The sequence below is a fragment of the Dermacentor variabilis genome, chromosome 6, assembly GCF_050947875.1.
Source record: "Dermacentor variabilis isolate Ectoservices chromosome 6, ASM5094787v1, whole genome shotgun sequence".
In the NCBI taxonomy this organism is placed as follows: Eukaryota; Metazoa; Arthropoda; class Arachnida; order Ixodida; family Ixodidae; genus Dermacentor; species Dermacentor variabilis.
The window spans coordinates 48,115,262-48,259,440 of NC_134573.1; the positions used below are offsets into that span (position 1 = coordinate 48,115,262).

General features: G+C 46.8%; 1 protein-coding gene and 1 pseudogene across 1 annotated transcript; both read right to left on the bottom strand.

Moving 5' to 3' along the window:
* Positions 1-9,846: 9,846 nt before the first annotated feature.
* Positions 9,847-63,778, bottom strand: LOC142586116 (thiol S-methyltransferase TMT1A-like). Its single transcript, XM_075697371.1, has 4 exons — positions 63,607-63,778; positions 30,608-30,852; positions 14,624-14,773; positions 9,847-10,086 (listed from the first exon to the last, which is right to left on the bottom strand). Exons 1-4 carry the CDS (start codon positions 63,776-63,778, stop codon positions 9,853-9,855), a joined length of 801 nt encoding a protein of 266 aa, XP_075553486.1. The 3' UTR covers positions 9,847-9,852.
* A 6,255-nt stretch (positions 63,779-70,033) lies between these two features.
* On the bottom strand, positions 70,034-70,597 carry LOC142586117 (uncharacterized; annotated as a pseudogene).
* Between the last annotated feature and the right edge of the window lie 73,582 nt (positions 70,598-144,179).

A 144,179-nucleotide genomic window follows, 5' to 3' on the forward strand; every position in this document is an offset into this window, starting at 1 on the left:
TTCTTATCATCCGGCCCAGCATAACACAGCTGTTCACTGGACTGCGTGGCCGATAAAACATAGCGCCAACGCCGCGTCACCCGAGGTATGCGTCACCGACGGTGGCTATAAAAACAGGCTGCCCGGCTGAGAAGGACGGCTTTCTACCTTCCGCTACTGGGACGAACGCTGTAGCGTTGGTATGCCCGTCCGCTGCCATCGTTAGTCGAACAAAGAGTCGTTACGTTTTTATGTTGGGATTCGTCCTTCGGCAGACACGACATCCCACAGTGTGTTCAGAGTGTCGCTGGGTTCAACAGGAATTTGGAAGAACGCGCTCATCAAATCGATCGTGCTGTATATTTTGGTTCCTGTGAGACGGGCGCTGAAGTCATGTGTGTTGGGAAGGGGATATTGATACGGAGCAGTGACGGAATTCAAAACTCGTAATCACCACAAGGCCGCAAGTCACCACTGTCTTGCTTTGGAAAAATATGGAGAGGTGAAGACCAATTGCTAGAGGAATGTCGAACTGAAGCATGTGTTCGAACTCGCATGTGTTCCAACCTCCGTCCAGAGAGCATTCGTGGCCTCGCGGCGACAGGTGTGTCGGTGGTGGTGATAAGATGGATCACCGTCTGTTTACCGGGCAGCGCATCGTCTAGGCGCTTCGCTGAGTTGCGGGTACTCAGCAAGCATCTTGTCGTGCGTTGAGGCCAGCCGAATCGAATGGATGCCAGATGAAGGAAGGCGGTACTACAGGCCAAGTACATCGAGGGATGTGACGTTATCCTTTAGCCGCCGACCGCGAACACTCACGTCTAGGTTGAAATGGCTGAGCAAGGCCGCTCCCAGTATGGCAAAGCTGACGTCGGCGATCACAAACACCCATCTGTGCAAGCATCGGAGACCGATGTCTAGCGTTATTGAAGGGAGTCCACACGGTGCGACGCCAATGTTCTCTGCGTGGAGCAAGGGTGTGGGCTTGCCGCGTCAGTCATCTGAGGTCATAGAGGGAGCGGTAGATAGCTCAGCTCCGGTGTCGACTAGGAGGCGGGTGCCGGTGATGTGGTCGACTACGAAGAACAGGCGGCTTGCGCGAGGGCCGAGGTCGCGAGCAGCCGTTAGCGACTGGCCTGTGCGTTTCCCGTCCACGAACAGGGCTGGGTCCAGCGACTTGCTTGTTCGCGAAAGCGATGGTCGTAACAGCACGACTGCTGCGGCAAGTCTCTAGGTGCGCTGTGGGATTGTGAAGTCGAATGGTTCAGTGAAAGTTGGTCGCCAATTTTGCCACCCGTCGTCAGCTTCACCAATGCACTTGTAAGGCGGTCGACTGTTTGCTCCAGGTGCAGAGTCAGTCTCCTGGCTCTGAGAATTTCGCAGCGGCTTTGGTAGCTGTGCCACAGGCGAACAGTCGCATATGCGGTCAGGGAGTGCAGCTAGCGGATCGAGACTCGTCTTGTCGCAACCCGCCAGCACCATGCGTCTTGACTGTGGGAGGCGCCGCAAGAACAGCTGGATTAAAAGTGGAAGCTGGCTCTCATACGCGGAGTAGCCACCTAGCAAATGACGCCACCGGTGCAGCAGTTGTGACGGTCGTTAGACGCCGAGTTCCTCGAGAGAAGCTTGAAACCTGCTCTGTTGTGATGACTCGAGGAGCTGCAGGACCTTGCGTTTCAAGTCGTTGTATGCTGTCGCCGAAGGCGTAACCGTAGCAGGTCGCCTATGGCATCGGTGATGTTGGAGGGTAACGCGGCGACGACGTGCAGGTTGCAGTACCTGAAATGATGCGCCGGAGTGAAAACGGGCCTCTACTTGCATAAGCCAAACTCGAGGATTCTTTGACCAAAAACTGGGAAGCTGAAGTTCTGCGGCAATGACATGCTACGTAATCATGGTGTCTCCTCTCTCAGCAGGAGTAGGAGCAGCATCGTTGGGAGCTCAGTTTAGCTGAGCCAAGTAATACACGTTTTGACAGGTTTAGAACGGAGGCTTTATTCCACAGTAAAAACGGGTTTGCCGAGTGGCTGTGGTAGCGCTCCAGTCGGGAAGCCGCTTCACTTCCAAGAAAGAGCATGGGTCAATGACCACCACGTGGAGACCAAGCGAGGTAACTGGATTTCTGTGTACTTACGACCGTGCACTTACGACCATTTACTTTGACTTTTGTTGAAACTCTACGATCCAGTCCGGCACATATTTTTTCGAGTTATGCACGGTCAAGCATAAAGAAAAACTTGTCGAGTGCAGGTCACCCGTAGTCTACTGTTGGCCATATCGTGTGGAAAAGTATACATCGGCCAAACGGGTCGGTGTGTAAACACAAGACTTTTGGAGCACAGAAGGTCACTGGGGGGAAACATTCATTCCCACATTAAGGGGCACTGCTCAAAACATTGGTGCTGGCCGCTTTACAATGATACCACAGTTTTATCGCACCATAAGGATCAGCTAACCAGGGAAATAATCGAAGCCTTTCATATTCACAAGAGGGGAGAGGGTTGTATCAGTCAGCCATCTGTACATCTAAGCCATGGTGAGGTTGCCTTTTCGGAAGTACACTAAAATAATAAAAAATATGTGTAATAAAAATGGTTGTTAGAGTTGCAACAAATTACGATATGATTGCACACCATGATAGATAGGTGCCGTAGATTTCACACCCAAGTATGCGCGGGCAAATGCTTTTTTAAATACGCTTTTAATCTTGCCTTGATTTTCTTTGACGCCTGAGGGTGCGCAGGTATATAAATATGAAGTATGTGTTCTGAAATAAAATAGTTGCGAGTGCAGTGAATGTCGTCTTTTCTTGTGTGGCTTCACTGTGTCCGTGTCAGTGCGCTGCTTCACCAGCAAGGTATGATGATTACTCGCCATCTTGCCCAACTTTCCCCTTTACTGATGTCTCACCGGTCGCACTTCAGCCACGCTGCTGTTCGGCAACTGCAAGCAATGTGTCCCTGCTTCCCGCGCTTAAAACAACAGTTCTTGCAGGAAAGCCGTTGGCGCTTTACCTCCACTAATAGTGTGGCCCAGGAATCAAACGTCACGTGTCCTGTGACGCCACTGCAGAAGGGACATGCAGTCTGTCCAGCCATTGAAGTGACAGCTGGCGACGAAGGCTCTGCTGCCAGTGCTAGGCCAGACTATGTATGAGGTGGTGTCAAGATGTGCGCTACCTCGTTGTTTGCTGACGACCTCCCTGAAGTGGGTTTCTCACGTGACACTCGACTATCTTCTCTACTTTTCCCTTGACACTGAAGGAACTTCAAAATTACGTGTACTTTCTCTTCTCTCGATTGCACTGCAGTGTCCGCGACGCCTACCCGCCGTGGTTGCTCAGTGGCTATGGTGTTGAGCTGTTGAGCACGAGGTCGCGGGATCGAATCCCGGCCATGGCGGCCACATTTCGATGGGGGTGAAATGCGAAAACACTCGTGTTCTTAGATTTAGGTGCACGTTAAAGAACCCCAGGTGGTCCAAATTTGCGGAGTCCTCCACTACGGCGTGCCTCATGATCAGAAAGTAGTTTTGGCACGTAAAACCCCATAACTTAACTCTGCGACGCCTGTGTCTGTCTTCGTGCGCTTACGGTACAGGATGGCCAGGTCCTCTGGCAATGAGCTCGTTAGCACTCAGTGCAGAACTACCACATACACCGCAGACGACATGCCAAGGCTATCCAAACAGCCAGTCCTGAACTGGATCTGCTCATACAGGTCCCGCAGCCTTGACACTTGTGACGATGCTCGATTGGTTCAATGACAAGCAGGGTATGTGATCATCGATGAGGGTATCCTGTCGACCATACCGTTCGGTGAGCACCTTGACGGCAATATTTATTTCGCTGCAATCAGGCGTATTACTTCGGTGGCTCGTTTCGCAGCGGCGACCAAGTAAGTCTTCAACTACTTAAACCTTTCAATGTCCGTGAGATCGGGGTGCGTAAGAGTGGTCGCCTCATAATGCTCCCAAAACTCCTGCCAATCACGGTTCCCACTGCTAAATACGGGTACTTCAAGCTTCGGCAAGGCGACTCGTAGGCCTGGTGCTCGGGGCCTACTGTGATCGGCTAGGGTTTGACCGACGATCTCCAAGTGAGCAGCTCTCATGTCATTACTGGATCCGTCATTAGTCCACTCATGTCTCGACTGGTTGTCTTCGATGGTGGTAGGACTGGCCGCTGCACTTGCGTTGAGTGCGAATCGAAGCTTGCTGACCGCACTAGTGGTCTTCTGGTAAACGCATTTAATTTCTTCGTCAAACTCCTCACCATCAAGGAGGTCGGCAATCTGTTTGTCAAGTTCGTTGAGAGCTGAGAGTTTGTCGTGAAGCCCGTGGAATACTTCCTGCAGGTTGGCGGATGACGTTTGAGTGCCGTGCGTGAGGACCCCGCTGGCAACGGAAATGAGTCGGGTAGTGGAACCACGAAGGACACCCCGATGCCTGCGCAATTTCTCCATCCTCGATACGGTATGGGTGTGCAGGATACTGGCTTTACCCGTGTTCTCGGCACCAATATTTTGGCAACGCCCAGGCAGCTCCAGAGGACATTGTGCACATGCGACATGATGCAAAGGCCCAAATGAGTTTTTCGCGTCGCCTTTCCTTTCTGACACGCTCCTTTCACGCACATAGATGCTCTGAACCAGCGCGTGGTGCGGCGTGCAAGACCGCAGCAGCAGCAGTGGAAAAGTTGAAAGAAGGCGCAAATAAATCTCTGTAATGCTAAAAAAATGGTTGGAGCCGGTTACAATACAGACAGTACAGTAACAGCGCACTTCGCGCTTGTTTTTATTGATTTCAGTACCTGAAGGCCCAGAGGACATTACGCAGTGGGGGATTATGATAGCATCACAGGGTACAAAAAGGAGTCAAGTGCGAGGAAATCAATGAAATACAAGTATAATAGAAACAGGGCCCTTAGAAACGAAAGCAGGAGACTACTACGAATGTTTGTCACAATAGAAAGACAGATATACTTTATAATATACCTATTTCACTCACACAGGCAAACTAAAGGTCGTTGAATCTCAACTTGATCGAGATGCGTCAGCAATTCTGCCTTAAAAGATGAGAAATCAGTACTAGTAACTATTTGTTCGGACAAGCCATTCCGTTCTTGTACTAAAACAAAAAAAAACATACTGATTTAGGGTATTTGAATGTTCTTAAATTGGTTGTGCATTCAAATGGTGAGCTCCGCGTGAACAGACGTGGCGCTTCATGCACTGCAAAAATATTCCTGGTTTTAAACACTATTGCGGTATAACATCAACAGAAAAATAAACAATGAAAAATTAGATATTCTGCACCATGCATCAAAATTGAAAATTTTTGCTGCAACATCGACACACTTCGAAAATAAGTGTATGTAAATTACTCTGGCAGCCTTGTTCTGCCTTGTTCTGTTATTGATGCGTATTAAAGTGAAGCTTTAAGGGCCCCGTGGCGTACAAATCCGGTGGCGGCGGCGTTGTTTGTCAGTTGACCATGAATTGACTGTGAGCGAAAGTGTCCTACCAATCATAGTGTGGGGCGCCGCGTTTGTGCCAATCATAGATAGGCGCTCGGTTCCTTACAGCACCACCAGATGACGCTCGCCTCCGTGCATGCGTGGCAGCTTCGGCACCGGCCGTGAGGACTAAATAAAAAAGAAAGAACTAGAAAGCTCCCGTCCGTGCATAGCGTTCACTGGAAGCATTTCTCGGTAAAGATTACGTTTGTATAAACTGCAGTTGCCGGGAAGCGTTGTACTCTCAAATGTTATCGCGATGTGCACTTGCGAAGCTTTAGCCTCTCTCAAGTTTGATGTATGATGAGCAAATTAGGATTATGTAGGCATGCAGCATCATTTCGCAGTTGGCAGCAGACAAATGGCCCTTTAAGAGGCCAAAAGTTGAAGCGCTTCATTAGTGATATACTCTGTGTGAATATCCACTTTAGAGAAAGCGAGAAGAGCGCACAAAGCCGCTAAAATTTATGTTTATGCGATTATGCTTTTGTTTATAGTATAAGTATTCACAGGAGTATTGGTGGGCACATAAAATGTAATCGCCTTAGCTTTATTACTAATGATCTTCATATGCCATGATACAGAACAGATATATAAACGAATCATGTGAGACTATAGAAGCATTACGTGAAGCGGGTTAGTTATTTGTCTGTATACAAAGTCATCGGGGAAAAGTAATATACAGGTAGTGTTATTAGCTATGTCGTTAGTGCATATTGAGAAGAAAAGTGGCGCTAATACTCGCACCTGTGGCACGCATGATACTACCGCAGTACAACTACGTAAGTGTTCTCACGTCTCTAATTGTCACAGCTGATATTGTCTGACTCACCTTAACTAGATGATTTCTAAAAGTGAAATCCTAAACAAATTTCTTGCAGCTGTGTGTGTCTTTCAGGGGAGGTGACTTCAAACAGGAAGCAGGCGGGGAGGCAGATGTACGACAACGGCAGCCGGGTGATTCTGGTGAGCAGAATAAGTGCACTATAAATAGGCCCCGTTTCCATTGCGATGCAAATTATACGATAGCTGGAGGCAGATTTGCGGCGTCGCCATTTTAGTTGTCATCTTCGCGATGTGCCGCTATCGACCACAGATGGGCGGCTCGCGCCTGCAGGATTAGATGGCTTCTAGAGCCACGGAGTGCGTTTGGATTCAAAAAGCGGCGCATCCAAGCAGACGTACCGTCCCACTCCGCTGCCGGTGCCAGGGCAGCGTTCTTGCTTCTATGGCTGGAATTCGCGTGGTGTGCGCACACATTAGCGTTCGCGCTGTGCAGCTGTATGCATAGCGCACCATGGCGAACGTCAAGCAAATTTTTTTTTCATTCCTGTCTGCGGCCTCTGACTCACCCCGACGGTCTTCCTTCGGCCCCAATTCGTGCATTGTCGAGGTGGCACAGCTGGTTCCGCCGCACTGGCAAGCTTCTCATCGTGCCATCGTTCCGGAACGCCCTCAGCTCAACACGTAATCTTGCGATAGCTTTCGATGCTTCGGCTTGCGGAAGACTAACATTTCTTTAGCGCCTACTTTTCCGGCTTCAGATTGTAATGCGGGTATTTACTAATGACGGGATCACGCGCTCGTGAAGTGCAATCGATATGCTCAAGATTTACAAGGCTTTGCATCAGTATTCTAGATAAGGTGCTTCTGGTTTATTTAAAGTGCTGTGCGAAACTTTTAGCTGAATAATAAATGCCTTTCACGACACTTGAATGCAGATGTATTTCTGGAAAGTGGTTCCAGGCCCAAATACCTTGAAAAATGGTGTGCTATCGGCACCGCCTTTGGCTTCTCTTCAGCAGGTTAAATATACTGTCCAATCATCATCATCAGCCAATCGTTATGCTCATTGCAGGACGAATCTAAACAAATGCCCTGCTAAATTCTTTTTTTTTTAATTTTACATGAATTATTACTCATTCAATATGACCTTCCTGATTTTATTTTAACAGGTAATTCTACGCTATTCAATGCTAATTCCATAGATATTAGGAAATTTATGCTCCATATTAATTTGGAATAATCCACCCATTTCTTGGCCAATCCACCATCGTGGGTAGGAGTCACACGTGTGACAGGCTACAACAACAACAACGATGACGAATGCCTCTCCCAGCGATCTGTAGTTATCCGGGTATCGTGTTAGCTGATTTCAACTTGCGTCTGCAAATATGGTAATTTTTTCACCCCCTCCCCTAGTTTTCTGCCCTTCTCCACTGCACTTCCCTTCCTTGGCACCCATTCTGTAAGACTAATTGTTCACCAGTAGTCTAACTTATGGATTACATGGCCTGTCCAGCACCATTTATTTTCTCAATGACAACTAGAATACGTACTGAAAAAGTTTGCGCGGAGGCACGAGGACAATGTCGAGAAAAGACAGGGACGAGCAACTAGAATATCCACCCTCCAGCTTTGGGTTCTGATCCACACCGCTCTCTTCCTGTCTTTTAAAGTTACGCCAAACATTAACTTGTTCTCAAACTTCTTTGTCAGTCTCCAAGTTTCTGCCCCATATGTTTGTACACCTTTCTTTTTTTATGATAGTGCTAAGCTTACAGTCAGGATCTGACAATGTCTGCCGTATGCACTCCAACCCATTTGTATTCTGCAAATTTTCTTCTCGTGGCCAGGGTCCTATGTGAGAAATTGACCGAGATAAATGTACTCCTGTAAAGACGCTAGAGGTTGACAGGCTGTCTTGACTTCTGGTCCCCTACCCAGGTTATTGAATTGCGCCTAATAACTATAATTAAAACACTCTTTGGTACAACTATATTCATTAATATAGCTAGTACCGCACAGCATGTGGTTTTCGCAGCCTTACTTGGTTATTTGAAAATGATTTAGTATAACAGCGTCGTCTCTTGTAACAAACTTAAACTGTTTTCATTGACTGTCACTGTCTTTGAGGATTTTGCCACAAAAGTATCTGGCGTGCAAAAGTACACGACCCTTCGTATGATGTATAATGGGCCCCAGCTAACTTTTGCCAAACTGTTCAACAAAAAAGAAAACATGAAAAAAAAACAGGATGCAAGGTACAATTCTAAGGCTAGCCAGACCTGAAACGATTGAACACCGTAGGTCTTGTAATTTTACAGCGAAGCTGTCAACGGCAACGTTCCCGAGGGTCGTGTCCGTGTGCTAACACAAAGCTATCATCGCCAGGACTGGCTCTAGCGTCGTCGTCTCCTTCCACAGCCAGCTCGCTGGCGCGCTATCGCACGAACGTGCACGCGCCAGGGCTCCCGCGTTCGTCGTCGTCAACAATTAATTAATTAAGAAACACTAAGACGTAACCTATTTTTCTGCGATGCTGTTAAGGGCCAGTTCTCCCAGGATCATGTCCATGTATAGACAAAAAACTCCACAGACGTGGGCCCATACCGAAGATAGTGCAATACCGGGCCGACTCGCGGCGGAGATGAAGCAGGCGTTAAGCACTCCACATAGGTGCGGCGATACCCAAGATAGTGCAATACCGCGCGGACCCACGACGGAGGTGAAGCAGGCGTCAAGGGGCCCAGATACACAGCTTCCCTTGTCATCCTTCTTCATAGAGTGGAAGGGCACTCATTTTATCTTACACGGTGTTATTTAAATCGTTTTTTTGTTTTCGTTGGACAGCTTAGCTAACGTTAGCTGGGCAACACGGTAGATGTTGTTACACGTTCTGTCTAATGTATCATGATAGAGATACAAGATGGATTTAGAGTATTTTAAGACAGTGACAAGAGTACTTGTTTATCTTTGTCCGGTGACCACTTTTTTTCGGCTAACGAATATTAAACGTCTCCGCTCGAGAACGAAGACACACCTTTCTGTAACTGAAGTTTAATATTTAATGTTATCGCTGGTTCTATTTGTTGCCTATGTTGTCGCCGAACCTTGTGTAATCAGATTATGTGCGTGTCGCAAATCGTGGTGTACATTTTAGGACTTATGCGAGCAGCAGTGATTACGCTTGCAGGTTTACTGAGCCGTGCATGAATCACCGACGCGTCTGATCCGCAGATCAGATTTCAACGATCGCCGACTGTACTCGCCGCTATCGTTGTGCTTTTAGGGTTAGTCGTTTTGCGGGCACACGTTCGCCATACAAAGCGTTAGTTTCGTGACTCACAGTTGTGCCACCGTCTTGTTCTACAACGTAACTATAACGTGACAATAGTGTCTAAAATGCATATATGTTCGATAATGCCCAGCTCTGATTAGCGTAGCACAGTGTTTTGACAGGGGATATTATGTGACTTAAGCACGCGCTGATGCTAGGAACCTTGGATTAAGATGTTTTTAATTCCTAAGTGGTGGCGTTTTTAACCATCTCACGTGTGTTTCAGTGGGCACTTTATTCAAGCAATGGCGTAACCGTACAGCTGCCGGGTGATGAATATAGGCAAGTCCAGGTAAGCCTCCTTTAGGTGCACACGGGAAAATCCCGCGTTCTTAATGACTTCGATGGAGTCTCGGTTGGGATTGCAACCACAGAAAATGAGCCGCCACAGTGGAGCTACAAGATTCTGCAGGAAGCGGCCTATGGTCCCCTTCGGCAACGCCACGTGCTCCATGAAGAGTAGGCGGCCTCCCTGGTCAGTTAAGAAAATAAAAAAAAAGACAATCGTTTTGTTACGCCAGGTGTTTGCACTGCAAACATCACTATGTCTAATGGGGGGAGTGTGGATTTTATTGTAGAATAGGAAGCAGGAATCATTGATGGTCTTTTCAGAAAAACATAGCGGATGATTCGATTCCTGCCTCTTAATAAATTGTTGCAGAAAAATCAGATGGAGCACACAAAGCATACACATGCAAAAGAAAGTAAGGGCAAACTATAAACTGTTTATTTTTGAAACATTGCATCCACAGCGACACCCTGTAGGGCCCACCCACGCATTGGCTGTCCCTATTAATACAATATATTTTTTGCTCAGACCTGTCGAAGGTGCACTGACACATGTGCGATGGCGAGTAACCGCTACGGCGTAAACTGTGATCCCTAACTTTTTTATTTTGTTGCGGGACATCTTTATTATCTCCATCCTGTCAGATATTCGCTTGCAGTTGCATACAGTAAAGTGTGCACAGAGCGCAGCCTTTCATTCATACACCACCCTGCTCGATCAACTAAGCAATAAAGCATGATAGCCAAATATTGTACACCAATGTACTCCCCATTCGACACATCTAGGGGAGCATGCTGTCTCCTTTGGGTGAACTTTGAAAAGTAAGAGGGGAAACGAGGGGCCCGATTTTTGATAGGCACAGCCATATCAAGTCAAGTAAGGCATACGGAAAATTATTTATTGTTTTAATTGAAATGTAGAAATGAACAGATCAAGGGAAGGAAAGTGGACGAAAAAATAAAGCCTTCGCCTGATGGGAACCGTAGTATCTTCAGCATTACGCTTTCTCTTCTCTTCTCCTGACTGCCTATTTTCCGGGACATTCCCCTTTCGCGATCCGTAGACCCACTTCTCACCACCTAATAACGAGGAGCAGGCTAGAATCGGCCATACGATGATCATTCAACTATCTTGGCTCCAACCGCCCTTGCAGGGCTTCATTGCACTGGCGATGGACTAAACGCAAACATGAGCCCAGACTCGGGTCGCATTGTTAACAGCTCCACAATTTCGCTGGGGCCGTCTTGCTTGGGCTTGGGGGCTGACGTGCTTGCAACCCTTTGAATGGCACAACTTCCTTCCGTTTTCATAACTGATCAACGGGAAACCTTCGACAGGATGTCCCATGAAACTGTGCGGTGCGAACTGGCTCGCACGAAGTGCGGTGCCAGCGTCCGCGATTAAGCCGGTGTTTTCCGTGGGCACGCACTTTGCCCGACAGACACCCCTCAGTCTCTCATATTTATGCATACGGTGCATTGTTGTTCTGTTCTATGTCCCCCTCGTTTTAATTTTAGGAAGATCTGTCATTGATCGAGCTCTTTTTTCTTTCTCAGATAACCAGTACACTACACATGCCGACAACATAACGATGCGATTGATCTTTTGATTCCATAAACCTTACAACAGTCACTCAACGACACGTCCTCTGCCGCTAACAATATTAGCCTTATACTGTGGACTGTATTTATACGGAACCCCAAGGGAACAGGGAAATGGGTTTCCCGTTGTAAGTAGTTTCACTTACTGATAAAATGTAGGGTGCAGAAGTGCTTTTTTTGATAGAGGCAACTGCTTTATTGCATAGAAGCAATAAAAACTGCAGCAGAGAGACAATGCATAGTAAAAATAAAAGAAAACAGGAAGTTGGTTAGCTACTGACATCGAAGCAAGTGCCATTTTCGTGATGCCACCACTCTCGGCTTAATTTATGGCTTTCAGCTGTATGGCTTTCAGGGCCAACCTCGAGTGCGACTTCAGCACAAGCATTGAAGGATCGATCAACCACGGCCAATCGAAACAAATATGTGTAGAAATGCTGCGTACCACAACGTTGCTGATACATATCACGATGCGGCTGAAATGGCCTTTTACCCACCGTGGTTGCCCACTGGCTATGGCTGCTGAGCACGAGGTCGCGGGATCGAATCCCGGCCACAGCGGTCGCATTTCTATGGGGGCGAAATGCGAAAACACCCGTGTAGTGCACTTAGATATAGGGGCACGTTAAAGAAGCACAGGTGGTGCTTCTTATGTCTTTTTTGCAGGCAGCAAAAATGACAGAAGAATGTGCTAGTTGGCAATTCATTGTGAAAGCGACTATGTGCCTTCGGCGTTTTTCGTCCTTCGTCTGATTTCTGCGCTGTAGTCACTTTCATGCATGTTCAAATCATTTCTAGGTGACAGTACTTAAGCTTTATTTAGACGCAGTTGGTCGATGCTATTCGCAAGCAAGTATTATTTTTGAAGGTTTAATAGTGCTAAACAACTCGAGTGTCCTCAGACAATTTCTGATGGAGTACTTTAATTTAATTTAGACACACGAGGTACCTTAACGTACTCGAACATTTAAACCCCGGTAAGCGATACTGTTTCCACTTCGCCTTCCTTGCAATTGCATCGCCGTAGTTTAAACACTAAATGGCGCCGTCGTGCGTGTTAGAAGAACGCCATAGAATGACATGGATTTTAAAGGAGAACAAGTTGTAACAACCACCTATAAACAACTCTTCCTTACGAAATGATAAAGAATGGGTGCTGATGTATTTCCCACTCATTTAGAATGTAACAAACCTCGATGAAATCCACCCTGCCTCTTCACAGTACACTTATTGTGAAGCCGGACACTGCCATCCTAAGCAGCACTTTCTCACAGCAATTTTGACTGTTGGACACATCCAGGGCTATGAACCCTTCGGTTACGCGATCAAGCGTCGTCGTAACTTTCATCTTGTCATTTTTTTCTCTCTAGGGCTGCTTTCCATAGTCGATATGGTAGGCAGGATATTGTCCTTTGTGCTGTCACAGAGAGTGCAAGTATTTCTTGTGTTGTTGGCGTCCTGTTGCGCGTTAACGCACAAGTTGTAGATTGGCTTTTTGTGGCATACATTCTTGAAAGCATATTTAGCGGCAGCGAGTAAAGACAGAATGGAGACGACACCCCCCCCCCCCCCCCCCCAGTGCATTAACATCAACAACTTCTTTTTCACGAAACCACCTATTACCCGCCGTGGTTGCTCAGTGGCTATATGGTGTTAGGCTGCTGAGCAAGAGGTCGCGGGTTCGAATCCCGGCCACGGCGGCCGCATTTAGATGGGGGCGAAATGCGAAAACGCCCTTGTACTTTAGGTGCAAGCTAAAGAACCCCAGGTGGTCGAAATTTCCGGAGTCCTCCAGTACGGCGTGCCTCATGATTTAAAAGTGGTTTTGGCACGGAAAACCCCATAATTGAAGGAAACGCCTATGTAACCCATGCACAGTGGCGCCACATCATCCAAATTTTTAACCATTTAAAAAAGCCGCCTCCTTATCTAACAAGTCGACCGAAGGGGCACTAACACACGCATCGCTATTCCGACAGACAGCCTGAGCCTCAATAATCTCTCGCACATCTTTATCTTTATGCTTCGCAAGAACACGGCAGGACCCATACACCGGCGCACAGATGCATTCCTGACAGTGAGTTGACAGATGACCATATTGCTTATTTCTCACGTTTTGACTATGTTCTCGTAACCTATCATTGCGACACCTTCCTTGTCTGTCCGACGTATTTTTTTCCCAGAAGACAGCAGCAGCTCAAACAACGGCTTCTACGCAATCCACTGGTGCTTTACGATTATTCGTAGAGCACCCGACAGGTGGCTTATGGTACGGGTCCGTTAACCGACATATTTTCGCAAGTTTGTTGTGGCGCTGGAAAGAACACTCTTGTGTCCACATGGCTAGCCATTTTTTTCAGCCTATGTGCCGTTCTGTGCAGATAGGGCATTCCCTCTGCCTTCCCTCTGCGTTCCGTCCGTTGATTTGCCGCGTCCCGAGTTGTGCTGTCTGACGCGCATTTTTTTTAGCAGCCCTTTCACGACTGAAACCTGCACTGACTCCAGGAAGCCTGCTGCTGACAACCTTCCCTACAGAGATAAAGATGTGCGAGAGAGTATTGAGGCTATCAGTTGGAATAGCGATACGTGTGTTAGTGGTCCTTCGGTGGACTGCTTAGGTAAGGAGACGGCTTTCTTGAATGGTTAAAAATTTAGATGATGTGGCGCCACTGTGCATGGGGGAAATAGGTGGTTGTTTCCCGAAAATAAAATTGTTGAAGTTAGCGCATCGTGGTGCCGTTTCCTTTCTGTGCATGTTCGCTGGCGCTAAATAAGCTTGAAATTTCAGTTGGCCAACACGCCCAACAAGTGGCAATACATTCTTGCTTTTTTAAATGTCTGTGCGAGGTATTCTAGTTACTATACTTCTCTTTCTCTCTCAATAAGAAGCGCATCAAGTTGCTATCTAGACCCTGGAGTGGACTTATACAAAGGAATCTTTACTCGTACATTCATAGATTCGTAATCCTACTAGACAAGGGTTTACTTTATTTCGCGAGTTATTGAGGACCTCAAGTCATTTGAATCTTTAAAAAATGTACAGTTACTATCTTAGGAACAAACAAACAGCAAGTAAACTACAAAGAAAAACATGCTTGTCCGAGCGTGCCATCCCTCACCTTGACCAAGACCCGCCGACACTCCTGCAGGACCTTCTCAGAGCACTGGACAGAGCAGAACACGTGCGTAGTGAGCACCACGTCGAAGTATTTGTCGGGAACCTCTTTCATGTTTTCACCGTAGCCTACTACGCATCGCTCCATCTGAACCTGCAATTACAGGAAAGACGGGAGCAACTGTAAACTCAATACATTGGACAATATTCTTAGGTTTTTTAGAAGTCGCCATTGCACTGTTTGCATAAAACAGCCTCCACGCGTAAGCATAATTTCATCCTCACATTACGCCACGTGGCAACCAAGGCGAATAAGAAAACTCTAAACACAGGAGGGCCACGGAACTCGGACACTACGCACTGACATAGTGCAGCGTTTACGATGTTCTTGTCGGTAATTTCGCATTTCAGAGTTGTTTTTCACGCCTGTGACTTCCTTAACGGATGCTTAACTGATAGCAACTAGAGCCAGGACTGCCTAAGAGCACGAACAGGTGTCCTCATTAATTATTGCGGCTGCTCTGGTTACTCAGGATTCCCGATACCAGGGTGTTGAACCGGAACTGATCCAAATACCGGAACCGAACCCACATTTTTTCGCATTTCGGAACTTAACCCGAACCGGAACGAATCGAAGGAACGGTTCCGAACCGGTTCCGGGAACGGAGATTTCGAGCAGAGTAGTCTCGTCCTGGAGAAACCGTCGTGTAGCAAATCCTCGCAAGGGTCTGGAAGTGAGCAGGTTCTCCGACTACGGAAGGGCAAGGAAATAAAGCCGACCCAAGTCCCGCTCGCATTGCACGTGATCGCGGGTGTGAGCGTAAACATAACCGGAGAATTCATCATGAATGTTTGCGCGAATTGGTCACTACGAACGGTCGACCATTTCGCATGATTGACGACTCCGGGTTTCGAAAAATCGTTGACCCTATATTACAGGGCCTTAAGAAAATAATGACCGTGAGCGCCGAGAGTATTCAATTACGAGTTGCTCAAGAAGCAAAAAAGAAAAAGAAAGCAAGAAAATTGATCTCATATTCACTTCATAATCGTCTTGTTTCGCTAAAAATGACCAGCGCTACACGCCTTCATCGAGCAATCGTTGGCCTCAATGTACAATTTATCGAAGATGGCAGGACCCGCGCTGCAGACATTGGCTATGAAAGAACTTTTTGATCGGCACACCACGGAAAACCTAAAGTGTAAAGTTCTTGGTGGGCTCTCTAAATAATCAGTAGCTCTGGACCAATTGCAGAGTGCAATGGCGGACAGTGGAGCAGATATACACAGCCGCGTGTAGTTCAGATATACGAACAAAGTAGAATAGTGATACAACCAAAAGTACTCGAGTGGTAGAAGAATAATCAGCACAAATGGAATTGTACCCGAAAAGAAGACATAGTCAGGAATGGCTCATACCCCCTTAAGCCAGCAAAGATGCGATTGCTGAATATGAATGAAGAAACAAAAGAAGGAAAGTGCGCCGGAAAGAAAGAGGGAACAAAAGAACGAAACAGAGTACTAAGAAATAAGAAAGAAACAAACAAAGAAAGAACGAACGAAAGGAGATATGAAAGAAACAAAGAAAGACAGACGGAAATAAAAAAAGCGAAAGAAAGAACGAAAAAAAAAGCCCTTTAGGTAGTGCATTATGTGTTCACGTGTGTCGTTGAGGAGGTCGGCCTACAACGCAATATGTTTATTTAACAAGGGGGCTCGTAATGTCTTGCATAAAGTCTGATCTCTCTGATCGAGTAACTTAATGAATTACCCCGTGCGCAGCAGGCTTTCGCCTTCACATATTACAGGAGTGTAACATGCCGGTATTCTTTATTTACCAGTAATCGGAAGAATGTTCAGCTCTTCAATTTTTGATATTTCCGTGGCCTACTGCAGTCTTCGGGACCATTCAACCATGTCAGAGGTAATATTTAGGGCGAATGTACTACATTTATTTTAACTTTTTCCGGAGAGCTTTCTTGAGCATCTTACTTTTATAATGTTATGGTTTGGCGCAAGACGGGCCTGCATGTATAGGAAATTTGCAGAATGTTGTGGCATAGTTTATAGCGAAAGAGTGTTCCGACTCAGAGCGCGCGCGTGGAGCGAATGCTTGCGTACATTCCCGATCAAATGCGAGTGCCAGCAATTGCGCATGAATTTACGATGATTTATGCCTGAATAAGCAACACCTTGACTTGAAGATAAGATTCCGACGACGGGTGACAGTTCGCACCGTTATCGTTGTGGTTTGAGCGTTACTTCTTTTTCAGGGCATAAGTGGCGCGAAATATGGAGTTAGACTCGCGAGTCACAATTTTGGAAGTGTTTTTGTTCTTCACCATCACTTCTAGGTGACATAAAGCCGTGCTACATTTTCATTGAGTGAATACGGGTAAATGGGGGGTCATTGAATTTTCCTCCGTCTGCGTTTACTCTTATAACACAATATTTTATATTTAGCAACCAAATTTTTCTCCTAGGAGATCGCACAATAGAGGAACATCGATATTAGCAGAACTACTTCAGAGAAAAGAAAATTTTATTGCTTATTATTTAGGTTTCACCGTACGGGAGGAAAGGGAAATTCAACAAAAATACCCTGAACATATTTAAAAATTCGCCCACTTCAAAGCGATTCACTTGAGTTCCTCCTTTGCAAGCTGATACCGAATAATGTAAAAGGAAGCAAGATAAGTGAAAAAAAAAAGATAAGACGAATAATGAAAGGACAGCCAGAGTGGAAACACTCTAAGAAAAATGAGCGGTAACAGTTTCAGGCGTTTATATACAGTCTGCAGTCGTTTTCGAGATGCACAGTTGGTCTTTGTGGCCTTGAGCATCTCTTAGTACTCAGGACATGTTCCCAGGTCATTGTCCTCGCAGCGCAGCCTGCCATCCAAGCGGCTAATACTGAGCTACCGGAGCCGAGAGTACGGCGTTGAGATTCCGGTCTGTATAGGCCTAACAAGACGCGTCGGCCTAGAAATGACGGAATGGTTGCTAATGCACTGTGTAGGCTTGGCTATGTTTGCCACGAGACCCAAGACAACACCCTGTCTTCTAACGCATTGTTATGTTGGCGTTCCCGTACAGTAAGCTCAGTCCTGAAGGGACGCGCACCGTAGCATGCTGCCATGTTTAACGCATGTAAGGTGAGAAACGCTATTCCAAACTGTCAGTTTATAATAGGGTTTCCGCGTACCCATCTTTCTAGTATTCCCACAATGGCAAGAGTCAAAAGTAACACTTGTTCTCAATGTTGTAAGTTGTTGTCACGACAGCGTAGTTGTACTTCACCGTGAGTGCCGCTAAGAAGTGCGCAACGACGTATGGCTGAAGGCTGCAGACGAAGTAATTGCCAAGAATGGTATTCAGGAAGTGTTTATTACCATGAACCGCGGGTGCCTATACCACTGAAAAGGAAGTATGCTAGGCGATTAAACCCAATAGTTTGCTCCTACATGACCCACCTACACTGGAATTCAAGTGGTTTCACCAGCGCCTGCTTGTATTCTCTTGACCCTTAATTGCGACTTCGCCTGCCACCGGGACTCTTCTTTTTTCTATTGATGTCCCCCGCCCCTTTCGCAATATGCTGAGACGTGCTTCCCTCGATGTTAGCTACTCCATTTTCTTTATAAATTCATTCATTCATTCATTCATTCATTCATTCATTCATTCATTCATTCATTCATTCATTACTGCGGAAAATAGAGCTTCCTCATCTCCATGATCACCCTCTCTCTCTCCTGGACTCTCCCATTGCAACACGATGTTGCTGTGATGCATATGGCTGAGCGTCGCATTTACGATTTCTCAGGAATGGGCAACAGCGCGGCGTTCAATTGGATGACGAGACGGTAGAGCACTCTCTGTATCACTTCTACACTCAGTGCTGTACTCCGTGAGCTTCTATTAGCCACTTCGACCATTGACCGCTCTCGAAGGAAAATATTCTGGAAACAGCCTAAGTAGTAGTGTATGCACAAGACCCCGAAAGACCAACTGTGCTTCCTGAAAGCGACTGTACTGTGCGTGCGAACGCTTGTGACACACACACACACACACACACACACACACACACACACACACACACACACACACACACACACACACACACACACACACACACACACACACACACACACACACACACACACACACACACACACACACACACACGCACGCACGCACACACACACACACACACACGCACACACACGCGCGCGCGCGCACACACACGCGCACACGCACACGCGCACACACACACACACACGCGCACACGCACACGCGCACACACACACACACACACACGTGTGCACACGCACGCACGCACGCACGCACGCACATATATGTGTGTGTGGGTGTGGTTGTGAGTGTGTTTGTGTCTGTGCGTGTGTGTGTCGAATGTGCTCCCGAGCATAACACATTGAAATATGGTGAACGTGGTTTCCATCATAGATCCGCGACCTCTACGGGTTGCGACGAAAGGCTTACGGCATTTCTCTAGCGTTTAGTGCTAAACTGCCATTAAAATTTTCCCTCACTGCCTTTGCCTCTTCTATTTCATGTCCTTTTCTCAGTGATCTTGCACTTTCTTTTGTCGGTGGCCTGCCTCATCTTTCCCTGGGTGAATTACGAAGTAAAAGAAACCTAGCTGGGCCGGTCGCGGATTTTCGGATTCGTGATGCGTCGATTTAAAATTCACATTTAGTATCTAACTTTACATGGCAGCGATACAGGCGGGGTGAGTTGCGGTAGCTCCTGATTTTGGACTAAACACACTCTTCGCACAGCACGTTCGTCTTTTGCCTGGTTGTGAACCGAAGTGACTGGCAGGAGGGTAATACGCCTTCCCGAAATATGGAACATTCGGAATAACCCTTTGTTCGATGGTCGGACATACGTCAAAGGCCAACAATACGAACCACGGTCAAGTCGGTATCAGCTTGCATTTGGGGAACTCAGATAAAACTTTTCGCGCGCGCGCACACACACACACACACACACACACACACACACACACACACACACACACACACACACACACACACACACACATATATATATATATATATATATATATATATATATATATATATATATATATATATATATATATAGAGAGAGAGAGAGAGAGAGAGAGAGATAAAAAGGAGGAAAGCCACGCGGTTAACCAGACACATGTCCGGTTTTCTATCCTGCACAGGAGGAAGAATTACGGTGATGAAAAGTGAGAGAGAGAGAGAGGAGATAGGAGCCCAGTTTCGCGCACATTTGAAGGATCGCGTCGAGGCTACAAGCTGTCGTCAAGACCTTTCGACTTGAAGTACTGCAACAACGCTTTCGTGGCTTCCTGCGTAGTATGTATGTATGTATGTATGTATGTATGTATGTATGTATGTATGTATGTATGTATGTATGTATGTATGTATGTATGTATGTATGTATGTATGTATGTATGTATGTATGTATGTATGTATGTATGTATGTATGTATGTAACGAAACGTATGGTCATGGTCCAAGGCTGCTCATTTCCGAAAATGGTCTAGAGCCCAGCCGCCTCAATGCTCTCTGGGTTTACGCTCGATGTACTGGGGACATAGACATAAATTGTGTTCAATCGTTTCTATAGTTTCACAAGAGTCGCACATGGGCGCATCCCCCATTGCAATGTGGGACTAGTAGGCCTTTGTAAACGCCACCCCGAGCCAGATAGGTTTCTAATTATCATAAGGATACTTTTATTCGACTTTTCTTCCCTGCCATCAGGTCAAAGCTGACTAATAAGTATTTAAGTTTTCGTTATTCTTGAGACCTCGTGGTAATGTCCGGGTTTGCGTCATTTACAGCCTCCTTGCATAAAAGGTCAGTTGTGAGTAGTAAAATATTTTGTGTTAACGCACGCGCAACAGAAGTCCTATAGTCCATTTGCCAGTATTCATTCAGTGAAAATAGAGCACGTCTACAATGTCACGTTGTAGTGATTAGAAGAACAAGGCAGGTGCAAAAGGGCGAGTCTTGAATCTAACTCGTTATTAGGTGAGCTTGCATTGAAAAAGCACGAAACGCTCAAAACACAAAGATTGCTGCGCGCAAAGTCATCCTTCTTCGGTATCTGATCTGCTGATCAAGGCATCAGTTCATCAGGCTTGAACGCTTGTGCATTGAGCACAATCACTGTCGCTCGAATGTGATCGAGAATGTAAGCCAGCATACGGTTCACGCGTTCAATCTGATGACACGTTTTTGTTATTGAATCGGTAGCAACATTCAGGATATTTGGAATACATGCAGGTACGTCTTGAGCCAAACGATAACTTTGGAACCGTGGTTAGACACCAAAGAAAGCTCACTTAAAAAGAAGACACTGCAGAGTTTCTTTAAATATTAGCTGGCAGATATTGTACGTGGTAGAAAGGGCCACCAAAACTGCGTGAAGGTGCTGACACACCAATACTTCAAGAGCTAAACACTTCCCTATTACTGATATTTACTAAAGCAGCATTTCGTGTTTCAATGTAGCCTTATAGTCGACTAGGGGTCAGTTCCGTGACGGCCACTGTGTCGGAGCTCATATTTCGCTTGACTGTACGTATGTCAGCATTCATTGTCACAAAATAGCTGAGTTTTCTTCTTTAGGTCTTGACATTAGATAGCGAAAACGTATGTCAGAAAGCATTCATCTTGAAACTTCAGCACATTTCGTTCCAACGCACATGTCCGCGTTGCTCCATCTGTTACAAAGTACTAAAAAACTTGCCCAATGCTTTCTGCCAGGCAGCTGTTTGTATTGTTGATGAAGTCAGGAAACCGAGCCTGATGCCACCGACGCTCAGAAATCTAATCGGGAGTGCACCCACTGTTCTCGCCCACATTGTGCAATGTGTCGTAGCGCTGAGGTGCTTCTTCTATGATGTGGTAAGATCCATTGTTAAAGCAGAAGTGCACGGTTGGGCACAATCGTTTAAGCTGATGAACTTCATTTGCGCAAAAACAAAAACAACTCTCCAAGCTTTCACACTTGATTTACAAGGGGAATACTGCAACATCAATATGCCTGATGTTTTTAACTGCACCGAATAAATATATAATATCGTTATACATCTTCGTGACAACATTTCACCGTTCAAGTGTTCAGATTGGTAATCTCTAGATACGGAGTTAGTTGAGCAGTTCTGGGAGTAATTAACGAAGGAACGTTAATTTTCACTTATTGATGTTAGGTGGCAAAAGCGAATGAGTCGTTTGGAGCTCATCCTCAAGATTATCTAGCCAAGCGAAACAAAACTTTTTGAACATGCTTCTGTAAGGGCTATGTGGACAAATATTTTCCAAATAAATGGTCTGTAAACCGTAACTGATGCAGAAAAATGACGCCTGTAAGTTCGATCGGACCGCGCCTAGCCATTCATGATATCGTCATCAATGGTGTTGCTTCTTAAGCATGCTCCTTGCGGCCAGTCGACTCTTGATATTTGCTCACGTCTTTTTTCGAAGGCAAACAGTTTTCGAAAGCTTGCTTGGTCGCAGAAACAATGTACGACGCAAGGATGGTGCAAATTTAGCGCGTCATTCCCCTCAAGACATCCTGCTGCAGCCGAGGCAAGGAAGATAAAGAAGGTGAACACCTAGGCGAGTCGTGCCGATGGTGATGGTGCCATCGCGACGAAATCTGCGGCGGAGATCTTGACGTATCAGGTGCATTTTTTGCGTCGGCTTTGTTTTCAGAAAGAGATAATGCTATAAGTGCAGTGTCAAGGCCTCACTACCAAGTCCTCTAATGGACCTGTTTGTATCAATCACCCCCCCCTGCTTTTTTTCCACCAATACTCCAACGATTCTTGCTTATCTCGAAGGCTGACCGATTTATGTTTCCTTCCACTATAAATCGAAGCGCTTCTCGGAAGTGGACATTACCTACAGGTCTGACTGGGCGAATCCCTTCGATTTCTATAAGGGTGTGCTGAGCGGTCCCGGGATTTTGGCTGCAGCATACACATGCCTCGTCTTGTGGCCAATATTTGCTCCGGTATGATGCTGTCCATAGGAAATCAGGTGGAGTCTCAGATAACGAGACACTGCCCTTTGTGTTATCCTACCAGATGTTTTCTTCTAATATGTTTCTTCGGATTCTTGTAATTCTCCATAGTCTTCCACTCTTTCCATCCGATTTGCTCTCTCTGTTCCTTTCAGTTCCTTTCTGATGACTCCTGGTTGTCTATTTACACTTTCAGCTAGCCTGTACTTGGTTACCAACTTCCTTGACCTCTTCCTCCATTCTGTGTCCACGTTTTTACAGGTACATGTACTTGTGCACTTTAGCCGCCAATTTATTTTCATCCCCGTTCCTGTTTCTTTCCTCAAAAGTAATTTCGTTCTGCTATTCTTTGATTTCAACAGAGACCCAAACCATGTCAGCCAGCACTGTCCCATTTGTGACTTCACCTTGGGCCCCCAAAGCCAAATCGCCTACCGATCTGTGGTTAATTTGCATCCCCGACAAGATATCTGATATTAAAGACAGAATGGCATTTGCGAACGTTAGCGCTGGCACCATTACTACTTTCCACATTCCACGCACCACCTCATAATCTTTATGGCCCCAATATGATCTATGTTTGATTATTGCTGCATTCCGCTGCCCGTTTATTTTCAGGTTATATTGGTAGGTGCTTGAGTAGGTCTCTCGTTTTTTCATATATACGCAGGGGTACTTAAATTGTTTGACTATGGGTATGACTTGCTGTTGAATTAACACCACGTAATTATTCGTCTTTTCATTAAAGATAAGAAAATTTCCAGATTTCTCTGTGCTAAATTAACTGAAGGCATGGATTTGCTTTTGCGTTGCCACAATTATTCGCGAGTGTCTGTAAATATCTTGCGTTGTGCGCTAGTAGCAGAATGTCGTCCGGAGACCTTCCGTTGCGCGATTTGTCTATTACGCATGTAGGATAAATTAAACCCTACTTCACGGTTTGTCAGTTGCCCAGCTCCCTCGACGACTGTGCCAGTGAAAGCATCCCTCATCCCGACAAGCACGGAGAGGCCGGTTTTCCCACCTCGCAGTTCTAGTCTCCCAAACGCCGTGACTTTGGCCGAGGGCGCAGTATCGAATGCCGGCCGCGGCGATCGCATTTTCATGGGGGCGAAATGCAATAATATAATAATATTTGGGGTTTTACGGGCCAAAACCACTTTCTGATTATGAGGCACGCCGTAGTGGAGGACTCCGGAAATTATGACCACCTGGGGTTCTTTAACGTGCACCTAAATCTAAGCACACGGGTGTTTTTCGCCCCCATCGAAATGCGGCCGCCGTGGCCGGGATTCGATCCCGCGACCTCGTGCTCAGTAGCCCAACACCATAGCCACTGAGCAACCACGGCGGGTGAGGGCGAAATGCAAGCACGCTCGTGTACCATGGATTGTGGGAAAATTGAAAGAACCTCCAGATTGTCAAAATTAGCCGGGAGCCCCCACTATGACTTGTCTTATAATCATAGTGTCGTTCTTGCTCGTAAAACCGAGGAATATATTATAATTAACATTCAAGAATCGGTCTGGCAGCTTTTACTAAAGCGAATAGCATTATTTGCCTACACTTCAGCAATTGGATCTATCTATCTATCTATCTATCTATCTATCTATCTATCTATCTATCTATCTATCTATCTATCTATCTATCTATCTGTCTGTCTGTCTGTCTGTCTGTCTGTCTGTCTGTCTGTCTGTCTGTCTGTCTGTCTGTCTGTCTGTCTGTCTGTCTGTCTGTCTGTCTGTCTGTCTGTCTGTCTGTCTGTCTGTCTGTCTGTCTGTCTGTCTGTCTGTCTGTCTGTCTGTCTGTCTGTCTGTCTGTCTGTCTGTCTGTCTGTCCGTCTGTCCGTCCGTCCGTCCGTCCGTCTGTCTGTCTGTCTGTCTGTCTGTCTGTCTGTCTGTCTGTCTGTCTGTCTGTCTGTCTGTCTGTCTGTCTGTCTGTCTGTCTGTCTGTCTGTCTGTCTGTCTGTCTGTCTGTCTGTCTGTCTGTCTGTCTGTCTGTCTGTCTGTCTGTCTGTCTGTCTGTCTGTCTGTCTGTCTGTCTGTCTGTCTGTCTGTCTGTCTGTCTGTCTGTCTGTCTGTCTGTCTGTCTGTCTGTCTGTCTGTCTGTCTGTCTGTCTGTCTGTCTGTCTGTCTGTCTGTCTGTCTGTCTGTCTGTCTGTCTGTCTGTCTGTCTGTCTGTCTGTCTGTCTGTCTGTCTGTCTGTCTGTCTGTCTGTCTGTCTGTCTGTCTGTCTGTCTGTCTGTCTGTCTGTCTGTCTGTCTGTCTGTCTGTCTGTCTGTCTGTCTGTCTGTCTGTCTGTCTGTCTGTCTGTCTGTCTGTCTGTCTGTCTGTCTGTCTGTCTGTCTGTCTGTCTGTCTGTCTGTCTGTCTGTCTGTCTGTCTGTCTGTCTGTCTGTCTGTCTGTCTGTCTGTCTGTCTGTCTGTCTGTCTGTCTGTCTGTCTGTCTGTCTGTCTGTCTGTCTGTCTGTCTGTCTGTCTGTCTGTCTGTCTGTCTGTCTGTCTGTCTGTCTGTCTGTCTGTCTGTCTGTCTGTCTGTCTGTCTGTCTGTCTGTCTGTCTGTCTGTCTGTCTGTCTGTCTGTCTGTCTGTCTGTCTGTCTGTCTGTCTGTCTGTCTGTCTGTCTGTCTGTCTGTCTGTCTGTCTGTCTGTCTGTCTGTCTGTCTGTCTGTCTGTCTGTCTGTCTGTCTGTCAATCACCTTACGCCGACCCAGTGGCAGAATCAGTCAGCCTGCTTGGGCCACTAGGTATGTTTGCCTTTCATTCGTAATGGCGCCAGGAAACAAAGCCTGATGTCAACAAGGATGAGATATCTAACCACGAGGGCAGGCAATCTTCCCGCACACCGCGCTGAGGTCATTTTTGTGTAATGTAGGAAAGTCCACTGCAAAGGCAGAGGTGCATGCTGGGGCACATGAATTCCTAGTTCATGAACTTGAATTGCGCCAAGAAAACCTGTCCAAGCATTCGCACCTCCTATATCCGAGGCGTACTGCATCATGAATATACCGGTGACATTTTTTAATGGCACCGATTCTTAAGAAATAGACCAGTGTAAATCTTCCTCACATTGTTGTTGTCATTCATGTGTTCGGATGGTAACTTCCGGATACGGAGCAAGTTGAGCAGTTGCGTGCGTAATTCACGAAGCTACGTGAACTAATTTTTAAATATTTGACCTTGAGTGGCTAAAGCAAATGAGTCGTTTGGAGCCCGTCTTCGAGAATCTCTAGCTGAGCGAATACATATTTATTACCCATGCTCCTGTAAAACTCAAGAATAAATATTTTGCAATTAAGCGCTCCCTCAAAACGTAATTGACGCGGAAGAAGATCGACGGACTGAACACTTCCCGGCTTTTCTGATATTGCCATCAATGATACGGCTCCGTGAGCATGTTCCTTGCGGCCACATGATTTTCGATTTTCATAGACATTGTTATTTGGAAGGCAAGCCCCTTAAAGTTGAAATGTTAATGTAGCAGCCAACGTGCGCTGACGATAGCTTGCTTGGTCACAGGGAAGGTACACGATTCAATGACTGTGCACATTTAGTGCGCCATTGCCCTCAAGACATTGCGCTACCGCCAACGGAAGTAAGATAACGAAGGCGACGGCTTAGTAGCTTCTTACGTGGCCGTGCCGATCAAGACCACCAATACTGAGGTGACCCGCCGTGGTTGCTCAGTGGCTATGGTGTTGGGCTGCTGAGCACGAGGTCGCGGGATCGAATCCCGGCCACGCCGGCCGCATTTCGATGGGGGCGAAATGCGAAAACACCCGTGTGCTTAGATTTAGGTGCACGTTAAAGAACCCCAGGTGGTCAAAATTTCCGGAGTCCTCCACTACGGCGTGCCTCATAATCAGAAATTGGTTTTGGCACGTAAAACCCCAAATATTATTATTAATACTGAGGTGACAAGCGCTTTCTCTATTTTTTTTGTCGCTTTCGCTTTCAGAAAGCGATAATGCTATAAATGCAGCGTCGTTGGCTCTTGTCTCGCGGATTTAAATGTGGGTTTAAATGATCTCCACATTGGTTTGTTTCCAAAAGTAGGTGTAAGCAGGAAAATCTTCGCTCGCATCCACGCACCCTCGCACGCACACATGCACAAACACAATACGCACGCACAGATATCCATGCGCACACAAACACGCACACATCTGTTCGCACGCGTGCATGCTGAAGCACGAACACGCACGTTGTGCAAAACGAGAACAAGGTGAAAGCAGGAGCCAACGTTTTGATAAATGAACTTGTCTTCTTCAAGTCGACATATGCTTTCCTCGCCACAATATATATAGTTGGGGTGTTCTAATAGGGAGAGGGCGAAAGGCGGGTGGGTGCGTTGGCACATACGTTGGTACACACGCGTTGGCACACGTAAACATTCGCGCGCACCATGTATGCACCGCAAGTACGCACGCGCATGCAAACATACACTAATGCGCCGCACAGGTGCACGCACACCAAATGCAGGCATGTACACCACGCCGTCCATGCTTACACACGCATACACGCACTCGTCCGCATGCAATTGCAAATACGGGTGAATTAGCACACGCAGAATCTCTCTGTCGCTCGCACACACACACCCACACGCACGCACACAATACGCACGCATATACACCCATCATCATCATCATCATCAGCCTGGTGGCGCCCACTGCAGAGCAAAGGCCTCTCCCATGCTTCTCCAACAACCCCGGTCATGTACTAATTGTGGCCATGCCGTCCCTGCAAACTTCTTAATCTCATCCGCCCACCTAACTTTCTGCCGCCCCCTGCTACGCTTCCCTTCCCTTGGGATCCAGTCCGTAACCCTTAATGACCATCGGTTATCTTCCCTCATCATTACATGTCCTGCCCATGCCCATTTCTTTTTCTTGATTTCAACTAAGATGTCATTAACTCGCGTTTATTCCCTCACCCAATCTGCTCTTTTCTTATCCCTTAACGTTACACCTATCATTCTTCTTTCCATAGCTCGTTGTGTCGTCCTCAATTTGAGTAGAACCCTTTTCGTAAGCCTCCAGGTTTCTGCCCCGTAGGTGAGTACTGGTAAGACACAGCTATTATATACTTTTCTCTTGAGGGATAATGGCAACCTGCTGTTCATGATTTGGGAATGCCTGCCAAACGCACCCCAGCCCATTCTTATTCTTCTGATTATTTCCGTCTCATGATCCGGATCTGCCGTGACTACCTGCCATGAGTAGATGTATTCCCTTACGACTTCCAGTGCCTCGCTGCCTATTGTAATTTGCTGTTCTCTCCCGAGACTGTTAAGCATTGCTTTAGTTTTCTGCAGATTAATTTTTAGACCCACTCTTCTGCTTTGCCTCTCCAGGTCAGTGAGCCTGCATTGCAATTGGTCCCCAGAGTTACTAAGCAAGGCAATATCATCAGCGAATCGCAAGTTACTAAGGTATTCTCCATCAACTTTTATCCCCAATTCTTCCCACTCCAGGCCTCTGAATACCTCCTGTAAACATGCTGTGAATAGCATTGGAGATATCGTATCTCCCTGCCTGACGCCTTTCTTTATTGGGATTTTGTTGCTTGCTTTATAGAGGACTACGGTGGCTGTGGAGCCGCTATATATATCTTCCAGTATTTTTACATATGGCTCATCTACACCCTGATTCCGTAATGCCTCCATGACTGCTGAGGTTTCGACTGAATCAAACGCTTTCTCGTAATCAATGAAAGCTATATATGAGGGTTGGTTATATTCTGCACATTTCTCTATCACTTGATTGATAGTGTGAATATGGTCTATTGTTGAGTAGCCTTTACGGAATCCTGCCTGGTCCTTTGGTTGACAGAAGTCTAAGGTGTTCCTGATTCTATTTGCAATTACCTTAGTAAATACTTTGTAGGCAACGGACAGTAAGCTGATCGGTCTATAATTTTTCAAGTCTTTGGCGTCCTCTTTCTTATGGATTAGGATTATGTTAGCGTTCTTTCAAGATTCCGGTACGCTCGAGGTCATGAGGCATTGCATATACAGGGTTGCCAGTTTCTCTAGAACAATCTACCCACCATCCTTCAGCAAATCTGCTGTTACCTGATCATCCCCAGCTGCCTTCCCCCTTTGCATATCTCCTAAGGCTTTCTTTACTTCTTCCGGCGTTACCTTCGGGATTTCGAATTCCTCTAGACTATTTTCTCTCCCATTATCGTCGTGGGTGCCACTGGTACTGTGTACATCTCTATAGAACTCCTCAGCCACTTGAACTATCTCATCCATATTAGTAATGATATTGCCGGCTTTGTCTCTTAACGCATACATCTGATTCTTGCCAATTCCTAGTTTCTTCTTCAATGTTTTTGGGCTTCCTCCGTTCCTGAGAGCATGTTCAATGCTATCCATATTATACTTCCTTATGTCAGCTGTCTTACGCTTGTTGATTAACTTCACCCATGCATGATTAACATATACACCCATGCGCACGTAAACACGCACACATTTCCACACACGCGTGCACGCTGAAACACGAACACACGGTGACACACATACACATTCACACGCGCCCATGCATGCACCGCAAGCACGACAAGCGCAATGACACATACACTAATACACGCGTACAGGTGCACACAGACGCAAATCCAGGCATGTACACACGCCGTCCATGCTCAGACACGCATAAACGCACTCGCGCGCATGCAAATGCAAATACGGAGGCACTCGCACACACACACTCTCTCCGTCCCTCGCACGCACTCACACACACACACGCACGCACAGAATACGCACGCATATACGCCCATGCGCGTGCAACCGTGCACATATTTGTTCGCTCGCGCGCATGCTGAAGCACGAACACACGTTGGGACACATACACCTTCACACACGCCCACGCATGCACCGCAAGCATGCCGAGCGCACTCACACATACACGAATACAAGAGCACTTTGGAACGCACACGCAAATCCAGGCATGTAGAAACGCCGTCCATGCTCACACACCGATACAGGCACTCGCGCTCATGAAAATGCAAATACGGACGCACTCACACATACGCACAGAATACGCACGCACATATACCCATGCGAACACATAGAGGTATGCACACCCAAGCGCACTCACGCGTACACTAATAGACGCGTACAGCTGCACACACACGCCAGTTCAGGCATACATTCAGGCTTGCATTAAGGCATTATGCACACACGCCGCGACCGCTCACACACGCATACACGCATTCGCGCGCATGAAAATGCGAATACGGAGGCACACGCACCGGCACACATACACGTGCGTGCACGCACATATATACCATACAGAGAAAGCTCAAGAGGTGCACACGCATAATCACTGTCCACCGCATCGGCTGCCTCTCAGAAACCTGCGCCTGCAAATAGACTGCACAGCACTCCCTCTGCCATTACCGTTCCAACGACTGCTGTAATCAATCGCATTACGGTTTGAATTTGGCGCTTTTTCAAGTCTATGCGCCCTTTTCTTAGAGGGCACATCAGCGCGCATCCCTGACCGAAACACTGTTTGAACGCACCAGTAATGTTCTGAATGTGAATACCATAAATGCATATGTTAGGAGGGACTACTCTCTCGTTGTATTCTGCTGAAACTTGTTGATCCTCGGCCGATACTCTAAAAAAATAATTTTAAAAATATTTCATTAAGTTACACTTGTTCCTTGGTGTGAAGTTCCGAAGGAGAATGTCCAGAATTCCTTGACATGCTTACAAACACTTGGCTTTGTTCTCAACATAACAGTGGCTAGCTAGTACAATAAAACCTCTACCGGATATCATGACTTGCTAGAACATTGCGCATCTTAGTAAAATGCTCGTACATTTCCTATGACCTACTTCAATGAGGCTTCACGCCAATTTAATAAGTTAATAGTGCGGACCAAAGCGAGAATTCATCAAGATCAGCTTGTTGAGTGTCTAGGAAACGGCCACTACAAACCTTTGGGTTTTTCCTAAGCGCCTCCAAAAAGCCGTTCTGGAAATCAGCGTTGGGATCGATGTTCCAATACTTCATCTTCCGTCGAATCATGCCGAAATTCGCTCCAATGCCCGCACCAACCTCCAGCACTCTAATAGCTCCTTCGCTTCGCAGTTCTGGGTCATGCGACTCGATGTCGTTGAGCGCCGTCAGCACATCGCGCCTCGTGTCTGCGAAAGCTGCTTGACGAACCGCGATCGTAAATTCTAGAATGCGCGCGAACACCCACTGGCGCAGGCGAACGCTGAGCCACAGCGGTAAGGAAAAGAATAGAGAAATGACAAGCAAAGTTGCAAGTGCGATGTGCACGACTATGCGTAGAAGAAATGCGTTAGCACTCATATTGCGATGTTCCGTCGGCGGCAAACACCATTCGAAGCGACCAAGCGGACCGTTATATAATGTACGGGACCCTGTGCAGATCTCGAAACTGTGCCCGTCGAATGAGGAATGGTATCGGCTGATGTGCTCGGGATATCTAAGTTGATCCAAGTGCGCTGATGCGCAACAGAATACTAAGCCCGAGAATGAGCTGCTTTAATTTTGAGGTGTGCAGTTCAAGAATTCCTTAAAGAATGCAAACGGTGTCGTAAATATAGGCCACCGAGCACAACTAAGAAAATAGAAAGATTGAGATGGCTTTGGTAAATGAAAAGCAGCTAAGTAGGAGGAGAGTTCAGGCTTTTTTATTGATAGTTTGCTTTTATTTTGCTTCTAGGATGTGTACGCACTTTGCATAACACATCTGAAGTGCAATGCTATGCACACTTGCTCTCATCCCAGAGCAGAATATTTCCCTCGAAAATTATACCCTTGCGACATCCCGTTCGACTGTAGCGTATATAGTGTTATAAACCTATCGAGATTCTGATACACTCCGAAGGTGCCTAAGGCAATGACGCGACGGAACGCCATGAGAAGGAAAAAAACTCTCGAGTAGTTTCCACAAAGCAGTGAAGCAGCTGCAGCCGCATTACGTACCATTGGAGCACATGCCCACGCTCGGAGACAGGTGGCTGGGGATTGCTTGGAATCTGCTAGCACAAACATGAGAAATGCTAGCGTATTTCAATGCTAAACAAATGAGAAACAAATTGAGTGTAGCTAGGTTAGTATAGACAAAAAGTGAATGAGAAAGCATTTAGATTAACGAAAATCACAAATCAGGCTAAGTATAGCTTGGTGAACTCTACCGAAAGGCTATATCTGATGTTAGTCTCCACTTATTTTGAACTTACTTCACTATTTTATAGACATATTTTTGTACATAACTATTACTTTATCCTACTATGTATATTTGTCTTGCTATGTACTGCGCTCGCATTGATATGTAATGTATTTTGTGCCCCCGTCAAACTACGGCCGTAGCTTTTAGCCCAAAGTGACTGTCTAGCTTCTGCTGACCGCTAAGCAAAAGTGGATTTTATTTGATTTCACTGTTCAATAGAGGCTGTCAGAATAGTGTGTCCCACCAGTATTTTGCTTTATTATTCGGAATTCTCACTCCTATGCCTCCTTTATGTCACATAGATATGAAAATTTTTCAGTGCCCAGTTTAAGTAGAATTGGTAACCTGTTTCGAAAAAAAATTGATTGGCATTAAAAAGGTTTAGCTGCGATTACGAGGGACTACTTTTTTCGTTGTTTCATGTTATTTCATTTATTATGCACCTCAGGGCCAAAGGCATTACAAAGGGGGAGTGGTAAATGCAAAAGAATGAAAAGGCAAATACAGTTGTTTACATGAGTGTTCAAATGGCACCTGTATATAACATATTAGCTAAGGCTTCACGGAACTGTTCATAATTAGTAAGGCCTACGACTTCAGCGGGAAGATGGTTCCAGTCACGTGAGGTTCGCGTCAGGAATGATTGTGAGAAACTTTTAATGTAGCATGACAAAATTCCGGCTTTGTACTGATCAATGTGGTGCGTTACATAAATTGGATGGGGGATGAGGTGATCTCGTAGAGTATGATAATGGTACAACTTGTGGAAGAGCGCAATACGAGACACTTTTCTGCGAGATGCCAGCTATAGGAGGCAAAGATTAGATTTCATGTTAGTTATACTCGCTGTGCGGTTGTAGTTGGCAAGAATAAAACGTACAGAGTCATTTTGAACCATCTCGAGGTCAGTGATCAGGCTTTCATGAGCAGGGTCCCATACCGGAGTCGCGTATACGAGTTTGGGTCGTAATAAAGTTTTATATAACCAATGTTTCAAATGAGTAGGTACGTTGAAAAAGTTGTAACGTATGTGGCCAAGCATGCGATTAGCGTTTTTAATTATGTTCTCAGTATGAAGAGACCAGCTGAGGTTACAAGTGATGTAAACAGGAAGATATTTATATGAAGAAACTGACTGCAACGACATGTTGTCAATGTAGTACGACGGTATGGTAGATGACTTCCTAAACACGCGCATGGATTTGCGTTTGTTAATATTTAGCTCCATTAACTATTCATTGCCCAGTTCCCTATAGTGGTAAGGTCCGACTGAAGTAATTCAATATCGTTATCATTGCCACTTTCTCTGAAAATGACGCAATCATCAGTGAACAGATGGATATGGGAGTTTATAAGCGAGGGAAGATCATTAATGGAAATTAGGAACAATAGGGGTCCAAGGACGGAACCCTGTGGAGCACCTGAACGGAGCTCTGTAAAACTGGAGTTGATGCCGTTAGCACAAACAAATTGCGAGCTGTTGAGAAGAAAACACTCAATCCATTTCAAAAGGTTACAGTCATTGTTAAATTGTTTTAGTTTGTGGAGCAATAGTTAGTGACGCACCTTATCGAATGTTTTTGAAAATCCTAAGAATATACAATCAGCTAGAGATCATTGGTCAAGAATATGGTGCAGTGCATGTGTAAACGACATTAATTGGGTTTCGCAAGAGTAATATTTCCAAAAACCATGTTGTGCTGACGTAAAAAAAATGAGTTGAATTCAAGGAAATTAACCAGGTTGGTAAAAATAATATGTTCGAGCATTTTACAGCATGTACTGGTGAGAGAGATTCGACGATAATTATTAGGGTATGCTTTGCTGTCGGATTTATACACTAGAATCACCTTGCCTATTTACCACTCATTAGGTAGCGCACAATGTTCAAGGGATTGCTGGAAAAGTTTCGAAAGTATGATAGAAGAATAATCTGAAGTCTTTTATAAGTATTTTCTGTTAATACAATCGTATCTGGGATCAGAATGAATACATAGTCCATTAATAAGCCCGACTGGCCCCGGATGGAGCAACAATTATGGAGGGCATGCTAACATAGTTAAAGTGCTGTGTACTTGGCATATGTTCGCTAGATGTAGCTGGGAAATTTTCTGAAAATGTACGGTTTAGTATGGTGTCAGAAAAGTCGGAAGGAATTGGAAGACCGGAAGAGTCGGTTAAGACAAGGCTGTTGTCAGTCTAAAAAAAAATTGTACAGCAAACCTTTTAAAATTGGTGGTGAGCATTCAAGGGAGAACATGTGAATGGAAGTGCTTTTTAGCGCCTTTGAGCACTGGCACATATGTGTTTTACGTCGCAGTACATGATGCCCAGCGTTCAATTGTGGGTGAAAGCTTTGCAATGCGGTAGAGGCGCTCCTTCTTATTTGATAGACGCTTAATGTGATTATTGTACCACAGAGAGTTTGTGAGTTGTAATGGTGCGTTGAGGAATGTACTGCTCAGTTAGATGGGTGACTGTAGCTGTGAACATGTTCCAAGTAGTTTGCACACTGCGGTGTTCAGACCATCTAGGAAAACGCCAATAAAAGAAGATAGTGCTTTATTTATGGCCTGATAATTAGCCCTGTAGTAGTCTCGCATTATCTTTTTCTTCTTGTTAGTTTTCGGACAGTCTAGTTTAATATCAAACTGTAAAAGCAAATGGTCGCTAATTTCTGGCAGGTGCGTAACAGGCGATACTATGTCGGGTCGATTAGTGAGGACTAAATCTAGTGTATTCGCCGTGTTAGCTGTTATTCTAGTTGCCTGAGCGCATATATGCACGACTGAGAATACGGACACACATCTAAAAAGTTACAAGCTTGAGATGAGAGTGGGGTTATTAAAGCGGGGGGGGGGCGGTATTCTATGCTATGTTTGGTAAATTAATATCGCCAAGTAGGAACATCGCTGATGAAGGAAAGCGTGTTGCAAAGATGTTAACCACGTCATAAAATTCGTTACTGTAGTTAGGTGACGGCGAAGGTGGACGGTAGTATACCCCTATGACAACTTTCTGATGATTAAATGTTATTGCTAACCATACTAATTCTAGATCAGTCTGCACGTGCATACAATATAATGGTATATCATTGGAAATTGCGAGAAGCACGCCACCGCCTCTCTCTGTGTTGCGATCACAACGATAGAATGAGAAGCGAGGAGCATTGAAAAAGATTTCAGCGTCGCAGAGACGCGCAGTGAGCCATGTTTCCGTTAGCGCGATTATTTTTGCGGAACATGTATCGACGGCTGATGTGAGTGAGTTGTACTTGTTAAGGACGCTTCTTATACTCGTAAAAAGAAGCGATACTGAAGCCGAGGATGTCTGGCCACTATCCCTCACTCGTCCCTAGGAAGTGTTGGCAGAGATAGCCACAGAGGGCAAGCTGGCATGCGCGAAAATGACAGTGGCAGTGATACGGCCATACATCTAAGATTTGTTGTTCATAAGTAACTTGTTGTGCTGTAATTTGTTGGTCGGGGATCTAGGTTGGATTTTCGCAAGGTCGAGCAACTTTTTTCGTGCCAGACATGTTGCGACAGAGTAATCTTCACTAATTGTGACTTTACTTTCCTTCAGGCTGTTGCGTTTGGAGAGTATTAGGTCTTTCGTTTTGAAGTACAAAGATGTTGCAATGATAGGACGGCATTTATTAAACTACTTAAGCAAAACTTCCTAAGCGGTGCTCGCGTTCAATTTTGTGAGGGGAAAGGGGGGTCGTTAGGCAATCACTAAGAATAGATGTCACTGTTTCCTCAGTCAACTGCCAGGTTTCATCGGAATCAGGTATGCCATACAAAATTAAATTGTTATGCCGTGACCTGTCGTCAAGATCGTCCTGCCGTGATTGCAAAGTGGTGACCAATACGGAAAGTTCGTCTGTTTGAGTGTGAATGGTGGCAATATTCTGGCTGACTTCGTCTAACCTTTTACAGTTTTTCTCTAGTTCATGTAACCGGTTTTGAAACGCAGTGATTTTGGTTTCAATTGATTTCTGTCCAGTTTTAATAGCTTTAACGTCAGCTGCAAATGCTGTTTGTGTTTTAGAACTATGCAGCGAACGGGTGTGTATGTCCTTCAGCAAATGAAAAATAACTTTAATCTGTTCAGTGGGATCGGAAGCTAAAGATTAAATGTCTAAAAAGGTTTCCGAGCGGGTGGTTGTGGGTCCAGGGTTGCTCTCAGCATCACCAGCGCGCAATAACAAAAGGGTCATAGAGAAACATTCACAAAAAACTTCGCGCAATACTTGTGGACACGGGAACAAGAATAAGCAGACGCTATCGCTCTTCTCAGCATACAAAGGAAGGTTCGTACGCACCTGCATAGCAAACGGAAAGCAGTTCAGTGCTCTGTCAAACCTACTCTCCCCGTGTCCACTGAAGGAGCTGTTGCAGGGCCGGCTTCTTAGGTACTGGGCCGAGGGTGATGCTGCTGTCGACCCGAGGGTTGTTTTAAGGTCGACTTGTACAGGGCAGGACGAGTCGACGAAGGGTGCGAAAGCAAGATGCGATGAAGACGCCTCGTCAATCGCGCAGGCGTAGCGATGCTACATGGCTAAGAGTGACGGAAGCTGGCATATCAGGCCGCACGATGGGGCCGATAGCCAGGGCATGGAGAATGCAAGCAGGGCCAGCTTAGCAAACGGAAAGCAATTCAGTGCTCTGTCAGAGATACTGTCTCCGTGTCCACTCTGGGAGATAAAATTAGGTAGCATATATAATGAATACGTAGTTTCATTGGTGGCACATTCTTTGCACTCTGGTTGTGCGGCCTGGAGTCTAAAGTGTTTCTCCTCGTAATTCCCGCAGGCTGTTCGAATCCTGTGGATGTCGTGAGAGCTTTTTTTATTAACATCAAGATACGATATGAAACGATTCTAGCTAAGCTACGCCAATTACACCGATCGTAGAAGCGCCGTTGTCGCTAAAGCAAGAACTGGATTAGGAAAACTACCCTTCAGTGACAATTCTGGATTATTTTGGCCTGGTATACTTGTGTGGGCACATCAACAAAACTTATGGTCCACCCGTAAAGGCAGAAAATAAGCTCGCTGAGCCTGTTACAGTGTTTGAACCTCTGTAATTTGCAGCTTAGATGAACCTTGATGTGGTCATTGCGAATGGTCTTGTACTGCACTGAGATTGAACCCAAACAACTTATATGTGGAATTTGGAATCATTCTGGTGTTGGGAATGTGGCAGTAAAAGCAAGCAGTCTGGTTATGGATACCTTGTACAAAATTACCAATGTGTCCTCGGCGGACACAAGTTAACAATGTCCGCCAGCTCTTCTTTCCCTGTAAGACGCGGTGCGTCATCTGTGTACTTATATTTATTTATTTACGTAACACTGCAGGCCTTGATATACCCAAGCAGGAGGGGCAAATTAACAATCACATACTTATATGCAACGGTGATATATTGAAAAAAGGAAATGGTTAAAAATAAACACATTAGGCAGAAAGCTATCACAGGTATACAATAAGCATGAAAAAATGGTCAGTGAAACAGTATTCACACGATTAACACGCGCCAACATCGTGTTTTTACTGGCAAGGAACTGCACAGGTGTACTATAAATGAAGATGTTGAATAGCTTTATTTCTCTGAGGTAACGCTAGTTCTAGTTTGTGCCAGTCGCTTATGGTCCGGGGGAAAACGAGAAAATTTAGGTGTGCTAGCTCTGGGGGTTGCGTGGAGTTAAAAGAGCGGTCGTGATTCATGGTTCGTATCGTGGTATAGGGCTTAAGTATACTTCGGGATTTCGCATGTTTTTACTTCTACTACCCAAAAACTTGGGAGTGTGCTGTGTTCATCATCATCATCATCGTTGTTGTCGTCTTCATCGTCTTCATCACCATCATCAGCCTCTTTTATGACCACTGAAGGACGAAGGCCTCTCCCTGCGATCTGCAATTACACCTGTCCTGCGCCAGCCGATTCCAACTAGCGCCTGCGAATTTCCTAATTTCTTCTGGTCTTCTGCCGTCCTCGACTGGGTTTCCCTTCTCTTGGGAGCCATTCTGTAATCCTGATGGTCCAACGGTTATCTAACTGGCGCATTACATGACCTGCCCAGCTCTATTTTTTTTTGTCTTGATGCCAATTAGAATATCGTCTATACCTAGTTGCTCTCTGATCGAAACCACTCTCTTTCTTTCTCTTAACGTTGTGCCTTAACTTTGATTCTCCCGTTTTCAGTATAGGCAACAAGAACTTGGCGTTTGGCTGCTTTTATCGCTCACCAACTTCTTTAGTTACTGACTTCTGTAGTAGACTTCAGTAGTGTGCTTGATCAAACCATGGAAAAAATATCATGCGCTAATTGTAACGCAATAATCATGGGCGATATCAACATTAACCTATAGATATCTATTCATCTAATTCTTCTAGTTACTCAAGGATCTTCCATAGTTTTGAATATGAATGTTTAATTTCTCTCCCTAGTCGTTGTCCTAACATTGCTAATGGCACCTTATTTTTTCACACATTATCGAACGTAACAGATCTTCCTGATGCTGGCATTGTTAACACCGATATTACCATTCACTATCCTATCGTTCTACGCCTGCGCAATCAGTCAGCCTTATCTAACACGTCATTCTACAGAGTTGTACTTGACAAAGAGATGTTCCTAGCTAACGAAACTAAAACTGACTGGTCGGAAGTTGTATCATTTAATGAACATCAAAAAACTTTTTCGCAGTTTTTAACGACACTTTCAACGCATTTCAACTCCCACTCTCATAAAATAAAATGCAGAAAAAAGGTATCATCGCCACAAAATCCATGGCTTACGATAACCTTCTGAAAGGAATGCGGTATCGTGAAAATTTATATAAGAAACAAAGAAGCAAGCTTTCCAATACTAAAATACTGGCCCATTACAAAAAATTTTCTAACTCACTTTCTGCACAGCTGAGAAGTGCGAAGAGGAAATATAAAGAAAAAATTATAGAATGTGGTAATAACACTACGAAAAAGTGGGAAATAATTAACACCTTTTTAAACCGTAACTCTCAGAACGTCATTCCGAGGATCATTCCCAATGAAATGGTATTTATCATTCTGCTTGATATTGCAAATTCCTATGCGTTCTTCAATAACACTTCTGATTCCGCTTCATGCTGTACCATGTCCTTTAAACGCTTACCTCATTCATTTTTGCTTTTCCCAACAACACCTCATGAAGTAACTTTAGTAATTAGAACCCTTAAAGTCACCTAGTGCTGGCCTAGATAATATTGCCACCTGGTGTTTTGAGGAAGCAAATGGTCAGCATTGCGTGCCCAGCAAAAATGGTGAAGAAGACGACGAAGTAAAAGATCGCTAGCTGGAGAACCGTCCCTTCGTGTCTGGCTGCTGGTACTGTTCCTTACTCTTGCCTTAGCACGTGACAAACTGGTGGAGGTGCGGGGCGATCTAATCTATGCACCGAACCCCTCTGAGCAGCAGGAGCTCCACCCCCATACAGGTGGTTACGCCTGTACACCGCGCCAGCAGAAGGATCTGTGGACAAGCCACTGAGTGTGCACTCCTCGCAGAGAAAATGGCCGCTCCGACTAACCCAACCGGTATGGAAGGCACAACGCCGATTCATTGTACGCTACTCAATCCGTGAACGCCGAATCCCCTCCACGGCGCCATACATGAGGATGTTGAATATTGGCTGGTGCACTGTGAACGTGTTCCTCCATTCAACAAGTGGGATGAGGCCGACAAAGTGAAAAACGCATATTTCAGCCTTAACGATGGCGCATGTGTTTGGTATGAGAACTGTGCAGATGCCCTAACTTCATGGGCAGAATTCAAACGCCGGATTCCTGAGACGTATGCGAGCCCTGATCGCCGAGAGCGAGCTGAGCGGGATCTCCAGTCCCGTATATAAATGTCGAACGAAGGTGTCGCAATGTATGTCGAGGATATGACGCGTCTCTTTCGATGAACTGACCCCAGCATGTGGGAAGAAAAAAAGGTGCGGTACCTGATGCGGTGGCGAAAGAGCAGCTGTTCGGTGGTCTTGTGTGCAGTCCTACCAAGACTGTGTCAGAATTTCTTTGCGAGGACTTTAACGATGGAACACACTTCTGCAGCGGGTACCATCATACGAACGCCAAGTGGACGCTGCCACACCTACGGACTTCTTCGGAGCTCTCGGGGGCCACGTCCATTACTTTCGAGAGCTCATTCGTTCCGTAATCCGCGAAGAACTCTAGAAACTGTCGGTACCCTCACAGCCGACGCTCAGCTCCTCGTCCAGCGTTCTCCGGGACCAAATCCAGCATGCGCTAAGAGAGCCACCCTTCAACAGAGAAGCTCGACCGCTAAGAACTGACAGCTCCCGTATGTCGAATGCGCAAGCTTTCAGGCAACCTGTCCCACCTCCCTCTCCGCCTCGCACCGCGTGCCCGGCCATGCTACAGCCCGTCCAATCGGTTTCGTATTACCAGGACCTCCGACAGGCCCCAAGAAAATCAGACGTGTGGCGGGCACCTGATCGCCGTCCCCTTTGCTTTCACTGTGGCGAAGCTGGGCATTTCTACCGACAGTGCTCCTATCGAAAGCTCGGACTACGCGGATTCTCGGCATACTCGCCGTGACCTAGGTTAGGGCGGCGTCCTCCTGAAATTGAAGAATACGTTGCCCAGCAGCGCGAATTCTCCTCAGCTCGACACCTGTCACGCTCCCCTTCGCCACGGCGGTTTTCTCTGACTCGCCACACGTATTCGAGTGAGGTGCAGAGTCGGTCGCCCAAACTGCGCCAGGAAAACTAACCACAGCGGCCTTTGGGGGCGAGGCCGCTCAGTGTGGACGTGCTCAAGGACCCCTACTGGCACGTACGCGGACCGAGGATACATCGACGACGACAGTACCTGCTGATTACGAAAGAAGAATTTTCTTGGACATTCCTGTACTACTCGACGGTCGTGAATTGACTGCTTTAGTGGACACTGGAACGAATTATTCTATAATCAGCGAAAAACTCGCCACCCTTCTGAAGAAAGTGACGACGCTTTGGAATCAAACGCCAGTTCGTACGGCTGGCGGGCGTGTCGTCACACAAGTCGGCATGTGCACAGAATGAATACAGATTCGCGGCTCTTCATTTGTTGCCACCTTGAGCATTCTCCATCAGTGTTCTCGAGACCTAATCATCGGCATGAACTTTCTCAGGAAGCGTGACGCTATCATCGACATTCGACAACGCGGCGTCACTTTCTCGACAAAGAGCGCCGCAGCGAAGACCAACACCATCCACCCTCGAGCATCTCCGTGTCATCAACGACGCTGTCACTTTACCACCGCGTGCAAGTGTTGTGGTTCAAGTGGTATGTGCAGACTCTTACACGGTGAAGCGGTTGCAGAAAGCAGTCATTCTGTCCTGCTTTCTCGAGGCGTTTGCGTAGCAAGAAGCCTTATTGATCTCCATGATGGCCACTGTGATGTTGTTGTCACGAACTTCAGCTACGAACACCGGCACCTTTTCTCCAGCACTGTCATCGCCTAAGCTAACCCGCTCGCCGATGTCACTGAGTGTTTTGTTTCCGAGGCAATCGGCACTACTGAAGCACCTCTACGCAACGCCTACATTAGTCCAATGCTTCCTGTAGAGAACAAACAACCCCTGCGCAAGCTGTTGCTCGAGTTCCACTCTTGTTTTGCACGGTCGTCGAAGATACGTCAAACGTCGATTACGAAACACCGTATCATCACCAATGACGACGTGCCCCCATACGGCAACAGCCTTATCGTTTTTCCCGACGGAACGACATGCGATTCAAACGCAGGAGAAGGAAATGCTTCAAGACGGCGTAATACACCCTTCATGCAGTCCCTGGTCATCGCCCGTCGTTCTTATCAAAAAGAAAGATGGCACGCTTCGGTTTTGTGTTGACTACCGACAGCTAAACAACGTCACGAAGAAAGACGTATACCCGTTGCCTCATGTTGACGATTCTCTGGACAGGCTGAGGTGCGCGAAGTATTTCCTCTCTATCGATCTGAAAACTGGCTACTGGCAAATTGAAGTATATGAGCGGGACCGTGAGTAAAGTGCTTTCATTACTCCAGACGGCCTTTACGAATTTATAGTACTTCCTTTCGGCCTCTGTTCCGCGCCAGCCACATTCCAGCGAGTGATGGATACCGTTCTCGCTGACCTCAAATGGAGAAGCTGCGTGGTCTATCTCGTTGATGTCGTTGTCTTTTCGCAAACTTTTGACGAGCACCTTCAACGCCTTCGGAATGTACTCGAAGTCATCCGATCGGCTGGCCCTACACTCAAGACACAGAAATGCCATCTCGTTTGCGAGGAACTCAAGTTCCTTGGTCACGTCGTGAGCGCGGCAGGTGTTCGGCCCGATCCCGGGAAGACTGCTGCCGTAGCTGCTTTTCCCGCTACAACCGACAAGAAAAGTGTCCGAAGATTTTTGGGAATGTGTGCGTGTTATCGACGCTGCATTGAAAATTTTTCCAAAATTGCAGAGCCGCTATTTCGCCTTACGCGTGACGACGCGTCATTGCTCTGGACTGATGAAGAACAGACTGCCGTTGCGGAACTACAAATTCGATTGTTTTCTCCTCTCGTGCTCGCTCATATTGATAAGGATGCTGACACAGAAGTACGCACCGACGCCAGTAATATCGGTCTCGGAGCTATCCTGGTGCAACGGCAAGACGGGACTGAACGATTTGTCGCCTACGCGAGCCGCACTCTGTCACTAGCCTTCTCCAATTATTCCACCACAGCGAAGCAGTTCCTCACGGCTATTTGGGCTACTACAAAGTTTAGGCCGTATCTCTACGGGCGGCCATGTAAAGTTGTGGACCGATCATCACGCCTTGTGCTGGTTGACCAACCTCCGAGACCCTTTTGGATGATTTGCACGTTGTAGTCTGCGACTCCAGGAATTTAACGTCACTATCGTATACAAGTGAGGCAGAAAACATGAAAATGCTGACACGCTATCATGAGCACCTGTTGAATCGCAGAATCCCGGCGTAAAAGACGACAGCGCCTTCCTGGGAGCCCTCAGCGGGCCGGGTCTGCTCGATAAACAGTGATCGGACGCTGAGTTAAGGCCTATCATCGATCGCTTAGAAGGTGGCTTGGCGTCCATTCCTCGCGCTATTTCCCGATAGTAGCCGTCATTTTGCCTACGAGAGGGCATCTTATACAAAAGATACCACACCTTCTAGTACTGCCTCAAGCCCTTCGCGACGACATCTTATTAGCCTGCCACGACGAGGCAACACCTGGTCACTTGGGCTACTCAAGGGCTCTGGACAGGGCAGGGCAACTGTACTACTGGCCTAGACTGACTGCTTGCGTCAAACGCTACGCGAAAGGATGCCGTAAATGCCAGCGCCGCAAGTGACCACCGTTCAAGCCTGCAGGCTTGAACGGTGGTGACCCTCCGCGTACGCCGTACCCTCCACGTACGCCGTTTGATCAAGTTAGAATGGACCTGCTTGGGCTATTTTCTTGTATTCCTCCAGCAATAAGTGGATCATTGCCGCAACTTATTACTTGACGCGTTACGCTGAGCTGAAGGCACAACCACGTGGGACAGCATCTGAAGTTTCTCAGTTTTTTATGCGTCACATTGTGCTTCTGCATGGCACACCGTCATTCATCATCACTGACCGACGGACGGCATTTACGGCGAAGCTTCTGGACAACATCTTCAAGTTGAGTCACACGAGTCATCGAAAGGCCACTGCATACCACCCTCAGACTAATGGCTTGACAGAAAGACTAAACAAAACACTGGCAGACATGATCTCTATGTACGTGGATCTGCAGAGCGAAACGTGGAATGAAATCCTGCCCTACGTAACGTTGGCGTTCAACACTGCCACGCAGGAAACTACAGGATTCACGTCGTTTCGCCTCGTTTATGGCAGAGATGTTCAAACTGTGCCAGACACCATGATTGCGTATGAAGACATCGATCAGCTCGACCAGTTAGCTCCTGACGTCGAGGAGTACAATCAGGACGCCGAGGAAGCACGTCAACTGGCCCGTGTGCACATAAGACATCAGCAGCGTACAGATACAATAAGATACAATCTCCACCATCGACAGGTTACCTATGAGCCTGGCGACCAAGTTTGGGTTTGGACCTCCATTAGACGGCAAGGCCTCAGCGGGACACTGAGCAAGTACTTCGGACCATTCACAGTACTAAGACGTGTAAGTGACGTGAACTAAAGTGATTCCAGACCGAGACCTACCATCGCCCACGCGCCGTTTACCACGCGCAGAGACTGTACATGTCGTCCGCCTCAAGCGGTATTTTACATGGTGATGTTAAGTGTACTGGTGAAACAAACTTTTTTTTTGCTGCCGTCGCGTCGTCCTCCAAAAAAACTGCGAAACGTTGTTTTTTGGTTCCCGACCAAAGAACACATTTTTTGCCTCGTGTGCATGTCCATATGTGTGCTAGCGCGTTTCCTTTTTTTGCCTTACCTAATTTGTGTACTTTGTACGTGTTGTGTTTGAGCATCGAGTCGATGCTTCATTGGGAGGGGGAATGATGCCGCCTGGTGTTTTGAGCCAGCAAACGGTCAGCACTGCGTGGCCTGATTGTACTCCTCGAAGTCAGGAGCTAACTGGTCGAGCTGATCGATGTCTTCATACGCAATCATGGCGTCTAGCACAGTTTGAACATCTCTGCCATAAACGAGGCGAAACGGCGTGAATCCTGTAGTTTCCTGCGTTCCTGTCAGCTACGTCCCATAGCGTTCTGTTCGCGGGCTGTTGTCCCTGGTTCCTGCTGGCCTCGACAGAGCGACCGTTTCGTTCACCTGCAGTGGTGTTTCGGCTGAGTATCGGGTGGTTAAAGATGTCTCAATAACCATATTTTAGTTCCTGGTTGATTGGCATTCCTTGCGTCAGCCGTCTTGAGCTGATGTCGACCAGTTCTGCGGGCCAGGCGCGATCCGCCTGGTCAGCATCCCTGCCACCTAATGAGTTGCCCATAGATTTATTTTTTCGCAGTGGCATCAGCAACATTCCTGTGGCGCTTGTGCCTACCAATGGAGGTTCCATCAGGATCACGAATCCACAGGCTGTCCAGAAGGCACTTAAGGCCACGTCCAACCACTTCCAGACCATCACTGATGTGCCAGCATTCGGACGGGGAGGTATAGCGTGTCGTTCACCCGACAAGACCTGTGTAGAAGACCTCTTGAAATGCACTTCATTCGCTTCCACCCCGGTGAGTGCTTTTTATTCCGCCTCACCTTGCGTGCACCAAGGGTCTTGTACGGGGCGTAGACTGCCGATTAAGTCCTACTGATACCCTGGACAAGCTATCCGCAGCAGGCGTCATTGCCACCTACCGTTGCAATCGACTGGCCAATAACGAGAGGGTTCCGACAGAATCTGTTATTGCAACGTTTGTGGGCACATCATGTCCATCTGAAATAAAGGTGTGGACTCTTGTGTTCCGTGTAGAGCCGCCTGCGTCACGTCCAATCCAGCGTAAGAATTGTTGGAGATTCGGGCACAGCGCAGGAGGATGTTAAACTAGCTTGCGTTGCCGCACCTGTGGGGATAGTCATTCTTCAAGTGAATGCTCTACTCAATCTCAAAAGTGCTGCCTCTGTGGGGGAGAACACCCAGCAGACTATTCGAACTGCTCAGCTCGCGCTCAAGAAATACAAATTCTTGAAATAATCGACCGCCGTCGTTGCTGCCGAAGAGATGCAATTTCAGTTATCAAAGACAGGGCCTTCGGATACTCTGGTGTTACAGCGCGCAACACTCTAAGCATGGATCTTAACCTCTCAGAAGCAATTGACTCTGCTGTGGAAAGAGTAATGGCTAAAGCTATGGATAAATTGATATCCAGTCTCTCTGATTGCTTAGCGCAAATCATTTTCTGTCACATGATGCAAATAATGCAGCCCACTAAGACACCAATGCAGTGCCCAGTATCTAGCGCCACACTTCGAACGCCTAGCAACGAGGTAGAGACGCCTTCCACAGTTGCAGAATATTCCACCGTCCAAACACGCGAGGATGAGCCCTCTTATTCAGACACTGTTACTGTCACAGACTTGGAACTTGACACTCGTGCTCCCAAACGTATGGGGTCCCCAATTTCAAAAACTATGAAACCAAAATAAGAAAGAGTGAACCAACTCCTGTGCTTACAGAAAGTATTCTAAAGGCGGCAGTTGCCGCTGATGTGCGTTCAACACAATTGGACAGTTGAAAGTGCTGCAGTGGAACTGTCCTTCTATATTTTCATCTTCAACAGATTTATCTTGCCTATCTATTCAATGGAATCCAGATATCTTACTTCTCCAAGAAACGTGGCTTTCACCAGAGAAAAATTTTCATTTAAAAGGTTTTCGGTCCTTCCGATTATATAGAGACTCGCGAGGTGGAGGATTAATGATACTTGTTTCCAGTAAAATTTGTCACAAGGCAAAAATTTCTTTTCAAATCATGGACTGCGACTGTGAAATTTTGGCAATAGATTTATGTCTCCCAGGATACCATCCATTTTCAATTATAAATGCTTATTTCCCCAGCGGTGTGCAAAGTACACGTCAACTTGATAGGGCTGTGGCTGCCTGTGGGAAAGAAATTTTGTTTGTAGGGGATTTTAATTCGCATCACGTGTCGTGGGGGCAAAAAACAGATTTGTGTGGTAAGCGACTTTGGGAGTGGACTATTTGGGAGTGGATAGTAACCTTTCATGTCAGAACACAGGACAAGTAACGTTTGTTAGAGGACCCTTCCGTTCAGTGTTAGATTTGACATTTTGTAGCGCTGGAATCAAGGTTTTGTCGTGGGTAGCGGTTGAATCCGCAACCAACAGTGATCATCTTCCTGTGTCATTTGAAATCAATTGTCAAATAACATCTTTAGAATACCAGGCATGCACATTTATGGACCATACGAAATTTAAGACTTTCTTGCGTTCTGCCGTTTCGAAACTTGCCAATGCCATTGCTAAGGAAATCGCTTCAACCATTTGCTCAATTCTAGAGGATTGAGAACGACACGGAAGACACGGACGAGCGCTGTCGAGCGCTCGTCCGTGTCGTTTCTCCCTGCTTGTCCCCGTGAATGCCGCGCTGTTCTCAGCGCTCGGCCGAGTCGTTTCTCCCTGCTTGTCCCCGTGAAGGCCCCGCTGTTCTGTTTCAAATATGTCTTACCAACTTGCCCAAACGTCTGTTTTATCACGCAGTTACTTCTGCGCAATATTTTACTGCATCACAGCACTCCTTACCAGCTCCTCACTGATTGATTAATCACATCAGTAATTAATCACATCCTTCGTTTATGCCCTACTGTACATCAAGTAGCCACTCCTTGCCACCACTAGAAAAACGGCCTTACCGAACACCTCCTCAGAACACTCATCGACATGCTTGCTATTTGCGTCTCCGTAGATAACCGCGACTGTGACGTCTTTCTGCCATATATCCTCCAAGACACTCTGGTCACCTCCTGTTTTACTCACTATTTGCCCGCGATCCTGTTTCGCTTCTGGACACCGTACTTCGGAATGCATTGTAGTGGCGGAGTGCTCATGCTCGCGATGCAGTTTCGCTGGCTACCTAAGCTCGTCAGATTTCGCACGTCCACATCGAGGATTCAAAACCTCGCCAAAAGTTCCGCTACAATAAGCACCATAGAGAGGATGAATTTTACCTGGTTCGCTCGTGCTTCATACTGGGATACATAGCTCAAAAAATGACACAAGGACAAGCAGAACACAAGACGAGCGCTCACCTGTGTTCTGCTTGTCCCTGTGTCATTTTTTGCGTTATGTATCCCAGTATGAATGTATCCCACTAACACGCCCAAACTTCTTGCCTGCTAAATCGCTCGTGCTGTTGTTGTCATCGTCTGGTCCATTTGGCCAGAGCCAAAAATTCTTGTCACATTATTCAGCTCTCTACAGGATCCTACAACTACTTACCTCTGCCGCGTGTGAAATTCCTGTTGCCGACCAGGGTGCATCTTCAGTTCAACCAAAAACGGCCGCTGTTCAGGTTACTCGATTAAAGACGTGCGTGCTCGCTTTCAGTGCCCCACCATAGCTTGCTCCGGGACAGTGCTCTATTGCCGGTGAGCTAGTGTCGAGGCGAAGAGGATGACTAGCAAACTGCAACCAGGAGAACGAAGTTCCATATCACCAGTAGAAGGCTGTCGGCGCCATGTCTTGAGGAGAATTTCAGCCTTCCGTGTTGGTCGCGCTGCTTTTGCCTTGTAACAATATTTCGCAGAAGCCTCGGCGCCCTTTCTTGACATTTTCTTTTCTATATCCTAAAGGAGCAAGAGCTTCCGTCTGAGCAGAAATTTGCTAATGTTGTACGAATACTAAAGTCTGGTGATAAAAATAGCGTCGGTAACTACCAGCCAGTCCATTTGACAATCGTCTGCTGCAAAACCCTTAAGTACGTTATATATAAAAGTATGGTAAAACATTTGGAGTCTAATAACTTTTTTCAATAGTAATGAATGCATTACGGAATCAGGGTGCAGACGAGCCGTATGTAAAAATACTGAAAGATATCTATAGCGGCTCCACAGCCGCCGTAGTCCTCCATAAAGGAAGCAACAAAATCCCAATAAAGAAAGGAGTCAGTCAGGGAGATACGATCTCTCCAATGCTATGGGGAACCAGCGCTGGAGTTTTCACGGCGCCTGCAGCGCCGCCCTGGCGGTCTGAACGTGCACAATGCGGCCTCCCCCGCGGACGAAAATTGCGTTGCGTGCCCTTAAAGTCGAAGGAAAACAAAAGGGCGCCGACGATACTGTTGCGTATACAAGTGCCACAACTAAGTCGGGATGAGGGAGGATGTATCCTTCTGCGTCTTTCCATCTAAACCCTACGAACAAGAACGGAGGCGGCGTTGGATCCAAGCAGTCAGGCGAGCGGAGTAAGCTCCCGTCTTGTCGCCCTGTCAAGCGGTGTCGGGCTGGTTTCTAAATCAAATTTTGCGTGTATCCTTGGTTTATTCGATAGTGAAGACGGTCAGCCATGACAGACAGTACCAAACAGCAGAATCTGCTGTCGGTATTTCGACGGAAACAAAATGAGCAATAGCATGCACCATCCGGCATATGTACCATTTTTCCTTCGCAATGCCACCGCCAAGCCCCTTCCAACGCCACCGCACCAAGTGAACGATACGAAAGGTAAAAATTATCCATTCATTGCCAAGAATTATGTAGGAGGGAAGCTGCCTTGTAATACGAGTTGTATGCGCATAGTGCCGGCGCACGCGCGACTAAGCCACCTATGTGTTTATAAATATGCGCATGCGGATGAGGACTCGGCGCTGAGATGCATCCGGCAAATTAATGTAATTAGTGCTAAATGTAGCCAGAATTGTTACGGATCAAGCAGCCGAGCACTCAAACCTTTGCTTGCGCGAGTCAGCTGATGCGATAAAGCTTTCTTCTCCATTGACTGCCGTGGCGAAGTAACATCAGAATTTTTTATGTCTAGCCAGAGAAATATGGAATATCTTCAGGCCAACTAATACTTCCGAAACCATAGCGCAGCACGACCGGAGCCATAACTGCTAGATTTGCGAGGCAGGCAGTCACGCAAGCATGGCATCCATACACGACGCAACCGTTAAAGAAACACACGTGCTCGCCGCGACGCACTGTGAAAAATGTATAAAGCTTAAAAAGCTTCTTTCGTCATTTCTTCACTTGATGGCGCTAGCTTCTTTACAAAAACTCCACTTGAAGCGGCGCGAAAACGGAAACATACGAACTATAATACGGCTGCGTATGCGTCTGTCGTCTGGTTGTGTGGCTGGAATATGCCGCGTTTCGTCGCCAGGGCGGCGTGCAACGCACTCTTTTCGACGCGCCGCCTATCCAGCGCTGGTTCCCCATTCACAGCGTGTTTACAGGAGGTATTGAGAGACCTGGATAGGGAAGAATTGGGGATGTAAGAGTTAATGGAGAATACCTTAGTAACTTGCGATTCGCTGATGATATTGCCTTGCTTAGTAACTCAGCGAACCTATTGCAATACATGCTCACTGACCTGGAGAGGCAAAGCACAAGGGCGGGTCTAAAAAATAATCTGCGGAAAACTAATGTTTAACAGTCTCGGAAGAGAACAGTAGTTTACGATAGGTAGCAAGGCACTGGAAGTGGTAAGGGAATACATCTACTTAGGGCAGGTAGGGACCGCGCATCTGGATCATGAGACTGAAATAATCAGAAGAATAAGAATGGGCTGGGGTGCGTTTGGCAGGCATTCTCGGATTATGAACAGCAGGTTGCCATTATTCCTCAAGAGAGAAGTGCATGACAGCAGCGTCTTAGCACTTCTCCCGTACGGGGCAGAAATCTGGAGGCTTACGAAAAGGGTTCTACTTATATTTAGGACAACGCAACGAGCTATGGAAAGAAGAATGATGGGCGTAACGTTAAGGGGTAAGAAACGAGCAGATTGGGTGAGAAACAAACGCGATTTAGTGACATCTTAGTTGAAATCAAGAAACATATGGGCATGTGCAGGACAGGTAATGAAGAGGGAAGACAACCGGTGGTCATTAAGGGTTACGGACTGGATTCCAAGGGAAGGAAAGCGTAGCGGGGGGCGGCAGAAAGTTGGGTGGGCGGATAAGATTAAGAGATTTGAAAGGACAACATGGCCACAATTAGTACATGACCGGGGCAGTTGGAGAAGTAAGTGAGAGGCCTTTGCCCTGCAGTGGGCGCAACCGGGCTGATCATGATGATGATGATAATGACGACGACGACGACGACGACGACGACGACGACGACGATGATGATGATGATGATGATGAAGTGCGTTTCTTCAGTTCAACGGGGTTTTTGGTCCCGTTTCTTGCGTGTTTGTAACGAATTGGTTCGTATCTTATTTAACAGGCCGAGGTGTTGCCTCAGTGCCAGGAAGAAATAAAGCCAGCTGCAAGTTAACAAATAGAGCACATAATTTGTACTTTACAAAAATCAAATATTATTGAGTAAGGGGATAGCAGTAATTCTCAGAACTTCAACGTCAGCTGACTGAAGTTGGGACAACAAATTTCAAGTACGACATTGTGCACCCACCAAACAGCGCGAGGTTATCAAGCAGCTCTTAAGCGCAACACAGTGGAAAAGAATGCTAAATATACATCCTGAGTTGTGTTCAGCAAAATTTAAAAAAAAAGTTCACCGGTTTATGTTTCTCTTGCAGAATGTCTGGATTACGAAGGTAGAGCAGAGCAGAGACGCTCGCAGACGCTCTAGGACGGCCGAGTCCTGCAGCAGGTGTCTCGTTGTCGAAACGCTGCCACGTGCCCTCACAGCCGGGAGGGACGTCACGAGTCGTCCAGAAACCGCATTGCGTCAGGATGGAGACCTCGGCAACACCGGGTGCAGGGGTCCGTCAAGCCGGTACCTCCGCCCCTCAGCAACCTTCCTCGAACGGTCCTTGCTTACCTCGTTGTCAGTAGACACGAGGCCATCGGGGAAGCTGCAACGCGGCTGGGTGAAGGCCTTGTAAGCTGGGGTCCTTCTGGCCCAGCGAGCGTACGCCTCCGCGCCGCAAGCCGTCTTCCTCCTCTCTCTCCCGTCGACGTGCTGATGACGACGATGATGAAAGCTCAGGTAATGGCACAAACACACTATGGGAGATATGCCACGAATCGGGTGGTAATATGATAGAAAAATAAAATAAATTAGTTAATGAATAAACAACACAAGAGAAGGAAAATAAAGGAATAACCCAAGATGAAGAATAAGCTGTTAATACATGAGGTACAGTAGTCAACCTTCCCTTGATAGGAATACTGACAAGATCTTTTTACTGTAATACATAAAGTAAATGATATACTTAAACATGAGCAAGGTAATTGTTGACTAATAAAATTATGAAGATTTTAACTGTGAAATTGGGCTTTTACTTCAGCATTTTATGAATTGAAGTAGAAGTAAATCAGTTGTGGCAACTATCAAATACAAATAGGGCAATATTTTTGTGTCACAGGAAAATATTGACACGTGTACTTATATTTATCGGGCGACCATGTTTCGCCGCCTAACAAATCTTATTGCACACTGCGGGACGCGCCAGCATGTATCCGAAGTTTCTGGAAAGTTATCGATGCTTCTATCCGCTGTCTGTTGTCGCTGAACCTTGTGTCATCTGATTTCATCGCGTGACGCGAATGGTGTAGAACTTTGTGGAAGGCACGCGGGTCCCAACGATTAGTCTGGAACATTCGATGACTGCTGTATAAAAGCCGACGCGCTAGACCTGCTGATCAGATTTTCGACGATCGCCGACCTTGTTCGCCGCTATCGTTGTGCTATAAGTGTAGCCTGTTTTTGTGGGCACAGTTTCCCCCGATAAAAGTTAGTTTTGTCTTTCACAGTATTGCTACTGTGTTCTTCAACGTCACCACCACGTGACAATATAAATGCCTAGGCAAACGTTCCTGCGGCTCTATCGTAATACCGTTGCTGTAAGGGAGAGTATAACAGTACTGCTTAAAGCTGATCCTACATTTTGAAGCGGAATTTCTAGACATCGTTTTTGATGAGTAGAAAACCGCCGATACGATAATAAAAATGATCCATGAATTTCGGCTCATTGCAGAAGCAGCATAAAGGAGATACCGCCAGGCCACATCTGCGCAATTAAATAATAAGTGTTGGAATACGGCAACGCAGCCTTGTAAATGAAACTTCGAATTGCCGGTTAGCACACCAATGTCGGTTCCAAGAATAATTTAGGTGCATAAAATCTGTAGACTTTGCTAATGACAGGGCTTCTTTGTCTTCGCTCAAAGAAAATTGCCTATTTCTGACTGCAATGATGCGCGCAGTTGCAGGCAGCACAGATATCACCGGACCTGTTAAAGAAGCTCGTGCTAAGGAATCGGTTACTTCATTAATATGAATGTCTCGGTGGCCTGGGGCCCATACTGAATGAACTAAACTTAGGTGAGGCAGAGGTAATGTGTAAAACGTGTTTAATGCTGTCGACTTTGTAGACGCATTAAGTTTGCTGCATACACATAGAGAATCTGTGACGATAATAACTTTTGTAGTGTGAAGGGGTAATTTTCACAAGGCAAGAACTATTGCCAGAAGTTCGGCCTGAAAATTGATGTGTAATCTGGTTGGAGAAGGGAAAAAGACCATACGAGGGATGGTGAGTAAATTCCCACGCCTGCCTTTTTTGCACACTAAGAAGCATCAGTCACTATTACATTTATAGGGAAATGGGCCAAATGTTCTTGTAAATGGTGGTTAAAATATGCAGGGGCAGAAATTTCGCATTGTTTGCAACAATGTCTGCAAATTCAATTTTGAGCGGCTCTGGAGACCTATCAAGCGGAATGATTTCACCGAGGCGACCATTTAAAGGTACTAATTATGCGTGCACAAATACAACCTGTGGGGTATGCAGCTGTGACAACGTGTTCTCAAAGATGAATTTGGTTCACTATTAAATGCATATTGTCTACGTGGTAGAGAACATTCATAAGTTCTTAAGTATGTTTAAACCGTAAGCATGTCGAATCGCGCGTGAAGAGTATGTAGGCGTGCTTCCTGGTATAATACATTATTACCATCTAATCTAGAAATACCTAAACATAGTGAAAGAGCTTATCTTTTAAAAGAACAAGTGGTCTTATTTTATATTTTGAACTTCCGGAGAACAAAAAACAGTCAAATTCTAGAATCGGTCATATATACATACGATAAATCATAATTAGTGTATCACTTCGCATACTAGAACGCCGTTTAGTGATTCTATGTATTAAACCTACTGCTTGTGTCTTCATTGCAATATTTTCTATGTTAGAAGGCCAGCTAAGTTTTCCATCATATGTGATACCCAAGTACTTAAGCGACTCTACCTGTGGAATGGTTCTCCGATCATATACTAGGGATAACTGCATCTGCCAGGAAAGCGGAAAAGCAAGGACTGCAGTATTGTTTACGTTTAGTGACAGATGCAGATTGTGAAGCCACGTGTCTAGAGTAGAAAGATATGTTTGCAAAGAAAGGCGAAGGGAATCGATGTATCTTGCTGTCGCGAAAAATGCGATGTCTTCATTGACATACAGATTCACATCCTGGTGCAGTTTTACTGAACTCATCAATAGGTTAAATAGTACAGGAGGAAGAACAGCTCCTTGGGGCACCCCTCTTCTCTGATAGAATGTTATTGAAGAAAAGCCGTTTTGAAAACAATTAAATTTTCTGTTTCTTAGAAATTCAAAAATCCTCCGTTATATATCTCGGAAAAGTGCAGCTCTATAATCTGTCCAGCAGTAGAGAGAACTCAACGCTGTCATAAGCTTTTGCTATGTCAAGAGTCACTAAAGCACTAACTTATTTTCTACGCTGAGCAAGTTGGATGCGGTTTTCCAAATATACATCGAGAGACCGGGTCAGAAACCTATTTGACTTGGGCTCAGTAACGAATTTTCAGATATATGATCCATCATACGCTCATATAAAACTCTTTGAATTAGTTTTACCATATTTGACGTAAGAGATATAGGTCTAACATTGTGAAAATTGTAGCCTGCTCCTTGTTTTTTAAGCAGCGGAATAATTTTGGCAGCCCTTCATTCTGGTGGAATCCAAGCATCTTTAGAGAATAATTCATTGTGTTGATAAGGTCGTCAGAAGACACTGGAAACAACAATTTTGGCATGACATTGGAAATACCGTCAGGGACTGGAGCTGAGGCAGGCAGAGATCTAAGGACGTTAGAGAGCTCTGACAATGTGACTTTCAGAAAGTGATCTGCGATGGGAGGCCTTAATAGCCCATTCGGCAAACGTGATGTTAAGCGTTGCGCTAAGCCCTTTCCTATGAATTCTAAGGTATCAGACATCTCGCGTGGTGAAAGAATTATCGACTCAATATTCGTTGGTGTTGGTATGAATTTTTTATATAGAAGGAATCTCAACAGAGCTTTCTTTTGTTGCTGGGCTTAGAGAGGAAGTCATGATATTTTTCGTCGTACTCGTATTTGGAATTCGGCACTGTTCTCTTCGACGCAGCAGCTGGGAATTCATAATCACTCCAGTTACTTTGACACCAGTGGCGTAGCCAGAAATTTCGTTCGGGGGGGGGGGGGGGGCTCACATTGCAGCTCGGTCTCCTCCTTAAAGGCTCCTCCTTACGAGCACCCTTTAGCTCGGGTGCTCGTATCTAAATACATAGAGAAGGAGAATTCGTTTTTCTCGGCAAACCATGCACGAAATTTGACGAGGTTTGTTGCATTTACAAGAAAAACTTAAATTCTAGTGACTGCTGGTTTTGAATTTCTCATTTAGGTGTCAATTCTTTATTAAAGGTTCACCGAAATCGCATATTTTCACAAATCTAAACTATCAAGTTTAAATCTATGTAACTCAGCAATGAAATATGATATCAAATTCTGTGAATTGCACCTAATAGTACATCTACAGCGGAAGAGAGAGAGAGATAGAGAGAGAGACAACTTCGTATAGTCGCCTGCAGAACGACACCATGACTAAATGGCGCCGTGACGCGGGCCCTGACGTCTTCTCAGCGGGTGGTCTCTACTGAACTCCAGCGCGTGTTACTCCCGCGGTCGGTCGCCCTGAGGGGCAACGTTCCGTCGGTTTCGCTCGGCCTTTGTCTTTCAAGAGCCGCCGAGACCTGCTGGACGGCCCAGGTTTGACTTTCGTGGTCGTAGCATTCCGCCGCGGCCGCGAGTCGCGGCGGAATCGTTGTACTTGTCGAAGCATCATTGGGGAACTTGGTGCAATCCCATAGGATGTGCGTCAGGGTGGCCCTCTCCCGCTGGCACACGCGGCACACATCACTCACATATAATTTAGGGTATAGATGAGTCATTAACACTGGGATGGGTGAAGAACCAATTTGCAATTGTCTGAAGAGCACCGCCTCCACTCGGCTCAGCCCCGGGTGCGGGGGTGGGAAAGTCCTTCGAGCCAGGCGGTGGAACTGTGTAAGTTCGTTAAACGTCGTCATGCGGTCCTTGGCACTACGCCACGTTGGACGGTCGGTTGCAGCGGCGCGGGTTTCTATGTTACACGTGAATCTCAAGACATTTAGCATTATGGAAATACGGATTTTGCAGAATGCTTTTACGCAACGTAACCAATTAACGTAAGATACCAATTAACACACCAAATTTGTCCGCTTTGACTATTGTAATAGATACCGTTTACTGAACAGCGACATGTGTGCTTGATGCAGAGCTATTAGTTTGTAAACGCCGTGCTTCTATTTTTTTTAGCTTTCGAGCTTTTCAAAATATTTAAACAATGTTCAGGCCCTAAATTGAAGTTCCGCTTCCAACAGACACTAGAATTTAACGTTCTCTCTCAAGTGCAACAAATTTCATTAAAAGCGATTCGGGGGTTATCACAGAAAAGCGTTTCTGCGTTTTATATGTATTTGAATATGCCGCTTGGGAGTTGGGCACGAGGTAAAGCTTCCTTTTAAACAATTTGTCTGGGGATCAAATACATGAATAATAACTGCTTTGTCATTGCTAAAGATGCTGCAAACGAATTTGTGAACGCTACGCACTGTCAGTACAAGTAAAATATGTATTTTTTCATAAAATACTATACTTGTATGCGCCAAAAATTGTGCCCAAGATTATCGATATCAATGCTTCCACGTTTTTCTCTATTTAATAAGTAAATCAAATATCACACGAACTTTAGAACTATATCAGTTCGAAACCAGCAAGGCAGTGCATGCCGCTGATGTGAAAACTGTAGAGGCTATGAAATGAACAAGTTGAGGACAAATAATAATGAAACATTGTCATTAAAGAACCTTGTTTAGATTCTTGTACATATGCAACGTTCAGTAAAAAATCTCAATGACGCTGTCATTTGTTCCAATGTATGGCGCAGGAGCAGCTGTCACCGGGCGTGTGTCGTGAGTAATTGCACCGAAATTATAGCCGCAACAGAGAACATGTATAAAAAGCAGGAGTCCTGCAAAATAAACGAGGGCGATTCAAATGAAAGTCAGCTAATGCGAATATATGACAAACGGGGTACCTTATTCAAAAGTAGTATCCATGATAATTTAGACATTTGTCCCGTTGTCTAACGAGTCGCGTGATTCCCGTCTCATTAAATTCCTTGGGATGCTGCTTCAAAAAGTCTGCAGCTTACTCTTTCACTCCATCGCCCGACACGAATCTGGTTCATATGAGCTGTTTTTTCAGATGCTCCAAAAAGAGGAAGTCGCAAGGCGACAGGTCTGGGCTATATGGCGGATGTTGCAGCGTTTCCCACTTGAGCATTGCCAGTTTTGCATTAACCACATCGGTGACGTGGCGACGGCATTGTCGTGGAACAAGATGACCCCATACGACAATTTTCCACGTAGTTTGTTCTTGAATGTGACACGCAGCAGACCTGGCGTTTTACAATGACGAAACAAACTTATAGTCTCTCAAGATTTAGCACATTCTATAAGTAATGGTCCCTGACGATCGAAAAAAGGAAGTCACCAACACCTTCCCGGCGGAAATGACGGCCTTTCCTTTCTTGGGGGTGGTGAATTCGAATGTTTTCGCTGTAAGCTTTGCTGTCGTGTTTCACACTCGTAGAAGTGGCACCATGTTCGTCCCCGATCACAATTGGAGACAAGAAGTCGTCACCCTTATTGTGATACCGGATCAGATGAGTCAAGGAAGCGCTGAACTTCTCGGTCTTCTGGCAGTAGTTCACAATCTTGGGCAACCATTGCGCACACAAGAACGGATAACCGAGATGTTCATGAATTATAGCGTGAACCGAACCGTGACTGATGTTCACACGCTATGCCAGTTCATCGATGCTTATCCTCCGTTCTTGTCTCATCAGCTCATCAACCTTTGCAATTTTGTTAGGGGTGATTGCACGATGGCTTTGGCCCGGCCTTGCATCGTCTTTGCAATTGTCACGTCCTTCTTTGAACCATTTGCTCGAACTCTTTACAGTGGCCAATGAAATGCAAGCTTCAACGTACACGACAGCCATACGGCAACTAATTTCTTTTTGGGAATTACCTTCAGCTGTCAAAATACGAAACATGAAGGCGACGGCGATGGCTGGAATGCGCCTGGAGTGTCCACATAATTGCTATCGCAATACTATATCATAAGACTATCCGGCAACCAAACCATCCTGTGGCCTATTATTGTCCGCAAAAGAAGTAACAAAATCGAACTTACAACATACGACAATTCGCTGCGCCACAAAAATGGCTTTCGTCTTTTCTTTTGTGGTGCCGGGGCACCGAAATGAAAAAGCGCAAAGTGTGTTGGCCGCAATCGAATGCTTACTTTCGGCACCTAATGTAGCTACCGAAAGAATATCGAAGAAAACGTGTAACACTTGGTCCATCGAGAACAATACGCATACTGCTCGTTATCCTACACTTGCGAGACAAGACTTTCCGGAGAGGTTGCGCTCAAGCGAACGCGGTGCAATTCGTCGAGTCCCCACAGTGATGGCGGTGAGCGACGATAGTTTTAACGCGACAGCGTTAAGGAGCTCGTGTCGCAGAAAAGCCGGTGTCGGTGTCGGCGGCGTTGGCCGTGAGCGATAAATCCCAGCAGGCACTTCATGAATAAAAAACAACTTGCAAGATGGGCTGGGTGGGAATCGAACCAGGATCTCCTAAGTGTGAGACGTTACCACTGAGCCACGAGTTTTTTTTTCTTTATTGCGGGAGCTTCACCAAGCTAACAAAATGGGCATCATTTCTTGAAATAAGGTAAGCGATGCATAAATATACACTAACACACATTCAACTTTGTGCGCATGCATATTGTGTGGTCAGTCACATTGTGGCTGGCCATGTCAAGTTTAAGATTCCTTTAATCTGGCGAGGGGCTCAATCCTCGCCAGTCAATCCGGAGGACATTCTTGTTCTTTAATTACATCAATGAACTTGGAAATAGCTTCCCGGAAGAGCAGCCACGCAGGCCGGCTGTCAGTCTCACAAAAGAAGCCGGTCATTCGAGCCCTCCATAAACAGTGGAGGCCCATTAGCATAATTAAGTCCAATGGCATGCCGTCCTCATTTTCTACCGTCAAAAATCTAACACCTAATGGGCTTAAAGGCAATTCTTTCTGTAGTGTTCTTTGAAGAACGTCCCAAAAGAAAACCCCTGCCCAACAATGCAAAAAAAACATGGTCAATTGTTTCTAATTGTTTACATCTAAGGCAGTTTGCTCCCCATGGTAAATAAAAACCCTTCTCTAGTAAAAAGGCCCGTACCGGCAAAGTTCCGGTATGGAACTTAAAGGAAAAGGATTTAGTGCTTGGCTGCACCTGCATTTTCTTAACACGCTTTAACACGTCGTTTCCCTGTCCTCCACTGTTTATGGCTCTGTACATCGGAACCGGCATAATCATGTCAACTACACCCCTGTACAATTTCTTCCGCGACACCGAAAAGAGATAATCATTAGAAAAACGTACGGACAGAAAACGGACACTGTCAACGACTTCCCTTAGGTACCCTCGAAGAGCACCACGCATACTTAAATTGCAGACCACGTACATCGGCAGATGCTTGCTCAGTCGTAACTGGCACATTGTGCGCAGAAAGGGGTCATGCACGTCTCGAAAGAAAGAAAACCGGTTTACTAGCTGCTTCACAAAAAGATATAACAGGCCTAAGTCCTTGACTCTCCTAAACAAGTTCGTGCGGCTGCACCTCTCCTATTCTGATGCCTAAATGAACACAGCAAAAACTCTATGGAACCTTTGCACATTTAAACGAGAGCAACAGAAAACTTGCATAACGTATCATATTTTGCTTATTAAAAACAAGTTACATACACTAGCTCTCGCAAACATCGAGAGATGAGCACCTTTCCAATCTGTTGTTTTTTCCTTAAGTCGTTTGGCCTCTTCTAGCCAATAGTCCTCATTCCGCCGGTGATGTTCGAGCGGAACGCCCAAGTATATAGCTGGCGCTTTAATCCATCTAATGTTGGCGAACATTTCCGGTGTTGACTGCCATTCACCATGCCAAAAACCGAGACACTTATTCCAATTTGCAAAGCTCCCTGTTGTGTTTCCGAAATGTTTAACAATGGTTATTACCACTGAGCCATGAGTTCGATGCTTCAAAGCGGTACAAAAGCGCCTCTAGCGAACGCGGTGTTGCCTTAGAAACGAGCTGTTTCTAAGGCTCAGGCGTGCGTCGCTTGCTCAGGCGCACATTTCGTTGTCGCGCCGAACGCTGCGTTGCTCGACGCTCACCGCGTCCGATGCGGGGCACGTAGTCGCTGCGCCGTAGCCCATTGTCTTACACCCCTTGGCGGGTCGACGGGAACGCTGTCGCGTTCCACTCTTGAAGGCGAAGCTGTAAATAGAAATAAAGTTTGTAACCAACCAACCAGAGAAAAGCGAATGCGCACCGAAGTGCGCCGCGCGGTGGCCGGAGCAACACGAGAAAAACTCATGCGCTCTGGCTGTCTCTAGCAGCCCGCAGGTAGGGTAGCGAGGAGAAAAAAATTGAAGAGGCTCAGTGTGTCCTCACGAATCAAAGTCAAAGTAGAAAAAATAAATAAGAACGTAGTTACCTTGGCTGACTTTAGTGTCTTGACACGGATGCTTTGGCGTAGGTGGAAAAAAAATGTTGATATACTTTTATGTGTCATGATGGCACAAATGAACAACCACAACGCATCATGTCATCCGACCTCGCTGCTGGCTTTGTCAACTTGTCTGATAGTGTGTTGATTTGGCTTGTCTCGTTGTATGGTCCGATGTAATACTTTAGAAAAGTCAGTGCACCTTTGGCGTCGAATAGTTTTGGTAACATCAAACCCACAATGTTCCGCAATTGAAAATCTGAAGCACAAATTTGGAAATGTCAATGCAACTTTCACATCGAAAGTTTATGAGATCTTCATACCTATAAATTTCGGAATTGACATCCATGCGCTGCGTAGATTGCGCGGCCTACGCAAGATGCCGTGGCGAGCCCGTTCGCCATCAAAACGTCCTCGAAACTTCGTGCTCGGATGGGGCTGATTGCATTATGTGACTCCCGGTGCATGGGCACTGCCGCGAAATCCAACCTGAGTTCGCAAGGTTCGCGCGGAAATGTCTGTTCGAGCGTGAAAAAGATATTCTAGAGAAAATTCAGAATGATTTCCGGCACCGGGAATTGTTTGGGTGGGAGGTGCATGGACAGCACGAAAGATTTGCGGGATAGGTGGGGGGGGGGGCTGAAGCCCCATAAGACCCTACCCCCCCTGGCTACGCCCCTGTTAGACACTGATTGTAATGTTACTTCTTCCACGCAGCTTTTCGTCGTGTATAATCCTGCGTGCACTCCGAATTCCAGCAAAGAGAGGTACTACTTTACTTATGTTAACATTAAATTCAGACTTTTTAAAGAAGCTTTTTAATACAGAGGAAAGCCTCATTGCTTTGATGCCATTGGGTACCGTTATCTGGGTGTTGAGGACCGTTTTCAAGACACTGTAAAATTTCTGGTAATTGACAAAAGTCCGCGCCGGAGACTCTAGGGGAATAACAGGGCATACATTATCAAACCTAATAAGTAGATGGTCAATATTTGAGGCTGAGTCGACAGTAGACCAGGAAGTTACAGAAATCCTTGAAATGGCAAATGTTAGATCCAATGCTGACTTAGAAAGACCCTTAATAAAAGTAGCTACTTTCGTGTTTAATCAACAAAAGTTTTGATTAATTGCCCAGTTCGACAATCGCTTTCCACATGAGTCTGTTTTGAAACCCGAAGACACATGACCCGAATAGAAATCTCCGGCTATGACAATTTCTTTCCTACAATAATTGACAACGGTATCAAGGCAACGAATATCATGAACACCTGTGGGAAAATATATATTATCTAAGGAAAATTGGGAACAACAGGTATAGCTACATCTATTGCTAGTATCTCAGACTCCGTAGACATAGGCTGGCAGGATATTTGTATATTTTGTGGCATACTTTAGCTGTTAACAACAAAGCAAGCCCTCCGCCTCTAGATGGACGGTCCAATCGAATTAAACGATAATTTCTTATCGAAAATCTTGGCCATCGGAGTGCCATGTCTCTTGCAAGAAATAATGCCGGGAGGATGTTGTGAACAAAAATATATTAAACCGGTAGCTGTACTGCAATAATATTGACATGGCAGTTCCACTGTAGTACTATTAAATGACATATGATAAATTAATGCCTACTTTAGGAACCGCTTGCTCTAAATTACTGTCTTTTAAAAAAATATTTATTTGAAAGACTTTCTTTACCGTACTTCGTCGGTTTTGATTGAGGGACGGAGCTGGAAGAATTAGGAATAGAACCTAACTTGGAACGACTATCTTCCATAAACTTTTTGGTTTTTGAGTGTGGGACAGAGATCGTTGAATTATCGTTGGTAGATCTTGTGCGTTTAAGCGTCGGGAGATCCATTTCTACAATCTGGTTGTTTTCCGACACTGATCTTGAGAAGCAAGAAAGTGCCAGAACCGTACGACCTGCAGTGATTCCTAAGGTTCATTATGTCTCCCATAACCTCAAGAAGGTGGCAGGCCAGTATGGCGTACGCATTGCCTTTCCTGCCCTCGTCAAGCTGGTTCCAATCTGTTCGAGAACCATTCGCGAGGAGACCTGTTCGCAAGGCTGTGGCAAGAAACATTGCGCGTCCTGCGGGAAATGCGCCACGGGGGTGGTGTACGAAATTCCCCTTGAGTGCGGCAACTCCTGTATAGGACAGACTGGACGCTGCGTAAATAAATGAGCCCGGAAATACGAACTGAATCTACTGAATGATGGCGTGGCACATTTGCCAGCGCACTGCAAGGCCTGCATGGGCAAACCACGTTTTTGTGAGATTAAGATTCTCGGCAGAAGCAGAAATTAAACAGCGCGTGAGCTAATGGAAACTTATTATATAAAAAATAAAGGTTCGAGTTGCATTAGCGATACATCTATCTTGCTCTACAAATCGGAAACGAGATTGTTTAATTGCTTGATAACATAGGTTTGTGAACAGCATGCGAGTATCTGTACATATATTTATGGGTCACCGCCCAAACTAAATTATTTGAAAGTGTCACCCGTGTTGTCTTCTATGTGTCTTCCTTTTGTGTGTGTTTTAACTTGCGGTAAAAACATATCTTTCAGCAACAGCATCACTGTGTGAGTAACGTCTCCTGCCAATTACTTCTATAATTTTAATTTCCTGTGATCTTGCAGGGTGATTCGAGTAGTTGGCGGGGTGACCACAACCACAGAGACAGCACTTCATCGGACGAGCAATCTTTAAAATTGTGGCTGTTGCCTCAAGCACGGCAGGGGTGTTCAGATATGCAGCCCCTGACGCTGTGACCGAATTGCCAACATTTGTTGCATTGTAGAATGCATGGAACCAAAGATTATACCTTGTCAATTAGGGGCAGGACCTTAATTTCTGTCGACCGCATCGTCCCAGCACATATAACTTTAACTGCCTCTGTTGGAATCTTCTTACTGTCAATAACTCGGCTACACCGCTAAACGGAGATGACTCCAACCACCAAGAACATGTCTAAAATATCTTCAGGGGCTAAACTGACGTCCACCCCTAGTGCCATGCCTCTAGAGTATGCGAGGTGCGGTGGTACGAAACAGCTCACCGGATAGGAAGCGAATGTAGAATAATTGAGAAGTTCCTTGACATAGGTCTGGTCTGGCAAGCAGCATAATATACCCCCTATGTCCAACAGGCGGACATCAGTGATCTCTCGGAAGTGAGTTGAAGCCTTCTGCACTTCCTCCTGAATTGTCTTTGGGTTTTTCATATTGATCATACCATGGTCAGTAGGCACCATGGCCACAGGAACGTTGGCGGTTCCACTCTGAAGAAAAAACTCAAGCGGCATCTCCTGAGGAGCTACCGAGGTTGGTAACGGGTAAGCCCCGTAGCCAGGATATGATACGAACATCAAGCAAGGCTAACTAAAAACACATAAAAATAAGAGAGAGAACAAAGAGTAACGTAAAATAAGGAGCTGAAGAAAGAAAATACCACCCGATACTTGACCTAAGCCCCTCCTCCTAAGCAGGAGAAGACAGAACAGAGGAGCGCGGGAGGGTACAGAACACGGGAGAACAAACGCCCGTCATATAGTCACGTGTCTCTCGCACTCTCCCCTTATTTGTTTCTCTCTAGACCCCCGTGGACTTCCGTGAATGGATATTTGTGTTCTATTATCTTTCATTTAAACCCATTCATGCGTCACGTCGTCTTCATTGCGCAAAAAGTTCTCGCGGCGCCGTCAACTCGCAAGTGTCCTCGATGATCTGCCCATGACAATTTCACGCACATCACGAGGGCGTTACTGAAATGCGTGAATGTTTCTCCTGATATTTTAGGGTGGCACTGTAGGGTGCTTCAAGTATTTCGTATTTGTAGATTTTCAGAAGGCATTTCATACAGTTCTAAATGTTATTTGGTCACATAAGCTCATTTTAGACAGGCCTGCTTATGTGCTTGGTTGGTTGAATAGTTGTCTATTTGTAGGAAATATTTTGTTATATATGGAATTTCTTTGTATGTTGGCGTGACGGCCGAGGTGCGACAGTGTTCAGTGTTAGGACGGCGAGTTCTTTTCGTTGATATTAGCTCTTTGTCGGAGCTCTTAGCTTCAAAGATCAAGCTGTACGCAGATGATTGTGTCATATATGGACCTATACACAACACTGATGATATTGATGTCTTACCACACGATGTTCACAATATGGTACTGTGGCACAAAAATAGAAACTTTGTTTCGAATCTAAGTAGGTGTTGTGTTGGTACTTTCACCAGTAAAACCAATTCATTCCATTCTTGTTATAGCCTGTCTGGTACCCCGCATGGCTGCGTTGAACATTTTAGATAGCTTGGTGTTTTAAATGACTTGCTTTGAAAAAAAAACATAGGGCACATAAATGGTAAGGAAAATGATGTGTTAAATTTTATTAAAAATAATAAATGCATCAAGATGCCTTAAAAAAGCTCTTTATATCACTGACGTGTGACCAATATTTGAATATTCTTGTACAGTACGGGATCCTCATGGCCAAACCCACATCTGTAAGCTTGAACGCATACGAAAGCGTGCTGCCCGCTTTGCCAGTTTTAGTTGTAATGTTAACGCTACTTTACCAATTTAAAGAGGGAAATAGGCTGGAAAGCTGTTCAGCAATGGAGAAAGTTCAAGCGAATAATGCATTTTCATTCACTTTAATGATGAAACTGGTTTTAATTATGATTTGTACATAAACACTATACTATAAATCCACACTATAAATCGCACAGTAGTAATCATGCAAGAAGTGTTCAACAAATGAAATACACAATGGATAAATTTGTGCACACCTTTTTTATTTTGCGATTCGCAAGCTTAATCAGTTGAATGCTGGTGTTGTGCATGTTCTCACCAGTGTGTTTTATTGATACGAGGAAAGCAATAAGACTGAGTGGCTGCCCTGGACCATTTCTGAAAGACAAGTGAAACAGTCAGCTAGTTTGGCTAGTGACATCGGTTCCACCGGAATTTCTAACGGTACATTGCTCCTTTCAGCCCCTCTATTTCATGCTGTCAGTGCGAATTCGTGTGCAGATTGATTTAGAATGCCACGAAGACACCATGGCGACTGATGTCTTGATTATTTACCTTTTCTTTACCAATCACGGGCATGTCCTTCAGCACTGGCTTTACCGGTTGAGCGCCACTACAGAGTTCAATAGCACAAGCGGAAGCTGCTGATCAGCGATGGCTGGCGCGTTTTCTGCGGCAGGCGGCTGGGAACACGAACGCACAGGTCTGCATACAAATGTTCGTCAATGTGGCATTCGCGTAGCCTCGGCTGATTCAGTCTCCGCAAGCAGTTTGTTGTACCATATTGGCTGCCCCTTGCAAATAGTGGCCACAAATTATTGGTTACAAACCACTGAATGTCAAACACGCTTCTCACTCAAGTAGGAATTGCATCTTGGAGACGTGCCAGCATAAGCATTTGATCACAATGTCTTTTAACGAAAGAAAAACGAAAGATGACGAGGCGTTTTTAGTTGCATTTACGACCCAAAATGCAGTCAAGTTTAAATAGTGAAAGAGAAAAGTTCGAAAAAAAGCCAGAGGTGCAGTTATAGTGACGTAGGGAGGGGGAATACCTTCAGATATATTTTGGGTGGATATGCCTTGTGCACAAAACAGGACAACAGTTGCTTAGGGTTAGCATGATAACTAGTGATCACAGTTTAATTGAGTATAGACTATGTCATTCAGTGGATGATGGACCAGCAACTTAACATGCAGGTGGAACAGCCTATTTAAAAATGAAGCTTTTGTTGCTGGGGCCATCAAGGCTTGCGCCGAGGCCATCAAGATTTGCGTGCGTTGGCCGGTTTATTAGTATCTAGGAGGATATTTTGTGGATATTTACACTAGCACCGATCTCTATAACAATGGCATGCTGACCGAAAACCCTGCGTTCTGTGTACACAAAAATATATTATTCGCGACAGAAGTCGTGCCTAATATAGAATCACAATACTAAAGCGGACAGGCAGCATTCCAACAAGCAAAATGATCACCGTTTAGTTCACAGGGTCTTTATATAGACAAGGGATCACGTGATCTGTACAAAAGGAATGCGCGCATTGGCTGCGCAGTGATATGCGACGTCACGCTATAACACTTCTTTCCCCTTAGATTAATTCCGAAAGTCACTGGGTTGGTATCTGTGCCGGGGATGTCGCAGACGTGCACTACGACGAAGAATTTGCAGTTCGGCTGTAGATGCAGGGTCTGGCTGGTTCGTAGAGCCGGGGGCAGCTGTTCCGAGCGTGGGCTATTCAGATACCGGAAGCTGATGATTTGCAGACTATGTGACGCCTGGAACCGCGAGAGGTGGCACGGCGACTGGCCCACTATACATCGAAACAGACGGATGAGTTGTGTCTTCCGAGGCTGTAGGAGGAGTTTGTACTGGCGGGAAGCTTGAGGAACCCGAGCTAACCTAGGGGACTCTGATGTGATTCGCATGCGCAAATCGCATCGCCTGCGATTATTTCACCTGATTAGTAACGGGACTAACGACATGTGTCACGACACCATCGTCCCACGACACTCCTTCACCTCGCACTGTTTTCACCCACACAGCGTCCCCCACAGCAAAACATCGAGGAACCCCACGCGACACATCATTGTGTTCTTTCATGCGCTGTTGCTGCTCCCGCATGTAGCGCGTGAAATATGGTTTTAGCAAAGAGCTTCACCCGTGGCTGTCTTTTCAAAAACAATTCTGCCGGGTCTGGCCAGTGGCACTGTGTGGAATATTCCAATAAATCATAAGATAGCTGTCCAAATACCCCAAGAAGGAATGCTTCTTGTAGCTAAGTTCGTCAAGTAAGACCTGCTTCAACAGGACTTGTTTGGTTGTCGGCACTAAACGCTCGGCTGCTCCGTTAGAAGCCACATGATACGGCGGCGTCTTAACATACCTTACATCGTTCACACTCAAGAACGTTGAGAACTCTTCAGAAATGAACGTTTACAACATAGTCGCCGTGTACGCGTTGCCAGGGTTTTGTGGGATAATTCCATGGCTGCAAGGGAACCGGTGAAGCCGCCTTCTAAACGGCCCGACACACCCGACACTGTCGAACGTAGCTCTCAATCGAAAGGTCGAGACCCGGCCACCAGACAAAACTTCTTGCTAGCGCTTTCATGCGGCTAGCTCCCGGGTGGTCTTCATGCGATTGATGCAAAACCATTAGCCGAAGCTTACCAGGTATGACCACCCTTGATCCCCATGTTATGTATTCCTGCTCTACTGATAGCTCATTGCGACGTGAATAAAATGGTCTCAACGCTTCGGAGCTCTGCGAAGGCCAGCCATTTAGAATGAAGTGCGTCACACGAGACAAGGTTGGATCACGTCTGCTAGTTTTAGCCACGTCATCCGATTTTAGTGGCACGCTGTCAATAAGCAAGAGACATTCGAGAGGCAAGAGACATACAATAGGCCGCGGTAGCATGGACAGAGCATCAGCCACTTCAACGTTTCTTCCTTTCCGATATCTTAGTTTATACCTGTATGCTGCCAACGTAATTGCCCATCTTTGCATTCGGGCTGCAGCAAGTGTAGGCACAGATTTGTCTTGGCCTAATATTCCGAGAAATGGCTGATGGTCTGTGTAAAGAGTGAACTCTCTGCCATACAAGTAGGAGTGAATTTTTTTTAACCCAAACATCACTGCTAGTGCTTCTCGCTCACCCTGAGCATAGTTCTCAGCTGATGTAAGTGTTCTAGATGCAAACGCCACTGGATTCTCTTGTCCCTCGGCAGTCTCATGAAAAAGAACAGCACCCAACCCATACGACGAAGCATCACATGACAGAGCCATTGCTTTCGCTACGACGTAAAAAGTGAGAACAGTACTCTTGACAAGCAACTGCTTCGTAGCAGCAAAGGCTTCGCTACACTCCCGTGTCCACAACCACTTTTCACCCTTGCGCAACAGACGATACAATGGTTCCGCCACGCAGGCAATGTTGCTTAAAAACTCTACGTAAAAGTTTAGCATGCCTAGATAAGCCTTGAGCTCCGTTTGGCAAGTGGGCTCTGGCACTTCCGTGACCGCCTTTATCTTTTCTTCCGTGGGATAAATACCGTCAGCGCACACAGTGTGACCTAGATAAGTCACATTGTTCTGAAAAAAAAAACGACACTTATTTCAGAGTCACGTTGAAATCATTAAGCCGCCGCAGGACTAATTCCAACGTCTTTTGGCAGCCGATGAAGTTTTTTCGCCGACACAATGATGCCATCTATGTAACATCCCACGTGCGGTATGCCCTTGGGCACCTCATCGATCAATGACTGAAAAATGGCTGTCCGACTGGCTACAGAAAACGGTAAGCGCTGGAACTCGAAAAGTCCCATGTGCGTATTAATGGTTAGCAGTGGTCGGGACTCGCTAGTAAGCGGAATATGTTGATGCACGGCTGATAAATCCAACACACAAAACACCTTGCCACCCGCTATGGCAGCGTATAAATATTCCAGTCGAGGCAATGGGTAGTGGTCGGTCTTTAGCACGGGATTAATTGTCACTCTGTAGTCTCCGCACAATCTCAACGAGCCATCTTTCTTCTGAATCAAAACCACTGGCGTTGCCGAATCGCTAAGATTCATGCGGTGTATAACTCCGCTTTTTTGAAGCTTTTCCAGCTCCTTTTCTACGTTATCACGCAACGCATATGGAACGTTTCTGGCCTTGCCAAAAGCAGGCGTACAGTTCGGATTTAGAACTATCCTTGCTTCGTAGTTCTTTACTACCCCGGGTTGCTTACCAAACACCCCTGGGCAGCTATTTTGTAGCGATGCCGCATGCCTTATTCTATGCTATTCTTATCATCCAACATACACGGCCGCCTGATCCCGTTGATAATGTGGGCAGACCGTCGCTCTGACCACTGGCCAAGCGCGAAAAGCCTGAGAAAGCATAGAATGGGAAAATGCATCGCTACAAAATACCGGCCCTGGGAACTTTCGTTTCACTTTGCTAGCGTCGCTTCCATTTACATACAACGCACTTTTCCAGTGAAGCTCTAGCCTCTCGCGCCAATTTCGCCCCATCATCACTGGGAGCTGTTTGCCGTGGTCTTTGACAACAATAACTGGCAGTCGCAAAAACTGGTTTCCACCCGTAACGAAAACGTTGCATCGCCCCTTTACGGGAACGGATTCCCCAGTATATGTTATTAGGGTGACTCGCGATGGCTCGCACTTGAGGAAATGCGTTCAGCCTAACACTCTCAGGAATTAGGGTTTCAGCAGCTACCGTATCCATCTGCATGCACATGTCTTTCCCTTCTAAGTTTACTTGCACTTCGTTTCCAGAACGGTCTGTATTAATTGCATGGTACACCTCTAATTCAGAGTCAATATCAGAGCAGTCCACCACGTTCGCAGTCGTTAGTTCTCTGCGCTTACTGGGACACATCTTCTGTAAATGGCCAATTTGTGAACAGCTGTGACATTGAACATTCTTATACCGGCAAACACTAGTGGAATGCGCCTTGCCACATCTTTCGCAGACTGGCTTGACATCTTTGAACTTCCGAAGCTTCTATTACTTTTCAGTTCCCTCTCCTCTTATCGCCATGGCATGCAGCATCGCTTCCTTGCAGTAACGCTGTTTGTCGCGCAGCCTGCTCCCGGTCCAAGGCTATCTTGCACGCCTTTTCAAAGGTAAAATTTTCTTCAGCAAACAAGGCGAGTTGGGTTTCTTCGCGTCTTATGTCTGCCACTAATGTGTCTCGCAGTGCGTATTGCAGGAAGAGACCGAAATTGCGCTTCCTTGCTAAATGCTTTTAGGCCACTATGAAGTCATCGACGCTTTCTGGTTCTTCTTGTGCCCGCCTGTTAAATTTGCAACGTTCAGAGATGATCGAACAGCTTGGGCTATAGTGCTTTTTCAACAGCTCTGTCACCTCTTCAAAGTATCTGTCCACAGACACAGCGGGTACTACCAAACTTTTGAGCACCTCATACGTTCTTGGTCCTATCACGTTCAAGAATACGGCCAGCTTCTTTTCCTCTTTCATATCGTCTGCTGTGACGAAAGGCTCAAAGTGTTCTAAATAGGATTCAACATCCTGATCTTTCTCGTCGTACTCGTCTAGCTTCCCTAATCGCGCCATTTTCAGTGGAGCTACTCTACATATCGGTTCGCTCTCCCGATCTATGCGTTGACTTGTTGCTGTGGTACCGACGATTTGATCCGTTCGGGGCCATGGCTGCCGCCGCTTTCCTTTCTGTGGCTGTCGACCGCCGATCGTCTATGGCATTGCTTCCGTACTGAGCCAGTGGAAGCAGACACATTCCATCCTCGTCGCCAGTACAATAAAGCGGACAGGCAGCATTCCAACAAGCAAAAGGATCACCGTTTATTTCACAGTGCACTTATATAGACAAGGGATCACGTGATCCGTACGAAAGGAATGCGCGCACTGGCTGCGCAGTGATATGCGACGTCACGCTATAACAATCTGCATTTAATGTGGCCTCATAGGTAGAACATAGCAATAGAAACACGTATACGTCTTGCTAGAATAGTGGACTCAATTTAGCGCTTCGTTTTATTTTCCTAATTAGGGTTACTCTGGTGCTAAAAATTATGTATGTGTGATTATACACCGAACAATGAACAACTAAACAGTGCAGTGACTGAGTGCGCCTGTGTTCTGCTTAAAAAAACTGTCGGACGCTTAAGCTTCGCCTTTAATAGTGGGACGGCATAGCGTTCAAAGTTCCCTGACTGCTTCTCATGCTTCCCGGTATCTGCACCGTATGTAACCGTGATGTTTATCGGGAAACACTCACGGCGAACGCTATGCATGGAGGTAGCTATGCTGGAAACGCGGCTTCTTGCGTGGACTGCGATGCGGCGGAGGCGAGCGCCATCTAGAAGTGTTTGAAGGAACTGTGGACTCGGGGATATTCACGCGCTCGTGTGCGCGAATGGGAGACGCCGTGGTCGGACTATGGATGCGAGAAACGTTTGAAAAGGGGTTTGTTTGAACTATCGCGTAACATAATTATGTTTTCTCGCGTATTGAAATTATAATCCGATGCTGTCATATCTGTAAGCTTTGTGCAAGCCGTACTTTATGATTTTTCTACGTATTTTAGCTTGAGGAAGTAAAATTAGCAAATTCTTGCGGCACATGGAGGGCCGGGGTATGAGTGGTTGGAAAATCTTTTTGCCAAAACGAGGTCAAACACCTGATTTTCTGTGACACGCGGCCCTTAACGCTTTTGCGTTAAGAATCAAGATCTACATAGAATCTGCAAGTGTTAGGTCGGCGCATAGGTAGCTAATAATGGATTGTAGAATAACTTTCAACAACGTTTTAGTTTTATAATGTTTGTTTTGACTGGCCGCCACCATTCTTAGGCCACCCCGTACATGCCTGTAATCTTATGCTTTTTTGTAAAACGCGCAAAGCATATCCTAGAAGTGGCGTCGGTGCTTCCATCCAAAGAGAAGGCCGGTTTTCAAGCAGACAGACAAAAGAGGAGTTTAATACAACGAGAGAACAAAGAAAACACTTTAGCTAATAGTGCCTAATAGCTAGCCTAGCAGAATAGTGTCGACTTGAGTGAAAATGTCTGGCAGGCCGCAGATAGCGAATCGATTCGCCCCTTTCGTTGTCTCCATTATACTACTTTTGGATTTTGAAAGCGAACAAGTTTTGTTTGACCAATTTGTACAATCGGCCTTTTTGGGCCGCTGTTGGCATCGTTGCGCTGTGGCAGCTAAATATGTTTACTGTATACAAGGCTATTTCACCGAGGAAGCCGTTGAACCATTTCAAAAGAACTGGGTCCCGTGGTGTGTTAACCTGGCCTATTATGACACTATACAGATATGTATTCATACACGTAAGTGAAGTTTCTCGTAGAAGCACCCTAAAAAATGTCTCCTTCCGTCTTTCGTACTAGGGTTTTTCGTCCGTCTGCTAAACAGGCCGCTGCGCACTTGCCAGTCAATGTTTTGTTTCGGGTCACAGCGCGTCTTTCTATAGTTATATTGCTGTCACTGTCTTTCAAAACTAAAGCTTCCTCGCTTTCGAGTGTTTCCTCTGAGACTGGCGTGTTTTCGGCTGACTTACTGCTCCACAACAGATTACTAATGAGCTTCTGTGGTAGTCTAGTTCCTTATCTGGTTATCGAGTTAGGTGTTCCTCTATCAGCTTTTGTAATGTCATAACACAGAAGGCGTACGGTCTTTCCGGTAGTTATTCGTGGCAACTGTCAATGCTATGATCTACATGGTGAATTTTCCAGCACTGCGTTTCTGCGGCCTTCACTTTAAAATCTGACACATGTGCCCGGAATTGTAAGATATGAAATACTTCAAATGTGTCTTCCTGCAGGTTGTTTTTTTCTTGTCTGGTTTACTGTCATCGGATAGTTCTTTGAGAAACAAGAGATTTTTATCAGGCTGTGCTTCCATGAACCGACCACCAACTTCCATCATCTCTTTAACAATTTTTCAATCTGTCTCCAGCCGCAACTGACCAATCGAGTCTAAACACGCATTCACACTTCCGAGTCGCAGAGGTCGTGCGACCATTCTGGTCGCAATGCGACAATCGCAAATGGCCGCATTTGTCGAAGAGCGACTGCCACAGGCCATTCGTACGCTGCTCAATTAACCAGTCTTGCGACTGCGAGTCGCAAACCGCTGACCCAATCAGCGATGCCCCGGAAGTAGCGCGCGATACTTTGTACATCCGGTCATCGTTGCCTACGCTCTTGAAGTACCTGTGCGGCCGCGGTGCGCATCAAAACCGCCACGACATCTTCTTCTTCACTCAGGTCGTCATGGTACATCGCGAACAGCGAGGGAATAGAGCCCAACAAGCTCGAATGCGGGAGATGCGGTCACAGCAGACGAAACGACCGCAAGCGCGCGAACGGCATGAACACCGGACGATGGAGTAAAAAATTAAAGTTTTCTCTCTCTGTATCCTTCGCGAGAGAGCTCGTTTCCAACGAGAAGGTGACCCGCAGGTCGATAAGTGGTCCTTGCAAGTGTGAACGTTGGTGTTTCCAAGCCGCTGCCTCGTCGCAGGCGACTGGCAGTCGCACGACTTCTGCGACTCGCAAGTGTGAACGCGCCTTGGCAGTTGTTGAAAGGTTGCTCTCCAACGATTAAATCACGGAATACGCCGAACGGCTTTTTTTATATCTAAAACCTGGCTGTGAAAAGAACTAAAGATCCTTGCGGCGTATTGGCTTCAACCTTCACCATTCAGGGGATTCCTTAGTGCCACTTCTCTCGTTATCACTCAGCGGTAATACGAAAGTGCTGCAGCAGTGGTCTTTCCGGCTTTTCATATTCCGCGGAATCATCGAGTGACAAGCGTCCCAAGGTTTGCAGGGCATCTGCCTCAAGGTATGAGCTTCGCACAATATAGTTCGATTGGAAAAAAAGGCGTATAGAAATTTTCTATTTAGACATGTTTAGCACATGTACCTTTATGCACTCTTCCTCACCACCATTCATTCTTGACGATTATCAGGATCATCTTCGTCATTCCTCTCTGCGTAAAATCTCAGATTATGTATGGCTGTTTGCATTTCAGCATAGCTTGTGAACGGTGCAGCGGCGCATTTACATAAACAATGCATGATGTTATACGTTGCATTGTATTAAAATAAACGAAGTTTTACACATTTAATTTTATACAATTATTAAATTAAGTTTGTAGAAATGAGAAATTGGTGCAGTGGGGTCCGCGTGTAAAGGGAAGGTCAAAATATGTGGCTCTTACTTTTCTGGCAACCTAGCAGCACTTGGGTGTGGGATCAATGTCAGTGGAACGCACATGTGTGCAGGAAGGACTCGGAGCTACCCACCCCAAGTTATCTACTGCATACGTAGGTGATTTCGCTCTCGCGAGAGAGTAAACTCTGGACATGCTCCGCACTCAAGTGCTCCCTTTAACAGTAGACTGCTCTGTAGCCACCAGAAGTTTCGCGTCACATACATTCCAACATGCGCGTTGGATCAGCATAATTTGCTGGCGTCATGTGTACGTTTGTATAGAACATAATTGAGATATTTCGAGAAAACCTCGCTCAACCTCGCATGAAAGGCATTGAATCTGCTGTAATATATTTGTTGAAAAGTAGATACTCTTATCACAGCTTTCACTGTGTTTTGAATGTTTGGAGGCATGGTTGAGATAAGGTTTGGGGCGCGCTGCAATCAACAGTGGCCCTAAGCATCGTGGTGCGCGCTCCTCGGCACGTGAGCGGCCTTGCCGGAGGCGCTGGATTGCCGTCGCTGTAGATTGTACCTGGACACAGCCAAGTAATGGTGGTGCTGCATGCATGTCAGCCTGTGACGGTCTCTAAGAGCCTCAACCGGCCGTCTGGCTCATAAGCCACGGCCCTGAGCCCACATTGGCGTCCAATGTGAGGTCATGAGTGGGGCCAGCTAGCGTGGATTGCGGGCTCGCGCCGTGCCTACGGGATCGCGCCATGGCGCCGGCTCTGTGCCGGGGCGGACCATCGTCGTGGGGAATGCTGGAAGCGCTCGTTCCCTAACGAGTAGCGTCTCCGGCCACGGCCTGGCGCGTGACCATCTCTGCAGTGCGAGCTACACCTCTGGCGTTCACTGAAGAGCCCTTGCGCCTGCTCCTTCTCGGTCACCGCCACCGGGCCTGGCGTGGGACCCGGGAGTGGCGTGGTCTCCTGCGCGCTGCAGCAATTCCCAGCGCCGCTGTCGGAGAAGCGCACTGCAGGCGTGGGGGACATCAACGCGATGAGGTCGACACCATCTTAGCGAGCGGCTTCATCCCTCGGCAGTATAAGGTCCGGACTTCCACACAGTCGTCTCGGGAGTACCTGGTGAGTGGCTCCCAGTCAGATCACAGTAAGATCGCAGGAGTTCGAGGGAAATCGCCAGCGATATCGCTGGGGCACCGTTCAATCGATTATCGTTAATTTAGTGATCATCGCCTCGTGCTGCCTGCGTGGAGCCTTCAGTGCGGTCTCTGTACGGTGACACGACAGTGAGCGTGCCAATGCACCTTCCGGCGACCTGTTGCGTGCAATCGCTAGAACGAGGTCGTGGCGGAAGACAAGACCAGCTGTGTGTCCGACAATTATTTGGGTCTTCGGGCTGCTCGAAGACCTTGGTGACTCGGACTTGTCATGCTCCGCCGATCCTCGTCCGGTGCGGGAATCTGCAAGGTTTGTCCGCCTGCGGGGATGGCGTGTCGGACAGTGCTATCATCACCTTCGCAAGGGGAGGTGTGCTATGGGAATGGTTGCATGATGAGCGGAATCGTAGCCAGCGGTGGAAGACGATAAAGGCGCGAACAGTGGCGCGAGCGGTGGCGCGAGCAGTGGCTGAACGCCCTTGGGCCTGTTTGATCAGGACTGGGACCTGCTGGCGTGGACTGTGGTATCACGCCATACCCACAGGCTTTATCTTTCTATCAGCAAAATAAATTCAGTTGCCTAACGTGTTTAACCTATAAGTAGGGCTCCGATAAAGCTTTTGTGTGAGATCAGTTCGTAAGCGACATTACTGCCAACGTTCATCTATAGTTGCCGGTAGTACTTTTTATGGTGTGGTTTCTTAGTGCAAGCATAAAATGAGGAGACGTCATAAGAAGCATTTGTGCACTTCTTCGACAGGTACATACCTCGGTCCCTTCTTTGTCATCAAAACTGATCGCCATCAAAGTTTATCTGTGCCGACAGCCGTGACCTTATTGGTGCATTATTTTTGTTTTATTTTGTGGCAACAACGGCGCCATTAAATTCGCTCTAGAAAGGGCTCCTGAATTGTAGCCAAGCTTGGATTTTATCAGCATATTACCTGGGGTTCTATAAGAAATGCACGCACAGACGTCCACACACTCCAAATTTTGGGCCTCGCCCCCCTACAGGGAATCTCGGTCGGCACTTCAGTAAGAGTATACCTGGTGCTAAGGGGATAGAGTTTAGTGAACCTTTAATAGCACCTGCATGGAGCTCGAACCGGGTTGACCATCGAAGGGGGTTCGGAAGAGACAATAAGGTGATGTAAAAAGTGATAGGAGTTTAATACATTGTTACGGGTGAGTGGTGGGCTTCAAGGCAAAAAAGAATCTAAAAATATTCAGCGTGCGTGTAGCTGCACGCAAGGGCAGAGAAGATGCAACCCCACGTGGTAGCTCGCTGGCTTTCATATACCCTCCATCATCCGCGTATCCTCTTTCTCTGCTGTCCCCTGGTGGAGGTCCTTGCGAGGACATGTCGGGGCAACCCGTATGGATGGCCACGGGAGGGAATCCACCCTTTGGCGTAGGAGGGATGAGCGTGGTGAAGAGGGGAGCAGGATTTGCACATTCCGCTCATAATACCATCGCACACACCCGACGGACAAGTCTGTTCATGGTGACCAGCGCGACGGTTAGGCACGCCGTGTCGTAGGCGTTTGGCATCTGTTCCATTCGTCGCCGCCCAAAGTGAACCGTAACACTGGTTTTCTGCTCACAAGTGGCAAGATTGCTTTAATTTTCAGCTGCAATTGACAAATTCGCAAGTGTCCTCCTCAACTGGGGCATTCTCACGTGGTGTCTCCTGAAAAATCGCGAATGTTGATGCGTTTACTGCAGCATGCACAGAGCGTAAGTGCAACTAGCTTTCCGCAGAAAATGTCAGGACTCTAATCAAACGAATATAACTGTGGGCCCAGTATCTTGTAGGAAATTGTGACACGATAGGTGTTATGTACACAACGTATACGCGTTCACGCAACACATTAACAACAAATGAAGGTAGATGTGACATAAAACACAACGTAGACATTCGCGAGAAATCTGAAATCATGCCATAGAGTGATGAAGAATATTTGACTAATTAGGCCTATAACGAATTATTTACGGCACACAGCTGTAATTTATAAATTGTAGCTGTAAATTCACAAGGCGTAGCAAATGGTAGCGAGTTTCCAGGATGACACTCGGTTAATCATGTAATGCCCAACGCATGTTATAAGGTACGCTGTTTTGATACCTCAAAATTCTCATTTCGGAGCGGCAACTGTACCGCGTAGCATATACTGACGTTTTTGAGAGGCTGGAGAAAGTTTCTTGTTTTGACTTAGTCTGTTAACCAATTAGTAATTAGTCATTGCGACAGTAATTAGGTTATATGAAAGACAGTATTTCAGTCCTTCTTTAGATATGTACTTCTCCTGGCTGAACACACGAAAGAATGTTCTAGCTGTCGACACAACCCGTGGAACCACGCTGGAGACGCTACGACAGATAACAGAATAGGGGAACATAAAAGTACGACCGGTCATACCTATGGATGGGGCCTGCACTGCAGGTGTGATCTACGATGTTGACTTGGCTATTTCGAACTCGGACCTGCCAATTCTGATCAAACCGGCATACAAGCAGTAGTCATCACGCACGTATGCCGACTCGGCAACAGCCGTTGTGTGAAGATTGTGTTCAAGGGGGATTCCATCCCTTCACACGTAAAGGTCGGTCACTTCCGACATGTCGTACGGCGGTTTGACCCAAAGCCGCTTCAATGCCACAAGTGCTTCAACATCGGGCATGTTAAGGGCGCCTGCGCAAACTCCCCAATGTGCCCCCGGTGCGCGGAGTCACACAATGTAGATGTCTGCCGTGCAACAGACTTTAGGTGTGGCAACTGCGAAGGCACCCATGAAGCGACATCTAAAGAATGCCCAAGAATCAGAAAAGAGTTCGAAGTTCTGAAGCAAATGGTCAAGGATAACTCAACCCATAGATAAGCCTCAGAAAAGGTCCGGCGTCGACGTCGTCATCGACGAAAACGCTCAAGACAGGGTGGAGTTCGTGCGCCGCTTGCGCCAAAGCCATCATCCTCAAATAGAACGCCCGAGAGCACAAGGAGGCCTCAGACGCGAAACGCTGCCCTCGTGGAAGAGTGACCGGTGCTTGCAAGCTCTCAGTCTTCTAAGGAGACTCCACGCTTGATGCTCCCACCGAAGCCTGCTTCTGTTGGTGAGGCTTCAACAGTCGACTGCCAAATGATCCCGGTGCTGCGATTCATTGTGAATGTCATCAGGGCCATGCTGACAAACATTGACACTCCATCTCCTCGAAGTGGACTACAAGTGCTCGACGCGCTGAGCCCCGTCCTAGCAAGCAAGCCTTGAGTGAAGCCATGACTAACAATCACCAGTCATTTCGTAAGGAGGTCAGAGAAGCGTCGATCCTTCAGTGGAACGTGAGAGGTCTAAGACCTCGCATCGCCGATTTTCGTCAATTTGTTCTCACTAACCGATTTCCAATCATTGTCATCTGTGAACGAAGATTATCCCATCCAATAAGACTATCAGGCTACGAGACAATATTCTCATCAAGCGACATCAAAAGTAGCAAGGTCGTCGTGTTTATTCGCACTGAACTTACTTACGTCGTCCAACCGGTGAAACCTCATGACGACAATCAGTTTGTGTGCATGACTGTTAAAAATAGGAATGTCACCTTTGCACTCTTGGGGGTGCATCTGTTTCCATAAAGCCGATTTGACACCAAAAGGCTAGAAGACATCTTAAAAACACAACCTGGTCCATGGATTATCACCGGGGACTTCAACGCACACCATACCATTTGGGGAAGCTCTAAGCTTAACGCGACGGGAAGACGACTAGCTTCATTATTTTCCAACAATGGTCTCTACCTGCTGAATGACGCGAGTCCAACATTTCTGCGGGAATAACGTACAGCAGCTGCCTCCATTTGACTTTCGCGTCCCACCGCCTCGCCGCACATGTTAAGTGGTTTTTGGACATTGAAACGCACGGAAGTGACCACATCCCCACTTACCTCAAGATCAAGGGAATGTCTAACACGTATACGTCCACCACGATACGAAAAATAGATTGGACTGTCTTTAAATCCCACATTGAGCACGGTTGTCACAAAGGCCTCTCTTGTGGACTTCAACAAGCTATCAAGGAAACGGCACAGACAGCCACGCGCACACTCACGTGTTCTCCAAGGTATTCTGAATTCGACCTGGAATTGGAGCGGCTTCGTGCGATTCGCCGTCGTGCCGAAAGAAGATATCGACGCACTAAGTCAATTGAGAATCTAAGAACAGCCAGGCGAATTCAAAAGAAGATACAACGCCGCATGGACAAACTAGAGGCTCAGCGGTGGTCGAAATTTTGTGCGTCGCTAGATCCCCGCAAACCGCTATCTCAAATATGGAGAACTGTGCGAGGTCTACGTTTTGTTCCGGAACAGCGTTTCCCGTTTAAGGCCCTAGCACTATTCCAGCGTCGACAAGACATTGATGTGGCGGAAGACTTCTGTGCTATGATTGCGGGACAGCCAACTCGTACAGATTCGCTTACATTGAACCGTATTCCAGATTCACGAGATTCACGCACGGATCTGCTTTTCACGACGCAAGAGCTTGATGCGGCGCTCGCCCTATGTAATCGGTCGTTGTCGCCTGGTCCGGATGGCATATCTTACCGCATGCTATGTCACTTTGGTGAACGGGCCACGAAGAGCACTCCTTAATATCTATAACGAGTCCTGGCAGGAGGGCAAAGTTTTCCAAGATTGGAAGATCAGCCGCCTGGTACCGCTTCTTAAGCCTGGCAAGTCTCCCTTAGGGATTACTTCATACCGAGCAATTGCGCTGGCAAGTTGCGTTGGGAAGGTAATGAAGCGAATGATTCTCGCCAGACTTGAGTGGTACCTTGAACATTACGAAATCTACCCGGACGCCATGGCTGGTTTTCGACGTCACCGATGTTCTATCGACCACGTTATCGATATGGTAACCTATGTTCAACACCAAAAGACGTGTAAGAGGTTATCTGTCGCAATGTTCTTAGACATAAAGGGAGCCTACGACAACGTTCTTCATGACGCCATACTTGAAGCATTGGAATCGGTGGGCCTAGGCGGTCCATTATATCGTTGGACTCGCAGTTATTTACATAGGCGGTCTCTCTTTCTTAACACTGAAGCTGGCCCAAGCTCGCAATACTATACGTACCATGGAGTTCCACAAGGCGGTGTCTTGAGTCCCACACTTTTCAACCTTGTACTCATTGGTGTCGTGGAACGACTTCCGAACACAGTTAAAATATCAATGTATGCCGATGACATCTGCGTCTGGGCATCTGGTGTGACAGGGCAAGTACGCGCCAGGCTTCAAAAAGTTGCCACGTCAACATCGGCGTACTTAAATGAACAAGGCCTCAAGATCTCGCCAGAAAAATGCGCATTGGTCGCGTTTAGCCGAAAGCCAATCAGATCATACGATGTCTCTATCGATGGTCAAAGCATACCTTATGTCACGACGCACCGATTCTTAGGTGTAATAATTGATCGTGACCTCTGCTGGAGTCCTCATGTGGCCTACCTAAAGAAGCGCCTGACGGATATCTCTAATGTGTTTAAGTTTCTTGGAGGAAATGTCTGGGGTACTTCAGGACATGCAATGATGCAACTGTACAGGACGCTCTTTCTTGGGTATTTGCGATACAGCTTGCCTGTGCTGACCAACACCTGCAGAAGTAATATCCGTACACTCGAAAGCGTCCAGGCCCAATCACTTAGAGTGTGTCTTGGATTGCCGCGGTGTTCGTCAACGGCTGAAACAATTGCCATTGCACACGATTTCACAGCCAAGACCCATATAGTCATGGAAGCGCTCAGAGCACACTTAAGACACCTTGCTCGAGCCCCTGCCCATCATCTAGCCTCACTGCCAGAGGATCGACCACGTGCTTCCTTTTGTGAAACAGTCCTGCCTTATCGTGCTTACCTTTCATCAGGTTATACAGCTCCAGCGAAAGTTCCGTTTCCACCATGGTGCTTGGCTCAAGCAATCGTTCGACTAATGGTACCAGGAATACGAAAAAAAAGCCGAACTCTCGTCTCCAGCACTCAAGCAGCTTTCACTGCTCTTGCTGTACGAGACGTACAACGAGCATCATCATCTTTATACTGACGCTTCAACCACGGTGAATTGGTCTGCAGGATCGGTGATCTTTCCTGCAAAACCTTCCACCATAAAAATTCGACTATCTCACCAGACTGCATCGACTGCCGCGGAGCTTGCTGCTATTCGTTGTGCACTTCGTGTAATTTCTGAAGAACTACCCAAGAAATGGAGCGTGTTCACTGACTCCAAGGCTGCTCTTCATTGTTTGGTTTCTGCCTTACGCCGAGGACCCCACGAACAACTAGTTATAGAAATCAGACTGCTGCTTCACCACCTTGTCGAGCAAGGACACGACATCACGTTGCAGTGCATTCCAAGCCACTGTGGCATAATGGGCAATGAACATGCCGACGCAGCAGCACGATCTGCACACGAGGATGGCTTGCAAGACTCCATTCCATTCTCAAGAACAGACGCTGCAACGAAAATTCGTATCCTTGCAAATAAAGCCATCAAAACTTTTTGGAACAGACCCAGCTTAAAACATACACGTCTACACCGACGGGACCCATCCCTTCGACTTCGACCCCCACCTGGACTCTATCGACTCGAAACAGCAGTACTTTGCCGACTGTGGCATGGTGTCGCCTACACAAGATCCTTCGCCTTCCGAGTCGGTATGGACGACAGCGCGGCTTGCAGACACTGCGGTGGCGAAGAGACTATTGAGCACGTGCTTTGCCACTGCCCTCGATACAGCGCGCAGCGGCTGTCACTAGCGACCGCGTTGGCACGCCTTGACGACAGGCCACTTTCAGAACAGTCAGTTTTGGAATGCCGACGTGAACTCTCGTCGCAGCAAAAGTCGGTCAAGGCTCTGTTGACTTTTCTACGTGACAGTGGCCTATTAGAAAGACTGTAATGACCCCATTTCGTCCCTTTTCATATTTTTTTTTCGCTTTTATTTTTGTCACGCTCTTCTTTCCGTCTTTACTTGCCCTTTCCCTTCCCCTAGTGCAGGGTAGCAAACCGGACGTTTAAGTCTAGTTAACCTCCCTGCCTTCCTCTCATTTGCATCTCTCTCTCTCTCATGGCCTGAAACAAATAGCCGCGACTTGTTTTATTTCTCTAGATGTGGAACGGCGTTTGGACATTGCAGTGGCAAGGTGTGGCGAAATGCATTGACATTCTAGTAGCTATTATTATCCAATGCTTAAAACCCCGTCTTTCTCTAAATATGTCACTAGAAAAAATGTATTTTTACCACAAGTTTGCCTGTGCCTACGTCGAAACGGGTGTTTTCCTCAGAATTTCTTTTTCTATGCGGATATACCTTTAAATTTCACTGATTACAACTCGTAGATTTCAATATGTGCCTAAATAGTTTGAAACCGGATTATTCAAACATCTTGTTAGTCAATTATTCATTTTAATTTATTGTGAAAGTAGTATCTGCCTCTTCTACCAATCTTATTTACCGATTAGGCTTGTACCGTATTTGTACAGACATTTAAAAAGAATCTGTAAAGTCAAAATATGTGCCTGCTATAGTCACTCGCAGCAGTTTTCCGGATCGCCTATTTTCATTCAAAGACGTGCATGCATGTAGGCGCACGACAACCACTGAATGCACGCGCAGTTATTACGCGTGATGTCACTCGAAGTTGAAGTTGGAACATAAAAGATGCAAGGGTCAAACGAATAATCGCTGCGATGTTTGCTCAAAGCGGAACATTATTACACAGAGAAGAAACAAAAAATTCGGCAGAACCCATCTGACGAGGACTGTCCGCGGTAATGCGTTAACATTGCGATCTCACAGCTCCTTGCCCGTGGACAGGGCTGTACCACCAGGTGGGCCCTGCAGATCTCTGAAGCTGCAGCCACTTCAGGGGTACTGTATGCCCTCCCTCTTGTGGCACTGCCCCCACCCCGCCTGCGGAAACTGGAGCTGCAGCACCAATCAGCAATACGGGTCTGTCTTGGCGTACCCCGAACCTCACAAATGGCCGCCACTCTTGCTGAGGCAGGTACGTGGCCCCTGTCACTACTGTACCTGCAACAGGGGCTACGACACATTATTCGCCTACACCATGCCGCAGATGGTCAAGCACTCCTGACCAGCCTACGCTCCCGGCCAGCATCACACATGGGTCGGCTGTGTAGCCTCTATAAGGAAGTCTTAGGGAACACGCCTGCAAACGCCGTACAGCCTCGCCCACCACACCGACCACCAATCCCTATCTCGACGGAGCTGCCAGGTGTCTCAAAGAACCGTTCCTCAACATGTGCCCCACAGCAGACGGCAGCTTCTCTCCTCCAAGAGAGACTTGGGGACCACCTTCATATCTTCGTCGATGGATCCGTGATACCGGAGACGGGCTCATCCACAGCAGCCTGCGTTGCACCGGCCCTACAAAAGAGCAAGCTGTGCCATTTCCCGGGACATGCAAGCTCTACCACAGCAGAGCTAGCAGGACTCCACTTTGTTGTGGATCTACTGGCAGAGGAGCAACCAACGACTCCCGCAGCTATCTTCTGCGACTACAAGGCGGCACTGCTTTGCCTGCAGAGCCATGACAAGGCTAGCCTTGGGGTTGTACTGCTCTCCTCAAGACTGGCGGCCCTTCAGGATGCAGAATGCTCACTATCCCTGCACTGGCTACCGGCACACTTAGGGATCCCGGGCAATGAAAAGGCAGACACCCTCGCAAAGAGGGCCCACCTCTCAAGCGTCCCCCCCCCCCAGCCCTGCTGTAATGGTCGCGGACCTCACAAGACACAGGTTGCGCCGGCACATCATCATCTGCCATTCGGATAAACGGGTATCCCTGGGACGGCCTCCATGGCCTCTTCCCCAACACGGCCTCCCACGAAGGGATACCTCTTTGCTTCTCTGACTGCGGGTTGGCTGCTACTGGACGGCAGCCCGCCGGCACTGCCTTGGGAAAGCCACCTCGCCAGCCTGTGCCTCCTGCGGTAACCCAGAGACTATGGAGCACCTTCTGTTTGCCTGCCCTGCTCACCTGCAACACAGGGGCCGACTTCTGCAGGAGTTCTCCCGCCTGGGGCTCCCATGCTCCCGACAGGAAGACATCCCCTTCCCCAGTCGTAATCAGCTACCAGCCTTCCTAAGTGTCGTCGAGTACCTCGACTCGTCGGGGCTCTCGGCGAGACTCTAGGAAATTTCTTTAAAGACGAATAGTCTAGCGGCTATTCACCACCTCAGGCCTGCAGATCCGCCTCAACTTCGCTTTTGCTGGGCCACCTCCTATGGTCTATCACCAGTCCACTCCTCCGGTCGAAACCACTGGGCCTTCCCGGCCGGGCTGCTCCACTGCTGCCATGGCGACTCTCTACCTTTCTCCCTTCTTCTATCTCCTTCACTCCCATATCCATCCCCCTGCTGGCGCTGAGCCGTGCTCCCGTAAGGGTTGCAGAAGATAGTGCCAGCCTTTCCTCCTTTCCCCACAAGAACCACTTCTCTCGCTGAATCAATGATCCGCACAAAATATTGCCACCGTGGGCTATATAGGAGAGATGTGCTGCTGCGGGGACTTGCGCCTCTTTCTGGACATGCTGCATCGTCTAGTGGCGCTGCCGAGAATGCCGTGTGTGGCATCCGAGACGAGAAGTTTGCCGCGCCGGTGGCTGCAACATGACATGACAAGAACTTTATTTGAGTCCTGAGGTACTGAGATCTTGGAGAGCCAAAACCGAAGGCTCCCGAAGGTCAAGTCGGTGGCTCCGCTTACGATAGGACCAGGAGATCAAGTCCCGCCGGTATCTGCGAACGCTGAGAATTGTTGCCTAGCTTGTCGCAAACTCTGTGGCACACACTCAGTCAAGTTGACGAGAGTGAGAGAAAATGATAAATGAAAGACAGGGAGGTTAACCAGGAATGAGCCTGGTTTGCTACCCTACGCTGGGGAAAGGGAAAAGGGGAGCGAAGGATTAGGCGAAGAAGAGAAAGTTCACTGTGGATATTGCGGACGTGGTAACGTTTTTTTTTGCTTGAAGTTCATTGGAGAAACGGACATACCCAGTGAAGTTATGGCGCAGCTCGCTGAAGCGTTGGCGTGAAAGGCGCTCATTGAAAAGCAGCACGTGCCCAGTGCATTGGTGGCGCACAATGTTAATGCATCGGATTGCAGTCCTTGAGTAACCCTTGTGACGTGAGTTTAATTCCCATGAGCATCGTAGAGACTTAAGGGATTTTTTTGTCATTGTAAGCCGGCACATTTCCAATGGCACATACGTTGCTCCCCTCGTTGGCAGTAAAGATGTTCATTGAAAACCAGCACAGACCGAGTAGCACATACCCAGTGCTCCAGGTTGGCGTCAAAGAGTTTCTTCGAACAGCCGTGGCTACCAACCCGATGGGTATGCACTGAGCCCGATGCGCTAATCATTCGACCACGGATTACCCAGTAACACAGACAGGCGGAAAAACAGTTAAATATAAACATAGACAGAGAAATATAGAAATGAGACATACGGACAGACAGGCACAGGAAGGTGCGTGATGTACCCTAAGACTTCTAGTGCATTAAATGCAACATCCAAAACGTACGTGTGTGAATCTGCAGACACATCACAAAGAAGGTCAACATTAGTTGGGATCGCTCGCTATGTATTCCCTGCTTCTGCTGGTCCTGTGTTCTGCCTAAAGTCGAATCACGAAACTACAGTATCTCCGCCAACTTCATTCTGTTGGATGTGTGACTGCGCTATTTAATGGATGAATCTTGCCACATTCCTCTTTACGAATATGTTTAATGAAAAGTCGCGTGGGAGTGGAGTTTGAATAGCACAACACGGACACAACGCATAGAGATGGAACAACGTCTTTTTCACAAGCAGCGGCTGCGGGTGTACGGTAGTACGATTTAAAGATGGGACAAAAGAAGACACACAGGGACACACACAGCGGCAGGGGTGGCGGCAGCAGGCAGCAGCACGACTTTCCTCGCGGCAGTACGTGTGCCGCATGTTGACCGCACTTTTATCGACAGAAGCTGCTGATCAGTGATCCCTGGCAAGTCGTCCTTTGCAGGATGCTGGCAACGTGTGCGCGCCGGTCTGCATGAAAATGCGTGCTGATGTGAAGTCAATGTACGCAGCATCAGTTGACTGAATCTCGGCGAAGAGCTTTATCGGCTGTCTGTTGGAAGTAGCCACGACGAAATATTGGCCACAAACGCGTGAATGCAAGGCCGGCTTCTTACTCAAGTGACATTTGAGAGTGGTAAATGTATCGGCTTGAAATTTTAGGCGACAAGTGTTCGTCGTGAACCAGAAACAAACGAAGCAAAAACCCCTTCGATGCATTTCTCGCCCAAAGTGCAGTCAGGCTTGAATACTGAAAGATACTAAAAGATAGTTTCGAGTGAAGGAGGAAGCGAAATCCTAGTGACGTAGGCATCGGGAATGACTTTGGGTGAGTTTTGGACGAATGCGTCTGTGCGCGATATTGGAGGAGGAACGACTGCGAAAGGGTTAGCACGGTCACAAGTGCGAGCCGCCACATTGAGATGAAAGATTATTCATTGCGCGACTGAAGCACCAGGAACTGAGAATGCATGCGGAACAGCATTCTATAAATGGAAGATTTGGTTGCTTAGCCCACCTGTGTTTTGCGTCCATCAGTATCTTGCAGACTGATGCAAGATACTGATGCAGTATCTTGTAGCGTGTGCACAACTATATAACATCGGCGTTTACAACCACTGCATCTTGATCAAAAAAGACATGAGCGTCAGCGTACCTGTGCTCTGCGTAATCAGTTAATATATCACGACTTAAGTAATACCTCTGCACATAATTTTGCCTCATAGGTCTCTATAAAGCAAGAACACCTCTTCATGGTAGAGCGCGTCATTTCCGATGGCATTTTTATTTTCTTATAAAATTTCGATTAGAAGTCCTAGCCTATTTCAGTATCTATCTATCTATCTATCTATCTATCTATCTATCTATCTATCTATCTATCTATCTATCTATCTATCTATCTATCTATCTATCTATCTATCTATCTATCTATCTATCTATCTATCTATCTATCTATCTATCTATCTATCTATCTATCTATCTATCTATCTATCTGTCTGTCTGTCTGTCTGTCTGTCTGTCTGTCTGTCTGTCTGTCTGTCTGTCTGTCTGTCTGTCTGTCCATCCGTCCGTCCGTCCGTCCGTCCTTCAGTCCGTCTTTTTTATGACACTTTTGGATAAAAAATAATCTCTAAATTTTCTCGGCCCTATCAAGCCACCGCAATTATGCTGTCATTACTAAATCGTGATCATGACGCCGTTGTCATACCATCGTCGTCATTGCGTGGTCATCCTAGAGTCATCGTCATGCGCTCGTTGTCATACGGCCATCGTGAGGCCGTCATGTTGCATAGTGGTCATTCCACTTCGTCATCAAGCTCTCATCATGCTGTCGTCGTCACACCATCGTCTTCACGAAGTCCTCGTCAACCCATTCTCGTGATGTCGTAATCTTCACGGATTCGTCTTACCATCAAACCTATGCTGCAAAATGTGTCGGAGAACAGTTTCATAGCAGTTAATTAACCGCCTCACAGGTCTTCCAAAAGGAGCTTTAGGTGTGCGGAACACCATTGAAGAGACCGCAGTTCAGTGGCATACTTGGAGCTTGGCTTACGCATCTCCGATAACGTGCGCCTTATTACAGCTAAAAATGAGCAAGGCCCTTCATTTAGCTCACTGAGGATAGCGCGAAAACATGATGGGAACCTCATATAACGCAAGAAAGAAGAAAAAATATGCAGATTCCACGCACTGTGAAAATCGATTTAAGCGAAGCTTTCCGTGCTGGACGCTTTGATTGACGATAATTAGAGGTGATGTCGATGGCTAAAGCTTAATTTCTTCAACGTTTAGGCTAACACGAGAGTGGTGAGTTGATTTTAAACGTTACCTTGCGTGCACGACTGCTGTTTGTCTGCGAAATACACAGAACATACAGGGAGAGGTGTATGCTTGAGGCGTTGTTGTGTGCCATATTATATAACCTCCGAGAGGTTTGAGCGTTGTCATTTTCTCACATGGCACATCGAATTGTGGCAGAAGTATTCAACGTTAATTGGATTATGTTGCTGTACGTGCCAAAACTACACTCGCATTATGAGACAAGCCGTATTCGCGGACTCGGCATTAATTTTGACACCGTGATGTTCTTTAACGTGTCTCAAAGTCTAAGTGCACGAGCGTTTTCTATTTCACCCCCATTGAAATGTGGCTGGCGTGATTGGGATCAAATCCACAATCTCTAGCAATCTCACAGCTCCATAGCTGACGCGGCGGGCGCAGAAGTGTTGATTTGACGGTCGACTGCTTCCGTAGTGTGTCCTGGACCCTGCGGTGCGCTTTAATTAACGCGGCTCTGCTTCTGCACCCCCTTATGTAATTTGTGCGCGTGACATACTTGCATGGCTCCCATTTTTCAGAAATAGCAGCAACGTACTATACCGTACCTTGAACTTAAGATTATTCTGTTTTTCCGCAACCGCTGTCGTATTGTAGTGGGGTTTCCTTGTGTTCTCATGTAACCCCCCCCCTCTCTTATATGGGAACTACCTCTTTTCCTCCCTCTCCTTCTTCTCCTCTTCTTCTCCTGTCTAGAGTTCTGTGGGCGTAGCCTCTGGCCTCGCACGCTAGCAGGAAAGGAAGCGCCGCAGTTTCTGTAATGCTCCTGAGGGGAGTCACGGATAGTTACAGCTGTCAAGCGGCTAATGCGGCGACGGTGTTTCGTGGCGCCTAATTTCAACTAAACTAGTCAAAATGCCACGTCGGTCGTCTTGAAATTCCTGTTCTTGGGCGCCTCCTCAATGCTCATGGGTTTCAACCTGATCCAGGCAAAGTTTGCGCAGTGCAAATTTCCCTTTATGATGTTCTGCTAAGGAGATGCGAAGCTTTATTGGTATAATTTGGTACTTCTGACGCGCCGTTAGAAATTTAGCTCATATTGCTCAACCTCTCATCAAGCTTTTGAGTAAGAACGTCTCTTTGTTAAGAATACAGTATCAAGTAGACGCCTTCCACACAATCGTTGCGTTCCTTACAACTTCCCCAATTTTAGTCCATTTGAGCCCTTCTGCGCCTACTAAGGTGCGTACTGATGCTGATGGTTAAGGCGTCAGTGTAGTTCTCACCCAGGTCCAGAGTCGACGAGAGTGCGTGCTTGCTTATTCTAGCGTCCTTCTTTGGACACCCAGACGCATTTACTCTAGCACTGAACGAGAGTGCCTTGCACTAGTTTAGGCAATGGCGAAATTTCACCCGTATCTGTTTGGTCACCCATTTCGTGGAATTACTGATCACCGCGCACTATGCTGGCTGTCCTTGCTAAATAACCCTATTGGGAAACTGGGAAACTTGGCAGTTGGCCATTACGATTGCAAGAGTACACATCCACAGTCGGGTGCAAATCCGGATGTCTAGACCAGGACGCTTCTGTTCTCTCACCATTCAACGGATCCACCAGAGGCCACAGGAACTGATTCTGACATCTTCGTGACCTTCATTTCTCATTTCTTCCATATTGGAGATTAACAGAGCCGCGATACCGGTCTACACTCTACCTGGGGTCGTTTACGTTCTGCTGCTCCTGATCGTTCACCTCACCTGTTGACTTTGCTCGATGGCACCTCACAAAGACAGAATTTGCATTCCAAAGGAGAAGAAATCCTCTTGGTCGCCCCTGGGCACCTACGGTCCACTATTCTGCAGCAACTCTACGACGCGCATACCACTGCTCATCTCAGCAAAGCGTGCACATACGACCCTGTCCGTGCCATTTCTTCTGGTCCTTCCTTTACCGTTCTGTGCGCTGATATGCCACTGCTTCTGAACTGTGTCATCCCCGCAAGTACCTTTCCATGCTTCCCTCGGGATTCATGGATCCAATCGAGATTTCCACCTACAAATTGGTTGTAGTTGCGATCAATAATGTCACCCGCTACGCCTTTGCACGAGCTTAGCTCATCTGCTGGGCCACGGGCGCCGCGCATTTACTTCTGCACAATGTTAAACTGTATCACGGCACTCTTTGCCAGCTCCTCATTGATTGCGGACGCTAGTCCTTGTCAAAAGCAATTGATCACATCTTTCGTTTATACCCTACTGTACACCAAGTAGCCACTGCTTGCCATCATTAGAAAAACGGCCTTACCGGATGCCTCATCAGAACACTCATCGACATGCTTACCGTGTACGTCTCCGCAGATAACCGCGACTGTGACGTCGTTCTGCCGCATATGCCGCCATGACACCCCTGTTCAACCCACGTTTTACTTAATATTCAGCCGTGATCCTGTTTTGCCTCTGGAACGCATTGTAGTCGCCGAGCGCTCCCGCTCGTGATGCCTTTACGCTGGCTGCCAAAGCTCGTCAGATTACGAACGTATGCCTCCGGGATTCAAAGGGTCACCTAAAGTGCTGCCACAACAAGCACCATAGAGACGTTGAATTTTTACCTGGTTTGCTCCTGTTTCTGTAGTCATCATCTGATCTTCTTGGCCACAACAAAAATTCTTGTCGTGCTATTGAGGTCTCTACAGTATTCCACGACTACTTACCTATGTAACGTATGAAATTGCTATTGCCGACACGGGTGCATGTTCAGTTGAACCAAACGCGGACGCTGTTCAGGTTACCCGTTTAAAGACCTACATGACCGCTTTCAGTGCTCCACCATAGCTTTCTCCGGCCCGGCGCTCTATTGCCGGTGGGGTAGTGTCGCGGTGAAGAGGATTACTATGCGAACTGGAACCATCAGAATGAAGTTCCGTATCATCAGCTGGAGGCTGTCGGTGCCATGTTTTTCTTTTCGCCTGTGTGAGACTTGCGCCTGCTTCTGTGTCGTAACCATATTTTACAGGAGCCTTGGCACCCTTTCTTGTCATTTTCTTTTCTGAATTCTAAAAGAGCAAGAACTGTCATCTGAGTAGAAGTTTGCCAATGTTGAACCAATACTAAAGTTTCGTAATAGAAATAGTGTCACTAACTACCAGCCGATCTTCTTGACAAGCGTCTGCTGTAAAGCCCTTGAACGTGTAATCTATTGAAGTATAATAAACTTTTGCAGTCTAATAACTTCGTTTCTTCAGTTCAACGTGGTTTTTGGTTCTCTTTATTTTGTGTTTCTAACGAATTGGTTCGTGTGTTACTTAACAGGCCGAGGTACTGCCTCGGTGTCAGGAAGAAACAAAGCCAGCTGCTAGTTAACAAATACAACACATAATTTATATTTAAGAAAAATCAAACACTATCAAGTAGAGGGATGTCAGCAATTCGCGGAACTTCAGCGTCAGTTGACTAAAGTTATGACAACTAACTTGAAGTACAGCACTGTGCCCACATCAGACAGCGCGAGGTTAAACAAGCAGCTCTTAAGCTCAACACAGTGGAAAGGAATGCTAAATGTACAGTATGAGTTGTAGTCAACAAAATTAGAAAAGTAAGTTCGCGGTTTTAAGTTTCTCTTGCAGAAGGCCTGGGCGACGAAGAGAAAGCACAGACGGTCGCAGACGCTCGATCTGCAGCAAACGTCTCATCGTCGAAACTCTGCTACGTCAGCTCACAACCGGGAGAGACGTAACAGCTTGTCAATAGACCACATTGCGTACAGATGAAGACCTCTGCGAGTCCGGGAGCAGGGGCCCGTCAAGTCCGTACCTCCGCAGCTCAGTAGCCTTCCACGAACGCACCTCGCGTACCTAATGGTCGGTAGACACCAGGTCATCGGGGAAGCTTCGACGCGGCTGGGTGAAGGACTTGTAAGCTGGGGTCCTTCTGGCCCAGTGAACGTGCAACTCCGCACCGCAAGCCGTCTTTCTCCGTTAGCCCCGTCGACGTGTCTCTCGCACTCTCCTTTCCTTCTTTTTCTCTCGAGACACACGCGGACATCCATGAACGCAAACTTGTCTTCCATTTATTTCATGTTTAGAAAAGGTTTATTTCAACAAGAGACGATACGAATGCTGAGTCACAATCACGGCACAATTTCACCAGGACGATAAGATATACAAGAAACGAAGCTTCGTGTTGCAACTTCGCATGTTTTCGCAGTGCGCGCACCTTTTATCGCCTCATCTGGCAATCCTTCAGAGTTCGGACTATCACTGCTAACATGTGCTCCCTCCTATATTCCTGCCACTCGGCTACTTATAAATACGCTCTACACATTTGGATAAGCGTTCATTTTGTTCGACTGACTACGCTGATGCTTCACTGGTCTGGCGTTATTGCGAGCACGCCATGGCTATGCCACAGTGGCGACGAAGATGGACATCGCCCATGCAGTGAAAGTCGACGCTGAACCAGAACCCACGCAGAACCGAGAAACCAAGGTCATCATGGCTCACCAACTTCCCGACTTCGAAGAAGGCAAAGCGGAAGCCGTACCTTATTAAAGTAGAAGCGTACTTTGAAGCGAATGCGATTGAAGACTCGACTAAGAAAAGAGCATTGCTTGTTGCTGCGTTAAATACGCATACGATCCAAGTGCTGGCAGGGAAGGTGGCTCTGCGCAAGCCAAATGCATTGACGTATGAAGAAGTCGTCGAAGTTTTGAGTGAGCACTAGAGTCCCAAGAGACACGATATCGCCGAAAGCTACAAGTTCTTCAGTCGTTGTCAACCGGAGGGCGAGCCTATTAATGAATTCCTGGTAGACATTCGTCGAATAGCTGACAATTGCTATTTTGGCAGTGCTTTGGATCGCATGCTTCGAGATCACATTGTTTGTGGAATACGGTCAGGTGGCTTGCAGAAGCAGCTACTGGCACAGCGGAAATTAGCGCTACAAGACGCTGAAGCGATGGCCCTTGCAGCTGAGGCTGCGGATAGTGATGTAAAAGAGATGATCGGACCGGCAACGACACCCGTGTTAAATGTACAGGCGAATTAGAAAGGAACTCTGGTGGATGAAAGGAGGGCTGCCGCACGCGAAGAAGCGCAAGGTGCGGTAATACAAAACATAAGGACGCGTGTTGCCCCTGGTCTAACGCTCGCTGTCACCGCTGTGGACGACGTGGTCACCTTGCAAGGAAATGTCGAAGCCGTGGGGCTCGAGAACAAGGCACTGCAAGGACGGCCCAAACTAACACCCTCTTGGCGACGAAAGCCTCGGCAGACGAGGAACCCGAAACCGCCCACATTTGGACTTTGGTATCCCAACGAAAAAGCTGTCTGGAACCGCCGATTCACCGAACGTTTTCTGGGTGCGGTGTGCAGTTGAGCATGGAAGTCGATACCGGGTCGCCCGTTTGTGTCATCCCGCGTGAACTATATTATAAGCACCGTGAGCAATGGCCGAAACTGAAACCACGCAGTCTTAATTTATCTTGCTACACAGGACGCCTTCCAGTACTTGGGGAGCTTGCGCTCCAGGTTTGTCATAACGGGGTGACAGTGGAGTGTGCGCTGACAGACTTGGACTGTGCGGGACCAAGCCTCTGCGGTAGCGATTTAATCCAGCGGCTGAGCAGCGCAGGTGCTCCAGTGGTTAGTTTTTGTAGAGAACTCAGCGGCAACAAATGACTCGAGCGAATGCAGCGTGAACAGCATATTCAATGACTACAACGACGTGTTCTCCGAGGAACTGGGGCTAATCAAGGGTCCTCCAGTCAGCCTGCACATGAAGGAAGGCGCCGTACCCAAGTTCTGCAAGGCCAGACCCATTCCATACGCGCTACGCGAGCGAGTGTCACTCGTACTAGACCGTTTAGTTTCTCTGGGCGTGCTGTCGCCGGTGGCACACTCTCAATGGGCAACGCCCATAGTCGTAGTGCTTAAGAAAGACGGCGCAGTAAGAATCTGCGGCGATTTCAAGGCCACAGTAAATCCAGCGTGTGCAACTGAGCAACACCCATTGCCCATCATTGAGGATATGTTTACCCGATTACACGATGGGGACTATTTCAGCAATCTGGATTTACGGGATGCATACAATCAAGTGGTGCTAGACGATAACGCGAAGAAAGTTGGCGTCATTAATGCGCCAAAAGGGCTATTTTGCTACAATCGACTTCCTTTCGGTATAGCCTCTGTGCCCGCGATATTCCAAAGAAAAATGGATGAGGTATTTGCTGGCCTTCCAGGAGCACAGGCTTATCTTGACGATGTGCTCATTTCCGAAAAAGCGAGTGACGGCGGCGAAAGGCTGAAAAACGTCTTAGAGCGCTTCCGAGAGCGCGGTGTAAAGCTAAGGTGGGATAAATGCAACTTGCGCAGCCCAGCAGTAACTTATCTAGGCCATCGGATCGATCGTGATGGGCTTCATCCGACAGAGAAAAACCTTGACGCTATTATGAAGGCACCGAGCCCCGTAATGTCAGTGAGCTACGTTCATTTTTGGGTATGATTACTTTTTACGCGAGGTTTCTGCCGAACATGTCAACCACACTTGGCCCATGGTATCAACTGCTTGAAAAGAACGCACGTTGGTAATGGAAACAGCCGCAAGAGCTCGCGTTTGATCTTGCCAAGCAAAGCCTTAAAACAGCCAAGGTTCTAGTTCATTTCGACCCTTCGAAGGAACTTAAACTTGAATGTGACGCGTCTCCGTATGGTGTGGGAGCTGTCTTGTTTCACACGACCGGTAACGTTCACAGGCCCATCGGTTTCCGGTCGCGAACATTAACGCAGGCGGAGCGCAACTATTCGCAGCTCGAGCGAGAGGCACTGGTATTCGGCGTCACGAAATTCCGTGACTACCTTCTAGGTCGGGAATTTACCTTAGTGACTGACCACCAGCCATTGTTGGGCCTGCTGAAATTGGACAAGCAGACGCCCACAATGGCCGCCGCATGGATACAACGTTGGGCACTCCACCTGGGGGCCTACTGCTACCGGCTACAGTACGCACCAGGACGACAGATGCTGACGCCCTGAGCCGACTTCCGCAGAGATCTCTGGAATCTGACGATGACGGTGAGCCGCCCGAATATGTGCTGTCGCTAAACCAGCTGAACAGTGGCACCATAACAACGCGTGAGCTGAAGGCATTAACGGCTTTTGACCCTGTCCTGGTCGAGGTCAAACGGTACATATTACATGGGTGGCCCAGAAACGCAAACGGAATGGCCCGGGCCGTACTGCCGTTTTTGACCATGAGCTCGAATTATCCGTAGCACATGAACTGGTGTACTGGGGTCATAGGGTCATAATACCGACCGAAGCTAGGGAGCGAGTGCTGCATCTTCTACATGAAATGCACCAGGGTTCACCGGCAATGAAATCTGTCGCTCGTTCTTTGTTCTGGTGGCCAGGCCTCGACAAAAATATTGAAGACGTGTCTGCACAATGCCAGTACTTTGTGCAAAATCTGCCGATGCCAACTGCAGCTCCCGTCGTTAACTGGCCTGAAACAGGCGAAAGGTGGTCCCGTATTCACATTCTCTACGCGGGTCCGATCTGCGGAAAAATGATAATCGTAGTAGTCGACGCACTCACGAAATGGCTCAAAGCGATACCTTTGTCGCATGCCTCAACGCAGACTACCATTAACTGTCTGCGTGGCATTTTCAGCAGGTTTGGAATACCGCGCACGATCGTTTCTGACAACGGGACCGCATTTACCAGTCAAGACTTCGCGTTGTTCGTGGCAAACAACAACATTGTGCACCTTCGATGCGCTCCCTACCATCCCCAGTCTAATGGTGCGGCGGAAAGGGCAGTGCGAACTATAAAAGATGGTCTTCGAAAAATGACGAAAGGAAAACTGGAAGAGAACCTAGTACGGTTGCTTTTTAACTACCGGAGGACTCCGCGAAAATCGGGTAAATCCCCACCAGAGCTACTTTTGGGCTATCAAATACGCTCATGCTTGGACACATGCTTTCCTCCAGCACTTGCAGGACCAAAAGAGGACCAAGATGAGTGGCTGCCGCTACCTGGAAGTGAAGTGTATGCCCGGAATTACGGTGTGGGGAGCAAGGGGACACCCGGTCATGTGAGGGCGACGTCGGGAGCGAGAATGGTGACCGTGGAAACATCAGACGGAGTCGTCCAGCGGCACGTAGACCAGGTCCGCCCGCGACAGGAAGTACCAGGGGACAAACCGGCAGTAACTACAACCACCACACATCGCAGTGAGCCAGACCAAGCAACACAACTACAGCATCCAGAGACGGTGAATCCGGATGAAGGCATAACTGCTCGGCGCATTCCAAATGGCACCCGTTCTCCAGACTTTGCGGCACCAGATATTCCGGTGGCCCCGTTGCATACATGTGTTGCCCAACAAACTCTGAGACGCTCAACGAGAGAACGCAAGCCAGTGCAACGCTTTCATTTCTGAGGAGGAAGGAATGTTGCAACTTCACGTGTTTTCGCAGTGCGCGCACCTTTTATCGCCTCATGTGGCGGTCCTTCAGAATTCGGACTATCACTGCTAACACGTGCTCCTTCCTATCTTCCTGCCACTCGGCTACTTATAAATACGCTCTACACCTTTGAATAAACGTTCATTTTGTTCTACTGACTACGCTGATGCTTCACTGTTCTGGCGTTATTGCGAGCACGCCATGGCTATGCCACACTTCGTAAAACGGCATGTTTTCAAAAGTGTGTCCGAGTCCTCACTCACTAACACATAACCACATAAACACGCGGAAAGGCACAGTTACTCATAATCTGATTGTCGAATGTATAAAATAATGTTCAATGTGTGCAATGTACCCAATGGTTATGTATAATGATGATGTGACAGAGACAGTTTACATAATTTTGTAGTAATGCTATGAGATGTGTATATCGAAAAATGATCATGTATACGAGAGCACGCACATACAGAAATCATGGGCGCCTAGATTCTATGCACATTCAATGAATACTATTGTTGGCCAGGCTACACGAATCAGGCTGGCCGAAATTTAAGCCATACGCGTCTATCACCCACCGACAAGAAACGGCATGGCCACTTTCGAAGGAACTCTTCTTCCCAAAGAAAAAACAACTCCTCTGACAGAAACAACAGTAGCTCAGAGAAGAGCCTCCCAAGAAGTGGAAACAGAGCACGGTGACGATGCCCCGCGGCAAATGCCTCGCATCAGTTACACCATAGACAAAAGGCCCCCGCAGCAATTAAATGTCGCGCAGAGCGGCCCCGCCACCAGTTGCAATAAAGCGGTTAACTCCAAGGCCACGGAAAGCAATATGCATGGCCCTCCAACATATTGACACGTGTACTTATCTTTATCGGGCAACCACGTTTCGCCGCCTAACAAATGTAATCGCACAGCATGGGACGCGCCTGCATGTATCCGAAGGTTCTGGAAAGTTATCGATGCTTCTATCCGCTGTCTGTTGTCTTTGCGGTCCGGGCTTGGATTACGGCTTGTCGGGGGCGTCCGGTACATGGACGTAAAGCACCTCCACCAGATGTCACGTGGTGGTGACGTTAAGAACACAGTAACAATACTGTGAAAGGCAAAACTAGATTTTTATTGGGCGAACCTGTGCCCACAAAACAAGCTACACTTATAGCACAACGAAAGCGGCGAACACAGTCGGCGATCGTCGAAAATCTGGTCTGCGGGTCAAGCGCGTCGGCTTTTATAGAGCAGTCGTCGAATGTTCCAGACTAATCGTTCGGACCCGCGTGCCTTCCACAAAGTTCTACACCATTCGCGTCAGGTGGTGAAATCAGATAACAAAAGTCTCGGCGACAACAGACAGCGGATAGAAGCATCGATAACTTTCCAGAACCTTCAGATACATGCAGGCGCGTCCCGTGCTGTGCGATTACGTTTGTTAGGCGGCGAAACGTGGTTGCCCGATAAAGATAAGTACACGTGTCAATATCCTGGCAACTACGCATTGCAGCTGCACATGTTTATTGGACTCTTGAAGGGGGCAACGGGGCACAGCGAAGATGGGACTACGCCCCACCACTCTACGCTTTCACGTGTTGGAAGCACTTGCCACCCTTGACGCCACATGAAGTCGCGTAGGCGGCCAGGCAGAAGGGAAGCCGTTATCGCATCCCACGATACAACATTGCAACGTGCGCGGCGCAGTGGGAGAACTAGAGGAAGCAATAAGGCCGACATAGTATCTACAACGCGGCGTTCGAGAACGACTACATCAGGATATACCTGTTGTATGCGGCAGGGGCGTAGCCACGGGGGGGGTGGGAGGAGGGGGTATGGGGCTTCAGCCCCCCCCCCCCGAAATTTTTTCGTGCTGTCCATGCACCGCCCACCAAGGCAACCCCCGGCGCCGGAAATGATTGTGGATTTTGTCTAGAATGTCGTTTTCGCGCTCGAAAATCCATTTCAGCGCGAAAATTGCGAACTCGGGCTGGATTTCGCGGCAACGCCCACGCGCCGGGAGTCGCATAACGCAAGCAGCCCCATCCGAGCACAACGTTTCAAGGACGTTTTGATGGCGAACGGGTCGCCGCGGCATCTCGCGGTGGCCGCGGAATCTACACTCTATCATGGAATCTACGGAGCGCGTGGACGTCAATTCCGAAACTTTATGGGTATAAAGTTCTGATAAACTTTTGATGTGAAAGGTGCATTGACATTTCCAAACGTGTGCTTTAGATTTTCAATTGCGGAACTGCAATTGAAGATTATGGTCTCACAAATATTTGACGTCAAAGGTTTATTAATTTTCCCAAAGTCGTAAATCGGGCATTCAAGGAGACAAGCCAAATCAACACACTATCAGACAAGTTGACAAAGCCCGCAGCAAGTCCCGATGAGGCGAAGCATTGTGGTGGTTAATTCGTGCCGTCATGTCACATAAAAAAATATGAACATTTTTTTTTTCACCTGCGCCAAAGTATCCAGTGAAGACACTAAAGCCAGCCAAGGTAACTACGTTCTTATTTATTTTTCTACTTTGACATTTAATAGCGAGGACACATTGAGCCTCCAATTTTTTTTGTTCTCACTCCCCTACCCGCGCGCTGCCAGAGCCAGCCAGAGCGGAAGCGCTTTTCTCGTGTTGTCCCGACCACCGCGCGGCGCACTTCAGTGCGCGTTCGGTTTTCTCTGGCCGAGTGCATTTTCGCCTGGGAGTTTCGGACGCTTTCTAGCTAGCAGACGAGAAAAAGAAAGAATGGTCGCTCGCCGCCATCACTGTCGCGACTCGACGAATTGAACCGCGTTCGCTTGAGCGCAACCTCATCAGAAAGTCTTGTCTCGCCGGTGTAGGATACCGAGCAGTATGCGCATGGTTCTTGGTGGACCAAGCGTCTCGTGCTTTCTTCCATATTCCTTTGATAGCCACATTAGTTGCCCAAAGTAGGCATTCGATTGTGACCAACATACTTTCCTTTGCGCTTTTTTTCATTACGGTGCCCCCGCCCCACAAAAGGAAAAAAAAACATTGTTGCGGCGCAGTGAATTGTTGCATTGTGAAAGTTCTATTTCGTTACTTCTTTTGCGGAAAGTAATGGGCAACGGGACGCTTCAGCTGCCGGATACTCTTATTATATTATTGTGATAGCAATTATATGGACACTCTAGGCGCATTCCTGCCGTTGCCGTCGCCCTCATGTTCCGCATAAAGTCCAAACGCGATAACATCGTGACCGCGGGCCGCATGCTGTTTGTGCGAGTGAAAGCGTGTGGGGGAAGAGGTGAATGGGTGAGCCGACGATAGTGGTTCAGTCTTGTGTGCGCAAGGGAGAAAAGTGAGGAGCAAGTGCGCCGCCTTTCGTCGCGCGCGATACATATAGGGGGGGAGTGGATGGAATGGGGGAGGGATGTAGGATTCTGTGAATCTGTGATTGCTCAACATGCTTATTTGCCTTGTTTGACCCGTTATATACCGTGACTTTTTCTTAGATACGTAGATTTATTGGAGACTTATACGTATGTTTAGATATCTTGTTGCGAGGTTTTGTACATCAGTGCAGGGAACTTTGTTTCCAGTGGCACTTTTTTGCTCTTTATCAAGTTGTATCTTCGTATTTGTATATTCCATTGTATCTTCGCATTTCTAATGTACGAGGGCGAGTGAAATGAAAGTGAGCCTACCCTCCCTGTGCAATTATGGTTCTGTTCATTATCTGCAATGCCTGCGCGAAGCACACATGCATCTCTCATTTACAAAAGTGACACGCAGGTGTGAGGATCAATGTTCTTTAACGCGCTCATACAGTGGGTTGAACATGGTTGCATGACGTAATGGACGCTCCAGAAGTTGAGCAGCGTGGAGCCGTGAGGTTTTTGACAGCTGAAGGTGTTTCCTAAAAAGAAATTAGTCACCGTATAGCTGCCGTGTACATTGAACATTGCATTTCATTGGCCACTGTGAAGCGTTAGAACAAATGGTTCAAAGAAGAACGTGAAAGTTGCAAAAACGATCCCAGGCCGCAAGGATGCCATCGTGCAATCACCCCTAACAAAATTACAAAGGTTGATGAGCTGATGACACAAGAAGGGAGGATAAGTATCGATGAACTTGCAGAGCGTGTGAACATCAGTAACGGTTCGGTTCACCGTCACCATTCACGGCATAATTCATGAACATCTCGGTTATCGGCTCTTGTGTGCGCAATGGATGCCCAAGATTTTGAACCACCACCAGAATACGGAGAAGTTCGGCGCTGCCTTTCCTCATATGATCCGGTATCACAATAAGGGTGACGATTTCTTCTCTGCATTTGTGATCGGAGACGAACCATCATGCTACTACTACAAGCCTGAAACATGACGGCAAAGCTTACATGGAAGCATTCGAATTCACCTCCCCCAAAGAAAGCAAAGGCCGTCATTATTTCGGCCGGAAAAGTGCTGTTGAATTTTATTTTTCGATCGGCAGGGGCTATTACTGATAGAATTTGCTAAATCTTGAGAGTCCATCAATTGTTTTCGATATTGTGAAACACCGTATCGGCTACGTGTTGCAATCAAGAACAAACTACGGGAAAAAATTGACGAATGGGGTCATCTCCTTCCACGACAATGCCCGTCCCCACGTCGCTGATGTGGTTAATACAAAACTGGCAAAGTTCAAGCGAGAAACGCTGCAACATCCGCCATACAGCTCAGACCCGTCGCCTTGCGACTTCCACATTTTGGGGCAACCGAAGAAATAGCTTAAGGGAACCATATTCGTCTCAGACGATGACGTGAAAGTCAGTTGCAGACGTTTTGAAGCAACAACCCAAGGAGCTTGATGAGACGGGAATTACGCGACTCGTTAGTCAATGGGACAAATGCCTAAATTCTCAGAGAGGCTACTTTTAAATAAAGTACCCTGTTTGTCATATATTCGCATTGGCTCATTTTCAGTTGACTCGCCCTCGTATATTCTGCAGAACTTCTGCTTATTATACATGCTCTCTATTGCGGCTTTAATTTCGGTGCAATTACTCACGATACACGACCGGTGACAGCTGCTCCTGCGTAATACATTGGAACAAATAACAGAGTCATTGATGTCTTTCACTGGCTGTTGCATATGTACAAGAATGTAAACAAGGATCTTCAATGACATAGTTTCATTAACATATTTGTCCTCAACTTGTTTAATTCATGGCCCTTACATTTTTCACATCAGCGGCATGCACTGCTTTCCTGGTTTCGAACTGATGTAGTTCTGAAGTTCGTGTGATAATTTCTTTAATCACCAAATAGACAAAAACCACGGAAGCATTGACATCATTTAAGTTGGGCACAATTTTTGGCACATACGAGTATAATATTTGATGAAAAAAATACATATTTTACTTGTATTGACGGTGCGTAGCGTTCAAGATTTCGTTTGCGGCAATTTTGGCAATGGAAATGCAGTTATTCATGTATTCGTATATTCATGTGTTTGATCCCTAGGCAAATTGTTTAAGAGGAAGCTTTAGCTCGGGCCCAACTGCGACGCGGCCTATTCAGATACATGTAAAACGCAGAAGGGCTTTTCTGAGATAACTCCTGAATCACTTTTAATGAAACTTGTTGCATTTGAGAAAGTAAGTTAAATTCTAGTGTCTGTTGAAAGCGGAATTTCGATTTAGGGCCCGAACCTTGTTTAAGATATCTTGAAAAATTCGAAACTTCGAAACAAATAGAAGCACGAAGTTTACAAATTAATAGCTCTGCATCAAGAACCTAATGTGAAGTTACCTAGGCGTTTCAGGATTGTGTATTATCCATACAGGTTACTTAAAAACACTGAATATACCAACACAGTGTACAAGGCCCTAATCATGTATATTTATTTATGTCTATTCAGTTATTTGTTTACTAATACTGCACTCATCAATTGGAATTTTGGAAGAGGGGATTATGAAACAAACTAATTGTAAGATTTGCAAAAATGTGAAGATAGATAGATAGAACAACTTTATTGAAGAATAAAACGCTCAATGGTTGGAGCCCCTAGACAAGGGCCCCACTGGCTTCCGCACGCCGTTTCGCTTGTCGGATGATGGCCCTTTGGACCTCTTCCTGTGAGCTGGACAGCGCCGCCTCCCATTGTGTATGATCCGTAATTTCTGTGTTTGTCTTTTGTGTATATGCCGTGCATGCCCATGAGATGTGGTCTAAGGTTGGCGTGGCTCCGCACCATCGGCATGTGTCCGCATATCTTTCAGGGTGGATTTTATGGAGAATGTGCAGGTTGTTATATGTATACGTTTGCAGCTTTCTCCATATAACCTGTTCTTCCTTACTGAGGTTTTTATCTGGGGGTGGTAGTTTCATTCTATTTCCTCTGTGGTAGTTTAAAATTGCAGAGTAGTTCTGGTCAATCGGGATGAGGTCTTCAGAAGTGTCCTGTGAGCACCCGTGGTGTGTAGCATGCGCACGAGCTACTCTGTCAGCCTCTTCGTTTCCCTTGATTCCCTCATGACTGGGTACCCAGATAAGGGGAAATCTGGCTGGGGGTTTTATATATCGTAGAATCCTATAGGCTGCGGTGCATACTCGTCCCCTGAGGTAGCTTCTGCATGCCGCTTGAGAGTCTGATAGGATGGTTATTTGTTGTTGGATTGGTTCCGTCGCTTTGATAGCAAGGGCTATTGCGATTTCTTCTGCTTCCATGATAGTGGTGTTGCGAGTGGAGGCGCTAATGATTTCTCTGCCCAAATAGTGACAGCAGCTACCGTTCTTTTCTGCCTGCCTGGGTATCTTGCCGCGTCCACGAAGCGGGAGTTTGGTTTGTCGCCGTGCGTTTTCTCAATGTATGCAGCTCTGGCTTCTCTTCTGCCTGCATGTAGAGTTGGGTCCGTATTTCTGGGTATTGGCGCCACTTTGATGCTGTTTCTGACTATTGTGGGGATGGGTTTAGCTTGGTTGTGTTTTTCTAGGAACTCGTGATACCCGAGTCTGCCAAGGAGTTTCCTACCCGCGGTCGTTTGTGCAAGTCTGTTTCTTTGAGTTATCAGTTGAGCTTCTGCCAGTTCTTCGAATGTATTATGAATTCCAAGAGACGTGAGTTTTTCGGTTGAGGCGCATTGCGGAATTTGTAGGGCGATCTTGTATGCTTTCCGTAACCACGAACTGATCGCATCCCTCTCTGTTTTCGTTAGCTCGTAATACGGCAAGCTGTAAATGAAGCGGCTAACCACCAGACTTCTGATTAGGTGAAGGGTGTCTGATTCCTTCATCCCCGTCCTTTTCGTGGCTACCCGCTTTATCATTCTCGCGACTTGTTGTGTTGCCGTCTTGATGAGGTTAAGCCCGTGTTGGCAGTGTTGATTTGATTGTAGCCACATGCCTAGTACCCGGATTGTGGTCTTCTCAGGTGTTGCATCATTGCCAAGTCTGATTTCCAGTTTAAGGGCAGGGTCCGTCGGGACGTTACGATTCCGTTTCCCTCTCCAGACTCGTATAATCTCAGATTTCTCTGACGCGCGTTGCAGCCCTCTGGCTCGCACGTATGTCTCGATTTCACAGGCAGCTGCTTGTAATCGTTCTTCTTTTTCACGTAGCGACCCGGTGACACACCAGACTGTAATATCATCCGCATATAGGGCGTGCTGGATACCTGGGATGGCTTGTAGTTTCCTTGCAAGGCCTATCATCGCCACGTTAAATAGCGTTGGCGAGATCACTGCGCCCTGGGGAGTGCCCTTGTTGGGTGCCTTTAAGGTCTTGATTTCTACTTCGCCAAATTTAATCTCAGCGGTTCGTTGGTTTAAAAAGCTGCGAACATAGTTGTATATCCGCTCTCCGCAGTTTGTTTCAGCCAGGCCATCGAGTATTCCTTGATGGCTTACGTTATCAAAAGCGCCCTTTATGTCGATGGCCATGACAACGTGTTCGCTTGATCTTGGTACATTTGTTAGGACTTCTTCCTTCAACTGTAAGAGGATGTCTTGGGTTGAGAGCTTGGGTCTGAATCCAAACATAGTGTCTGGAATGATTTCATTGTCCTCTAAGTAGTTTTGTAATCTAGAATTCACAATTCTTTCAAATAGTTTCCCCAGACAGGAAGTTAGGGAGATTGGTCTAAGGTTACTAATTGCTAATTTCTTGCCAGGCTTGGGAATTAAAACTATTTGAGCGTGCTTCCACTCCCTTGGAATAGTACCCTGTTGCCAATGTTCATTAATAAAGGTAGTATATGCCTGTAAAGCCTCATCGCTTAGGTTTCTAATCATGGAGTTAGTTATCCGGTCTTTGCCTGCCGCTGTGTTTCGGGTCATTTTCGCTATGGCAGCTCTAACTTCTTCGATGGAGATGGGTTCATCGAGTTCAGGGTGAGGCGCTCCCCCGTATTTCCTCTCACAGGGTGCGGGAGATGGGTCTGTTCCGAAGCACTTGTTATATAATTCTTCTTTGAGTTCTTGTTCTGTCCCTGGGTACGTATGGATTAGCCGTTCCACCGCTTTACAGCCCTTGTTCTTGGTTTTGGTTGGTTCCATAATTGCTCTTAGTATGCGCCAAGTTTTTGCGGTACTCAGTGTGCCATTAAGGGAGTCACAGAAGCGTTCCCAATTGGACGTAGCTAGTTGCGTTGCGTACTCCTCCGCTTTGCGGGTGATTTGTGCAATGCGTACTTTTAGCTTCCGGTTCTGCGACTGTGGCTTCATTCTTTTTGTTAGTCCTCTGCGTGCCTCCCAGAGATGCAGTAAGTGAGGGTCTTTCTCAGGTATATCACATGTTCGGGCTAGTTTTCTTGTGACTTTATCCTTTCGTGTTCTTAAATTTTCACACCATTTACTTAAATCATCGATTGTGGTGCTTTGTTGGCTTTGCATCCGGCGGTATTTCACACAGTCGGTAATTTTGGCTATTCCTATGTGTCGTTTGATTTTCCCAGTCTGAATTGTGGTGCTGATGATGTAATGGTCGCTGCCTAAATCGTTTAGGGTGTTTATCCATTGCGCATCTTCACAATTCTGCACTATCGTGAGGTCAGGGCTGGTGTCCATGCTCACACTGTTGCCCTGTCTAGTGGGCACTGCAGGATCCGTTATAATTGTCATGTCGAGTTGTTCCGTTTGTTCTAGAATGTTTCTGCCCTTAGCGTCCTGTTTTGGGTATCCCCAACTAGGATCTTTGGCGTTGAAATCACCTACTATTACGAGTGGTCTTCCCTTTACCAGGCGGGCAGTTTCCTGGAGGAGGCTGTCAAACTTTGTATTTCTCTGGCTTGGTGGACTGTAAATGTTTAGTATAAAGGCACTCTTTTTGTTCAGGCCTTTATATATGATTTCTATTAATAAATGCTTAATGTCCGTGTCAGTAAAAGGATCATGTTTGATTGCGGTGATCGATTTCGCTACCATAGTAGCTATTGCTTTCTCCGAATCCGGGTGTGTGTACACCTCGTATCCCTGAAGGTTTGGAGGGGATCCGACTTCCTGAAGGGCTATGACAGCTGGTGGCTCACTGCTCACTGCATGCACTGCTTTGCTGGTTTCGAACTGATGTAGTTCTAAAGTTCGTGTGATATTTTCTTTACTTACCAAATAGACAAAAACCACGGAAGCATTGACATCATTTAAGTTGGGCACAATTTTCGGCACATACGAGTATAATATTTGATGAAAAAAATACATATTTTACTTGTATTGACGGTGCGTAGCGTTCAAGATTTCGTTTGTGGCAATTTTGGCAATGGAAATGCAGTTATTCATGTATTCGTATATTCATGTGTTTGATCCCTAGGCAAATTGTTTAAGAGGAAGCTTTAGCTCGGGCCCAACTGCGACGCGGCCTATTCAGATACATGTAAAACGCAGAAGGGCTTTTCTGAGATAACTCCTGAATCACTTTTAATGAAACTTGTTGCATTTGAGAAAGTAAGTTAAATTCTAGTGTCTGTTGGAAGCGGAATTTCGATTTAGGGCCCGAACCTTGTTTAAGATATCTTGAAAAATTCGAAACTTCAAAACAAATAGAAGCACGAAGTTTACAAATTAATAGCTCTGCATCAAGAACCTAATGTGAAGTTACCTAGGCGTTTCAGGATTGTGTATTATCCGTACAGGTTACTTAAAAACACTGAATATACCAACACAGTGTACAAGGCCCTAATCATGTATATTTATTTATGTCTATTCAGTTATTTGTTTATTAATACTGTACTCATCAATTGGAATTTGGGAAGAGGGGATTATGAAACAAACTAATTGCAAGATTTGCAAAAATGTGAAGAATACCCGACCTGCCATCCTTAACATGCAAATAGTACTGCCGCCGCAGCCAAAATATGCTTGATTATTTTAAGTATACGAGTCGTTTCATTAGTGAAGAGGCACAGAGCTTATTTTAAAAATTAGCTTTAGGGACGCTTCAACAACGAATTACAATCTTCGCATCGAAAATCATTTGCATCACAGAAAAACGGAAACGTTCATAATGTTTATTCGTGAAATATGCAGGGAATAGAACTGGCGGCCAAAATTTCACTTGCTATTTTAGTGGTGGGGCTGCCACCAGTAGGTTAGAATAATCTAGCGGGTCCATAAAGTAAGGCTGTAAAGCAGCGCTGGACGACTATATATTTGCTTCCTGCTGAGACCAATCCGACCTAACATAGGACGCAAGTGAGAAGTGGTCAAATTATTGCCGTTGATACGACAATCGTAACCAAGCTCTTGACATCTAGTATCTTACGATAGAATCATAAAATCTGGGAGATATAAAATGCAGGCACACGTCACAGCATACAAAAGAAAGCAGACGATTTCAGCACACTAGTTTTGAAAGAAAAGATTTAACCCTTGGTTGAATAACTTTATCATTATTTGGATTTCCAATCGTTAACAACAATCGGAAGGAAGGAGTACTTGAAGCAATTAACGCATTTTCTATAGGTAGTCACAGTTAAATTATGCCTTTGCTTGTTGGCATATTTAAATAACAAAGGATACTCTAGATGTATCAGTGTTGTAGTGCCCATAAGTTAGCCGGTAAAGATTAATACAGGAACAGAGATTACTCTGGCACAAGGCAGGCAATTAGCATTAGGAAAAGAGCTCTTATTGAAGAGCATTCCCAGCTAGTAAACGCAAAGCGGACATTATTTTTTTCTTGTATTTCCTCTGCTTTGTCTTTATCACTTTTACTCAAGGAGTCGCAGATTACAGGAGCATCCTCTACTAGTGGTAAGACTACAGCATCATAGGCTAGCAACCAACAGCGGAGGTTGATAATATTGCTGCGGGGAGGTTGGGAGTATAGACAGAATGTATTTACAATACATATACAAGCAGAGTTAAAGTAGTTAGGATGGCTGACCAGCAAAGACACGCAGCAGCCAGGGTCTCGCGATCTCCTTCTTTTTTTCTATTATCTTATCCTTCCACAACAGGACCCCCAGGTGCTGAAGCATCGCCCCGGCGCATGTTAAGCGAAAAATTGCGAGCGAAGTATGGCTTCAGCCGCGAAACGTGCCGGAAGTCAACAGGCGTCGGACTTCGTGATACATCAAACTCTAACAGCAAGATCTCGTAATTGACGTCGTTAACTTCACGTAGGACTTCATAAGGCCTTGTGTAGCGAGAGAGAAGTTTCTGGGAGAGGCCGACGCGACGACATGGTGACCAAAGGAGCACCCAAGCACCTCGGGCAAACTTAACATTGCGATAACACCGGTCGTAACACTCTTTTTGCACATGCTGCGAGTCTAATGAACGAGATCGGGTTACTTGACGCGTCATGTGAGTGCTATCGACTTCACGAGTGCACTCAGTTGCAACACACTTAAAAGGATAAGGTCTGAACACCGACCAAAATGGTTTAAAATAGTTATTTACGTTTCGGCTCCCCCACGGGAGCCTTGTTCACAATGAAACTGCGTTCAGACCTCTTCCTTTCAGGTATGCATCATCCCGACCACACGGGCTTCCGTCATACTCTCAACTTCATTCAGTTGCAACACGTGGCACAGAAGTGAGCATGGTTTCAAACGGCAATATGGGGTCGCGACCATACAAAAGATAAAAGGGCAGCTATCCTGCGGTGTCATGTCGGGACGAGTTATACGCGAATGTCACGTTGACCAGCGTGGCGCCCCAGTCCGGTTGATCGCTGGAGACGCACATCGACAGCATCTCTGTGAGCGTTCGGTTGAGACGTTCCGTAAGACAGTTCGTTTGTGGGTGGTAGGCGATGGACAGCTTGTGCTCACTGACGCAAGAACGGACGACGTCGCGGACAACTCGAGACAAGAACGAGTGGCCGTGGTCTGTAACTAACTGTAGAGGTGCACCTTGGTGGAGGATGGCGTCGTGGAGGAGAAAATCGGCGACGTTAGTAGCGCAACTGGTCGGCAACGCCTTTGTTATCTCGTAGCGTGTCACGTAATCTAGCGACGGCCCTCCACATATTCCCTCCAGTCGTCGTCTGAAAAGGGCCAAGCAGATCAACGCCTACGCGAAATAATGGTTCAGAGGGAACTTCAATTGGATGGACTCGTCCGACAGGTGGCTGGGGATGCTTCTTCCGGCGCAGGCACAGTTCGCAAGTTGCGACATAACGACGCACAGAGCGGCAGAGACCTGGCCAGAGGAACCGGCGTCGTACGCGGTCGTAAGTACGCATAACACCAAGGTGCCCCGCCGTCGGTGCATCGTGAAGTAGTTCGAGAACTACGGATTGTAGATGACGAGGAAGGAGAAGGAGCCGTCAGGGTTGATATTGCGGTGGTATAGAATGCCGTCGTGCAGCACGTGCCGTCGGTGCTGCCAGATTGCACTCCGGCGATCTTGTACTGCAAGGATTCCTCACATTCTTATTAAGCATGCATGTAGGGCGCCTCACGAAAAGCCACTACGCAGGTCACTGGGTCCTGAGCAGCAGAATAAGGAGGATCCACGGGGTGACGAGAGAGGCAGTCAGCGCTCTTGTGCGGACGTTCAGACTTGTACTTGACAATAAATGAAAATTCCTGGAGCCGCAAAGCCCAGTGACGAAGCCGTCGTGTCGGGTTCCGGAGGGAAGAGAGCCAGCAAAGTGCGTGGGGGTCCGTAAAGACCGAAAACGTGCGGCCGTACAGATATGGCCGGAACTTGGCGACAGCCGAAGCTAAACCAGGCACTCCCGCTTGGTGGTGGAGCAATTTCTCTCAGGAGGTGACAGCAGGCGGCTGGCGTAAGCTATCACGCACTAGGCATCATTCTGTTCTTGCTCGAGAACAGCTCCGATGCCATGGCCGCTCACGTCAGTGTGAACTTCGGTCGGTGCAGATGGATCAAAGTGGGCAAGTATGGGACGGGTGGTCAGAAACCCGATGAGAGCGGCGAACGCGTGAGCGTGCTCTGGGTCCTATGTGAATGACGTGTTCTTTAGAAGATCTGTCAAAGGCCGATGTTACGAACGGCCTGCAAGGGTACCGACCTACACAATTTTCCCAGCCAGCCGCTACTGCGAGCGTGCGAGCTTCCCCGAAGCGACCATGGCAGCCTTTCCCATCTGCTGTGGTAACTCGTTTTTTAGGGACGACGGTGTGCTGCACAACGCCCCCTCGGCGCCGCTATGACTAAGCGAGGTCGGCGGAGCAAGTATTGTTAGCGAAATCCCCAACGCCTTCACGGTTCAACTGAAGTAGAGCGAATTCCTGGAAGGAGATGCTATGCGGTGCCTACTCACGGGCCTTTGAAGACTCCAGACAACGGACAGCGCGGCGGCTATCGTCTGCGGAGTCAACACTGGGATGAAGAGGCGCCTGCTCGGGACAAGACATGTGACTGCGAGAACCCGCTCACCTCCACGTGGTCAGCGAAACCTGTGCGGAAGTGTGTGTGCAACTCCCCCCCCCCCCCCTCAAAGGTGGGTCGGCTACGATGACATTGAACGCTCCGAATTGGGAGCACGTTGAACAGCCGTTTTTCCCTCACCTAGAAATCTAGGGAGGATAGAGTGCTTATAAGCAGCTGTTGTGCGGCTGCTGTGTGTGCATTCCTCTTTCAGCCATGTTAGACTAATGAACTGTACCGTTCTCATGTAAATACTGTAAATAAACCCGTATTCCTCGTTCTCGATGATCTCGATGAGAACAAGTCTCTCCCTTCAACAACGTCCTCATCGTGGATAAGTTGGACGACAGCATGGGCCAGCTGCCATCTATTTCATGCCTGACTCCAAATATTACACCGAACAACGTCGGCGATGTTTCTGACGAAACGGCGAAAGTACGAACACACATCGACGAAGCACCGCACGTCAGAAGCCAAACGTGGCACACGAAAACTGCGAACGGCGCGAACTTTTTCCGAATCTGGTTGTACAGTGCATGCGTCAATGAGGTGTCCCAACAAGGTAATCTGACGGCGCCCGAATTTACATTTCGTGGAGTTCAGTTGGAGGCCATCTTTTCGGAAGACCGCAAGAATGGCAGCGAATGAGCGGCTATACCACGTGTTCCTAGCAGAGTCATCGGCGCTATTCGCAACTTTCACCGCCTATAGGTGGCGCTAATCGAAATTCAATATGGCTGTCGTTAAGGGGATCGTGTAGACGCCACCGGCTAGTGTACACGCTGCATCGGATCGCATAGTGTTTCCGGGCGCAGCGTGGTATTGTCATGTCTTCATTTCGAAGACCATTGACTCTGGGCTGTATTATGACCCACATCGGCGGTTCAGAAACGCGTGTTCGGTGTCTGGTTGAAGGTGCAGAAGTGTTGAACGCAGGACACATCGTTTGCTGCGGCTTGAAAGAATGCACAGCCTCGTCGTACACTGTCCAAGGATTGTGCCTGCAAACATCACAGGTGCGGCAGAAACCACACGAGCTGTGGTTCGAATTTAGGAGTGATGAAACCATAAAGGTGGGTACAGGTGCTATTTACGGGCTTTTTTTTTCTTGCGAGTCCCTCGCCGAATAGGCTTCAGTGGCCGCACTCGAGAAAGTAAAACAGCTCTTTGTGTTTACCGCAGAGGCGTGAGCGGGCCCCAACGCTTCGTGGGAAGTAGACTGTAATTAGTTCTGCGTTGGACGGCAGTATTATTAGCAAATGTCATGAAAAGTAGAATGGTGTGCCAGTTTTGCTGCTGGTGCGTGTGGCATGGTGTACGTGTACTACATATTCGGTCGTCCACTCTTAGTTTGAACACGCGAGCACATGGCTGCGCTCTTCAGCCTGCAAGTGCGTCCGACACATGTGCGTTTCCAGGCAAACTGGTTTATGCGTAAAGGGACCACAAGTTGCTGCTTCACGTCGTCTGCATTTTTGCTAGGATGCGCGGCTTTGAGCACGGCTACGCGCTAAGAGGGGTCCCGTGTACTGCCGCGGCTTCGGTGTCCGAACCCTTGCCTCGCGTTGCCTGGCAAACAATACTGCCTTTATGCGCTAGTAAACAAAGGGTATTTGCTCGCATTCATTTGCTAAAGCATCTTCTATGCAGTCGTACAGCACATGGCAAGCGTTTAATGATGCCACAAAGCTGATTTCTTCGCCGTAGGAGCATTACATTGATTTGGTCATTCTCCGATGAACCGTAGAACTCGATTCGCATGCCCACACCTCAAAGGTGCTTCTTCCAGTACTTCTTCGGCATTTTTTTATTTGTGTGTGTGTGGAGCCAAGACGCGAAAAGCCGCTTAGAAATTACTGCATGAAGGCAGCGCGAACGGAAAAAAAGATACGCAATGAAACGGGAGAAAGAGAAATACATCACGTTTATTCACATAACATGAAGAGTGCCTGTCCTGCATTGAAACAACAATTTTTTTTCTTACAGGGCCACTGCTCTTGCAAAGCAGGCAACTCGAAATGCTGCAAGCACATGGTTGCGATGTTGCTTTTTACACACAGGTAAGCATGTAAAAAGGCAATTCGTAAGCTAACAGTGATCTCTTTTGCATATGTGTACCTAAGTTGCAGTCAAGTTTCAACGTACAGTGAAACACAGATTGATGAACAGTTTCTTGTCTCTGTATGAATGTGCTGGCCTTTTGTCACAGGATTCTTGGGTTGTACTTGCAAATCATTTATTTACCTGTATTACATTGTGTTCACTGCTGCAGAACTGGTGTCGAGAACCTGGACCTGCTGACTTGCACCGATGTAAAACAAGCATGGGGCAAGTTGAAAGGAAAGAACATCTACATGCCCAGAAAAATTAAGGACTTGTGCCGCGTGCAGCATACTTCAAGGACCCGGTTGGATAAACAGAAACTCAATGCAATCCGACAGCGGCTTATTGCTGCTGCTCCACAAAGCGCCCTAGCAAGACATGTGATGGGCCGCTGCCTTCAAAGCGAAGATGTTGAAGTTAGTGCCATGAATGTGCGCTGTGAAAACACAGGCTGTGAGCCGGACCTGATTGTGCAGCATATCCTCACCAGCCAGCATGCACAAAAGTTTGAGGAACTTCTCTTCCATGAAGTCGCGTTATGAGACTGGGACAAGCTAAGAAGTTACAGAGCTGATATGAACCATTTGAGTGCTCGGCTAGCGAAATTTTATAAGGACATGGTTGCTGTGAGCTCACCACAAGCAGTTAGAATTTGTGCCGAGACTGCTAGGCAAAACAATACACAGTGGCAAAGAGAGCGAATGCTCAGAATAACAGGAAGCAAGTGCCACACATTTTACAGATTTGTGCCATCGCCAACAAACAGCTGGCAAAACAAAATTGAAAAACTGCTGACGCCGAACTCTCAAGTAAACGACGCCACGAGATATGGCAAGGCGTGCGAGAAGCCAGCTCTCGAAGGGTATGCACTTAACACTGGCAATGCAGTGTCGACAGTGGGCCTTGTTGTGAACCCTATAGTTCCGTGGCTCGGCTTTAGCCCAGATGGGATTGTTTTCAGGCACGGAAAGCCGGCCATGTTGCTGGAATATAAGAGTCCAACACGTGGCAAAACGGAAAGCATTACACAACTTGTAAAGCAAAAGAAACTGCCATACATTGTGTCCCAAGGCGAAAATTATACCTTGAGGCCTACACATTCCTACTACACACAAGTGCAATTGGGGCTGTTTCTTTTGCATTTGACGCATGTAGACCTTATTGTGTACAGTGAAGTGGAATCTTTAGTTATCCATGTGAAAAAATGCCTATCATTTATTGACAGCTTGATTCAGCGGCTGCAGTATGTGTATTTTACGCACTATTTGCCAGCACTTTTTAAGTATGTGCAGTAAGAAACCATCAAAAATAAACATGAAAGAATGTGTGCATTTTCATGGTCAATCACATAAGACTCAGAACAAACAATCCAGCTGTATTATTAAGCAAGAGAAGCATGCAAGTGGGAAGCTGCACTGACATAAGTTTATTTCCAATCAAAAAAGATGGAGGCGGCTGCAGCTAAAAGCTGCCTGAGCAAACGGCAGCTTGACAGGGGCCCGCAGCCCCCTCTACAAGACGGCAGTGAAAAAAGGTTGCAGCAACAAAACCCATTTCGAAAGAATACATAGGCACCAAAATGGATACAAGGAGTCAACACAAATCTCAACCAATGAAAAGGTTTAGATACCTCTTATAGTGTTGCCGTATTTCAGCTTTAGTTATTTTTAAAATGTCAGTGGTACTTTTGTAATTATTCAGGAGAGTGGGCAGGATGGACAGTTTTTCTCTGGAGTAGTTAGTCCAAGGGGTTATAACATCCCATTTTTCTTTGTGACGAGTACTGTATACGGGAATGGTCTCTTTTAGTGATAAGTTGTGTAAAAACATCCTATTTTCAAGTACTTCACGCTTGAAGGCTAGTGTTAGCTTAGAGATTTTTTTGGTAAATTGTTCTTTGAAAAAAAAAATGTGCGTATGGCTGTTATATGCGATTCATAAAGCAGCCTGACAAGCTTCTTCAGGAGGACAAAAAGGTTTTTTAAATTAGATTGAGTAGTGGTGCCCCAAACCAATAAACAGTAATTTAGATGCGAGTAAAAAAAAGCAAATTATAAAGAAGTTTGACACTGAATGGTAGATATGTTCTAAGGCGGGATAAAACTCCAACTTAATGAGTTACTTTGCCAGTGTAACTGTGATTATCCCAAAGCATATTAGAAAAAGTTAGTCCAAAAATTTTTTTTGATCAGTCGTTTCCAGTGGTTCACCGCCATACGTTAAATTTACTGGAACGTCGAACTGCTTTGATTTTGGCCTGAGTATAACAGCTTTTGTTTTATTAACATTTATTTTCAGCTGGTTTACTATTGACCATTTTCTCGGGTTTATAGGGAGCGAGTGTGCCACATTAACCAGTTGATTACAATATAGAGCTGTTATAAAAGTACTGGCGCCATCCGCACATAGGACATATTTTGGTTTAGTACAGATATTTGTAAGGTCGTTGTTAAAAATATCAACACAGTTTGCTGCATTGATTGCAGCACTGCTATTCAAACACTAGCAAGAGGAGCAAGCAGTTTTTTGCACACTCTTAGTGCTTTTCCGTGCCAACTTCCTGTGCATATAACGGCGCACGCCTTCAACATGTTCCTCCGATTTCCTACTTTTCTCCATGCATGTGCATATTAATGTGCCACGATATACAGTAGACTCCTGTTAATACGAACACTGTGAGACATTTGGGTGGTTTCATATAGGCCTCAATACAAAAAATATCCTCTTAAGACGAACTGCATTGTGTGCAGTTTGGTTAAGACAAACTTCCACAGAAATCGCAAATCACGGCAACCTCACTCAATGGCACTGGTGGAAGTGTTCATGGGGCACCACTAAGGGAAGCAAAAAAGTAAAATGCTTCTGCACAAAAAAGCACATCCACACAATATAGCTTCCGCACATTGTCATGCATAAGGTTGAGTAGGTGTGGGGAAGCCATCTTACATAAGCGCGCTTTCTTGGGGGAAGCTTTCTTGCCAGTGCAGGAAAGGGCAGGGCCCCTTTGTGCCTGTGCTTGTGTAGGAATATGACATGGCCAGATCTCGGCATTGCGCACATCACATGCCACGAGTTACTTCCCATAGTGCACTCACTCGATCCTTGACTTGGATCCTAAAAACTCAGCGGCCACACTTTCCACTTAGCGTCACAAGTTATCGCAGTGAAGAGGTGGCTAGATATCAGTGCCATGCCCATCACCTGCAGCATGGTGCGCCCACTAGTGACATAGGTAACGGCCACAATGTTAACCATTACCAAGATAAAAGAGACGCAGCACTGCTTTGCTGGGTACCTTCCACATGCTTGGAGCAAAATGGAAAGCAAGAATCAGAAGAAAATAAAACAAACAAGCACTGTGGGATACAGTAAAAAAAGATGGCAAAATAAAAATAAAACTAGACTATTACATTTCGAGGTAGGATAACGCAGACTTGGTTCATGCGCTCAATCTTCAGCTCACTTCAAACATATTGGAATAAATGCTCCATTTGTAATTATCCCCTCTCTGAAAGGCTATGTTACTCACAGTTCTCATGTAACATATATTTATAGTTCCCTAGCATGCTAACAAATCTTGTTTAGGGCACTTCTGTTAAGACAAATTTTCTGGTCCTTTCAGGTTTGTTTTAAAGGGAGTCTACTGTAATAGGCACAGTACTTGTGCTCACTTACACTTATATTTGAAGAAAATTCCACATATTTATGGTTCTGAGGTGAGCAACTGGCTGGAATCGTTGAGCCATAGCCTCACATACACATGACTGCCTGTATGCTCACGTGAATCTTTTGTCTGCAAGCACAGGTGCAGACAGATTAACGATTCCAGCTATTATTATCATTATGTCGTCAACGACAGCCAGCGTCTCCCAGGGCAATGGGCCCTTCAGTATTCTAAAGAGCTTCAACCGCTGAATTGCTCTTTCAACATGGACACGTGCTCGTGCAACCTGCAGGGTTTTGGCAGCATCCTCAGGGGAAAACTGTGCTTGCTTACGCAGAAATGGAGGCTGCACAACACCGATCCCCAAAGCAGCACATCTACTGTCAATATTAAAGCCCTTGTCTACCATGATGTCATCCTTAAAAGGCTCTAGTCTGCCCAAGATATCTGAATCATCCACACACGCTTTATCAGAGGCACGACCTCCAAAACAATCACTCAAAAATGTGATGAGTGCACCTGGAGATACGCCAATCAAAACTTTAACTGTGTGTACCCCTCTATAGTGGGAATAAGTCAGAATGCGGCAAGATGCACAGTGAGATTTTTCAACCTCTACTTCTGTGCAGTCAAGCACAATTCTGACATCCCTGTACGCTACAAAGCACTGAGGCTCATTCTGTTGCACTTCTGCCTTGCTCGGCCATGGAATAGCTGCTTCCAGGACAGCTGCCAAGGGGCGTATTGTGCCATAAAAATACCGGTGTACTGTAGCCTCAGATACTGAAAATAATGCCGCTAAGCACCTAAAAGACAGAAGTGTCTTAAGGCGAACAAGCACAATTGTAACTCGCTCTAATGCACTTCTTTCTGCATTCAGTTCATCAAATTCGGCCACAACATCAGCAATAGGCCTGAGAAGATTCATATCTTCTACACCTGTGAAGGCTTTAACACAAGCGTCACTGTGAAAAAGATCAATTAGAGTTCTGCTAGCAGGGGGTGCTGTATCTGTATTAACCTGAACCGCCTTGTGAGAAGCAGCAGTCTGGCTCTCGTTGAACTGCAGGAGGGTCTCGACAGCAGCGCTTTCCAGGTTTTCAAAATCTCTTGCGTGGGCACTAAGGAGGACAAGAGCCTCAGCGGCATCATCTTTCCTTGTATGTTAAGTGACGTTTCCGCTGCTTTAGTATTCCGATGGTTCCTGATAATACAGACAGATAATGGAATGACAAGTTGCACGGAAAAAGGCAATAGAAACAACTTTTCTTTTTGGCTGCACGCAATAACTAATACATATTTCGAATGGAAAATTACACGCTACAAATGTTTCTGAATAACTGTTTCTGAATCTTGTATTACGGCATATTGAAAAAGTTTGCACGGAGACACGAGGACAAGCCGAGAAAAAAGGTTGAGCGCTAACTCGCAACTAAAGTTTATTCAAACGCATGCATGAGTAAACAGAAAAATCGAAACAAAACAAGGCTGTCATCATAAACATCACGTGTTAGCCCGTGTGAGTTGGCCAAGAACCGAAACTCTCTATCACAGAAGCAGACAGAAGCCTTTCATACAAGTATTGGCGGAGATGTGTGCGTCAGTCAGACTTCCGTCCGCTTCTTTAACAGGGAATTTCGCTTCTTGGCCAACTCACACAGGGTAACACGTGATGTTCACAATGACTGCCTTGTTTTGTTTTGGTTTTCCTATTTATTTATGCATGTGTTTAAATAAACATCGGTTGCGAGTTACCGCTCGTCCTTGTTTTCCTTGGCTTGCCCTCATGTCTCTGCACAATCTTTTTCAATATGCATTTCAACCAACTAGCCAAACTCTCTGCTCCTTGTAAACAGCTCATGCTAAAGTGAGTTATGCATTTCAGAATGCAATAGTGTTTTAGCCACTCTTGACTTCGCTTGGGTATCGAAATGGTTTGCCTTATGTGCTCAGTTGTGAAGCACGCCATATGAAGCTTTGTAAACTTTGCTACATGAAGTTGAGCTCAAACTTACACAGGCTGGGCTTGCACTTTCTGAATTACCCTGCGGTGATGAGCAAGGAATCCTTGGTACGACATTATGCGGGTTGAGAGTAGGGAGTCCTGAAAAAGAGCGTGAAAATGTCACACTCATTCAGTGCAGTTTATTTGCCTGCAAATAAAGACAATGGCTATAGCTTGTTTAATTCACATCACGAGTGAAATTAGTGGCTAACAACTGATTCACCATTAAGAAAAGAGTGTTGCCCACTTTGCAGAAAATGAGAATGTACAAAACCAAGAACCTCCAGGAAACAAAATTTAGAAGGGTGTTTTCATGAACTTAGTGTATAAGAAGCATCATATCCCACGGGTGCTAAGAATAAAATTTGAGTAAAAACCACTCTAACCTAGCAGGCCAGGCAAGAAACTGCGTCGCACACAAAAATTTGAGAACACTACTGTTATTTTCACGCACCATAATAAATTCAAGGCAAGTTAAAGGGAGCCTTTAAAGTGCATAACAAGTGACACGTGCACTAGCACTCCCTCAGTAAACCTAACATGCGATGAAATTGATTTTCTTGATGCCACTTGATATTGCCTTAACTTTTGTTTGGTATTAATGTGCAAAGCTTTGCTTTAGGCTGTTGTACGTGTGTGTGTTCACATGCCCGATTAGAATGTCTGATGAAGCTGCATCATTTCCTTTTTTGCCTGTTTTCTTTGTATTTTGACCTCTTTTTATTTATAATTGCAGTTTTTCAAATAAACGTACAGTTGCGAGTGAGCGCTTGTATCGTGCTGTTACCTTCTTCTATGTCTTCGTCTTTAAGCGCTCGTCTAATATGAACATGTACCAACTGCCCAATTCCTCACGTTAAAACATGTTACCATTTCACTTCATGACCATTTCAACACAATTTGTCAATTGATATTTTGTAAAATGTGGCCTACTTGCTGCTCTTGCTGATGCCCGGAAGGCTCTCTCAGCCGATGCCTGGCTCCTGGCTGGATCATTGCTTTCAAGGCTCCGCACAGGTAGACACCGTGATGGTGCTGCTGTTTTCTTCAATTGTCGCCGGGCTGGTCACCACATTTCTGGTACTTTGAGATATGAGATCACGGTCTTAGTAACATATTTCCCACGGTGTCATTTGGAGGCACACATTCTGTATGCAACCAAGATGGGCAGATAACTACAACCGCTACTGAAATCAAGGGCACAAAATAGTAAAAGCTTATAAAAGGGAAAGTAAGAAAATTAATAAAAAGATTTTTTCAATTTCAAATGTACCATAAATCTGTACTCAGTTCGAAGGAGTGTATGGGTAGACTTTTAATACCTTTTAAGGACTTCTACTGAAAAGTTACAATTGTATCATAGAAAGTTCCCATGAAAGCACACACAGCGACACTTTTTGATCTTCACAGCTCTATTTAAAAAATGATAGCAATGACAAAATGAACCCTGCCATCACTAAGTGCATATTGGGCTCAGCAAAGACTGGATAACAGTCACAGTTATGCAACTAGGTAGCCAATACTTAACTAACTGCTTATTTTTATCCTCCCTAAGTATTTTCAATGATTTTAACCTTTATTAAATATATTATCCTCTATTATTTTTAACTTTGATAACAGTTTGTGAGTATAATAATCCATCTTACAGAACCTGTTTAGGTCTCAAAACATTCACATGCACCCAGTTGCGGTGCATGCTGAACAACGCAGCAGAAAGAGTGACAAAATATCAGGGAATTGATTGAAAAATGTTCAAGAAGCATTGCACATAGGAAAGTTCTGCAGACTGGATTAGTTTCGAATCAATAGTTTTCAAGATTGTGATTGCAATGTGCGCCATAAGTGAATAATTATAACAATAATTAACAAAATAACTCGCACTCTGAATTCTGCACAAAGCTGTAAGAATGACAAATCATACAGGGAAATGCGTACGTAATAATACCAGCACATCATCCGAACTAAATATTCTCACCACTACACGCATTTCAACTGCTATATATATATATATATATATATATATATATATATATATATATATATATATATATATATATATATATATATATTTCACTTGAAAGCACCAGCTCAGCCTGCGAGCGCCTCCACAACCATCGAGTAGCGGCCTCTAGAAATTCTGATTTGACCTAATAACTCTGCAAGGAAGTGCTGCAATAAAAGCATTTCCTCCCGGCTCCATAGCTTAGATGTTCAAACGCAAAGCACAAGTTAGCTCACAGCTGCTGCACTTCGATACAACGGAAGGGCAGAAAACGATGGCGCCTAGCATAAATGTTTTAGTGCGTGTTAAAAAAAAATGAAGTGATCAAAATTTATCCACCAAGGCATGTTTGGAGGCATTATGTTTTTCTGGCAGGTAAAAGACCAGTAATCCAAGCAATTTCTACGCGTGCATACTAACGGCGACTGTGAGGCGGTCTGGCGGTTCGTCACAGCTGACAGCTAGCAGTGATGTTGATCAGACATAAAAGAGCGCTATCGAACACGACATAAGGTGCCCCGCAAAAGAAAATGTTCTCCAGCTGAAACGCCGCTCAACACATAAGTGGTCACGGTGTGCGCCCCTCGTTCAGACACAACATAATGCAAGTAGAAAATGCTCACTTACCAGTTGTACCCCAGAAGAAATCTTCGGGAAAAAAGTGAGCGCTGCCCACCTTCATAGTTTTCGTGACAGGCTTGCCAATTCGCAGTTTGACTGTCCACTCCTTTTTCATTCGTTCGTCGCAAGGAAACGAATGAAGGCTTACCTCGCCTTTGACTGCACGGTGTGTGCACTGAGGCACACAGCTCATTTTGTTGGTCTTGTACGTCTTGCCCATTTCAGGAAACACGTTTCCCGCGAAAACAGTGTCACTGCGAAAGGGAACCTATGCCTCAGCTGTGTAGATAACTGCAGCCCTTGAAATACCGCTGTAAAAAGCGACCGAAATCAAATACAAAACAAAGGCTCCAGCGCACCACGCTAACTGAACACGGGCGACGCGGGTACGAAACGCGAGTATCCCCTCGTTGAGGCTTACGACGGCTGCCGCATGGCGCCGCCACCATCTGTGAAAGTTGCGAATTGGCTCGGCGGTGGGCGATACATTGTGGACATTTCCATCAAAACGGCTTTGGTTGGTCGGTTTTGGAGGTGTTGAGTGCCACGTGTTGCGACAGTATCGGGCGACATGACCAATACCGTGGCAGGTGAAACATATCGGCTGGTCTTCCGCAGTTCTCCACTCAGTGGGGTTGCGGGAAAGCTCCTCGAAGAAAGAAGGGGGTTTCGGTTCGCCAGAATTGATCTCATTCACTAGTCTTCTCGAAGTCATGACTCAAAATTTCTCGGTGGGAAGAACCACTGATCTCGGAGACCAACACAATTGTCACGGTACAATTTGATTTTAACACAAATATCTCTTATACTTTGTCATTAATGCATATAATACATCAAAGCGACCCAAGCACAGACCCCTGTGGGAGGTCATAGTCTACTGAAAGTCGTTCTGACGAGTACCTTTTCCAAACTACATATTGCTGCCAGTTTCTTAGGTTGGCCGACAACCAGGTTATCAATTGTGTGTTTTTAAGGACTTCATTTTGTTCATAAAAGAACTTTTTCTCGGAAACATTCCTGATGCTTTGCAGAAATCCATCAAAACTTGCGTCATTTGGGACCGTTATTAATCACTACTGTGAAATCATGAACAGATTCAGTTAGCTTGGTAGATGTATAAGTTTATTAAACTTTTGTCGATATCGTACTAATCTATTTACATGACGGATGATTACTGTGTTTACTTTCAGATTGGAAGATTGGAAATAGAGCAGTATACGAAGGGACACAGCTAACCTATATTACCTAGCACGAAGTGGCTCTTAGTCTACATTTTCCCTAAATATTTCTGGTTCTCGACATTCGTGATAGGAGAACTGAATTCTTCCGCGCATGTGGTTAACACGGTCGCCGTAAAGTAATAATTGGTGGGAAATTCGTCAGAAACGGAAGCGATTTGTCCTGATTCACGTGAAAGAACTTAACAATACCAAGTTCTACACTATTATACAGTCTAGCTCAACATAAGACCTACTCCAACTGATTTTGGGAGATCGTTTCTTGCTACGCTTGCGAATGTACTCCAATCGAGTAAATTTAGTGATGCCTCAGAATCGCCGGATCTTTACCACACTCAAATCGGTGTGTAGAGAATAAGAAAACAATTCTGTGAACAGAATATGAAGACTGGTTGACCACTGTGCTGCGAAGCACAATTACAATATTAAGACTGCCGATGTGAAGGCAACCGTTCTCTCATCATGACCATGGAGCCTATGCATTATAGAGCTATTTCCGGCCGCTTTTGAATAATGAGCTCCGGTCTAGAAGACCACTTTTCAAGCGACATTCGTAGCTTCTAAGTCGTTAAATGTAGCCAATTGTTTATTCAAGTCACCGAAATAGTCACCTGTCAATAAATGGAAAAGTTTATCGCTAAACATATACAAGCAAGTCGCTAAATCTAGCCACAAGATAACTTAAATAGAAACACTGATTACAGACTGTTAAATTATAACCACACATAGGCGATTCTGTGTTTTCATAGATGGTTAGGTTTGACTACTGAAACAGACACGGGATGATGCAAGCAGCAGAATATGAAACTTTTTTTGGACCGCCCGGCGACAGGCCCCTTCAGAAATTCCGTAGTGCAAGGCGCGATGGAAACACGGCTCGCACCGCGAAGAACCGTACTCTGCTTAGCGCTGCCTGCCCAGCGCCATCTGCAAGGCCCGAAAGACAATCCTAGCTGAAAAGCAGAGAATACGTTGTCAAAATATCAAAAAAAACATACTTGCGGGGGTGCTATTCTGAAAGACTACTTAGCGTTTGGTCTTTTTTTTTAGTGTGCAACTGACAGGCACCGCTTTAGAAAGTGGGTGGGGGGGAGGGAAATAGCATACTTTGCCCCCACCGCTTCTGACACTGAAAGGGGGCAGGCGATCTCCGTGTCCCCCCTCCCATTAGATACGCCTATCACTATTATGGCGTTACCCAAACGCTTCATGCTGTTCCAGGTGTTGTTAGAGGTATTTATGAAACGCACCGTCATGCATGCGCATGTGTACATTGTATCGCAATGAGCTGTCTCAAGCGCACTGAATGTTTAAGTTAAGAGAACTGCTCTGACTGGGCGATCGAGGCCAGACCATTGTGTACGTACAAAACGTATTTCTCAAATAAACTAAAAGAGTATGTTGTGCGCATGCTTTCGGTAACTTCTGCTTGCAGCAATGCCGAGTGTCTCTTCGAAGTAGCACTGCCATTCAATTGGCAAGCAGCCCTAGGCACTTCCATCATATGCCTTCATGCAGCTGTGATTCAAGATATTAATTTTGTGCCGCAACATATGGCGAATTTATGTAATTCATCAGTACATGAGATGCATTCTTTCCCGATGCGCAATTGCAAAAATCGGTAGTTTGGTTTTCAAGTTACCTTATATTGTGCACCCTAGATACTACAGAGCCTTAGATACTACAGTGGGCAATAATGGTATGGCTGTCCAGAAGTTTGGTTCTCAGCTGATAAATATTGCGGGCGCAAAGCATTATGGAACAAAATGTTGTGAATTTTTTTTTGTGGTGATGTGGTTTGCTCACAGTTCTCAAGAGCATTGCTCCCTTATTTTAGATTACCGTTGCGAAAACAAAAGAAATTTAAGAATATTTAGTTCCATTTCATGATTGTTAGGCAGAGTAACCTGCCGCACTCTGTTCCAGGTAATATTAAAACGAATTATAAATTTGCATAGTCAAATATACTAAAAATGCACAACCTAACCAAACAGAGACATAGCTTTTCTTTCGCCTACCTTTCAATGACTATGCATGCACATTTTCGTTGCCTCATTCTTTGGCATCGAATAAAATATCATAGATCTGATGCTCATTCAACGCGTAGTTTCCTATCCAATCAGATTTGTCTGCCCTCTTTCATATTTTTGTAATACCCATCCCAATTCGTATGCCTCCCTCCAGCCGAATTACATAATCTAATGAAGCAAAATGTAATGAGCAAACATATACATGCGCAAAAGGCATTTCAGTTGGCATAGAACTTAGAATTTGTTGTCGATGGAACACGCAGTGTGATAAGGGCGACGAGCCCAAATTTGTCTTTTACCTGCATGCAGCGTGCCAGACAGCATTGAACACCTCTGTCCAGTAAGCGGTCTAAGTGACAAGATGCTTAACCAGCTCTGTGTCAACTGTGCTGCTCGAGTTAGAGCGGGCGAGCTATGCTGCCACGTAGTTCCGATGCTCGCCGCTATGTTCATGTGCGCAAACCTTTTCTTCTGCTCTTTTCCAATCCGAAAAGCCGTGCGTGGTGAAAGCACTGGGGTTGCTTGAAATCTAAAGTAGTTTGCACATAAAACAGTAAAGGGAACCTTTGGACTCCGAGTACATTAACCAGTGTCGCTCGTACGCATCCCCATTTACAGCCTTTCGCACGAAAAGATGAGGTGACATATAGCGTTTCTGAGTTTTTTATTGCCTTTGGGAAGACGAAAAATTTTCTGCCCAATATTGAAAATACAAGGGCCCTTTCTTAAGGCATACACTCCAAACGTTGACAGTAATAACGTCCGGCCACTTAGCAGGGTCACTTCGGAGAATCTCGCAACGTACCTCTTGCTGCGGGGGTGTCTGTACTTCTCTGTTGCCGCAGAAAGAAGCCGTCTCAGGAGGCTCATCGGAGAGGTTTGGCACCTGTTGCTCAGCAGTAGTAGAAATCGGGCGTGGCGGACCGGACACCTGGAGCTCTATGGCAGGGGCCCGGCCGGGTAGCATAGGTGTCGCTGACTATGGAACAGGACAGGGCTCGGTTAGCGTCGGTCGCTCAGAAATAGGGACTTTTGAGGTTGGCACCGTTTCCACACCATTCAAAGAACCAAGATGAGTCGAACCTTGCTTCTTGCCAGGAAACCGTGGTGATGGAATTTGCAAGTCCTCCACAGAAGCGCAGTTGGTACTATTGGTAGTTTGACACGGACTCTGGGTAGAGGGATTATACTGCTCTTCGGAAGCTGCATTCAGTAAATTCTTTGTCATCCTTGGTAGTTTCTTTTTACGCTCTTCTCTTTCTAACCTCCTTCACCTGTGGGAAGTACGTCGAGGCCTTGTTAGGAGATGGAAGCACGAAAAATGTAATCGTAAACTGAAACTACGTATAGAGGAACTCACGGCCACCGCTGAAGTTTATGCTGGAGAGCTCACACGTCACTGCTGGTGACAACTAATACAACAACTTGCAGGGCAATATCAGCACTGCCAAAACATGGTCGCTGCTACGCCACCTTCTTGAACCCACACAAAACAAGGCAGTCAACAAGCAAATAATCCAACGTTTCCTCCACAAACATAAGGGTTCTGATGGCGAAATCCTGGAGGAGCTGCGGGCGCGGTATATAGGCGATTTCGAACACGCGCAAGGGCAACCTCCAACGTACAGCGGGATTGACAATTACGACCTCCACAGGCCGATCAATATCACTGAGGTGCAACAAGCACTCCATGCACTCACACGAAACCCCCCCCCCCCCCTAGGCGAAGACAAAATGAATAACAAGCTCCTGCGCAATCTGGATGATGGCACCATTCAATCTCTTACTGACCTCTTTAATCATCTTTGGGAAGAGGGTACGCTACCAGCAGACTGGAAGCACGCGGACATCATACTCATTCCTAAGCCAGGCAAACTCTCCAGCTTAGAAAATATGAGACCGATATCACTGACTTCATGCCTAGGATAGCTTGTGGAACGTGTCATTCTGAACCGACTTCAACCTTACCTAGGATCCAGCGCTCTCTTTCTCGAAACAATGTTCGGATTCCGGCCCCACTTTTTACCACGACATCCTTCTTCAGCTAAAGGAACAAGTCCTTGAACAGATCTCACCACCCAACACTGGAGCGATCCTAGCACTCGATCTCAAAGGCGCTTTCCACAATGTTGCTCACCATGCCATCCTTACAAGCCTAAGTCTCACGAACTGTAATCGTAAAAGTTACAATTACATACGCGCCTTTCTAAGCAACCGCACGGCCACAATAGGCATTGGCTCACTCATAACTCTGACGTTATCTACCCGCAACAAAGGAACCCCACAAGGTGCTGTTCTGTCACCCACCCTTTTCAACATTGCTATGATGAAATTACAGGAAAAACTCAACGCAATACAAGGAATTAGGCATGCAATATACGCCGATGACATCACTATCTGGACCACCACTGGTTCCGAAGGAGAGAAACAGGACGCCCTTCAGCAAGCGACCGACGTCGTCCAGCAATATGCAAAAACAAGTGTTCTCCGGTGCTCCCCCAAGAAGTCGAAACTATTGGTCGTTCGACAGAAATCACGAAGAAAACACAATGAAATGCCCCATATCACACTTGCTCTCGAAGGTAAAGAAATACACACAGTAAACCGCGTCCACATTCTCGGCCTCCACATACAACAGGATGGCGGAGGCAAATACACGATCCAACGTCTCAAACAAACCACCTACCAAGTCATGCGAATGGTCAGCCGCATTGCCAGGCTGCGCCGCACTTATCCCTATCTCCCAGAGAGATAGATCAATTAGACCTACTTCTTCGGAAAGCATACAAGCAAGCGCTCGGTCTACCACCGGGAACAGCGACAATAAAGCTTGAAGCCCTAGGAGTCCATAATACAATAAGATAAATTATAGACGTCCACCTCACAAGCCAACAAGAACGCCTAGCCCTAACGCCACAACAGCAGGAAGAAGAGTCCTAGCGCCTAGGCTACCTCAAACACGCCAAAGGCCACGAATAATCAATCAATCTGGCCCCCAACTTCCGGAAGAACATCAAGGTAGCCCCTATTCCCAGAAACATGCACCCGAGACACCATGCCGGTAGTCGCCAAGCTCGCACAAAGACTTTAGAGGCAAAATATGGTAGTCTCTCCACCAAACTATACACAGATGCCGCGCAGTACCCCCAAAAAGAAGCCATGGCGGCCAGCGTTGTCGACCATAACCTTCAAGAGGTGGTCTCGATGACGGTCCGCACTGCCAGCGCCATCGTAGCGGAGGCGACAGCCACCGCCTTGGCCATCCCCTCTAGTCTGACCAACGAGTACGTCACAATTATTACTGACTCCCAGGCAGCTTACCGTAGCTACGCTGAAGGCAGAATATATTCGATCGCCCACCGACTCCTCAAACAAGCCTCCCAATTCCCGGACGTTGAATTAATATGGACTTCAGGACACGAGTCCCTCGATGGAAATCAGCGTGCGCCCGCTGCAGCCCGAGCTCATGCCTTCCGGGCGCCACAAGAGCGGGATACGGCCGCATCTATGGAGCCCGTACCTTTACAATATAACGCCATACTACAACACCACAGATTGAACAGACGACAATACCCACCTCCACACAAGACCCTCTCACGTGAAGACGCCGCAACATAGCGACAATTAAGAATCAATTCATACCCCTATTTAGGCAGACTACAAGCAATACACCCTACGCGATACTCATACAAATGTCCCCTTTGTAACGACTACGCCTTTCTATATCACACCACATGTGCGTGCCCCAAAGCCAAGGCAGCCTCGCAAATACCCAACCCCACACCGAGCAATGGGAGGGCGTGCTGACTAGTTCGAACCTTCGTAACCAGCCACAAGTGGTGCGGCGGGCCCGGGAGACAGCAAGAGCCGCAAGAGCCCTGCACTAAGGGCGCCTCCCGCACAAGCAGAGACACCTGCTTGTCCCTTCTTTTTTTTATTGAATGTTTTTCCTCCTCCTCCTCCTTTTATCTTCGCCTTTCGTGTAGACGCACCAGTTTGATGCTTCCGACAGAGCATTTTCACATGAATGGATGCTAATTGTTCACCGGGCACTTCGTCAGTCCGACGCGACCGCAAGTGTCCAACGGTGGCCGTCCCGATGACTGGCGCACGCTGCCTGTTTGGTCCGTGGCTGGCCGAGAGTGGTGCGGCCCCCGGGAGTTCATCAGCGGGCGGGCTTACGCAAGCTTAACCGGCGGCTCAGGGCTGAATCACAGCCCACGATCAACTTGCTTTTTTTTACAGACGCGCGGCGCGTCTGTCTGTTACTAGCGCCAAAGCAGGCGTTTACATAAGCATAGAGTTCCTTGTACAATTTCCCTCCTTCTTCGCACAAACTCACTCCTTGTCCCGTTCCGTTCTCGTCTTCCTATTGGCTAGGAGCAATTTTCTGTTCTGGGAGGTCCTCGATTTTTTTTTTCGCCCCGTCGACTCCGAGCACGAGAAGAAAGGGGAGAGGGCGACTCCTAGCGCGGGCGAAGTTACGCAGCGTCCGTCGCCTCTGATTCATCTTTTTCTACTTTGTGGAAAGTTCGGCGGTCAGTCTGACCTACTTTTTCCGTCGAGCGCGAACGAGGGTGCGTAGCCACTAGGCAGGAATGGGCCCTGGAGACAGGCCTTTGTGTCCAGCTCTCCAACTTCCCCCTTCATTCTTCCACAACACTAGCCCGAACAGTGAACATTCCATGCCCCACGACCGGCGGACAAAAGCACGTGTGACGTTTTCTTTCGTTTCCTGCCTAGACTCTGCCATCAGACTCATGATTATCCGCTATCGGACTCATGCTCCCCCGCGCAAATTACCATCACGGTAAAGAAAAGTCGAATCGGAGGCACTGTTGGGTACTGCAGCACATCCATTTTATGAGAAGGACAGCGGCGGAAGTATTTGAGAGGTGGAGGGTGGCGTGGTGGTGACGAGGTGCAAGGGAGATTTAGGTCCTTATACCACATTACATGTTTTAGGTATTTCCCCCTTGCCCCTCCTCTTCAGACAGCACTGGACAGACGGACTGACAGGAAACCACGAAAACTCTTCCAAGCAAACGCAGCTCGCTTCGTAAGAAAGAAGGCCCCGCCGGGGTGGCGGGGGATTCCTGTTTTTGCAGCTTGACAAGCTCTCACCAAATGATCAGGTTAAGCGCATGCTGTTACATTAGGCGGGGGGCGCCGTCTGCTCGTTCTGGCTTTCTCGCTTCATATATGTCGCTTGAAGTTCCGTTGCCCATGGTTCCATATACGAAGCAGGTTAGAATAAATGGGCCCCCTTCTCCCACTTTCCAAGGCGAGGCCCTGGGCGGCCGCCCCCTTAGCCCACCCCTTAATCCTGCGCTTCACTCGCCTCCTCTACTCCTTGCGTACGTGCAGCTGTTATGGGAAGACCGAAGGAAATCCGGACGTCCGAAGAAGAAACGGCTTACCAGAAAGAGCGCCGTACTGCCAAGCGAAAAGCCATGCGTCGCTGCCGAGCTGATCCGGAACATCGCGCCGAAGCTGTGGCTCAGAAGAGGCGATGCCGAGCCGAGGAAACCGAGTTTCAGTCCAGGTAACGCGAGAGTTGGCACCTGAACGGTCGACGTCGCCGAGAAAGCGATCCCGGCATGTGACTTCTCGAAAACTTCTACCGTCACGCCCGCCGAAACAAAAACTTGAATGAATGAATGTTTGATGTTTTGTGGCGCAAGGGCCAAGTATGGCCAAAGAGCGCCATGTCCGTGTTAATGGGCTTGCAGTGAAATCATGAGTTCGATGAAGTTGGTGTGACGTGGCTGTAGATGGGCCTTAAAAACGGTCGCGCTAAAGTGCGCAAAATCTGTATAATAAGATTATGGCGATGACTTATGATGTGTACTATGAACATTAAGATGCATTTAAATAGAATGATACGATGCGTAAAAATATCTAAGGTTATAAGATATGCTCGAGCACTACTGCCTCCTTAGAGCCCTTGAAAAAACAAGGGCCTGGAGGCATGTGCTAGGCAAAACTGTTATCGCAGCGGCATCCTCTGGAGCGAGGATGCTCTACGAATTTCTTGGGCATATAACGTGTAGTACGACGTCATTTAAGAAGCACAGGACTGTCTTGGTGTCAAAAAGCGGTTCCTTACCAAGAAACTTAACCGGGTGTAGAGGGATGTGATGTTTGTAAGCAAGCGGAAAATGTTTCTTTCTCTCCGTTTCGGCTTCCCGACACTCCAGGAGCACGTGGAGGACAGTAAGCATCTCACCGCATCTACCACAGATTGGAGGTTCACTTCCAGTAAGCAGATAATTATGGGTGCCAAATGTGTGTCCTATTCTGAGGCGACAGAATAGGACATCTGTTCTCTGAGATTTTGTTGGGGTGGGCGAAAAACCTAACTGCGGCTTTATAACGTGCAGTTTATTATTTATCTCTGCGTCCCACATGCGTTGCCAGTGGTTTCGCAGTTTCTTTCATATGTAAGGTTTCAGATCTGTGAGAGGCACCAAATCAGTATTATTAACAGCAGGGAGTGCAATTGACGTAGCCATCTGGTCTGCCAAGACGTTACCTTCGATTCCCCTGAGGCCGGGTACCCAGCATATGATGATTTGCTGGTTAGATAGATAAGCTTTGCACATGTCGGAATAGACCTCAGTAAGTACAGGATTTTTATGTTTGTAGGGTGACATTAAGGCCTTCACCACACTTAGGGAGTCTGTATATATTACGGCTTTTTGGAGTTTTGCTTTCTTTATATGCTTTACAGCCGACCATGTAGCGTAGGCCTCTGCCGTAAAGATACTTGTTTGTGGATGTAGTACATCGCATTCCGAAAAAGAAGGACCGACGGCTGCATAGGATACTCCGGCATGTGACTTGGAAGCGTCTGTGTAGAACTCTGTGCACGAGTGTTTGTACTGAAGTTCTAGGAAATGCATTCGAATTTCTACATCTGGAGCATGCTTTGAAACTTTTAGAAAGGATACGTCACATTCTGTGACCTGCCAGTCCCAAGGAGGTAATAGCTTGGTTGGGCGCATTAAGCGGTGCTCCAGGAGTGGGACATGCATTTCATCGCTAAGCTCCTTCACACGCAGCGAGAAAGGCTGTCTTATAGACGGACGGTTGCGGAAAAGTGTAGCATACGTCATATCGGTAATGGTATTAAGACATGGGTGTTCAGGAATGGAATGCACTTTAAGGAAATAAGTAAAGCTGACGTATGATCTCTGTAAGTGGAGCGGCCACTCATTCGATTCGGCATATAGGCTTTCGATCGGGCTTGTTCTGAAAGCACCAGTGGCTAGGCGGATACCTAGATGATGGACAGGATCCAGCATCCTTAGCGCGCTCGAGGCGGCAGAGTTATACACCACGGCCCCATAATCCAATCGTGACCGTATTAGGCTCTTGTAGAGATTCATTAGACACTTTCTGTCACTACCCCACGGAGTCTTGCATAGAAGTTTTATTATGTTCATTGTTTTTAGACATTTTTCTTTGAGATATTTGATGTGTGGAATGAAAGTGAGTCTATCGTCAAGTATAATACCTAGGAATTTGTGCTCTTTGTTGATAGGAATTTGTTGTCCACACAGTTCTAAGCAAGGATCCGGGACCAGGCCTCTCTTTCGTTTAAAAAGTACACAAGAACATTTGTGAGGATTGATTTTAAATCCGTTTTTCTCTGCCCATTTTGATACTTTGTTTAAACCATGCTGTACCTGTCTCTCGCACACTGCGAGGTTACAGGTTTTAAAAGCTATTTGAATGTCGTCCACATAGATAGAGTAAAAAATGGCCGGAGGTAATGAAGCACGGAGCGTGTTCATCTTCACTATAAAGAGCGTGCAGCTAAGGACGCCTCCCTGGGGTACACCAGTTTCTTGTGTAAAAGGACGTGACAGTACATTGCCGACTTTTACACGGAATGTGCGATTGACAAATAGCTTTCTATGAGGTTTAGGATATTACCATGAAGGCCCATTTCTGACAGGTCTCTTAAGATTCCGTATCGCCACGTTGTGTCGTATGCCTTCTCCATATCGAGGAATACGGATAGGAAAAACTGTTTGTGTACAAATGCGTCACGGATGTTTGCTTCTATACGTACAAGGTGATCAGTTGTGGAGCGCCCTTCCCTGAAGCCACACTGATAAGGATCAAGTATTTTGTTCTGTTCAAGGAAATGGATGAGGCGCCGATTTATTATTTTTTCAAATACCTTACAAATGCAACTTGTGAGGGCTATCGGGCGGTAGCTTGCCACTGAGGAAGGATCTTTGCCTTGTTTTAAAACAGGGACCACAATGGCTTCTTTCCATGCAGTCGGAAGGTACCCTGCGTCCCAGATAGTGTTGAAAAGTGTAAGTAGTGTAACTTGCGTGTCATTGTGTAAGTTTTTCAGCATTTCATACATGATTCTGTCAGATCCCGGTGCAGAGCTCTTGCATGCGCTCAAGGCAGCTCTGAACTCTGCAATACTAAAAGGACAGTTGTATGGTTGATTTTGACGACATTTTCTGTTGAAAGGCTTACGTTCTTCTATTTGTTTGTATTTGAGGAAGGATTGTGAATAATTTGATGAACTTGACACGTTCTAAAAATACTCCCCAAGTGAGTCTGCCTGGTCTTGTAGTGTATCGCCCTGTGTGTTTACCAGGGGGAGTGAATGTGTTTGCCGCTCTTTAATCCTATTAACTCTGTTCGAGGCTTTGGCCTCATCCCTAAACGAGTTAATACTCGATAAAAACTTGTGCCAGCTTTCTCTTCTGGCCTGTCGGCGGGTTCGCCTGCCTTGGGACTTTATTTTTTTAAAGTTGATAAGATTCTGTGCAGTGGGAGAAGCGCGTAGCAACGCCCACGCCTTGTTCTGATTCTTACGGGCGATCCTACATTCGCTGTTCCACCACGGTACACGTCGTTTGCATGCCACACCACTCACTTCGGATATGCATTTTGATGCGGCATCTATTATGAATGATGTTAGATACTCTACAGCAGCATCAATTTCTAGAGAAGACATGTCGGCCCATGAGATGTTAGTGAGAGTTCGAAATTTCTCCCAGTCTGCTGTGTCTATCTTCCACCTAGGAGCTTGCGGAGGATATTTGTTTTCTTTAGATGTTCTTATCAGCATGGGAAAGTGGTCGTTCCCGTAAGGATTCTTCGTAACTTCACATTCAAGTTCGAGCAGTATAGACGGGGAAACTATACTAAGATCTATTGAAGAAAATGTTCTGTTTGCTAGAGAGTAATATGTGGGTTCCTTTTTATTCAGCAAGCACGCACCGGAAGAAAAGAGGAACTGTTCAACAAGACGACCTCGCGCGTCTGTACGAGAGTCACCCCACAGGGAGCTGTGGGCATTGAAATCGCCAAGAACAACATAAGGTTCTGGCAATTCGTCTATAAATGACTCAAATTCATGCTTGTTTAATTTGAAGTGTGGGGGTACATAAAGCGAGCAAATGGTGACGAGTTTATTTAAAAGAACAGCTCGAACCGCCACTGCTTCAAGGGGTGTTCGTAGCTGTAAACGTTGACAGGCTACGCTTTTTTCAATTACAATTGCAACACCGCCCGATGATGCGACAGCATCATCGCGATCTTTCCGAAAAGTAAGATATTGTCGAAGAAAGTTTGTGTATTTTGATTTTAAGTGTGTTTCCTGTAAACACAGCACTTTTGGATTGTGTGTATGGATGAGTTCTTGCACATCATCAAGATTCCTAAGAAGACCTCTGACATTCCATTGAATGATTTGTGTATCCATATTTAAAGAAATATAGGAGCTGTGTTTACGGAAACGGAAGGGATGCCTTACATTACAGAGCCCTTTCGAGGCCCTGTAATAGGTGTTTTGTTCTTTCTGAAGCGTTCGAGCGAGTCTCGACGCTCCTTAGGCGTTTGGTGCGCCTTGGGGACAGGTGTAGTGTCCATTGCCTCCTGTGAGACGCCGGACAGGCGCTCTTGCGAGCGAGAGGTTTTCAGAGGGAGTCCCGCCTTGGAGTGCAAGACCCCTGCGCCCACCAGCCCGGAGGTCGATGGGGCTCCCTTAGGGATTTGGCTGCGCTGGCCGTTGCCAGCGCTGGAGGGGGCCTCGGAAGTTGGGGCAGCCTCGGCTGCGCCCACCTTTGGGGTCGATGGCTCCGTCTGCTCGGTTGGTGGAGCAGCGCTAGCTGCAACCACCGTGGGGGCAGATGGCGTAACTGCCGACTCACTGACTGTGGGTCGGACAGCCACCGGAGGCCGTTGTGACGCTGCCCCCTGACGCGCCACATCGGCAAAGGTTTTCCTGGGCAGGTACGTTACCCGCCTACGTGCCTCCTTGAAACTTATATTTTCCTTTGCTTTTATTGTTACAATTTCCTTTTCTTTTTTCCACGATGGGCACGACAGCGAGTACGCGGCGTGCTCCCCATCACAGTTGACACAGTGGAGAGTGTTCGCACAAGCTTCAGTGGCGTGTTCAAGGGCACTGCATTTGGCGCATGTTTGGCGGCTTCGGCAGCTAGCTGTGGCCAAAACGCTGGCATTTGGAGCATCTTAGGGGATTTGGCACATATGGTCTGACACGGAGCTTTATGTACCCGGCCTCTACAGACTCGGGCAGAATACTTGAACCGAATGTGAGTATCAGGTGCTTTGTTTGAATTTCTTTTCCATCCCTTCTTATCTTAATTCTTCTCACATTGACAACATTCTGATCACTGAAGCCCTCCAGGAGCTCAGCCTCTGCCAGCTGGAGCAAATCGTCATCCGAGACAACGCCGCGGGTGGTGTTGAGAGTGCGGTGTGGAGTCACTGTTAATGGAACATCTCCAAATGATACTAGACTGGGCAACTTATCGTACTGTTTCTGATCATGGAGCTCTAACAGGAGATCACCACTTGCCAGCCTTGATACCTTGTAGCCTGGACCAAGGACATCAGTTAAGGACTTGGAAACTAGAAAAGGGGAAATGTTTCGCACTTGTTTGTCGGATTTTTCTGAGTGGATCACATGGTATTCTGGGAAGTTTGGTCTTTGTCGTCCAAGGAACTGAAAAACTTCATCGGTGCGCTCTCTTTTGTGAGGGCGATCAGGAAGCGGAGGGAAGGAGCTAGCCATAAAGGAATTGAATTTTCGGCAACAACGCCAGCCACTTACCATGGAGCCCTACAAGGGGACGTTACAGGGACTGTAAAAACAGGTCCTGCAAACGCCAGCTTTACGTTATCGCTATAACCAAATATGAGATAACCTAGGCTGGTTATTCACACAAGGTTAACCATTGCTGCCTGGAAGAATTGGAAGTAAGCGGAAGCTAGGAGACGACAGGAAAGATGAAAAGTAAGAGAAAGACGAAGATTAGAGGAAGAGAGAGACAGGAAAAGGCAACTACCGATTTCCCCCGGGTGGGTCAGTCCGGGGGTGCCGTCTACGTGAAGCCGAGGCCAAAGGGGTGTGTTGCCGCCGCCGAGACGCCGTAAAGGTCCAAACACCCGGCATTGGCTCAACCCCCAGGATCCCCTTTTCCCCGGACACGGCTAAGCCGGGCACGGCTACACGCGGGAGGGTCCAACCCTCGTGTGCTCGGGTACGTGGTGTCGCAACACACCAAACGCCTGCTGACGCAGACGCCCCTGCGGGGGAAACAAAAACTTAGCAAAACCTAGAATAACCTCCCAAAACTTAGAAACAACTTAGCCAAGCCTACCATGACCTCGCAAAACCTAGAAACGACTTAGCCAAGCCTACCAACAACTTAGCAGAAGCTAGCATAACCTCGCACAACCTACAAACAGCTCAGGCAAGCCACGTGAAAGCTATAGGAGATCACAAGCTGCACTGTTGACTCCAGCCTTGCACCACTAGTGCAATCTGCGCACGTATTATTTTTTTTATGTACCGTACGGCGAGGCATATTGAAGCATTACGTAGCGGGGTAAAGGGCTGATGTACGTATACCAATTATTGTAATTATATGAACGAAAGGATGTTCTATCGGCTTTTGCTAAAGGTACCTCCGACGTCTACCTCGAGCTTTCTTTAAGGTACGTTAGACGAATCCGGCAGCGCTTTTTATGGAAATACGTCTGACATTTCTTGTTGGTTTTGCCACGTTTCGCATTAGGATTCGTCCGGAAGCACGCTGCACAGCTAACTAGATGATTCCCTCGCGTCAGCTTTTATTCCGCGTTAGTTACGTGCAGCGTACGGGATTCGGCGCAGCCTGCACAGGTCGAAGTGCTGCTTGCTGGGCCAGTTGGTTCATGCTGACACTTGAGAAAACCAGCGAAAAAATTGAGCCGCCAACATGACAGAAAGAAGAGACCAGAACTTTTTGTTATATCGTGCATATTATTCAGTACGACAGAAATGAAGACATCCTCTGCGTTTATTCCATCTTCTTCCTCCCCCTCGGGCGGCTCCAAGCGCGCGCCTGCTCATGGCGCTGCGGTAGGCAGCGACGCCTTATATAACATATCCCCTCGTGAAAGAAAAAAAAATTGTCCGTTACTTCCTGATGTAATCATGCAGCTTCTTTGGTGTCTTCTTGTTGCGGGCGCTTCTCCTCACGCGCTCTTCGCAACTTGGCAAATTACCTGAAGCTTTTTGCGTGCGCCCTGCAGCAGGTGGTTCAGGAATCAGGGGTGCCTTATCTGCGCTTGATGTGCCAGGTTGTGATGAATTGCTTACAGCCGCACTAGTTGAGTGATCGGATGCCGGTGACCAGGTCATGACAGCAGTGGTACCTAATTTCATTCTGCTGATAGCTTCAGGGTGAACGGCCGCTAATTTGGAAGCATTGCACACCCGCCCATCCTCCAATAGGTAAGAGGCGGGTCCGCGCTTTCCAATAATTTTCTTGGGCGCAGAAAACTGTGAAGATAACTTCCCATGAACTGCAGGTAATTTAACCCGCACGTAGTCACCCACGGCGAAGTTGGGTTCCTTGGCACCGCGTTTTTGATCGGTGTAGCGCTTCGACGTCAGTTGCTTGTTCTTGATGCGCTCTCTCAACTGCTGTAGTGCTTTTGAAGGGTCATCGGTGAAACATCTGTCAGGAAATCCTACAATGTCAAGTCTGGTGCGAGGTTGGCGTCCATGAAGAAGAATAGCGGGTGCAACACCAGTAGTCGCATGAGGCGTACAGCGATATGTTTGTAGGTAATCGAACATCGCTGTTCTTATCTCACGACGTTCTAACAGGGCTAATTGAATATAGGACTTTAATACCCTGTTAAATCTTTCCACTAAGCCGTTAGCTTGCGGGTAATACACAGAAGAGTAGTAATGGGCGATTCCGCGCTCTGTCAGAAAATCTTCAAAACTCGCTGAAGAAAATTGCGGTCCATGGTCGGATACGACACCACGTGGATATCCTTCTCTTGCGAAAAGTTCAAGTAGGAATTTGGTCACTGTAGACGTGGTCGCATCGCGTACGAAAGTCACCTCTGGCCACTTGCTGTGATAATCAATAAGCGTAATGGCAAATCGACAGTCAGCTGGAGCTTGCGTGAAAGGTCCCACAATGTCGATAGCAACTTTGTCCCAGGCTTTCTCGGGAAAAGTCACGGGTTGCATTGGTGCTGCAGATGTACGCGCTGATTTGTCACATGACTGGCAGGCTACACATGTGCGTACAAGTTCTTCAATGTGATTATCCATGCACGGCCACCAATATGACTCCCTAAGACGAGCTTTGGTACGACTAATTCCTGGGTGTGACTCATGAGCCAGATCCATAAGACGGCGGGTCAAAGCGGAAGGCACGACAATCCTGTCACCCCGGCAAAGAATGTCGCTAACAACAGAGAGTTCAGATCGCACGTGAAAGTAAGGTAGCAGCTCTTTTGACAAGGATTTCTTGTCAGGCCAAGAAGTAGTGTGAAACTGCTTAACTTGAGAGATAGCCTGATCGGCGGCACTTGCTTCTTGAAGCTCTTGCATGGTAACTACTGGGGACAAGAGACATATAAATTCTTCTTCGGGTGCATCCTGGATGAAACTCTGTACGGGCAGCCGGGAGAGTGCGTCAGCCACGACATTTTCGCTACCCTTCCTGTATTCCATGGTGTAGTTGTAGCACAGCAACCGTGATGACCAGCGCGCAATCCTTAACGGACGGTGACCTGTGCCTTTCGTTGAGAGGAGCGTAACCAAAGCAGCGTGGTCTGTCCGCAAGGTGAAAGGTCGGCCCCACAGGTAAACGTGCCAGTGCTCGCAAGCCCAGACGCAGGCAAGGGCCTCACGTTCACCGACGGAGTACTTCCGTTCATGCGGTTGAAGAGTGCGGGAGGCGAACGCGACAGTTTGCAGTGATGTTCCGTTATCCTGCTGCAGTACAGCACCTAATCCGTATCCCGAGGCATCAGTTGTAACGTACACGGGTAACTCAGGATCAAAAAGGTGAAGAACTTCGCAAGATGTTATCAACGTTTTCAGCTGCTCCAAGCCGGTTTGGGCTGCCGCAGTCCAAGCGAAAGGCGCGTTTCCTCGAAGCAAAACACGCATTGGCTCCACAACATCAGAAAAATGCGGGATGAACTTGGAATAGAAGCCTGCGAGGCCCAGCAGCGAGCGAAGTTCATTAATATTTGTAGGTGATGGTGCCTTGGTTATCGCCTCGATAGATGACATCAGTGGGAATAACCCTTTTGCGCTGACAACATGGCCCAGGAAAGTCAACTCAGTGACGTCAAAAACACATTTATAGTTGAGCCTGAGACCAGCGTCAGAGAGCCGTTTCAAAACAGTGCGCAAATTGACCAAGTGATCCTCTCTGGAGCGTCCGTACACGATTATGTCGTCAATGTAGAACAAGACGCATTTGCATCCTTGGAGAATCATGTGCATCATCTTCTGAAACGCTGACGGTGCCGATGCCAGTCCGAAGCACACCCTCTTAAAGCGAAATAGTCCGTCGTGCGTTATAAACGTCGTGAGATCACGACTCTCTGGACTTAGTGGTAACTGGTGGTATGCAGAAGCTAAATCTAGCTTGGAGAATCGCTGTGCACCAGCCAAGCTGTTCAAAAGTTCCTCAGTTTGTGGCAGGGGAAAACTGTCCACTACTATAGCTTTGTTTGGCTCTCGTAGGTCTACGCACATGCGAATCGAGCCATCCTTTTTTCTGGCTACGACAATTGGCGAGACCCACTCTGAAGAATCGACGCGCTCAATGATGTCCTGAGCTTCTAATTTTTGTAGTTCTGCCGAGACTTGCTCACGAATGACGAGTGGTAGTCGTCTCAGTTTGCTGGCCACTGGTTGCACAGATGCGCGAACTCTGACCTTGTGAGTGAAACCTTTGACAGTTCCTAGCTGCTTTTCAAACAAGTGCTCGAACTCGGAACGTAATTCAGGAGGGAGCACAGGAGTTTCTTGCGTCATTAGCAGACACCTGAGAGGTGACCCTTGAATCTTCATATCCAGAGCCGCGATGCCATCTAAACCAAGAATTGTTGTTCCTCCCGACACAACGTACAGAAGGACAGAAGCGCATCGGCCATGAAATGAAACTGGAGCAATGAAACATCCTTTTATAGGAATGGCCGACTTAGAATAATCGAGCAGCTGGACGGAGGTTGATGTCAGAGGGAATACAGTATCGAAATGACGTCGGTAAAGTTCTTCGGCTAGGATTGAAACCGATGATCCAGTGTCAATCAGGAACGATACGGAAATTCCTGCAATTTCCAACACTGCATAAACGCCCTTCTTACGGCTCCAGATGTGACAAACACTTATGTGATCGTCCGTGTCAGCTGTATCTGCGTCGCCTTCTGTGACATGCTGAATTTTCTTGTCAGACTTTCCGGAAGACTTGCACACCTTTTCCAGATGGCCAGTCTTTCCACATCTGCGGCACTTATGTGTCTTAGCTTTGCAGTGAGGGCTATTCGCCAGATGGCCCAAATAGCCACAACGATAACATTCTTGCTCTTTCAGAGCTCGACGACTTTCAGTTGGCGTCTTATAGCACGTGCACGTGCCACAGTGCTTTTCTCGCATATTTGACGTGTTTGTGTTTTCAACGTGATGCACTTGTGCTTCATGTCGTGCAAGTTCTGTCGCTTCTCTAGTCGCCTGATCATGCTGTCTCGCAATGGTAAGGGCCCGAGAAAGCGTAAGAGACTCTTCCAGTAAAAGACGTTCACGCAAGTATTCGCTATTAGTTTTTTCTATAAGCTGGTCGCGCATCATGTCGTCCGCCAAGTCACCGAAGTTGCAAGCTCCTACGAGACCTCGTAGCGCGGTGACGTAATCGAGCGCAGTCTCACCTGGGGCTTGTGCACGCCGACGGAAACGGTGACGCGCTGCGGTGACATTGACAGAGCTCTTGTTGTGACTTTCAAGTGTCGCAACAGCGCAGTCAAACTCATCTGGGGCCGGAGTCGTCAACGTCCCTCCGGTGGCGCTCGAAGCCAAAAAGCGCGGATCGTGCTCTGACGTGAGGGTCTGGAAGATGCGTTGTCCTTCCAAGCCCAGGCAGTTGAGCAGAATCGCCTTCCGACGCAAGGCAGGTAGGTCGGAGGCGCCCGACGCCACCATGTAGTTCTTGAACGCTTGAATCCATTGCTCCCATGGGATGACTGGGTCTCCAGGTGAGGACAGGAACGGGGGTGGCGGATGTAGCCCCGAAATACTCATCGTAGAGGATGCAGCAAACGACGGCACAGATGAAGGGGAAGCCGGTAGCACACGGGTTGTTAAATCCTCGTCGCCAATTATGTTATATCGTGCATATTATTCAGTACGACAGAAATGAAGACATCCTCTGCGTTTATTCCATCTTCTTCCTCCCCCTCGGGCGGCTCCAAGCGCGCGCCTGCTCATGGCGCTGCGGTAGGCAGCGACGCCTTATATAACACTTTTGACTAGCAAATGGCATATATTTGAGAAAACGAAACTCGAAACTCGCAGCTCGATGGACTTGATTGCAGTTCTACAAGAAAAATTATCGGGGAAACCGGAGCTGGATCAGTTGACATTGAAGAGCTATACTATTCGGTGCCCCGAGACAAATTGCTTATTGCCAGTCAAGAACTGATTGATGAAACAGGTGTGGTCAAACTTCAGAATGAATGCGGTGTCAACGCCAAAGCGTTTCTTGAGTTTCTATGTATTTAGCGTCGACTATAGTTCGATTTCGAGATCGCTACAAGGCATCCGTATAGGTTCCGCTGTGGCGCCTGTGTTGTGAAAGATTTTTCTGTCAAAGTTTGACAAAAGGCTAATGGAGGTAACAGCTGACGACGATAGAGTGCTTCGCGTGTTTTGATGCGCACACAATTTTTTAATAATTGCGGTGTTGGTGCCCTCTGATTGTGTGAAAGCTGCGGTAGAAGACATTTTAATGTATTTCAAAGGGTGTTCTGACACTTAGAATTTTAGCTTTGAACTTCCTAAGAAAAAATGATGCAGGTTTTGAGACATAACAGTAAATTTCCGAGACGACAGCCACGTTTGCTGGATTTACTCACCTAGAGCTGAGAAAGCTTTGCTTCCGTTTGAGTCAAGCTATTCTAAGTCTGTAAAAAAAGTATAGCCACCTTATGTTTACAGTGTGCGTAATAGAAAAGCTGCAAGGTAAATATACCTGGTAGCGAAGCTTCTATAGAAGCACATACGTTCAAATTATGGCGGTTCGTCGGCGGTTTATGGGGCCAGCGCCATCTGGGTGAGTAGTGAACACTTCCGGCGGAAGAAGAAAGAACAATGTAACGCCATATTTGTTAAAAACCGAGGCGACGTCATTTTGTTCTCAAAGGCGCCAAATTGGTTTTGGTGGCCTGCCATTAGCGCTGTATATTCAAATGCCCCGCCATTCGACTTCATGGGCGCTTCGAGCTTTCAGCGCGGAAAACGATGCCAGGTCAGCCATACGGGGGTCGAAATCGCACCCCTGAACCGAATATACTTTCTTTGGAGGCCGACGAGAGTTTTATGCGTAGAGTGCTGGTCCTGTCGTTGGACGCCGAACCCGTCGGCCAGCGCACAAAGACAACTAAACGATTATCTGGCTGTCATAATTCACTACTTTTTACTGTACACATTAAGAAACGATAAAGCTACGCGCGTCACAAAATTCAAACAAACGTCGACAAGGAAAACAGGGTAACGTGTGAGGAGGCGTATGGTAATAGGCGAACTTTACGAGCGCGCCTGTCTAGACACTTCAAGAGCTGCACTGCATTGCAAGTGATAGCGGCGACCCCCCCCCCCCCCTCCTCCCTCCTCTTACATTCGGCGCTGAAAAATGGTACTTATTGATAATGATAAAATACAGTTGCTTTTTTATATATAAAGTTGATTTGCAATTTTATTTTCGTCGAATGAATCTACATAGCTGTGTCTCGCTTTAATTAAAAACGCATTTTTTTCTTACGCAATGTTCTTTTTTTCCTCCGAACATAGTCGCGCTTCAATCGCTGCTCCCAAAGCAACCCTTAATGATGTCGGTCACAATTCGTTCTGAACCTCTTTCCGCCCGAAGCTTCGCGACCTATTTGGATTGACCTTGAAAGCTGTTACCACGTCTTCCAAGAAGGCCTTGACCGTCAAATTCAGATGCTAACTGCAGCGGTTTTTCCTGCACAAGTGCTTAAGGCGGTAGCTGAGAGCTAACGTGTACAGATCGAAAGACAAAACAGATAATATGAGAGAAACAAACAAAGGAGAAAAATTCATTTGTTGCCTCATATTGATAAAGTGTCGCACAATATGAAGAAAGTTGCTGGGCGACATGGTATCCAATTAGTGTTTTCCGCTCCGTGTAAGCTGTCACGACTGCGCACGCGCATTGTAAATGCTGGATTGAAGAAGGAAGACTGCCAAACCAAGCATGTGAACAAATACGCTCAGTGCGCAACACATGTCATCTACAAAATCCCGTTGAAGTGTGATAAGGTCTAATAATAATAATAATATTTGGGGTTTTACGTGCCAAAACCACTTTCTGATTATGAGGCACGCCGTAGTGGAGGACTCCGGAAATTTTGACCACCTGGGGTTCTTTAACGTGCACCTAAATCTAAGCACACGGGTGTTTTCGCATTTCGCCCCCATCGAAATGCGGCCGCCGTGGCCGGGATTCGATCCCGCGACCTCGTGCTCAGCAGCCCAACACCACAGCCACTGAGCAACCATGGCGGGTGTGATAAGGTCTACATTGGCCAAACAAGCAGACGCGTCAACGGCCGGATGCGCGAGCATTGTGCGTTGACCGATTCTCAATGACCTCATCACCTGGCTTTTCATTGTCGTCGGCGTGATTGTGCACCACTTTTTGAAAATGTGACGATTCCTGGAAGGGGCGGGACATAATCCGAAAGAGAAATACGTCTGGCATTTTATATTAGTATACAAGAGGAAGTAAAATGAATCAGTGTTCCTTATATCTCTCTGAGCGGTAAAGAGATAGCTTTTCTAAAAGGCTGAATTTAAATATGTGGTGGTTAGGGCAAAATTGTGTGTTCATCAATTTAACAATTCATAATTATGGGGTTTTACGTGCCAAAACCACTTTCTGATTATGAGGCACGCCGTAGTGGAGGACTCCGGAAATTTTTACCACCTGCGGTTCTTTAACGTGCAGCTAAACCTAAGTACACGGGTGTTTTCGCTTTTCGCCCCCATCGAAATGCGGCCACCGTGGCCAGGATTCAATCCCGCGAACTCGTGCTCAGCAGCCCAACACCATAGCCACTGAGCAACAACGGCGGGTTCACCTATTAAAGAACTTGTACCTTGCTAAGTGCATTGCGCAAGCGTCGGCGGTTTGATGTTGGAGGGTTGATCCGTATTTTCAAATATATGTCAGTTGTTAGTCCAGCATTGTGGTGCCTGTTCTTTCTGTCGTGTTTGCGTCTCATTTTTTTTCGCTGGTTTTCTCAACTATCGGCACAGCTCCGCATGCGCATCATTGTTGTGATAATTCCCACATGCGCTTGCATAGCATTCATGCGCACTTTCACCGCAACAAAAGCTCATCCCATTCGATGAATTTCAATGCGATACTATATTAAAACGTTTGCTTATCGCA

Bases quoted from the DNA above. Each gene is read 5' to 3' on its own strand.
- LOC142586116 (XM_075697371.1), bottom strand. From the start codon at position 63,778: ATGCCGCTTGAGTTTTTTCTTCAGAGTGGAACCGCCAACGTTCCTGTG. The intron at 30,853-63,606 runs GTATATTATGCT...CGCGCATTCTAG, and splicing joins CCGCCTGTTGGACATAGGGG to AATTTACGATCGCGGTTCGT. The intron at 10,087-14,623 runs GTGAGGGATGGC...TTAACTGACCAG, and splicing joins GTCGGCGGGTCTTGGTCAAG to GGAGGCCGCCTACTCTTCAT.